The 144179-nt window shown below is 34.9% G+C and overlaps 10 protein-coding genes across 10 annotated transcripts; 7 read left to right on the plus strand and 3 right to left on the minus strand.

Moving 5' to 3' along the window:
* Positions 1-9914: 9914 nt before the first annotated feature.
* Positions 9915-11808, plus strand: LOC121234630 (expansin-A1-like). The gene is made up of 4 exons (XM_041130641.1): positions 9915-10056; positions 10139-10273; positions 10360-10672; positions 11112-11808. The coding sequence occupies exons 2-4, from the start codon at positions 10147-10149 to the stop codon at positions 11416-11418; spliced, it is 747 nt and encodes a 248-aa protein (XP_040986575.1). The 5' UTR covers positions 9915-10056; positions 10139-10146; the 3' UTR covers positions 11419-11808.
* A 2180-nt stretch (positions 11809-13988) lies between these two features.
* LOC121234629 (chlorophyll a-b binding protein P4, chloroplastic-like) lies at positions 13989-15408 on the plus strand. The gene is made up of 3 exons (XM_041130640.1): positions 13989-14300; positions 14399-14814; positions 14983-15408. The coding sequence occupies exons 1-3, from the start codon at positions 14089-14091 to the stop codon at positions 15117-15119; spliced, it is 765 nt and encodes a 254-aa protein (XP_040986574.1). The 5' UTR covers positions 13989-14088; the 3' UTR covers positions 15120-15408.
* A 2296-nt stretch (positions 15409-17704) lies between these two features.
* LOC121234631 (photosynthetic NDH subunit of subcomplex B 4, chloroplastic) lies at positions 17705-19648 on the minus strand. Its single transcript, XM_041130642.1, has 6 exons — positions 19448-19648; positions 19309-19353; positions 18861-19020; positions 18701-18756; positions 18529-18600; positions 17705-18001 (listed from the first exon to the last, which is right to left on the minus strand). The coding sequence occupies exons 1-6, from the start codon at positions 19541-19543 to the stop codon at positions 17888-17890; spliced, it is 543 nt and encodes a 180-aa protein (XP_040986576.1). The 5' UTR covers positions 19544-19648; the 3' UTR covers positions 17705-17887.
* Positions 19649-34355: 14707 nt separating this feature from the next.
* On the plus strand, positions 34356-38513 carry LOC121234478 (2-hydroxy-palmitic acid dioxygenase MPO1). Its single transcript, XM_041130421.1, has 4 exons — positions 34356-34898; positions 37919-37981; positions 38065-38136; positions 38221-38513. The coding sequence occupies exons 1-4, from the start codon at positions 34548-34550 to the stop codon at positions 38335-38337; spliced, it is 603 nt and encodes a 200-aa protein (XP_040986355.1). The 5' UTR covers positions 34356-34547; the 3' UTR covers positions 38338-38513.
* Positions 38514-38563: 50 nt separating this feature from the next.
* Positions 38564-40166, minus strand: LOC121234477 (pentatricopeptide repeat-containing protein At1g59720, chloroplastic/mitochondrial-like). The gene has a single exon (XM_041130418.1). The coding sequence runs from the start codon at positions 40132-40134 to the stop codon at positions 38566-38568; it is 1569 nt and encodes a 522-aa protein (XP_040986352.1). The 5' UTR covers positions 40135-40166; the 3' UTR covers positions 38564-38565.
* A 913-nt stretch (positions 40167-41079) lies between these two features.
* On the plus strand, positions 41080-50920 carry LOC121235352 (cyclic nucleotide-gated ion channel 1-like). The gene is made up of 9 exons (XM_041131700.1): positions 41080-41314; positions 42153-42180; positions 42236-42306; positions 42635-43112; positions 43239-43445; positions 43572-43846; positions 48194-48305; positions 49382-49651; positions 50441-50920. Exons 3-9 carry the CDS (start codon positions 42266-42268, stop codon positions 50918-50920), a joined length of 1863 nt encoding a protein of 620 aa, XP_040987634.1. The 5' UTR covers positions 41080-41314; positions 42153-42180; positions 42236-42265.
* A 2712-nt stretch (positions 50921-53632) lies between these two features.
* Positions 53633-65164, plus strand: LOC121235353 (cyclic nucleotide-gated ion channel 1-like). The gene is made up of 7 exons (XM_041131701.1): positions 53633-53637; positions 54054-54557; positions 54684-54738; positions 54993-55267; positions 62283-62394; positions 63639-63908; positions 64614-65164. Exons 1-7 carry the CDS (start codon positions 53633-53635, stop codon positions 65091-65093), a joined length of 1701 nt encoding a protein of 566 aa, XP_040987635.1. The 3' UTR covers positions 65094-65164.
* Positions 65165-80729: 15565 nt separating this feature from the next.
* LOC121235872 (NAC domain-containing protein 100) lies at positions 80730-82331 on the plus strand. Its single transcript, XM_041132303.1, has 3 exons — positions 80730-81171; positions 81268-81545; positions 81634-82331. Exons 1-3 carry the CDS (start codon positions 80985-80987, stop codon positions 82240-82242), a joined length of 1074 nt encoding a protein of 357 aa, XP_040988237.1. The 5' UTR covers positions 80730-80984; the 3' UTR covers positions 82243-82331.
* A 40140-nt stretch (positions 82332-122471) lies between these two features.
* LOC121234542 (peptidyl-prolyl cis-trans isomerase NIMA-interacting 4) lies at positions 122472-126269 on the plus strand. The gene is made up of 5 exons (XM_041130506.1): positions 122472-122622; positions 123787-123934; positions 124063-124172; positions 125740-125882; positions 125971-126269. Exons 2-5 carry the CDS (start codon positions 123790-123792, stop codon positions 126011-126013), a joined length of 441 nt encoding a protein of 146 aa, XP_040986440.1. The 5' UTR covers positions 122472-122622; positions 123787-123789; the 3' UTR covers positions 126014-126269.
* A 472-nt stretch (positions 126270-126741) lies between these two features.
* On the minus strand, positions 126742-128915 carry LOC121234541 (galactoside 2-alpha-L-fucosyltransferase-like). The gene is made up of 2 exons (XM_041130505.1): positions 128572-128915; positions 126742-128273 (listed from the first exon to the last, which is right to left on the minus strand). Exons 1-2 carry the CDS (start codon positions 128828-128830, stop codon positions 126829-126831), a joined length of 1704 nt encoding a protein of 567 aa, XP_040986439.1. The 5' UTR covers positions 128831-128915; the 3' UTR covers positions 126742-126828.
* Between the last annotated feature and the right edge of the window lie 15264 nt (positions 128916-144179).

Genomic DNA, 144179 nt, shown 5'->3' on the forward strand with positions numbered 1-144179 from the left:
CAGATTTAAATTGATTTCACAGAGATTAGTCTCGGAGTATATTTAAACCCATCACAGGCACAGGCATATTACTCCACAATCTTTAAATGAAACCAGGGAAGAAATCAAGATAAATAAACAGCACAATAAAATCAAAATATGGATTTGAGATATCAAACACTGGATTTCCTCGGCAGCATTAATCTTTTGGGGGAAAAGGGTGGTCTAGGGTTAGGGTATGGGTTTATGGCGTTTATATAGAGCAAGAGAGGCACAACAATTAGGGCAAAGTGAGGCGCTTCTTCTGTAGTAGACAATACGAAATCGGGACCGTCAATTTGAGGAAAAAACAAATTTTCAGTAATACCCTTGGACTTATTTATTTTACATATTTTTCCCATAGTATTCCCGAATTACGTGAGAGATCGAGGTTGATACGGCGCCGTGCGGATGGCGAGTTAGGCCTTGGCGCCAGGGGCCTAGCGTACCGTTTCGATCTTCGCACGCGATATCTGATAGGCTCAGATAACAACACATGGGAATGTTCTACTGGGCTCCTGTCCGATCACTTAGGGCCCAGACTTATCTTTTTTAACGAAGGGCCCAAACTTATTAGTAACCTTCTTCACTTTTACATAACCAAAAAAAAAAATTAGTACTATTTAAAAATCTTGAAACCATGTGCACACAACATTCACGAAATATAATTTGATTTATAATATTTAAATTTTAAATTTTAAATTTTAAATTAAATTATAATACGTGGATATTGTATGGTACTATAGTGTAAAGGCCTTTAAAAAGAGTTATTCTAAAAAAAAATACGTACTTAACTAATTATTATATAATCTCATAATATAAATAACCGATACCCTTGTTTAATTATAGGAATCAGTTTAATAACATGTGTAATAGGATGGAATTATGCCATTAATAATCTAGGTCCTACTTACAATCCGTTTGCAACAGTAAGGAACCCAAAGATATTCATAAATATTTTCTATTTATAAGCTGGTGTAATGAATACACATTTCATACCGCTTCCATGGCAAGTTTTGATTTACAAGAAATCCGATTCTAAACTTTTCTTATAATGTTGTGTTTGGATGTTGAAGTGAGTTGAGTTGAGATGATAAAATATTATTAGATTATTATTTTTTAATATTATTATTATTTTGAGATTTGAAAAAGTTGAATTGTTTATTATATTTTGTATTGGAATTTGAAAAAGTTGTAATGATAAGTTGAAATGAGTTGAGATGAATTAAACATCCAAACGATAAAACAAATTATCTCAACTCAACGTTGTGAAGTAGGGGTGGGCAGCGGGGCCCCGCCCCCGCTGCCCCGACCCGCTTCCGCCCCGCCTCCGTTAGGCGGGGCGGATCACCCCGCCCGTCAGATGCGGGCGGCGGGGCCACCCGCCCGCATCTGGGGCAACATCCGGGGGCGGGGGCGGGCTGGGGTGACCCCCGCCCCGGATATAACCCGCCCCGCCCGCGGATATTATTATATATATAATTATAATTATATATAATTATATTATATATTATACGTTATTTACATATATTTAAAAAAAAAAAAAAAAAAAAAAAAAAAACCCAGGCATGAAACGACGTCGTTTCATGCCTGGGTTTAAAATTAAAACCGAAACCCTTGGTCCCTTACGCAGCCCCCCCTACTTCTCATCTCAGTTCTCACCTCTCACTCTCGCTCGCAGCGGCGCAGCCTCGCTCTCGCCTCTCTCTCTCTCTGAGTTACTTCTCGCAGCCGTGAGCCGCCGCCCGATCCATCTATCTGCATCGCCATCCCCGTCGCACGACTCCGACTCGCACCCGGTTCCTCTCTCTTCATCTCCGAAGGTAAGAAACCCAAATTTTTAAATCAATTTTTTTTTTATTTACATATTTAATGGAGATTGGAGGAAGGATGGGGTTTATCGGAGATGGAGGATGGGATTTTGTGAATTGTGTGCTGTGGAGTTTAGATTGTGCATGTGGTTTGATCTTTGAAATTTTGAATGTGACCCGTGAATTGTGTGCTGTGATTTTTTTTTTTTTTTTTTGCATTATATAATGTGTGTAAATCACTGAATTTCAATATTATTGTGTCTAGGGCTCCAATCCGAAACCCTATATTAATTTAGGGGTTTTAATCTTTGAAACCCCTAAATTAATTTAGGGTTTCGAAATATCCTAAATTAATTTAGGGTTTTTAATCTTTGAAACCCCTAAATTAATTTAGGGTTTGGAAATTCCCTAAATAGCCCAATCCGAAACCCTAAATTAATTTAGGGGTTTTAATCTTTGAAACTCCTAAATTAATTTAGGGTTTCGAAATACCCTAAATAGCCCAATCCGAAACCCTAAATTAATTTAGGGGTTTTAATCTTTGAAACCCCTAAATTAATTTAGGGGTTTAATCTTTAAAATTGCTATGCACTAGGGGTTTAAAAAATTAATTTAGGGGTTTAAAAACAGAATTTGATGTTCCCTACCAAATTGAACAAAAAAAAAAAAAAAAAGAATGCACTAGGGTATTTCGAAATTCAATATAATGAATTAAGATGAAATATATATATATATATATATATATATATATATATGAAATTATGAATGTCAAGTGGTACTTTTTTTTATTCTACTTTTTTTTTTTTTTTTATGTTCATTATAATTTATATAGTTGCTATGCTTATGCCTTATAGTCTTTCAAGTTATAAATATATATATATATATATATATATATATATAAATAACTAAAACCACTATAAGTCTTTTTATAACTTGAATAATTAATGTGTCTTTTTAATGCCTAAAATTTATGACTTTAAATTTTTTACAATTGTTTGATGAATTATATGGTCTAATTTTTTATTCTAATTTTTTTTATGTTCATTATATATTTGCTATGTTTTCTATAATTTCAGATTTGTTGTTTGCTTGAGTTCATGGATATGCCAGCAGATTCTAGTGCGAGCTCTCCTTTCCAGGCCGAGGGCACCCCTACCCCTACCCCTACACCTACACCTACCCCTCCTAGTCAAACCCCTACCCCTAGCCCTACGGCACCTTGCCCCGCCCCCAAGCCCAACAAGAAACCTGCTTCAATAGTTTGGAGTCATTTCACCAAACTAGAGGGTGGTGACTCAAGTAACCCCCAAGCCAAGTGTAACTATTGTGGAAAAATTTATGGATGTCACTATAGGAAACATGACACCTCACAATTAAAGGTGCACTTAGAAGAGCAATGCAAAAAAAGTCCAATATTAAGATCATTACAAGACAAAAGCCAATCTAGGCTAGAAATTGGACTTAAAAAAATGGCGGATGAGACTAGTGGGGGTGCAACTTTGAAGGGGTATACTAAGTATGATCCCGATGAGTGTAGAAGACACCTAGCTCGTATGGTCATAATGGACGAGCTACCTTTTCAAATTGTTGATGGGAAAGGGTTCCAAGCGTATTCTCGCTACTTGGAACCAAGGTTTAACATTCCTTCTCACCACACGGTGGCAAAGGATGTAAAAAAACATTATTACATTGAAAAGGAGAAGTTGAGGGGTCAATTGGCGGATCAATTTGTTTGTCTCACCACTGACACTTGGACATCGATCCAAAATTTTAATTATATGTCTTTGACTGTGCATTTTATTGATTGTCATTGGACATTGCAAAAGAAAATTATAAAATTTTGTAAAATCACCGATCATAAGGGTGAGACAATTGGAAAGGCCTTGGAGGCCGCAATAAAGGAGTGGGGGTTGACCCGAGTGGTTACAGTCACAGTCGATAATGCCTCGTCTAACGATGTTGCATTGGGACATCTAAAGACCTATCTTAGAGAGGCAAATAAGACACTCATGGGTGGTGAGTGTCTGCATGTGAGATGTGCGGCACATATTCTGAATCTGATTGTCACTGATGGTTTGAGAGATCTTCATGACTCGATTGCTCGGGTTAGGACTGCTGTGAGATGGGTGAGATCTTCTCCTTCGAGGTTGGACAAATTCAAGGTTGCTGCGAGATCTGCGGGCCTAACATCTAAGAGGGGCCTTTGTACTGATATGCCTACACGATGGAACTCAACATTTCTGATGTTGGAGGCGGCCCAAGAATATAAGCTGGCATTTACATTATTGGGTGACGAAGACATCCAATATGTTAAATATTTTGATGATCACGGGGGATTGGGGAAACCCGTAGAGGATGATTGGGAAATTGTAACTAATTTTGTAGAGTTTTTGAGGCTTTTTTACGATGTCACCATGAGGCTATCTGGAACTTTGTACCCTACATCCAATATTGTATGTCAGCAAATATGTAGGGTAAAAAAAGAATTAGATGACATGGTCGCGGGTGGTCACATTAGAATGCGGGAGATGTCATTGATTATGAGGACAAAGTACGACAAGTATTGGGGAGATTTAACGAAGGCTAATATTTTGTTATATGTAGCTGTCGTCTTTGACCCGAGGTATAAGTTGGATGGCATGATATTTGGATTGGGCCTTGCGTACGGGCAAGTATGGGCAGAGCTTATTGCAGCAAGGGTTCGGGAAACCCTTACTAGATTATTTGATGAGTTTTCCACCCTGCGGGGTGGTAATATTGCGGCACCTACACCTACCCCCTCAGCCTCAAGCTCACAGTTTCCTGAAGTCGAGGTTGGGAAAAGACGTAGATTGGAGTGGGGTGAGAGGTATGAGCAGACCCCCTTCCTTCGGAGTTCTATAGAGGCTCAGCCAGAGATAGACAGATACTTAACAGCAGAGATTCTACCATTTTCCCGAGATTTTGATATATTAAGTTGGTGGAAGGTGAATGCCGTGAAGTATCCCATCCTTGGAGAGATAGCCCGCACACTTTTGGCCATCCCTGTTAGCACAGTAGCCTCAGAGTCGGCCTTTAGCACGGGAGGACGTGTATTAGATTCATTTCGGAGTTCATTAGCTCCTGCCACTGTGGAGGCTTTGATTTGCACGCAGAATTGGATCAAGGGAACTCCAATTCATGTTCCGGATGTTCTTGAGTATGAGAAGGCCGACGTCGAGGAGGATAGTGATGATCAGTTTGGATCTGGTATTTATTTTAATTTCATTTTATAATTTCTTATTTTAATTTATTTATTTTCATTTAATTGGTATTCATTAATTTGATTTCAAATTTAATACTTATAGTGATACATGAGACGACGTCTACGGCTACCTCCGATGCAGTATGACTTTGTATTGGACCCACCATTGTCATGGTTTGCACAATTTCTTCCATAATTGTTTTTTGCATTTAAAATTTTGTTTCATCTTTATAACTTTTTAATTCTAATTTGTTTTATTTTTAACTTATTAATATTTCAGGTTTTATAACTTATTGACTTTTATGATCTTGATTTTCAGTCTCACAGCAATCGACATAACTCACCACTCAGTGAACTCACCGCTACGGCTCCACCCCAAAATCAAATTGATCAAATTGAAAAATTATGATTTTATTCATTTAACATTAATTGTAATGTTGCTACAATAGTTAATTGTATAATTTGTAATATTTATTTCTTTTAGAGGAGTTTGTAATAGTGTAATAGTTTATTAGTTCTCTTAATTTGTATAATTGTGAACAAAATATTTTAGCATAGTGCCTTACTGCCTTAGTGATGATTACTACTTAATTAGTTAATAACGTAATAGTTCAATGTATGATTCTATATATCCCTTATATATATATTTTTTTTCCTGTTTTTAAATATATATACTTTTTAATCTAAATAATGGGCTCAAATGGCCCAAAAACGAATTCTGGGCCCAAAGTGGCCTAAAAACCGATTCTGGGCCAATTAGGGCCCAGAAAAATGTACTGGGCCAAAGGCCCAGTATGGGGGCGGGGGGTGCGGACGGGTGGGGGTCCACCCCCGCACCCCGGCCCAACGGACGGGGGACCCCGCCCCCGCCATGCGGGGGCGGGGTCCGGGGAGAAATTCCCCTCCCCCGCATATGCGGGGGCGGGGGGCGGGGGAGGGGTGGCCCGCCCCGTAGGGGGCGGGTATCACCCCTATTGTGAAGAGTATGTTCTCTATTCGAGCTTGTAAATAAAATTTTTCTAATTCATAAAGACTAACGTAGAGATTATTGAGGTAACAAAAAAAAAGAAAATAGTGATCATTGGTTCAACCTACTCTGGATCTCTCTCTCAAGACCACTCAATATTGTCATGTATAAACAACTATAAACATTAAAGGATATAGGCCACAGCAGAGTCCTAAAATATCTACGTATATCAAATAATTACTGGTTATTGAAGTCATTTCTCTAATTAATTTTTTGGGTGCGCGTAAACACTCAAATATTCAACCTGTATCGGGTAATTACTGATTACTAATTACTGATCTTAACCAAAAGGGATAATTTCTTCTTTGTTAAACCCCTACCCTCTCTTTTTTGCTTTTTATTTTTTATTTTTAGGATAATTTTCTTTGAGATTAATGTTTGTCTCATTCGAGCAAATTGCAAAGTATAAGATATTGAGATGCTATATATAGTGAAAATAAAAATAAATAAATAACGAAAGAAAAGAGAGAATGAGAGAGACAATATCTCATAATATGGGATACTAAGAATATCTTATAGTATTTGTGAAAAGTAGTGAAATTATTTAAAAATATCTAAAAATAATTGTCTTCCCAAACGTAACCTGATATGTTTGGGTGATGAGAAGTGTTGAGAAGGGTTGTAAATAGTAGTAAAAAAGTAATGAATCATAGTTTTAAATTCCGTTCCATTCCGACTACTTCGATGTTGTAATCGGTACACTATACCTCCTCGATTCGTTTCAAATTCCTGCCCGTTTTGGTCCGTTCCGGTCAAATTCCAGCCATTCTAGTCCCTATTTCGTTTCGAACTGTTTTTGTAATTTTCTTGTGCTTGAATGACATTTTTGTAAATTTTAAATCTAGATAGTATTTAATTAATTCTAGGATATAAAATGTATTTATATAATTTTAATTTGTTTTTTTTGTAATTTTAAATTGTAGGGAAGCTATATGTATTATTTAAGTGGCATGACCTATGAATAAAAGCATGATGTAAGTTTATTCTCGAACTTTTGCGTTTAAAGGAGGGCTAGGTTACCTCTAATAACTTAGGCCTGGTTTGGTTTGCCAGATGGTCTGTACAGATAAGATAGTTTTATCTATCCAAACGGTTAATTTCACATCTCTATTTCATCTCTAAATTTTCAAACCTATCTCATTATTTTCTGACATAAACAGTAAAAGTATCACATACAGTAAAAAAAGTTCATTTGTGATTAAAATAGAATAATCAATAAGTCATTATTAGAATAATATATTTTCACAAAAAAAATTGATAATTTCGCGAGTATTGAATAAAAGTACATTTTGGGGTTTTATTAGAAATTCGAAATTAATAAATTATTTAAAAAAATCTACAACATAATTCATATACTTATTTATTACAATAATCAAAATTATTATAATTTATAATTAGAATAAAAATGATGAATCTCTTATATATAGAAAAATAAATAGATAAAAATATCTTTTAAAAAAGAGAAATTATAAATTTCGGCCAACAACTTCCCAATATATTTTGGGATTTAAATTATTTTTTAGAATAATAATATCTTTAAGAATAATATATTTTAAAAAAGAGAAATTATTTTTTAGAATTATAGAGTACTTTTGGCCAACAACTTCCCAATATATTTTGGAAAACTTATTTATGATAGAGTTTTTAATTACTCATAAATGTTATTTTTTATTATTATATTCACAACTATTACTCAATCATTGGTGGGACACACCTCTTTATCAAAGAGTGATTCTACACCCACACATGGGGATCTCGACTAGGATCTCGCCCAGTGTGTTTCCTTTTTTTTTTCTTTTTTTTTTTTTTTGCTTTTTTTTTTCTTTTTTTCATGCATTTTTTTATCATTTTTAAATATTTTTTTTAAAACTCACAACATTAATAAAAAAATACTTACTTAATCATTACGTAAAAAAAAAAAAAAAAAGTCAGGATTCCAATTGTGGTTTTAGTATTTTCTTTTATCAAATCTGAAAAAGTCAAAACTATCATATCTCATCTCATTATCCAAACTTATATTTTTTAACAAACTATCTTATCTAATCTCATCTTGACTAAAAGAATTTTACTATTATTTAAAATATCTCTGAATTGTGTATCCAAACCGAGCCTTATTTTTTCATTAAATACAACAATTTTAACATAATTAGTAAATAAAATAATAATTTTAAGAATTTATCTTGACGACATAATTAAATTTTGGAAAAATAATATTTTGTTAACAGGTTGTGAATAAATTACAGACAAATTGTTACTAACTTACTCTATCACCACTCTATATAATATTTTATTGAATATTTGCGTAAAACCTATGTTTACATTTTTTTTTTTTTTTTTGCTGTTTATCCACTTTTTGATCGAAGTCTCTCATAAATATTTTATGCGTTAAATAATTTTTATAATGTGAAAAAGAAATAAACTCAAACTAAAAGAATTAAAAGCTATTTATATATAAATAACGTGAATTTTAGTCTTAAATATTATAAATTAATTCCACTTGACGCGTGTATTGTCTTCTCAATTCTCATCGATCGAGTCGCGGAAATGCCTTACGGAAAAGTGCAACTATCCCATATGAATTCCGTACCTGCAAATTCCTCTTGCTTTCCTTCTAAAAAAGACAATTCGCAATAAATGAGATTGAGCTGTTTTCTTATCGTCCCAATGCAACACAGCCTGTTTATTATACATCTCCTAACATTTGTCAAAAAAATAAAATAAAATACATCACCTAACACATGATCATCCATGTGCGAATGGAATGGGCATCTCTCTCTTCTAACGTATATATTGTTAAAAGAAAAATAATTTATATACTTTTAAAATGGATAAGTTTGTGTATTTTTTTAAAAAAATAAATAAATTATAGCGCGTGTTTTTTTTTTTTTAGTTAAAGTCTGCGAAACTCGTAAATAATAAGATTATATCTAATATTACTCTGATAAAATTAAATAAGTTCATTACTTTGTAAAAGAAAAAAAGAAAGGAAGATATTGTTGCCATTTGCTAACAAAACTCTTTCACAACATGAAAGTGAATTTAGATTGAGAATTAATTGCAGCATGTTACTAACATTTTTTTTTTTTTTGAGTCGAAGGGGTCGAACTCAAAACTTTTATTTTAGAAGTTTGAGTGTTATGCTTTCAGGTCATATGCATTTGGTGACAAGAACGTGAGACATTTTTGATGATCAAATATATTAAAAATATGTAACCCTAATGTCAATTAATGCTGTTTCTGGTTTGATCGATGCCGCCATTTTAGACTAGTGGTAGTAGTTGGAGTGTTGCAAGGAATTAAGTTTTTACTGCATGTACGTCTATATTCTATGAATAATGGGCAATTTCTGGTGATTTTGGCTGGCATTCATGAATTGTAAGCAAGATTGAAGATTCCTTGACTTGAAGAGTACTTTGGAAACAAGCAATATATTGACGGAAAATTCCCTTCTATCTACAGGATGCCTTTGAAAAATTTCTGTCAAATATATCAGATCAGCACCATTTCCCTTTTGATCAAGTTACTTCAAAAACTGTGTTCTCTGCACAAAACAGTCTCTGATCTGTTGCCTATCTGGAATTATACATATTGAGGATAAAAAGGAACTATACTCGCATGCAAATAGGCGCCGAAAGTTTAATCTATAGAGGGGAAAATGACAAAAGAAAAACATGGTGTTCTTTAACCCGAGTTGAATCTTCGGATCTAAGAGCGACTTTTGCGCATCATTCACACACAGGAAAGCTGAAAACCACGTGGTTTCAACGAAAGTGTCCTTTGTTCCCTACGGACAAGAACCAATTGCACTTGGCGGTTTTAGGTCCCCACACCTCAAATAGAGTCAGTTGTAAATGACGTTGCCCGAGGTAGCCCCTGTTGCTTGATCCTCCCTCCCAGCATCTATTTATCCCCCCCATTTCCTCATTAGTATAGTATACTGATCAGAACCCTCTTTCTCTCTCTCAGTTCATCAAAAGGTTTGTGCTGCTGCATGTGACCTTTTCTTTTCCTTTGAATTGTTTCGAAATGGTACTGAACTGATATCACCACTCACTGCAGGGAAAAAAATGGCATTTCTTGGACTTCTTCTGGTGGGGTTTCTTTCTTTTGCCTCATCTGTTAATGGGTTTAATGGAGGTTGGGCTGTTGCCCATGCCACTTTCTATGGAGGCGGTGATGCCTCTGGTACAATGGGTAAGAAGTTACTAAATTTTTATCCTTATTTCATGCATCGATCATCCTTCCCAGGCAGTTCATTCCTATAATTGACCCTTGTGCAGGAGGAGCTTGTGGGTATGGAAACCTATACAGCCAGGGATATGGGACCAACACGGCAGCTCTGAGCACAGCTTTATTCAACAATGGATTGAGCTGTGGAGCGTGTTTTCAGATTAAGTGTGTGAATGAACCAAGGTGGTGCCTGCCCCGCTCTGTTGTGGTCACTGCCACCAACTTCTGCCCACCCAACAATGCACTCCCTAACAATGCAGGCGGGTGGTGCAACCCTCCACAGCAACATTTTGATCTCTCTCAGCCTGTCTTCCAACAGATTGCTCAGTACAGAGCTGGCATTGTTCCTGTGGCTTACAGAAGGTACGCGGTTTATAAATTTGGTCGTCTTTAATTTTGGTGCATGCCATCCCATGCCAGAAGAAAAGAATACTGTGAAAACCAGCTAATCATCTGCTGCGCGCACAGCTCTTCTGCGCTTATAACGCTTATACCGAAGCATTTCCAGGATCCACTTACTGTACTTGACTTCTTGTCAACTTTCCGTGTCTTCGAATTTGGAGTGACCCAAGAAATCATTATTTTAATTACAACTAATTTGTTGGGTTTCCATTATTATTATTTTTTTTCCTGAGCAGTTTGTTCAATAGAATATGCATCTGACTTTTTTGGGCATATCTTCCGTGTAAGACGAAGCATCTTTCTTTTTTATCTACTCGGATTTGGACTATAGTGTACATCTCTTTACCTTTCCTCCCTAAAAAGCCAAGGCTTTGAATATTTTTTATCTGTGATAATATAGGGTCCCATGCCGAAAGAGAGGAGGTATCAGATTCACCATTAATGGCCATTCTTACTTCAACCTGGTCTTGATCACCAACGTTGGAGGTGCTGGAGATGTGCATGCTGTTTCTATCAAAGGTTCGAGAACAGGTTGGCAATCAATGTCTAGGAACTGGGGTCAAAACTGGCAAAACAATGCTTATCTGAATGGACAAAGCCTCTCCTTCAAGGTCATTACAAGTGATGGGCGCACTGTCGTTTCTAACAATGTTGCTCCTGCTGGCTGGTCCTTTGGCCAGACCTTTAATGGCTTGCAATTCCCATAACAAAACTTCAGAAAGACCATTTTAGTATTAGTACTGTTGTGGCAGTACAGAAGAAGAATGACAGATATATATGTCAGAGTACTCGTTAATGGTGTATTTAGTTTTTGGATACAGAGGGTTATTTTGAGGTGGCCCTAATTACCATTTTAGATTGAATTATGTGTAAATCTGCTCCTCTCTCTTTTGGAAAAGCAGACAGAAATAGGGCAGTGGTGGGCAGGCATTAATTTTCACCCGCCACTTTCTAGTAGGGTTGGTCTTGGTCTGGTTCATTTGTTGTGCTGCATTTGAGAAGCACTTCTGTCTTGTGTATGAAGCAACTGTAATCGGCTTCTGTTGAAGTTGTCTTTTGAGAATTATGAAATAAAATCAGTCAGCTTTTTAATCGTAGACTGTTGCATCCAGCAATACAAATCTCTGCGAATAAAATGTGTAATTAGATTCATCTGAGCAGCAAGGAACCAAGTACCTTAAACATATGAGACATGCGACGATCGACACAAGTGGGATCCAAGTAGAAGTATGATTTCAGGGCTGTAGTGCACCCATTTGCTCAAGCTCTTCTAATATGGCTCTGCTCTCTCAATAGGGGGCATTCATTTCACAAGGTCTAGCAGTACTACCGTGAATCTTGGGCCTGTGTAACTTGGCAGTCTAATCCAAATTATGGGTTTTCGAGGATTGTCTGAAAAATTGATGGACATGCTACATTCGATGTCCACAGGCCCTTTTTTGGAGTAGGTGGGGTTTTGGGTTTCAAGTTGGATAAGGAGATCCGGTCGAAGTTATATAAGCGCCGTGCAGTCGTGAATGTATAAGTATCATACAATAATTTTAAAAAAAATAAATAAATACGAGATCTACATAAAAATAAATTAATTTTTTAATAGCAGACCTCACTCTTTTTCAAAGCGACTGTACGGCGCTTGCGCATTCTACGACTATATGTAGTATTCCTCAAAAAATTTAGTGAAAAACTCCCTCCCATCTTATTTCCTATTTTAGAGTTTTGATTTAGGAGATGAACAGTAATTTTCCCAATATAGGGAATCACTATTCATCTCCTAAATTATCTTTTATCAATTTATTATTCTAATAAATAAAATAAATTATTCTTTCAATTATTTACATTTTCTCTCATACTCATATTTATTATAGTTTTAAATAATAATTTTAAAAATAATTTAAATAATTATTAAAATATAAAAAAATTAATTTTAAAAATATTATCATACCCGCAAAAAAATAATTTAAATATTCACTAGAGTAATAGTTCAAAACATAAGGAAAATTATTGAGTAGTTAAGTTTGTAAATGAAAGTGAGAGAAAAAAATAATAATAAAAAAGAATAGAAGAATAATATTTTAATAGAATATAGAAAAGATGTTGAATGAGATGTATAAGGTTTTTTTAAGATGAGTAAAATTTAGGATAAAATTATAGGGAGTGTCCTTTTTAGCTAAAATTTAGAGAACCGAATGAGAATGTTCTAATGCCACTCTCTTTGGAATTGCTAAACTCAAACTCATGTTTTAACTAATATGATATGAATTTGTCTTTGTCTATTACATTCACATCCAATCCTCACATTAGATTATCTATATATATATTTTTTATATAATAATAAAATAATATTAATTTATTTTTATAAATTTTAAATTTATTGTATTTTATTGCAGTTTACCATTCTACCGATTATATGTTAATTAGTAATAATATTATAGCCTTAAAAAAACTGCTGCAACCAAATTATGGTAGGAAGTAAGGAAGAAAATATTTTTTTATTCATTTTAGTCATGCTACAGCAACTATCAAATTTGACCCACAACACTAACTTACTGTAATAAAAAGTCATCCCCTTTTATATTTACAACACATTTTGAGACTCTATTAGCTAAATATCTCATTAGATTTGCATTTGCATAATCTAATGAGAGTGCTCTTATGGAAAAACGAATTACCAAATCATGAGTCTTTTGAAAATTGCAAGATGAAGTTTGAAACAAAACACGAATAATCAAATATCAGTGTGTTAACTTCCTTGTACAATATTTTTGTGCAAACATAGTACTTCTCATGGTTGCAGGAGAACTATCAAAGATTTCTTGCATTAAAAGATGGAATGGTGGTGATAGGGATCTGATACAGCAATTTCGATTGCTACATGTGAAAAGGCAGCCTCTTGTGTACATGGGAGTTGGCAAGACCACAGGGCAAAGGTCAAGAGTGACTCAAATATATGAATGAAATTATGAATCTTCAGCTAAGATAGATGTGATGATGAAGCCACTTGGCATGCAGTGATTGGGTGATATGACACTAAAAATCTTGTTTGGTGGCAAGAAAAAGGACCCCACACAGCGTCATTTTCAACCAACCACATCAAAGAAATAGATCTGTGGATATGGCACCAAGATAAAAGGATAAGGTACAATGGATCCCCATTGGCCAATCCATAACTCATAAACACATCTCAGCCGTCGGATCCTAAAAATCAACCAAACCAACCGTCAACTTCAAACAATGAACTGGAGCCACAAGCATACCCTTGAAATGGAAAAACAAAGCATGGATAAAACATAACCTTCCAGTTTATATTCTACCATCACTACCACCACCACTTTCCTCCCTTGAGACCCACTTTCCCCCACTGTTTAAGGTCGGAAAACATGGCCACGGTCACAACACAAGCCTCGGCCTCGGTCTTCCGGCCATGTGCCTCGAAATCCAGGTTCCTTACTGGATCTTCTGGTAAATTGCACAGAGAATTGGCCATTAGACCAATGGCAAACTCCTCATCTTCCGCAGGTTCTCTCAAAGTTGAGGCTAAGAAAGGTGAATGGTTGCCGGGGTTGGCCTCACCGGGATACCTTAATGGCAGGTACGTATTCATGAATCTACCCTCAAGAAAATCTTTTAAGTACTAGCCCTTTAAAACATGTCAAAAGTAAGAAACTTGAGTGCTTTTGAAATTTCCAGTCTTCCTGGTGACAACGGGTTTGATCCTCTTGGACTTGCTGAGGATCCTGAAAACCTGAGATGGTACGTTCAAGCAGAGCTTGTCAATGGTCGTTGGGCTATGTTGGGTGTTGCAGGAATGCTACTTCCAGAGGTTTTCACAAAGATTGGGATTCTTGATGTCCCAAAGTGGTATGATGCTGGGAAAGCTGAATACTTTGCATCCTCATCGACCCTGTTCGTGATCGAGTTCATTTTGTTCCATTACGTTGAGATCAGAAGGTGGCAAGACATAAAGAACCCAGGAAGTGTCAACCAGGACCCCATCTTTAAGCAATACAGTCTGCCCCCCCATGAGCTGGGATACCCTGGCGGAATTTTCAACCCACTTAACTTTGCACCTACTCTTGAGGCCAAGGAGAAGGAGATTGCAAATGGTAAATTGATGTTTAATTGTAGATTAATACTACTTTTCATCATCGATTTTGTCATTGAGCTACTTAAAATGTGCCATATACCAGGTGTGACTGGATATCTAGGATGAAGTACTGTATTTCTCAAATTTGTCTTCTAAATTCTAATCTCTCTTTATTGCATGTATGCAGGGAGATTGGCAATGTTGGCATTTTTGGGATTTGTGGTTCAGCACAATATTACTGGAAAAGGACCATTTGACAATCTCTTGCAGCACCTTTCAGATCCATGGCACAACACCATTATCCAGACACTAGGGGGCTACTAAGTCCTCCCAAGAGATGACATGAAAACCAGTTTTCCGTGGGGTGGGGGGTGGGGGCACGGTTTTCAGTTAGATGTGGCATCAGTGTGAACAAGATCCATGTACAGGGGAACTAGATTGAATCCAATATGATTTCACCATGCAGATTACGTCTACCACTTAGCAGTTAGCTTTTCATTTCTGAAGCAAGAAATTGAGGAATTCCTAGTGTAATTGCTTTCATTTCCTACAAACTTTATTTGTTTTTTGGGTGATTGAAATCTAATATCAGCAGCTATCCATGTTACAAGTATGTTCAGAGAAAAAAAAAAAAAAATTTACTCCTGTCTTACGGACTACAACACCTAAAGCTGTACAGCCAAATCTTCAAATGGGATGGTGCACAGCAATTTTTCTTTCAGCTATCATCGTTGTCATTTAAATAAAGCTTAATGTGACTCATGAGAGTCAAATCTGGTTGCTGCAAGAGAGAACACAAAATTATAAGGAACAGGAAGGCAGACTTAGCTACCTTGACAGTGGACACCAGAGACCAGTAATTAGCAATTAGCAAAAGAGACAGGAACACTAACAAGATGATCATTTTTTTTTCTTTTGATAAGTAAAGTGAACAGGATGATCAATAAATATTTGATCACTTGCATCATTACCAATGAAATATCATTCAGTCGAACCCTATAGGCTATAATAAAGGCATGGTAAAGGTTAATTAAATGAAATATAGGAACTTCCACTTATGATTAGTGTTTAATAAAATAGGTCATCTAACAGATTCCTAAATGGAGCCCAGTTTATTGCTGATCCAGACAATCATCATTAACATCGAATGAAAACCATGGATGGATGCTCTGCTAGCCTAGAGGAATGTGTTATTCATTATACCAAAGAATCAAAAAGACTAGAAGGATAACTGAACCTCACTATATCAATACAACGTGGAAATTAGTATTGAAGATACACATGTGATCTGAAGTGAATTTATCAGGATCATTAGGGACTAATCCATTTTTTTCGATTCTGAAGTGAATTAACTTTAATGAGAAGAGGCCTTAGCTCGTGATATTTCTTTAACCTTTAGTTAGTTTGCTCATGGCATTGGTGTCTCATGATCACAAGGCCTTTCTTTAGGTTGTCCCTCAAATCTCATCATGACCAGGAGGCCCTTCTCTGAGTTGCTCCTCACTCTCTCGGGGATTCTCTTCGACGGTCTGTTTCAATCTTTCTAGGATTAAGAATTTTAGGATTTAATTGTTTCTTGTATAAATCAATTTTATGTAGATTAACAGTGATAAAATACACTGCATTTATTACTAGTACTTTAGTTCATTTCTTTCAATGAGTCAGGCAGTATCTTTCTATTTAGGTGTCATTTGGATAATGAGTTGAGATGAAATGAGTTGAGATAAAAATTAAAAGTTGAATAAAATATTGTTAAAATATTATTTTTGAATATTATTATTGTTTTAGGAATTGAAAAAGTTTAATTATTTATTATATTTTGTGTAAAAATTTAAAAAAATTGTAATGATGAGATGAAATACTTTCACTATCCAAATGAAGCCGCTTTTATGCCATAGGTCTCGAGGTGGTTGCAGCCGATCATCCTGCTCACAACTAACCATATAAGTTGCTAAAAGAGTAAGCTATATCAATTTAGGGCTGTAAAAATAAATCGGAGAACTGGCCTGAATAGATTGGTTCAGTCCAATTTTGGACCAGTTCGGTCCGGGACCCTTTTTCCATTTTAAAAACAGGTCAAAACCAATCTGGTTCCGATTTTAGGTTTTCTGGCACTGAACCGATTCGTATATATATATATTAATTAATTTTTAATATTATATATAATATTTTTTATAAATTTATATAATATATATAATTATATATGAAATAATATTATATTATAATTTATAAAATAAAATTTAAATCTTAAACATGAACATTTGTTTGATTATATGTTTTAAATATAAAGTATATATATTAATTACATTTTATGGCCTAATAAATTCTCAACATATTTCTTTTGATAAATACATTAGTAATACTAATACTAAAACCGGAAAACCGGACCGAATTGAACAGGAACCGGAAAAATCGAAAGTACTGATTTAGGATGGTAATCGATACAATATCTGCTCTTGAAAATACAAAACCAATGTATACCAGTTCCGTCCCAAAATTTGTCCAAAACCGCACCGGTTACACTCATATATATCATAGATATCAGTTATTGCTCCACACGCCACAACTCAGTTATGTGAGCTTTAGGCCTTTGTACAATGTTGATGATAATTATGGTAACTGAGATAACACGGTGTAATGCCACACCCTATTACAAGGCTTACTTTATCATCCTGATCTAATCATACTCAAGAGTACCGTCTCACCGATGGTCTGGTGAAGAATTAAGATAGTAGCCTTATAATGGTAAAGAGATAGTTTTGCTTAAACATCAAACTCAAAACCTCTGTATATCAAAAAAAAAAAACTCAAAACCTCTGGTCACAAAAGCTCCTTTGACAGATCATCCCAAATGGTTTATCATAGATATCAGTCATAATTTTGACACAGTTTTTGAGGCACTGAGTTGATAAAGAAATCAACCACCTCAAGATGGTTTATTACCTTTTTAGCTAATACATGTGGTGCATGCTCTTTATCAATGACATATAAAAGCATCATAGAGGCTGAAAAGTATATACAATAATGCCTTCAGCATGGTTTAGTGAGTTGAATTAAATTGATAAACACAGAAAATCACTTTTACAAGCTCATCATTTCTTAACAGCTTCTTCCAACTCTCGCAGCCCTCCGACCTTCTGTTCAATCTCCTCTATCAGCTCCTCACGCCACAACTCAGCTCTTGCAGTTTCTTCAATGTCTTCTTGCTGCATTGTCATAGATATCAGTCATAATTTTCAATCCTTGGACTCAGGTGGCCACAAAATTAACATGGTAGTATTTGATTTGCAAGAGAATTTAATTTTAAGCTTCTATTGCAAATCAAATTTTGTTTTCTTAGTAGAGTAGAAGATATGTCTTCCACACCGACTTGCAAATAGGACAACCGGATCGAGTAGCCTGACTGTAAATAAGGGAGTGGCTGCCTATATTTCCAGATGGGAACTTTTGAAATTGGATGACCAACATACATTAGAAAGTTGGTCATGGTCCATAGTTCAAATTAAAAACTGTCAAGAATTTTTGCAATTGAGAATTTCTGAGTTAATTTCCTCAAGTTAGGAAACGAATTAGAGAAATAATTTTTAAAGACGACAAGTTGCAGAAAAGAGAGCAGGTTAAGAGAGAACCATATCTGCATGGTGGAAAGTTGTTCTTAATTGTTTAAAAGGTGAATTCAACCTGCATATTCCAACTTCCATTAATCCAATGATGAGTTGAGCAAGAACATTACCTTCTCATATAGCCAATTTCCAGTACCATCTCCTCCATCTTTCCTGTATTGTTCTGAATCATAGAAAGCATCCTAGACACGCAAAACTATGTTATAAATGCTATACCTTTAACTAAAACAAAGTTTCAATGATGTACCCAAAGAAAATAAAGGAGTGGATGAGACAGCTTACCTTCATGGAACCAAAGAAGAAGCATCCCCAACAAGTGAAAATCATGTAGAAAGCATCTACAACAGTAAAGTGGAAAGCCAAAACAAGAGAGGAACATATTCAATTTTTATAAGATTCTAATTCTCAGCTTCATGAGAAAGGGAATAAATGAAACACTTACAGACGTTCTTAATGGCTTGATCGCTGAGATGCACAACAGATTTGAAGGTTACAAAATCTCTTTGGCCTTCCACATGCTCAACTAGAACTGCCATCAGAGGCCAATCAGGGAGAGCATTTGCTTTACATAAAGAGGATCTTCTGCTCTTCCGGCCTTCAAACTATTGCATTAAAAAGATATAAGGGGCACGATATGATGCTGTACAGATACAGACAACAGATTCTTTTTCTCTTTCCTCATTGTTCTCAGCAACCAAACATGCAATTGGCTACGCTTTACAGTTTATCCAAAAACAACCATAAAAGAAATTAACAGCTTATCCAAAATGACTTTTAAGAGAAGAAAATCTCACTTCTTATATCATATAACAACGTCCATTAAGGCAAGAGAGTGTCATGTACGATTGAAAAAACAGAAAAAAAAAAAAAATTAATCCAAAAAGACTTACCTGCTGCCACCCATTGAAAAGTCCAGAGCTTGAACACTGTCTAAGCTGCAAAAGCATGACACATGCTCAGTTCCCATCTTTCGAAAACTTAGAACATGATTCCTATTATGAAATCATGGAAATGGAGACAAGATTTTACCAGTCTCGAACATGGAATTGTTTCCAATCTTGTTGTTTGGACAGAGCAATGAACATGTGGTCTGATAATGGTAAAGCCCATGACAGCTTCAGCCATGTTTTGAATGAGAGGTACGTAGAACGGTGAAAAGTGGGAGTTTTGGTTGCTATTTTAGAATTTCGTGTTGTGGAAGGGAGAGTGGATAAGGGAACCATTTGCATCCACCCTTCCATTTTACACATGCAAACCAAATCGGATACAAGGGGAACACGCCACAACGTTTTTGTCAAATGACTCACATATCCTCATTCAAAAGACTCACTGTATTGGGTCCTTCGGCATGAAATAAACTACTACTGTTTGATGGCTTTAATTTGATGATTGCATCTAAACTGACAATGCCATTTATTAAGGGGAAAATTTTGGTAAAAATCCTATTCTCCTATGGTTTTATTTTGTTTGCTCTTGGGTGTGACCAGTATAACCAGAATTGTTTAGCAACTAGGACTCATAATAGGGATGTAAGATATAGGAATTTGAGGCCGTAATGTGGTCTCGTTTGTTTTCACAACTTCTTTCAACTTATCTCATTTCATTTCATCTAATTATTACAATTTTTTTAAATTCCTACATAAAATAAAATAAACAATTCAACTTTTTCAAATCTCAAAACAAAAATAAGATTAAAAAATATATTCTAACAATATTTTATTTAACTTTTAATTTTAATTTCAACTCATCTCATCTCTTCTCATCTAAAAAAAATAAACGAGACAGGAGAGAGATAAACACGTTAACTAGATTTTAAAATATTTATTGAACATTTAATCTTCGTCTGAAAATACATACGAACAATAGTAAATGCTGTAAAATTAACTTTATGTACCAACCATCCCTCACTTGAGAATCTTCATATGTTGTAGGCCTTTGGGGAACAAGAAAAAAGGTCTGTTTGGCCCTATTGAGAAACTTGCCATCTGTTGAGTCCTTAATAAATGAGCAGTTGGATTGGCTTTAGGAACGACTTAAATTGGGTCTAAAAAATAGATAACTTATGTTTACGTGATCAACAAGCAAACTGAATTACAAATCAAATTGGCCATAAAATTCCCATCACATGTTATATTAGAACATGAGCAATATTGATTATTCCTATTATTTCAAGGAATTAGAGAGACTATGGCATTCATGATTTTTGAGAGTTTGCTCTTGTTGAGCCACATCATCTATTCATGTGTTAAATGATCATACAATTAACATAATTTGAAAGTTTATGAAATTTTGAAGGTCAACAACACTTCCACTTCATCTATAACATTTTGTATTATTTCTATTGTCTATAATGTTTTAAACAGTAGCTTTGCTCTTATTAGGTCATGTCATCCATTTTTGCATTAAATGATTATGAATTCAAGAGAGAGTAGAATTTTAAGGTTAGTATATATATATATATGCCAAATCTTCTTTTATCTAGAACATTTTGCCTTTTTTCATCTGTAAATAATTCATTAAAGCTAATAATTAAAGAAAGTCACGTTCTAATAACTTCACAATAAGAGTATTATGGACTATGACTTGCCAATCCACCTAAAACCAATTGGTGTTTGGAGAGACACAATCAAATCTTTCATGATATTCAATAACTCATACATTAATGCCTCGTTTGGTTATACAGTTTAGATGAGATGAGATATTTTGTTGAAAGTTGAATAAAATATTATTATAATATAAATTTTTAATATTATTTTTATTTTGGAATTTGAAAATTTTGAATTGTTTATTATATTTTGTGTGAGAGTTTGAAAAAATTGCAATGATTATATGAGATAAAATAAAATGAGATAGTTTGATTTTATGTAATCGAACTAGCCCTAAGCCTTGATTACTGTGAGTGGTAATGTGAACACATCCAATTAAGCCTCATGCATGATGATATTCCAACAATTCAAATCCATGTAATTAAAGCCTCAATTTACGAACTATTGTTTCACCCTCACAAAAAAAGAAATCCTATACTATGGTGAAAATTACAGGTTTCAATGCCTACTACTATGTGCCCACAAAGATATTGCAATAAAATCCCTAGTTGCGGCCATAGCTTGTACTGATGCACTTGAAATGTCTGGAATACGAGATGATGCAGCCACGTCATCATTCACAATCATACCTAAATCAGAATCCGGATTGCTAAACGTTTGGAAGATCTAATCATCAAGTGTAACCATACAAATGAAGTTATGTATAGTACAACATGCAACAACAATATATCGTTGCGTTTTTGGCATATATGGGGGCATTGACTTCAAAATTCTAAAACTTTTTTTAACACCAAAAATGCATTCAATAATATTTCGTAGGGAAGAATCTTGATAATTGAAAAAATCTTGCTATACTTGAAATGAACAATTGCTATGATGTTTAGACTTGTGACACCTTACCCTTGGATTTGGGAGCATAAATCCCTCAACGCACATAAATGCAGAATCTATTAAATAATAGTAATCTGATAATTTTTTAAAACACTAAATAATGTTATCTTCAAATATAAAATTGACATTACTCTTCTTCCAAGACTTAATAATGTATAAAACTTACTCTTGAGAGGCCATGGAAAATTGTTTTCCGAACGACTCAACACATCGATTAATAGGCGAACATCATGGGCAATACCCTTCCACCTGGCGTATACAAATGTGAATTTCATATCGAAATCACACAATACCAACACATTTTGGGTAATGTGGTGATGCCGATTTATATATGCGTTAGTTACTTTAGCAGACGCTCGTGCATTGATGAAAGTCTTATCCATTGCACCAAGATATTTCTGCAATGATAATAAATTTTGTGATTTTTCAAATTTTGTCAGTGGTTGTAGCAGCACTTGTAAAGTGTAAAGCAATCAATAACCTTGGATTTATCTGGCTGAAAAATAGTTACCTTGAACCAAGGATAATGTCCGGGATTTCCTTGAATATAAGGCGCCACCCCAGTCACATGTGTTGGAGCAATCACCTGTCTGGCAAGGCAACATAGTACCAGCATGACTGCATAAACATATCGATTTACAGTTTCACTCGAATGTTGAAACCAATCTCTTATCATTTGCTGAACGGCCCCATGGTCGACCGTGTAGAAAATATTGGTAAAGCATATAAGTTACACACATCATTGGCACATGACTTAGATAATCTCTGACTAGACAGTCTATACAATGTCACTATCGTTTATGGTAACTTGCATAATTTGATGGCATTAAACTACTTCTCCCCAAGAGGTTTAACAACAACTTGAATAAAACCGACATGTAGAAATTTGTAACCTTTTACCAGAAAATCTTGAATCAATTTTTTGTTAAACATGCAACATTTATCATGGGTTTTAGAAATAACATACGTTTGTTCAACAATTTTAATATTGAACTCAGTCTTAAAAGCAAACTGAACCCAACTAGTTTTGTAAATAAATTTAGCTCATTAATGATATCATGGGGGCATACTAGATCTAGAACTAATAGACGAATTAGATCTAAACATTTTATTTATCATGGAATCAACCAAAACTAAACTTAATACTCACTAATCCTATCGTCACTCATATACGAAATGCAAGAAGACAGAGCCTTCTGGCTGCTGGTAGATTGATCATTTTTCTTCATTTTGGTTATTGTGTTATCTCAAAACTGTTTCGTACTTGCTAGATCTTGTTTAATTCTTGTTTCTGTTGGTGCCACCCCGTTTGTAATTGACTTCCTAGAACTGTGTCTGTAAGGCCCATTTTGCCAAGTGCGTGTAGAGCAAGGGTAGGTACAAGGTTGAACCAATGGTATGTGTTACGGAATGCAACAAAGATATGAGTGAAGATAGGGTTAGTAACTGCTGAGTTTTGTTTTGGTTGATTTCATAATAAATAGGATGTTCAGATCCAATTCATCTATTAGTTCCAGGTCTCGTATACATCCTGATATTATTAATGAAGAAGATTTTTCTGTTGAAAAAATTGATTCTGTTGATTTCAATTGTTGGAGTATTCCAAAGATTGATGCCAAATCTATTACAAAACCACTTGGGTTCAGTCTGCTTTCAAAATTGAGTTCAATGTTAAAACTGTTAAACAAACCTATGTTATTTAAAAAACTCATGAAAAACATTGCATGTTTAACAGAAAATCAATTTAAGATTTTCTAGTAAAACGTTACAAATTTTTGTATATTGGTTCTATTCAAGTTATTGCTAAACCTCTAACAAGAAAAGACATCAATGCTTCAGTACTTCTTTGTCTACGAGATGCTCAATTCAAGAAATTTGAAAATAGTATTCTAGGCATGATTCAATCTTCTCTGTTTAGTGATCCTGTTCACTTTGATTGTTTTCCTAATTTAACTATTACTTTAGATGATCCTAATATTTTCAAAGCTTTGACTGTAAATATTCTAACTTTTGGTTATGAAATTGAAGAAGTAGCAAACCTCTTGCCATAATTTACCGCTTTTATTACAGGATTTTAAAGACCAATTTGAATCCTAAAGCTATTTTGAAAACTAAAGGAAATAAAATTTTGTTAGTTCAGAGTTCTACTCCTGATGCGAATATTCAAGCTCCAAGAATAATTTATTAGAAATATATTTCTCTTTCCAATGAATGGACTTTAGAAAATGAAGTTCCTCTTACTATGGTTTTAGCTCATGAGCTTAACCTTGATTATATTCAGCAGTATTTGGATGGTACTATTAAAATTAGTTTTGACCAACCTCTAGCACCTCTAGCAAATAATGAAAGAATAAATTCTTTCACTGGAACTAGATTTTCTTTTATTGTTTCTATTTCCGAAAACCCAGAAAGAATAGACCAAAATCTCAAAAAAAAAATTGGAAGATTCTATAAAGATAGCTCATCCTTTTATTCCTGATTTAAAACTGAAAGGAGTTTCTATCCCCTCTCAAGTTACTTTTGCTAATTATATTGTCAAGGATGCCGAAACATCCAAAGGAAAAACTGTAAATGAAGAAGCTAATAAAGAAGAAGATGATGCTTCATCTTTATCTCTTAAAACTTAGAGTATGATTGCGCCTAGTCATCACGGCTAACTTACTGTAATAAATAGAGCTTTTGAAATTGATTTAATTTCTTTGTTTAAAAAATATAGTTCTACTGAAAACCATGATAAGAGAAAAACTTATCATGCTACTTTTTTTTATTCTGAAAAATTATGCATTAAAAGAAAATAGAAAGAAAAAGTGTATGCTCTTCAAAAACATATACTTTTCTTTGATTTTCTTGAAATTCATTATGTTTCTAAATATAGTTTAAATATTGTTACAAAGAAGAAGGCAAGGCAATGGTTAAATATAGTCACCCTCCTTTTGAGACAATTATTATTTCTCATAAGGGAATTGAGCTAAAAGCTTAGCCCCTCAAGATACCCAATATTGTTCTAAATGCTACTATTACAATGGAGACAAAAAAGATTATTGAACAAAATAATTTTGTTAACCAAACTCTCCATGTTATAAGACAACAGTTAGATCGTAATGAAGAAAATGTAGAAAAATCTATTTCTACTTCGTGTTCAAAAATTATTTTAAAATCTGTTGAAAAACCTTTGATTATTTTACTAGAAGATAGGCCAAATCTTGATTTCAAAAACAAACAAGTCAATACTCTTGATAAAATCAATCAAATACTTGTTGATGTTAAGAAAGAGTAACCCTCAACTAGTGCTTTAAATAACAATGGTAAAGAAGTTGTTGTTTCCAAGTTTTCTACTGAAGAATCATCTGATAGTGATTCTTCATTGTTAAAGATCTTGTTTTGCTTGAAAAGAATTTTCAAGATATTGATTTAAGAAAACCTGAGATCGCTAGATTTTATTCAAATGACCCAAACCAATGAGTCTGACGAAGAACTAGTATCCCAGACCTACACCTCCTGATTTACAATTTGAAAAAAGAGTTTTTCAAATCCAGTTTTCTGTTTCTTCTAACTAAATTTATAAATGGAATATTGATGAATTATCTAAACAAGAGATCCTCAATATCATGAATAAAATGTCTATGGCTGCAAATGATTATATTAATAACAATCTCAAACAACCTGAGATAGTTACTATTTTAACTACTTGTTTTTCTGGAATGCTTCGACATTAGTAAGATAAACATCTCACAGCTGAATCAAAAGAAACCATTCAGAATTCTATTAAGTACAATGACGAAGGATTACCTATTTCTGATGAGAATATAGGAATGAGAATTTCTGATGGTATTAATACTTTGATTTACACTATTATTAAACATTTTGTTCGAACTCCCTCCAACATTTCTAACCGTATTAATGATTATTTGAATAATTTGAGATGCTGTCAAATGTTTCATTATAGATGGTATCATGAAGTTTACATGTCTAGTGATGCTTAGAGATGATAGTCATAAGCCTTACTTGAAAGATAAATTTATTGATGTTAATAAATATTTGCTCACAGAGTTAAGGATAACTTACTGATATCTCGGGACTCCTTAATTATGATAATTACACTTATGGTGATATCATCAGTACAATTAAGAAGTTTGGTCTTAGTATGTGTGATCAAATAATGCTTCCTCAACAGATGAAGAATAGTAAGAAAATCCAATATGAAATGAGAAATTTTTATGAACAATTTGGCCTTCCTCCTATTGCTCCATCTCAACAAAAACACAAATATTCTAGTAAATTTTCCAAACCTCATGGTGAAAAAGGCGAAAAAATCGTAATGATTTTTACAAAAGACTTTTTAATAACAAAAAAATCTTTTGGTAAGAAAAAGAGTTTTCAAACCTCTTCAAAAGGGAAATGTTTTAATTGTGACAAATTTGGATATTTTGTTGATAAATGTACCAAAAAGCCTAATAAATTCAAAAACAAGCTTAACCAGTTTAATATTAATGCCAATGATCAAGAAGATCTGTTTCGTCTCCTATGAACAAAATCTTCCTTCTTATCTAACATCAATGAATTTAGTTATAGTGATTTCGAGTATCACTCAGAAACTAAATCATCTGATTCTCCCAATATTAAATTTGATTGTAATGATTTTTGTTGCAAATCTTTGGGTAAAATAATCAATGTTTTAACTAAAACTGAAGAACAAGAAAATCTTCTGTTAACTTTGATTTCTCAAATTACAAGTCCTGAACTTAAGAAAGACAGAAAGTCAAGTTTAAATTTGTTTCAAAATTTGAAATCGATACTGACAAAAGTTTGAAATCTTTATTTTCTGCAAAAACAAAACATTTGAATTTCCTACAACAGGAAATCAAATTAAAAAAGATTCCAAACAATTGTCTAATAAACTACTTCAATAAAAAATCAGTGATTTTAACAAAAAAATGGTTGATATTGTTTGTTCTGATTTTCCAAATATTTTTTGGTATAGGAAGAAATATGTTGTTTCTTTGTCTTATATTAAAGATTTTTCTTAATTCCAACTAAAGCTCGACCTATTCAAATGAATAGTGAGACTTTAAAATTTTACAAAAATGAAATTCATGATTTGCTCGCTAAGAAAATTCAAATTTACTAATAAATTTGAACTAGAGTCCAGAGATAGAGATGGCACACTCTTGGTTTCTCAATTTTGGTAAGAAATTCAAGATTAATTTCCCTCTTTAGTTCCTGAGATGGTGACACCAATTTTACCATATTCCTGAAATCTTTTTTATAACCTTCAAAAGGTCATAAAGTGTTTTGCCACTATTTTCAAAATGGATCTTTATATTCAGAAATTCCCCTACTTTCTCGATTTTTGCAAGAAATACAAGGTTTCTTGGAACTTAAAATAAAGTTACGAGCGAAATGGAGTTATACTGGTCCGTTATTGGTTTGTCAAATGGTAGGACAGATATCTCCCACACACAAGACGTCATTGATAATGTCGTTAGAGATTTTCCTCAAACTGCTCTAGATCTCAAAAGCATTGAGGAATTCTCCGCTGTTAAACAAAAAGACTCTTCTGTAGAAAAACCAGAAATAACTTCATTGCCATTGTTATTTAAAGCACTGGTATAGGGTTATTCTTTCTTTAAAACAACGAGCATTTGATTAATTTTATCAAGAGTGTTAGTCTGCTTGGTCTTGGGACATTGTCTATTCTTTGATAAAATAATCAAAGGTTTTTCAATAGATTTTTCAATTTTTGTAGTCGAAGTAGAAACAAGACTTTCGAGCTTCTTTTCAATACGGTCCAATTGCTAACCTATGACATGAAGAGTTTGATTAGCAAAATTGTTTTGTTTAATAATATTTTTCTGTTTCAGTGAAAGTGGTAGCGTTACATTAAGATCAGCATTGAGAACTTTAAAGGGAGAAATATTTATTTTTGCTCCCTTATGAGAAATAACAATTGTCTCTAAAGGAGGGTGATTATATTTAACCACAGTCTTTCCTTCTTTCTTGACAAAATTAGTTTTAAAAATATTTAAATTAAACTTAGAAAATTAATAATTTTCAAGGAAATCAAAGAAAAGTATATGCTTATGTAGGACATTCATTTTTTCTTTTCATTTCCTTTTAACACATAACTTTTCAAAATAAAAAAAGGTAGCATGATAAGATTTACTCTTATCACTACCCATAAAAATAAAAATAAAGATCTACTCTTATCACTATTTTTAACAAAACTATATTCATTATATAAAGCGCGCGCGCGCACACATATATATATATATATATATATATATATATAATTCTAGAATATAAAGGATATGACAGCAGGTATGGTGTTGAGGCAATAGTACTATATTTCTCTGACCAGAAATGTGTTTCAATACTTGTGACCAGAAAGCAAATCTTGAAAAAGCATTTTTCCATGCATGTTTGTGGAATTTCATCATGTACTACCTAGGACACTAATAATTTGAAGTGCCATCTTCTTCTCGATGTGTAATGTTTTCTCTTTATACATTGACCACAATAAATTAAGAGACCATTTTGTCTTTGAATATTCACTAATTAAGCACACACTGATAAAGCTAGGGTGCATGCAGTACATATAGGCTCATGCGCGCAAAAAAAAAAAAAAAAATGTCGATAAGTAAATAATTAACAACATAAAAAATAAATGGAACTCTTTGTTTATAAATTCATCGAGTTTTGCTCATAAAGACATAAATTTTGGTATGAAACATATTAACTGTGTATAACTGTCACTTTATACTTCATGCTTTCTAATTAGATACCGTGTGATTAAGCCAAACTAATGACTGCATAGGATATCTTTGTTGCTTTAGATCAGCTCTTTCAGATAATTATGCTTATATATTGAGAGTATATATGCATCTCAAAAATTACTCATCTGTTCAAAAATAGCAACAATTGCATGACAATGATTAACAGAACATCCGAACTATAAAATTGAACAGCTAGCTCAGGCTTCCTCATCCAATCGCCACAAAATTTTGGTTGGAAGGGATAAAATATCCCAAACCCATAATGGGTCAGACCCAACCCAAGATGAAGGTGTCTTCAAGAAGGAAGAAAAAAAGAAGAGATGAGAGAACAAAAGGATGAGAAGGAGATATGTATAAAGAAAAAAAGTAATGTGAAATAACGGAAGGGAGGTGTGACATAAAGTAGGCAATGGGGCAAAGGATAAAGAGAAGAGACCAAAACATTTCATAGGGACGGCTTCAGTTTCTTAATCCTCATGACAGGGACTCCTGTGATGAAACCTCCATCAGAAAATAGAGCTCTGATCTCTATTATATAGCCAGAATGAGAGATCATGAGAGATTGTAAAGCAATCATATTATAGTAAATTCTCCTCTTATCAAAACCCCATTGGACGTAGGCTTTATGTTAAATTATATAAATATGTGTTTCATTGTCTATTTATTTTCTCTATATTTATTTATTACTTCCTACTATATACGGATGAACGTATGAACACCGTATGACTGTACCAGATCACCGTTGGGGACTCCACACAACATCAATTGAGGCCTGAATATTCTCAAGAGTCAGGAGTGACTCTTTTTGTCCTTCCAGCTCGTTGCGATATTTTAATATTGGTCATTATCACAACGAGGCAAGGCCAACCAATCCATCCATAGAATGAGCTCAAAGTTCAGAAAATACTAAAAAAACGAACACAAATTGCAAAGAATAAAAAACCCAAACATTCTTAACACCATATAAATACACATTATCAAACGGATAATAATCTTTGAAATAATTTCCAAAAATTGAAGGAAAAGAAATTATCAAACAGATAGAAGTGGATTGTAAAGGGTACTTACGTAGATGAGATCACTCAAGATGCACAAATAATGTTTGAAGTAGTTCCCAAAAATGGACTACGGTGAAGCAAAACACAAATGGGAGTGGATTGTTGCTTACCCAGAAGGAGCGCGTCCTCGGAGCCATGAATGCCAATCTCTGGATTCCACGACTTCTGTGGTCCAACTTCACCGTGGAGGAGCACCACTTTGGGGGATGAATGCTGGTTGGTAATGTTGCTTTGGGCATGGTTGATTTTTATAGAAAAATGGGGTTCCAACAACAAATGGGGAAACGTCAGTCTGCTACGGCAGAGGAACTTCAATAATTTTTCCACGGATTCACAGTAGCAGAAAATAAAGGTGAGGGACTCGCAATAAAGGTGAGGGACTCACATTAAAGTTGAGTGCAGACTGGGCAGGGGATCAGATTGACTAAAGAGCTTTGCATAGATTCTCTCTACTGTTTACTTAGCACGCCGATTACAGAAGGCAGAGGGGACCACGGGTCCACGAGTTCAAATTCTACAATTACTTTCCAGAGATTTTGCCACTGTTCGAGCACGCAGATTGCAAGAGTAAGAGGGGTTGAAAGTCGCTAACCACCTGTTCAAACTATACACCAGGTATAACAGAAATCCCCTACACAATTTGCCGTTGAAGAACTTTCTTTGCACTGTTGGGGAGGAGCGGTTATTTTGGGGAAAGAGTTATGAACGACTGATGGAAACAGAGAGTGGGGGTGCTGATTGGCCAAAAGTGTTGACGCACTACTTTCAACTGCCATTAGCATTCTAGACGGCATTGTTGGTTCGTTACAGAGGGTTTAGGGGAAGAAGAAGGATTTCTATCACGAGAGAGAGATATGGGGCGTGCTTGTTGCCGAGTGCATTGACTGAGGTTTTCTCTTCCCTCTGTCATGTGTCAGTTATTTGTCCATCATGAACAGTTTACAGGCCGACGTGAATTCACTTCAATTGGAAATAAAAATGTGTTTTATGTCTTTTTATTTTATTATTATAATTTTTAAAAATTTTATGTAAAATATAATAAATAATTTAATTTTTTAATTTTTTAAATAATATAAAAAATAAATATTCTAACCATATTTTATTTAATTCTCAACTTCTATTTTAATTCACCTAATCTCAACTCAGTATCCAGTCTATCCGAGGACAGCTCATATGATAATCCAAGCATCCCAAAAAGTGCTATTGATGTTCATTTTTCTGCCCTTTCCTAATTAAAAATTACAAGTATGTTTGCATTAAAAAAGACTTCTAATTTGTTTATACATAATTAGAATAGATTTATTATGCATCGGTTATTATTCACACTCACGCTTCATATTTATAATTTTTTCATAGAGTGTGAAAGTGTTTTTAATAAGATATGTGATGTTTTCCATAGAGTGTGAATGTAAGGTAGTCAATAGTGACTGATAAAAAGAATTTCTAAATTAAAATATTCGTTCATGTTTATACACATTTGTTAATGTTTTGAGATGTTTTTTAAGAAAATTTAAAATTAATACACCATTGAGCTTTTATTTTGTGTTTTTATGTAATTATTAGGAGTTTTTGTTTTTTAGAAGTATTTAAAAAAATAATGTTCTCAAACAGGTGTATAGAACCCGTCTAATAAAGTATTTACGTATTATAATTTAATTTAAAAGATAAATTTTAAATTTTATAATTTAAATGATGTAAATAACTAATTTAATAATAAAATAATTCTTTAATATCAATATTCAGAATTTTTTTTTCTTTTTGATTTGCAATGACTTATCTAGAAAGATTGCAGGGCCTTGGGCTTTTTTAATAAGATAGAAAAGACTTTTTCAGCTTACTACAGCGGACCGTTAGCAAGTTGTCGCGGTTTGTGGGCTCGAAAGACTTTTAGCGATTTTTGTCTCGCGATTTTTGTCCCGTTTGACTTATAATATAATATTTTAATATTATTTTTATTTTAAAATTTAAAAAATTAAATTATTTTTAAAAAAATTAATTAATTTATTATATGATACATGGTATTTAATTTCTTAAATGAAATAAATACATATTAATCCTCACCTACCCCTTCAATTATCATGATCTTTGTTTTTAAGCAATTATATATATATATATATATATATATAATTAATAATAGGAAAATAGTGCTAAAGTGAATCGTTGTCACTGTCAATATGAACAATGAGAAAGATAACTTAGAAAATGGAACAAATCCAGAGATTAATTGCGGCCTTTCACATTCCTGTGTGCGTACACATCGATGGATTTTGTCAGCACACGTGTTTGAGAGATTAATATATTTTACTCCCAAAAAATATTTTCGACATTTTATTCATTTACATAAACTAAACTCAGTTGTATAATAAAAATATTTTATCTAATCTCATTTTATTATTATAATTTTTTAAAATTATTACACAAAATATATTAAATAATTTAATTTTTTTAAATTTTAAAATAATAATAATTTATTTAATTTATAATTTTTATCTAAATTTATCTTATCTCAACACCTACGTTAAAAGGGATAGAGACAGAAAAAAAAAGAAAAAAAATCAAAAGCTTAAAAAAAAAAAATGCAAAAGATATATATCGTTACAAGCGAGGAGGCATCGGCCAGCCCTTTGGCCCAAACCATACATCGGTTTACACGTTAACAACAATTTTGTTGTACACATCGTGAGAGGAGATCAAACACTTATTTCAATTAGAAAATGGCTATGCTATGTGACAACTGCCATTCCTTCATGCTTCATATGCTTTATTGATTTGATATTGGCTGCAAATGAATAGAGTAGTCCGTCAACAGTTTGAGTTTAGCTCTATAAGAGAGATTTGGACAGTAAATTAAAATGAGATAAATTGAGATAAAATTTAAAAGTTAAATAAAATATTATTAAAATATTATTTTTTAATATTATTATTATTTTAAGATTTGAAAAAGTTAAATTATTTATTATATTTTGTGTGAAAATTTAAAAAAATTATAATGATTAAATGAAATGAGATAAAATACTTTCCGTACCAGTTCAAACCCAATTTATTTAATAAATTCGATATTCGTAAACACTAATATTAGTTCAAACATTAAACAAGCAAAATTCGTATAAACTCAACTTAACTCGTTTAAACTCATTTTGAAGCTTGTAATATATGTTATATATGTATGTGCTATATTTATTACATGTCAGTTATATTTTATATACTTAATTATATATTATTAATTTATTTATAATTTACCTTATTTAATATATATTATGTTCCCAAAATGTGTCCATGATAATTTGTATAATAATACATCATACAAATAAAACTTTTCACTTATTATATTATTTATATATATATATGTATCAAATATTTTAGGTTATTACAATTATCTTATGTATTATTATTTTTAATTTATAACTATCAGTTATTTTATAAAAATTTAGACCATAAGATTTTTTTAATCAAAACTATTTGATTGAATAGTTAAATCATCAGTGGTTAGAATTTTTTTGTAAAATTTAAAATCCTTTTATTAATCAAAAGATAAGATTAAGAAATTAAAACAGAAAATTGAGTCTAAGCTCAACCTACTCGAGTTCGAGTCGTTTGTTTATTTTTAATCAAGCTCAAGTCATTTATATATTTTTAATCGAACTCAAGTTAAATTCGAACAACATAAATAATTAACGAATTGAGTTCGAATAAGAATATTCCATTAAGTTCGAGTCGAGTTCTAAAGAATAAATATGCTAATTGAGTTTGAATATCCTTATTCGAGCTCGACTCGCTCGATTTATTTGCAACATGCATCAATCCTTAGGTCAATGTGAGTTGATAGATATTGTATTAAAGTCAATCTAGCACAATGTATTTATTTGTATTTCTTTTAAATTTATCGAATGAATGATATTTACAAAACCAGATTAGAAAAAAAAAATGATATTTGCAAAACCAAAATAACATATTAAATATGTACATTTCTTTTATTTTCAGTGTATTATACTTTTCTGCAAAACGTACAAGTCATTAATTATATCCATAATCTCGTCCTAATAATAATAAAAAATTATTAAGTCTGTTTATCACTTGGATTGAATTGAAATTAATTAAGTTTAGTCTAATTTTTAAGTCTAGTCTAACATTTAAATACTTAATTTTCAAATTACTAAATTCATATTTACTCAAAACTTCTTTACACAAAGAATTTATAATTTTTTTTAACTTCTCATAAATACATTTAAATTTATCTTAATATTTAAACACATCTAATCTCATCTTAAGTAGGCTCTATAAAACTCACTCAACTATATCAACTCACTAGTATTAATAAAAAACTCAACTCATCTCAACTCAACTCATTATCCAAACGTGACTTTAGGCTCCGTTTATATTCAAAAATGAATTGAGATGGTTTTAAATAAGTTGAATAAAATATTATTAAAATATTATTTTTTAATATTATTATTATTATGATATTTGAAAAAATTAAATTATGTTTTATATTTTTTATAAAAATTTAAAAAAATTATAATTATAAGATAAAATGAGTTAAAATAAATTTTATAATACCTCACGGCTCACGCAACCGATCGTTCTAACTTTTGACCGAAAAGAGGAAAAAAAAAAAAATATGATGACAAAAAAGAAAAAAAGGAAAATTAAAAAAGAAAAAAAATGGTAGTCTAGGACTCTAGAAGGTAAAAGGCAACGCCCAACCCAACGTGCTCTAGGCTCTGGTTTTCGGCCATTCCATCTTCTTATCCTTCCGTTTTATACCCACTTCGTTCCTTGTTATTTCCCCAAACCACAGTCGACGGGAAAATCTTTATGTTCATAACCTAAAACCTCACTAATTCCCAAGAAAAAACGATTCATGGGCAGAATAGGATTGTTGGATCTTGAGAGGCACTTTGCCTTCTATGGGGCGTACCACAGCAACCCAATCAACATTTTGATCCACACTCTCTTCGTGTGGCCAATCGTCTTCACGATTCTTATGCTGTTGCACTTCACGCCAGCTCTTTATACTCCCTCCTCTCAAATTGATATTTTCCCGTCTGGGTTCCTGGTTTTGAATTTTGGCTTCTTGTCCACTCTGATCTATTCCTTAATCTATGTGGCTTTTGATAAGAGAGCTGGTTCTTTGGCCGCTTTGCTGTGTTTTGCCTGTTGGGTTGGAGCTAGTTTCGTTGCAGATCGTCTTGGATTCTCTCTGGCGTGGAAGGTAATTGTTTTCCTTAATTCCGTTCTGTTGCTGAGAAAAAGGATTCAATTCCCTGTGGGTAGTAAAAAGTTTCAGTTTTTGGGCATAGAACGTGATATTAACAGAACTAAAAGGTTTTCCTGGTTTTCCCAGCTTCCAAACAGAGCATAATTAATTGCAGGTGGGTTCTGTTTGTTCCGGTCTTGCATGATGCTCGTTTTCTTTACACTGCTTACCTTTTCATATTTATTTATATCTACCGTGGGGTTGGAACTTATGAGATGGGGTTTGTGTGCTTGTGCTTTGTTGAGAAGATGGCTAGGTATACTCTTTAAGGCTACTGCCTCAGACAAAATTTTTGAATTTGGACTATTTACATTGACCGGGTACTCGTGGCTTTATTCTGGGCTTCGCATTTAGTTCTAGCAGGACCCAATATTGGTTTGAAATGATCTCTATCTTTCTGATGTTTGAAGCATGGTCAACCAAATGTCTTATCTTTCAATATTTAGCCGTCGCGAATTATTTATTGTTGGAATGATCTGTGCTAGTATGGATGCAGATCTTGGTTTTTCCGTGCAACTCATTTGTTGATTGCCCTGATGTGGAGTCCTATGGGAATGGCTACATTCTTAGTTTTCACAGAGCAATTTAAGCTACTAGTTTATAATGGAAAATATAGGTGCTAGGAGCATGGGAGGCATATATGTGATTGAAAAATCTCAAACCCACCCTTCTGAAGAATCCTAAAACTCCTCAGGATTAGTTTTGGTGATGGCTCTCAAGTAATAATTCATATTATCGCAGAAATTATTGAAATAAAAAAAGAAAACAATATTATTTGCTATAAGTGTAAGGAAGAAAACGATATATATATTTTTTTAATCTCTGTGATGCAATTGGAGCTTCTTGACAGAAAATAAGATATTTAGATAATCCTTTGTAGCCCCAGTGGTAACTTCCTTATCTCTCTCTCTCTGACTTCCAACCCCCTCCCTCCCACAAATCTCCATGCCATTATGGTCTTCTTTTTTACTTAAGTAAGTAGAAATGTGGTGCCCCTCCATTTATGATCTATTAATTACAGCTCTTTCCTAACAGTTGCACATTAATCTCAATTTAGATAATTAATCTATATCAGACTGTAGAATCATTGCTTTGATGAAGAATGCAAAGACAAAGAGTAATAACTAATCTCCGTGTTTTTCATTCTCCCATGGAGTAGTACAAGATCAATCCAGTGACATTCTACATTTTTCATTTTCTTTCTTTTCCCCCACAAAATTCTCTTTCATGTTTATAGGATGTCTTAACTAAGCTTGCTATTGGCTCATAGCGCATGCAATATATTTATCAATCTCATTTTTGTCACTCAGTGGCGCTTATTTGTCTGATGTGTTTCATAAGCAAGTTTCTTGTGTAAGATAATGTGCTCTTCTCTGTGCTCATAGGGATATGTAATAGATGTCTTTTAGTAGACCATAGAAGTAATACAGGAAATATTTTACATACTAACTTGCTTTATTGGGAAATATGTTTATTCCTCTTTGCCTGATCACCTCAAGTAAGGTTTTCTGAACTTACCATTATATTACCACTTTTTAAGAGTTGCATAATAAAATATTGGCAGTTGTCTAGAAGGCTATGGCCAAAGTTATGCAATGGCTTGACTAGTCATTGGAGAAGGCATATGACATGAGCATACAAGTGAAAGCATCGAATAGATGATTGAAAGCAATTCTGAAGCTTTCTGCGACCACCGAGTCTTCTTTTACTAAAAGCTGCATGCAGCAGTGTTATATTAATAAAAAAAAAAATTGACCAATTTTGGAGTTTTTTACCAGCTAAGATTTCTTCCCATCCCGCCCCACTTTTTATTTTTATTTTTTGTTATCGGTAGGAATATTAATTGAAATTGGAGTTATCCTTCATCTCATCCTAAATTCAAGACACAGAAGTGGAAACCAGTTAGAATACTTCACTTTACCCTCCTTGAAGAAACCAAGTTTCCAAGTAGAATGATATTACCAATCTATATGATTATTTGTTTGTAAGAATCTTCTAATGTCAGAATCTTTTGGGAGGCCCTAGTGGCCTTATATTGAAATAGTTAAGAAAGCCATTCCTACAGTGAACTTTTATTTCATCTAGAACTGATTGGTGCATTTTCATATTCAAAAAAAGGTGTTGCATTGGGATACCTTTGTTACATCGTGAAGTCCATCCAGGTTATGACTAGTATTTTGTTTTTGGTTATGTAATAACCAAATACCTATTGACATTTATCCATGACACATGATTGATTCCTGATATCGAGGTTTAGATTTGGAGCAAATGCTGTGAACAAATAAGGAAAAGATCTTTATTGCAGAAAACAGCCGGAGCACACAAATGAACTGTGTGAAAAGGAGACATATAGAAGAAGGCGTCTTAATCAAACTCCCACTTTAAAACAAAAATTTGAACAAACATTGAACAATATTTTTTTTTTTTTTTTAAATTATATATATCACTATGTTTGATTTAAAGCAGTTTTGGCAAGTTCTACTTGGCGACTGGGGTTGAGCAAACATCCTTTTCAGTCTTGGGAAATTTTTCCCATATATATTTTTTTTTTTGAAATACTCGGTTGCATCATGACAAACTCGTGCTTCTGTTTCTCTTCAAACCTGGAAGATAAAAACTAGGGATGAATCTTCTAGTTCCTTTTTGTGGCTCTCCTTTCCTCCTTTCCTTTTCTCTGCGGGAGTAGAGCCCAGTGTATTAAACTATCGAGTTGTGTGTTCCCTTGAGAATTACTTTTAGTTTTTAAATTGTGAGAATTAAACGGGCCAGTTGGTGGAAATTGAATTCTTTCTTTCCTTAAGAAATGGTACTGATCAGAATCAAATATGTTTCTCATTAATTGCTTATGCGAAAGACTTCCTACCTAAATTCATCCCTTTAGGATTGTTAAAGTAGAATTCATCCACGTTTTTACAATTCCTTCACTTATTGTTGGACGTATTGAATTTTAACTGTTTTGGAAATTAACTATCCAGGTTGTTCTAGCATCTCAGTTGCTCTGTTGGTCTGGACAGTTTATAGGACATGGGGTGTTTGAGGTGATTACTTTCTAAAGCATGATGTATTGTTTATTTTTCCTATCATCTTGGACGTAGCCCTTAAATATCTCTTTTGTTTGCAGAGACGAGCACCAGCTCTTCTGGACAATCTTGTTCAAGCTTTCCTAATGGCTCCTTTTTTTGTATTGCTCGAGGTATCTATTTCTAATCCTCATTTCACGAATGATTTTCTGATTTCCTAAAAATGAATTGGATATGGTGTTCTTGTTGGTTTGCAGGTTCTTAAGAAATTTCTTGGATATGAACCCTATCCAGGGTTCCATGAAAGTGTGCAAGCAAAGATTGATTCTGATCTAAAAGAATGGAACAGCAACAAACAAAAGAAACTTTCCTAAGCCCATGCTTTTGCAATGGCTACTTTCACTTAATCCTTTGTAAAGGACGAGACGAATGGTTTTTTACCAATATAATAGTCTGCAGTTTCTGATGTAATTATAAATGACTGTGTACTTTTGTCCCTTGGAATGTATGTCTAAACAACAAATAAATAAAAGTTATTCCAAGTGGAAAATATGAGGTAACAAAATGGAAAAAAATAAGGTAAGAAAACCATATTTCTTGTATTATTGAAGCCACTGGGTACATGTAGTATTCTTATCTTTGTAACCGTCTTCAGTCTTCATCTCTAACCTGGTTCTGCCATGAAGACCAATGAAACTATTACCAGGCTCAGTTTTCTGAACTCCCTTGTCTTGCATTGCTTTACGCACTCCTGTCATCTCACTCCATTGACCTAAACTAGCATACATGTTTGCAAGGAGAACATAATCACTGCTATGACCTGGTTCTAACTCCAATAGATGGTTCCTCACCTTCTCCCCAAGTACAACATATCCATGCACCCCACATGCAGCCAGCAATGTCCTCCATACAATGGCATTGCATTCTATTGGCATACTCCGTATCAACTCGTAAGCCTCCTCCACAAACCCAGCTCGTCCTAATGCATCCACCATGCAGCCATAATGCTTTATTGAGGGTTGGATGCGGTAATCTTTGCTCATAACATCAAAATATCTTCTTGCATTATCAACCATTCCTCCATGGCTACAAGCAGACAAAACTCCCATGAAAGTAACTTCATCTGGTGTCTCAATTTTCTCTTCCAACATTTTTGAGAAAACTGCCAATGCCTCATCTGCATGGCCGTGTGCTGCGAGACCTATAATCATCGTGTTCCATGATACTATGTCCTTTCTTTTCATGTCAGTGAATATTTCATATGCTTCTTCAACTGCTCCACATTTAGCATACATGTCAATTAGTGAATTAGATACCGAAACAATCTTGCTAAGGCCACTACCCTTAATGCAGGAATGAACCCACCTCCCAAAATCTAACGCACCCAATCCAGAACACCCTGAGAGGGTGACAACCAATGTAGCCTCATCGGGATCTATGCCACACTGCAGCATCCGCAAGAACAGGTCAAGTGCCTCCTTGAACTTCCCGCAACAGACATGAGAGTCAATGACAGTATTCCAAGCCACTACATCAGGCATAGATATTTCTTCAAACAGTCTACGTGCAGTTTCGGAATCCTTCAACATGCCATACATATGAATCAGTGTGTTCCTCACAAAGATATGAGATTCCAGGCCGTGTTTCATGGTATCGCAATGTATCTGTTTTCCCAACATAACCGACCCCAGTTGCCCACAAAACTTGAGCAAGAAAGAGAACGTGAAATTGTCTGCCACCTCTCCTCGTTCTTGCATTCTCTTATAGAACTCAAAAGCCCTCTCTGGCTGATTAGTCTTCCCAAGCCCCCTAATCATCGTATTCCATAGAAACCCATCTGGGTTTTCAATCCCATTGAATACCGAAACCGCGTAATCCATATCTCCGTGCTCTGAAACCGCGCAAAAAACGATTATTTTGCCGATGACATAGAGGTATTGATTAAAGCCAGTTTGGATTACATGGCCATGAACTTGCTTCAAATCTTTCAATGTGGAACACTGCTTGAAAAGGGACATAAGGCTTTGCTCCTTTCTACAGGCAGTGGCAGAATTGGTAGGCAAAGAAGAGAGATTGAGCTTTGAGAAAGACAATGGAAACAGTAGAGAAGCCATTTCCTTGGCTCGGAGTCGGAAACAAAGAGAGTTTGATTTTAGGCAGTTAACGGTCATCGTAACGAACCATGCGGCACACAACTACCCAATTATACTATATACTATTTTGGTTTTTGGCATTTGCCATAAAACCAATTGTTTTATATTAAAAACTAATTTATAGACTCAAATCATTGGGTTCAGCGGATGCGGTTTCAAACCCACCCTCGATAATAAGGCGGGGTTGAAAACCCTCTCTCCGCATGGTACAAGGGTGAGTCCACCCAGTCCCGCACTATGCAGATAGCATCCCTAATTTATTATATAATTAATTGTAGAGAAGAAATATACAAGTGTCTCACTTTTACAAATTAAATTATACAACGTGAATAATATGTAATATCACTTTTAACTTGACATATTTCATGAAAAGATGACGGTATGAAAGCCCAATTAGTAAAACTTAAAATAATTAAGGTAGATGGGAAGTGTATCTTCAAAGTATTATTATATCTTCCATTTTTGTAAATTGAAACAATGAATGTCAAATGTTTAAGTAGTGATTATCCACCATTGGGCTTACATACAGTAATTTTTTCATAATTTTTTTTTTATATAATCACGTTTTAAATGAGGGGATAATTTTATAAAATAACTCTAAAAATAACATTATTTTATTGAAATATCCTCAATTAAAAATATAATTATATAAAGAATTATAAAAAAAAATTATATCGTATCACTGCTCTTTTGAAAATGTACAATAATTAATATAGATAACGTTGAAAGATAAGCAAATGTGTTTTGCAATCAATATAAATTTATTAAGCTTGTATGATTTTTTTTTTCCCTCGTTTTTACGGGTTTTGTGTGCTATATTTATAATTTTAAAAATAAGTATCCTTTTATAAAAGAATAAAAATTATGCAGAATTAAATTTATAGTACGTTTGAGTATTCTCAATCTTGATTGAAAAAAAAAAAGAAAAAAAATATCTCCATCTTGACGAGGGAGAGAGAGAGACAGAGAGAGAGAGCTCCAAATGATTTTGACTCCGTGAAGTCAAGTCCAAGTAAACGCAAAGAAAAACAAAAAGAAGGGGTTTTATATGCATATGTGTATACACACGTACACACTCTTGAATACCAACTGCCGTACTATTGCCATAATGCAGCAAAAGTTCAGAACAGCCTCCACCTCTAATTTGCCGGTCGTAAACTCCAGACCAAGCCGACCGTTCTGAGTTACTGCAACAAAGGTTTGTAATCACCTTCCTTTAGCGCTACTTCCCTCCCACCCCCATCCCTCATGCCATGCAGGATAGAGTTAGGTGTGTTTTTATTTTTATTTTTATTTATTTTTACTATTTCTATTAGATCAGTCACTTCCTGCACCGTACCGTTTGAGTGCCTTGGCTTGACCCGGGTGAGCTAGTCGAGAAAATATGGCACTTTGGGGTTCAAATTAGGAATTTTTGTTGTTTATGGTGTAATTTTGACAAAGAATTCTTAGGGATGCAAAATGAATTTTTACCATTTTTAGGTGCTTGAGTAGACATATATATATATATGTTGTAATAAATATATATATTTATATTTAAGAACGACTTCAGGGGTTAGACTTCTCATGTTAATGGTCCACTTTACAGTATTAAGAACCTGGGAATGCTATAATTGTTCATTGCCAGACTGCTCATTCTAGAAATCCATGAGAAAGTGTTTGTGGTTTTCTGTCGTTTAGATTTCTTCTATTCAGTTCTAAAGCGGGTAAGATAGTATTTATCTTCATGCCCAGTGTTGGAGTATAGCTTCACATATTGAAAATATGGAGTTAAAGTCCAAGAAGAAAACGTCAAACTAGAGAAGAAGAATTAATATTCTGTTAATTCTGTTACTCTGTTATTAAGTTCCTATTCTAGTATAAATACAGTGCAGACTTTGTAAATATATTCATTCATTACGTTCAGTTCAATACATTTTCACTTTTCTCTCCTCTGTTTCTATTCCCCTCTGCCTTCATCCAGTTCTCAGTTGAGTTTTCATCAAGTTCTTGACACCCAGGTAAAGAAGCTATAAAAAAAAAAAAAAAAATTGCAGGTGCTGAAAAAGGCTCGAGGGGTTTGCAAATAGCTTGGAGCTTGGAATCCTTACTCAGTACATACTGTACATTGTATCATCATCGACAAGCTTCATAAGAGTGTGCATCGATCATGAGGCAACGCAGTCTGATTTGGCAAGAGAATGAGATGCCGTAGTTAGCATCTGCTTTTGTCTTCTCATTTTTCTTTTCCAATTGTAGCTAACGTATCTCTGTTTATATACTCACCTCTAAACTGATATGATTATTTGTAAATTGGTGCTACTTGTTTTTCGATGTAGTTCGTAGTTAGCATGCTTTTTAACATTTATTTTTGAAAAATGTAGCCACTTCGTTTCATGTAAGAATCTTTAAAAAAGGTATAAACTTTCATTAATCCAACAAAATAGTTCACATGGCAGTTCTTTAGCTTCTGTCACGGGATTTTGTATTTTGTATATCAATAAAAAGTCTTTTAACTTTATTCTTATATTTTGCTCAGGTACGTGGATATTGAGGCACAAATATCCGAGAATGGAGAAACTGAAGCCGATTCAGAAGAAAAGAAAACAGCCACAAAAAGGGATATTAACCCAGTGAGGTGGCTCATTCGGAAGTGTAATATCGACCCACAAGGGAGGTTCATTCGAACTTGGGATTTGATATTTCTCCTGTCTTGTCTGATAGCAGTATCAGTGGACCCTTTGTTCTTTTACCTTCCTGTGATCAATGAACACAGAAGGTGCCTTACTTTAGATAGCAGATTAAAGATCACAGCTACTTGTTTGCGATCGGTTCTGGACTTCATCTCTCTTTCAGATATTATTTTGCGGTTTATTTGTCCTTTTACAAACGAGGATTCCCCTGATCAACAACATGGACAAACAAATTTAATTAAAGATGCTTGGCCAATAGCAAAGAGGTACTTGTTTTCCCGGTACTTCCTAATTGACATTCTCGCTATTCTTCCAGCTCCACAGGTAAGGGACACTTTTGATCTGCTAGCTTCTAAGTTGTTTTGCTTATGTAAATGTTTTCTCAGTTTTAACTGCAATGCAAAACATATCAAGGAAGTTTAATCTGAATATGAGAAGTAATTCCTCCAGGTGGCAGTTCCAATTATATTTTCAGATGTGGGAAGTCAGACATATTGGAAAATATTCCTTGGCGCTGTCGTTCTCTTTCAGTATGTGCTGAGAGTTTTACGAATCTTCCGAGTATGGAGTAAGGTTGAAAAGAGTGCCACCATATTTAAAGCTGTATCATGGTTGAATGCTGGAAATTATTTTTATCTGTACCTCTTTGCCAGTTATGTAAGTTTGATTGTCATTAAAATACGTATTCCCCTATTCTAACACTGTTTTGCATTTCTTAATTTTCATTTTTTTGGCGACTTCTTCATAATTTATTGATCTTTTAGAGATCTGATGTTATATTAGGTATTGGGTGCATTTTGGTACTTTTCATCCATTCAACGACTGATGGATTGCTGGCACTTAGCCTGTAAACGTAATAAGGGATGCAACCCAAGTTCTTTTTTCTGTGACCACGATGATGGAAATCACATATTTAAAAAGGAATGGTGCCCTGTAAAAACACCAAATTCAACAGCATTTGACTTTGGAATATTCCTTGAAGCCCTTCAATCCGTAAAAGCATCACCTTTTCTTCAAAAGTGTCTGTTCTGTTCATGGTGGGGCGTTCGAAATTTGAGGTTTGCCCATGTCAGATCTCTGTCTTTCAATATCGAATTATTTCCCAATTGTTTCTTTATTACTGTATTTGTCTCGATAAACATATAATGCAATTGTAAATTCCAACACTCTTTGTTAAGAGCTTTTGTTGTTCTTGAGCATTTTTTGAAATATGAAATTGATTGATAAGTTTCTGAAGGAATGGAATTTAATGGTGATATTCTCGAGCGTATTGATTCCACACAGAATTTTTTTTAATGCCAAAATGCCCCATCCACTGCATATTTATATAGATGTAGACATGTAGTGATGTTCTTTCAAGCAGTTGCATCTCTTTCACATATTGAAATTGGTAAACCTCCTCTCAAGTGTATGGTGTGATCACCACACACACCTTCATCTCCTTGAGTAGACTATAATATCAATCACCATAGTTTGCCTTATGCTAACTCTCATGTATCAAACCTGCAGATTGACTTCAGATTGTAACATGACACATGTGTGCATGCTTTTGTCACTTATTCAAAAACATGTTAAGGGTGACTTTATCTCACTATATACATTGAATGACATCAAATCCTCGTGGCTGGGAAAATAGTTCGCACCCATGCCTCCATTGATAACTTTAGTCAAACACATAATTCATGTATTAGCCTGGACCAAATGTTTTATCAAGTACTTCCTCTAATGCCATTCTTCCCGAGGTATTCCTCGACACACCTTATTGGCAACTTAACACTATCCATGCAAAAATATTATAAGTTTACATTATGGTGCATATCTGTTGCTCATCAACGTCTCTTGTCTTTACTTGATCAATTATGTCTGTTAGGTGGGATCACATAATATAATTCATCCAGACATCTTTGAACCCTTCCGATTTATGCTCTTTAACCATATAGCTATCTCATCCAAGTACTTTTGATCCCATAAAATTAAGCTGTATCCTCCATGAATTTAGCCAAAGGCTGTCCCTGATCATGATATAGCCACCACTATCTTCGTCGTGGGGACAAACTTGACTTTAATTTCACCCCCCTCCACTATATCTTCATTTAGAGCTCTGTGCTTCAATTTTTATTTGGACTGCTTCACTTTTTATTTGGACTTGTTATCACAAAACACATTGATCAATTTGCTATGCATAACTAATCCCATTTTGTCTTCAAAACTTGTGTCGAGCCACATTACTTGCTGCTGTGCTGCATATAATGTACTCAACTACCATTGTGAACATTGATTACAACTTTATTTCTTCCTCAACCAAGAAACAATCATTTAACGAAAAATGAATGTTTTCCACTTGTACATATTCAGTCATCTAAATTTCCTGCAAAGTCAGCATCATTGTGACCAACCAACTCAAGATCATTGAATCCAATAATTTAATTTCATAAACTTGGCGCCTTGCAAATATCTCAGTGTTTGCTTTGCTGCCTATCAATTTTCTTTTCTAGGATTGGATTGATATCTGCATAGATCCTATTGCATGGAAAATATCAGGTTTTGTACTTGTCATAGCATACATGAGGCTGTTCACTGGTTGTGGTAGGGGACATTTGATATTTCTTGCATTTTTGGGCACATATCCTTACTCGGACTTCGTTCTCTGAAGACAAGTGTGTTATAAAACAGTGATTTTTCATGTTAAGCCTCTTGAGCATCTTATGCAGATATTTTTCTTTATACATATATAAAAACCTTGAACTTCTATCTACGTAAATTCTTTTACTAAGAACATAGTTGGCCTCACCCTTTTCTCTCATTTCTGGATCCTAAGATGCCTTTTCATCATATCTTGAAACTTCATGTTTCATGGCCTTTAGCCATCGATCAACATCACTGCTATTAAATTATTAATTTTCTAAGGAAAGTTTTTAGTATCATTCTCGAAATTTTCCATGGCTGTCTTAAGGGCATAATGATCTTTAAACATTAATCACTTAATGGCATGTTTGGATAGGAATAATTTTGATCTACAGTATAGTTTTTCATCTACAATAAAATCTTTTTCTCATTTTCTTCCCAAACTTACAGAACTACTCATCTCAACCTTTTTCACTTTTTGATTAAAAATATATTATTTTAATATAATACCTTCATCTCACACTTTAACAAAGATTATTAAAAGTACATTCTTTTAATTTTGAGGTAGGACCCACACTTTCACAAAAACCCATAAAACTTTCATCTCAACTTCATTTCTTCACTATTCATTAAAAACTTATCAACTCTTAGCATCCAAACATCACCTTAGGTTCCTTTTGTCTCAACATATGAATTGGAAATTTTGTTCTCAATGGATTTCATTTTTCTTTCACTATTTTCAGCTTTATTTTTCTATTTATATGGTGTAAAAAGCCTGTTGGAATAGGTTTTTAATTTCAGGGTTGCCCAATAACCCAATCAAGTCTATGAGAGTCCCCAGATTGGTATCTTCAAAGAAGACAACATCCCTTCTTTCTATCAATCTTTGTTCAGTGTCATGAAACTGGTGGCAACTCCAATTTTTTCACAGATCCTATAAACCTGCATTCCCATAGTTTATATTCAAAATAAAGTACTTGTGTTTTAAAATTGCATACCCCGAGTTTACATCAATCTGATTTCTAGCTTGGGCAATGTTTGTAGGGTATTAAGGGTTTGGCTTTGTTCTTGACTTTATGTAATATATATGCTCTAAGACAATAAAGCTTCTCTCAAAAGTGGGTATGGAGATAAGCATATACCTTCATGGACCTCGTCACATCGAAGAGTTTGATTTCTTTTTCCTACAATCTCTTTTCTCTGGAATTTATAATGCATAGTGTAAACATGTCTTATTTCATTTACCTTGCAGAAATCATCCAAAGCCTCTTATTCAAGACCCCAATCATTATTCAAATTTCTAACGGACATGCCCATTTGGGTTTCTACTTTGACATTATATTCTTTACTTCTATTAATTGTCTTAGATTTATTACTAAAGAGTTCCTTTGATGTGTCTAAATTATTTCATTCCTGTACATATCTTTATTCTAAGTGGATTATCTCAAGCAAATATGATGACTGCCAGGTTTACTAAATGATTTATTGGTCATTTTCCATTTGACACGCGGTTTACATAGGTCTAAATTATCACAACCCACTAATGGAATAAGTCTACTCTTGTACATTCTTATCATTTTATTTAATTATGTGACCCAATCTTACATGCCACAAATAAAAACTGTTGATTGACACGATGAATAAAATGAAATAGGTTCTTTATTGTGTTATTATCAATATTCTGCGGGTACCTATCAGGGACACTCACACATTTCACTCTTACACCACACTTAACTAATTATTGCTGCTCTGGACTTGAACTCAACTTTGTATGCTTTCTGACCAAATAGAATAAATGATATTAAATCTCTATGAATACGGGAAACAATCATACATCCCCTTATATAATTACACTCATTTGAAGGAAATTGACATGCGCCTTCCCCAATGAATCAGAATATGTTTTATTGATCATTTCGGCTCTGCACTTGTCAGCTTGCTTCTCCTTGAAATATATTCATGCGCTTCTGGTTCTGTGTCTCATTGGTGTAGCATCAATCGACTAGGCATTTGATATTTAACTTCCAATTTCACTTCTGGGAAAATCATCATGATCTCCTATGTTCCTTTGGCTTCCCTTTACCAGAACATCCGGCCTTATTGCCCTTTCTTCCCACGCTTGAAGCAACTTCCAATTGAATAATTATTTTTCTCATTTTCTTCTTTGTCCATCTCTTCTTGCATTCCTTCCCCAATAGCTGTGTTTTTTGCTTGGAAAGCCTCTTTAGGAAGGATATTCATCATAAATAATCTGAGGAAAGTCAGACTAATGCTGTAATTGAGTGGTGTTGCCATGTGTAGGAAGTCTGTGGATCACCTTGTACTACATTGTGAGGTTGCTAGTGCTTTGTGGAATGATATTTTAGTCCGTTGGTTTGGCCTTTGTGATGTCCAGAAAGATAGCAACCTTTTTTTGTTTACTCTTGAAGAGGATTAGGTGGTAGCATACATATTTCAGCAATGTAGTAAATGATTCCTACAAGCCTTATATGATATATTTGAAGGTATATGAATGATACAATTTTTGAAGACCGCGAACAAACTATGAAAGAGCTCAAGACTTTCTTTTAACAATCACCTTTAGACAGCTGCTATAGACTTTGATGGATGGATTAATTTCTATTATTTTCTCGTATCCTTTTCTATTTCTAGGTAGATACTTTCATATACGCATCTCATTGTACCTGGATTATGCCTTTTGTGCTTTTTGTTTAAATTATTACTAATAAGAAGTAATAGCTTCTGATATTACTATCTCATAGACGTTCCAAATTTTGCAGTTCTCTTGGTCAAAACCTTCAGACAAGTCCTTATGAATGGGAAAACGTTTTTGCAATTTTTATTACAATCTCCGGCTTGCTTCTGTTTTTGTACTTCATTGGAAATGTGCAGGTTTGTGCTCAACATCTTTTTCCGAGCTTCCGGCCCTTATTTATACAATCATGTGACCTGGTGTTAGAGATATAATTTCTAATTAACAGGACACAACCTGCATTTGCTAAGTACAAACATTTTTTACACCAAACATTATATTTATTTTTGTGTAGGCCTTTATTTTTATTAAGTATGCTAGTCTCATGCACATACACTTTTTAAAATATTTTTTATTACCTTTTCTTTTGTTTGTTTAAAATATTTTTTTCTTCTTCCCCGAATAATCTTGGTTCCCTTGTTATTCTCATTAATTTTCATTTTTCTGGAAACAAAAGAGGCCTATTAATTTTTTGGATGGCCAAGAAACATCAATTTCACAAGATCTTTGTTTATTCTATCACCCATAAGGAATTTATGTATCATGTGGGTTAAGTGGGAGAGTGTAAAACATATTTCTTATGTCAAGAGACACAATGTAACGCACATAAACATAAGTGTTTATTAATCTTGCTTTGATACAAAATTATAGCCTAACTATTTAATTTACAAGTATACTCCACCTATGAATGCTGATAATGAAGTATAGGTTAGCAGAATCCTTTCAATGACCATGATAAGTTCTCTCAATATAAGGTTGCTGAATTTACTTAAACAAATCATGGTTGGGATTACACCCTATCTTTGCATTGCAGTTGTGTGTTGATGCTTGGATTTCTACACCAAAGCTATTGCTTGATGTGCAAGGAGGTTTAGGCATGAACTAGCAAACAAGTTTAACGTCCTTCCCTTTCCAATGCGTGCTAATTATTTAAGATTTTAAAATATGTTATTTGTTTTGTTTTTCCTTTTTTCAATGGTTAATGAGAGTTGAAACTTTCTGTCTTGTAGATTCGATTTGCTTTGTTTACAAAATTTAGATCCATTAAAATTTTTAATATGAAATTATTTTCTACCTTTATTTTTAATTAATTACGAGTGTCAAATGTATACTAATTAAATGGATAAATATTATTTTTTTTTTTATCAACTTTAGTTTTTGGGACAAATGGTAGCTTATCAGGAGGATTTGGTGAACTAAACTTGCTATGTAACAGATGTATATGCATTTGAAGAAATATAAGAAGTTGGAGATCACTTATATGGATAAGGATGATAAAGCAAGGATGAAAGCTAAAGAAAAGAAGGCAGAGGAATGGATCTCTATAAACCAACTTCCTGATCATATGAAGCAAGAGATCATGTCCTGTATAAGACAAAAACTGGGAAAAAAGGAAGATATTGATACTGAGAATCCATTCCCTCATCTTCCCAAACATCTTAGTACTGAGATTAGGCGCCATCTTTGCTTGCCCCAGCTAAAGAAAGTGAGTCTCTCAACATTTTCTCCTTGTAGTTCCTTTTTTTGTAGAGAGCAAAAAAGCTGTTCAATTTCAGAATTATTTAATTTTGTGGAAGAAAGGTGGAAAGAAAATGAGAAGTTGAGAATGCGTAGGATTGTTTGTATATAAATTGATAGGCAATATTGTTTGGAATATGAAATTCTATAGAAAAGTTACCCTTTTATCATTTTATGGTTGACAAACATGACAGAAAATGCATATTGATTGTTCTCAAATCCCATATCATTTAGGGCTCGTTTGTTTTCGGAGATGAGATGAGTTGAGATTAAAGTTAAAAAGTTGAATAAAATATTGTTAGAATATATTTTTTAATATTATTTTTGTTTTGGGATTTGAAAAAGTTAAATTGTTTATTTTATTTTGTATTGGAAGTTGAGAAAGTTGTAATGATTAGATGAGATGAGATGAGATGTTTTCTGAAAGCAAACGAGGCCTTAAAGTCAATTGCACATCTCATCCTTCTTTGCCTTTATCAAATCCATTAACGACAATTGGAAAATAATACTATGTATTTGTTTGTAGCTGATGCTTCTGTTTTAATCTTGTCTGAACTCCATTTTATCATCCATATACATGATCATCGGCATTCTTTGCACTGAAGAGAGTTCAGCAGTGTCCCTGATAGATATTAGAAGTGCCTTGACCATCATAATTATGTCATTTTAGTTCTTGAAATTGAATTTCCACACACCAACATATAATGATTTTTTATAATTTAATTTTCAATTTTATTCTTGATTGTTTGCAAGCTAGGTGCCAATGTTTCAAGAAAAAAGTGAAAAGCAGTTGCATTTAATCTGCAACGAACTCAAACAAGTATACTACAATGAGGATAGCTATATTGTTCGGCAGGGAGAACCCCTTGATCGGATGCTCTTCCTGACACAAGGAATTGTGTGGAAATTCAGAACCTTTAATGGTGGGGAAACAGCTTTGAGGGAAACTGCTCTGGGCATTGAAAAAGGTGACTTCATTGGAGAACAGCTTCTAACATGGGGTTTTAAGGGCTCCTCCGCACCCAACCTATCTAAGCTCCCAATATCTAAAGAAACAATCAAAACCCATACCAAAGTTGAAGCCTTTGCTCTATTGGCCAACGTCTTGAGGACTCTAGTTCCCAAGGTGCAGGAAGAAGATACTGTTAAAAGCGAAGCTGTCCAAGAAAACACTCCAGTTGAAGGTAATCTTGAAAGTGCTGGAGATGGAGAGAATGCTGGACATCATTCAAGATAAGAACAACAACAAAGTCCTAATTACATTTTTTTTTTTTTTATTTGAATTCGGAGATTGTGTTGATCGATAGCCAGTGTAATTCAAATTCAGGATATATGCACCATAAAATTTCACTAAAAGTTTCCTTTTGGCTATTAAAATATGTTCACTAAAATATAAAATTCGAGTTTGGGTTGCAACTTTTTACTCCCTGTTTAATTAATTGTAATGAATAAATAAGCTGATGTTGATGGTAAATATTTTGAAATACTTTGTAAACTAGAGAATATGTAAAATAACAATAACAAATTAGAAAGAGAGAATCCAGTATTGAGGCACGTTTCGATAGACGCTTTCCTTAAAGTAGATTCTGCTGCCTCCAAATATAAACATGCACTAGACTTCTTGACAATCTACTCTCAAAATAAAACAACGTCGATTCCCGTTAATCTCTTCGTCGATGTACACAAAAGGAGATTCTTGAACCCGATATAAAATAGCCTGAGCCCAAATAAAAAAAGACAAAAGAAAGGAGGAAGTGTTTTTCTAATTTTTGTAGAGAATTTGAAAAAATGAATTTGTGGGTGAGGTTTCCTATTTATAGAGAATGAAATGACACTTATGAAATGTCACAATTAGAATAAAATTGCACTCGTGAAAAGTCACATCATATAAATGAAATAGTACTTGTGAAAAGTCACAACTTATATAAATAAAAAGATATTTATGAAAAGTCACAACTAAAATAAAGGAACACCTTTGAGTCTACCCAAAGAAAAAGTCTACCTAGCCTCCAATTTGTGGGTCGCACACCACACTCCCGATTCTTCACCTACGTCATGGTTCAGTCGCCCACTTCTCTCTGACTTCTCTCACTCGCCTCCCCCTCCCTACTTTTCCCTTTTCTCATAACCAAGACAATGAGTCGACTACCTCTTCTCCCAAATCTCCTGTACGTAGACGCCCACCCCAGCCAGCATCCCAGCAACAGATAACTCCCCTTCAACCCAGCCCCTTTCACGTCTCTCACCCATGAAACCCTAGAAGATTTCTTCCTCACCTCTCACCCCAGCCCATTCTTCACTTCTCTCACTCTTGAAACCCTCGATCTCGCTCTCAAACTCCTTACAGTGTGTTGAGCTTCTATTGCAAACTTCATACGTCAAACACCAACACTCAATTCGTACAGATCTGCCTCCTCACATCATGATAACACACGTTAGGCATTTTTCCCAAAATAAATTACACGAATTAGAGAGGGTTTACTTTTATGTGACTATATAGGCTGAGTATCGCTTCTTTTCCTTTTTTTTTTTTTTTTTTTTGTTTTTAGGTTTTTATGGTTGTTGAGAAAAAGGAAAAAAATTGGTGGTGGGTATTGTTGGAGCTAGGATTCGTAGTTATTTAGATGTGGAAAATAGAAAAGGTTTATCTTTAGTAAAGTCTATCAATATATAGTTTGTAACACACCCTGTGGGTTGTTTGGTAGCTAAGAAACCAAAGAAAAATTCTGGTTACTGTAAGATGGAGTATATTAATTTTTTAATAAGTTAAGCCTTATTACAATCGAAAGAGGGTTGCTTAGATTATCACCATCATCAATAACATTATCATTTGCATGTCGTGAATGGAAAATATTTAATTTTAAGGTGGAGCGTGGATGTCTCTCTTCCTTCTGTTGGTTTAGGCGAGAAATGAGGAAAATTTTGATGAATCGAGACTTAGAGCTTAAATTATATGTTGAATATACGTAGGAGTTGATGAAAAGTTCACATTTTAGAGGTTGGTGTTATTGTTTGGTCTGAAGAGTTAAACTAATCTTTGATTGTTTTGTTTGGATGCTTTGGAAGTGATGATATATTTTATCAATTTTGTAAATTAAATTTAATGCCTACTTTAAAGAGTTTGGTATGATAAGATCCCTACATTTTTCAAGAGTGTTCATGTGTTTTGGTATCTTGTAAATGGACTTTAAAACTCTATATTTTTTGTATATATTCTTTTTATTGCATTCCTATTAATAAGTTTGATCTATGAACAAGAGGGGAGGCGCTTTGTTGTGGATGTTCAGGTTTCTAAACGATTTATGCAGGAAATGCCAATTTCTTGGTGCTGATATATTATTGGCTAGAGTGTCCAACTATAGGCCAATGGGATCGATTTGTCGGTTTAAAACTTTAAATTTACACCGCTACGGGAGTGGTAATATAGCTTGATGCTATTCTCTTAACGCGAAATTTCCTTTGTCTAATGGAAACGTTCGGAAAGAAAGTATCAGATGGTTGAAGGAATTTAAATGGAAGGACCTCGGATCTCGGAAAGGGCAGCCATGAACATCATCGCCTTTCGACCTCGCCGTTCATCATCACCGTTCCTGGTCACCGTTCCTAGTCGCCATTCCTCCATCGCCGTTCCTCGTAGCCGTTCCTCCATCGCCGTTCCTAGTTTCTTCGATGACCCTCCCTTACTCTGTCTCTTTCCCTCTTCCTTTACAAGGAACTCGATCGGTTGAGGAAAATCCGAATGAGCAAGATCTAGGATGTGCTCCTCGATATCAGTGAGTCCTTCTAGCATTTTGGGTCCTTTTTTTATTTATTTTTTAGTTTTTGTTCTTCGTTTTATTTGGGTCCATTTCTTCTTCCACATCAGAAGTGTTTTTTGTTAGAAAATAAATGAAGAAAAATTGAGACATATATACCACTGTTGAAGAAGGTTGAAAGAAGGATGCTGATGATGTGGTAGCAGGATTTGTTTGCGGTTGAAAAGTGAAATCAGAACTAAATTTCTCTTCCTCCTTCGTCCCAGCTAGCTGGTTGTAACCAGAATCGGTCATGTTTTGGAAGATTGCTTGACCTGAAAAAGCACCAGTGGTTGGAGATGGCAGATTCTGCCATAACTGAACGTAGCAAAAAGAAGCCATGAATAAATTGGTGCTAGTTGTTTTTCGATGTAGTTCGTAGTTAGCATGCTTTTCTACATTTTTTTTTGAAAAATGTAGCCACTTCATTTCATGTAAGAATCTTTAAAAAAGGTATAAACTTTCATTAATCCAACAAAGTAGTTCACATGGCAGTTCTTTTAGCTTCTGTCAAGGGATTTTGTTTTTTGCATATCAATAAAAAGTCTTTTAACTTGATTGTTATATTTTGCTCAGGTACGTGGATATTGAGACACAAATACCCGAGAATGGAGAAACTGAAGCCGATTCAGAAGAAAACAAAACAGCCACAAAAAGGGATATTAACCCAGTGAGGTGGCTCATTCGGAAGTGTAATATCGACCCAGAAGGGAGGTTCATCCGAACTTGGGATTTGATATTTCTCCTGTCTTGTCTGATTGCAGTATCAGTGGACCCTTTGTTCTTTTACCTTCCTGTGATCAATGAAGACAGAAAGTGCCTTACTGTAGATAACAGATTAAAGATCACAGCTACTTGTCTGCGATCGGTTCTGTACTTCATCTCTCTTGCAGATATTATTTTGCAATTTATTTGTCCTTTTACAAACGAGGATGCTCCTGATCAACAACATGGACAAACAAATTTAGTTAAAGATGCTTGGCCAATAGCAAATAGGTACCTGTTTTCCCGGTACTTCCTAATTGACATTCTCGCTATTCTTCCAGCTCCACAGGTAAGGGACACTTTTGGATCTGCTAGGTTCTAAGTTGTTTTGCTTATGTAAATGCTTTCTCAGTTTTAACTGCAATACAAAACATATCAAGGAAGTTTAATCTGAATATGAGAAGTAATTCCTCCAGGTGGCAGTTCGAATTATATTTTCAGATGTGGGAAGTCAGACATATTGGAAAATGTTCCTGGGCGCTGTTGCTCTCTTTCAGTATGTGCCGAGAGTTTTACAAATCTTCCGAGTATGGAGTAAAGTCGACAAGAGTGCCACCATATTTAAAGCTGTATCATGGTTGAATGCTGGAAATTATTTTTATCCGTACCTCTTTGTCAGTTATGTAAGTTTGATTGTCATTAAAATACGTATTCCCCTATTCCAACACTGTTTTGCATTTCTTAATTTTCATGTTTTTTGGCGACTTCTTCATAATTTATTGATCTTTTGGAGATCTGATGTTATATTAGGTATTGGGTGCATTTTGGTACTTTTCATCCATTCAACGACTGATGGATTGCTGGCACTTAGCCTGTAAACGTCATAAGGGATGCAACCCAAGTTCTTTGTTCTGTGATCACGATGATGGAAATCACATATTAATAAATGAATGGTGCTCTACAAAACCACCGGATTCAACCGCCTTTGACTTTGGAATATTCCGCGAAGCCCTTCAATCTGTAACAGCGTCACCTTTTCTTCAAAAGTGCCTGTTCTGTTCATGGTGGGGTGTTCGAAATTTGAGGTTTGCCCATGTCAGATCTCTGTCTTTCAATATCGAATTATTTCCCAATTGTTTCTTTATTAGTTTATTTGTCTCGATAAACATATAAAGCTATTGTAAATTCCAACACTCTTTGATAAGAAGTTTTGTTGTTCTTGAGCATTTGTTGAAATATGAAATTGATTGATAGGTTCTGAAGGAATGGAATTTAATGGTGATATTCTTGAGCGTATTGATCCCACAGAATTTTTTTAATGCCAAAATGCCCCACCCACTGCATATTTATATAGATGTAGTCGTTTAGTGATGTTTCTTTCAAGCAGTTGCATCTCTTTCAAGTATTGAAATTGGTAAACCTCCTCTCAAGTGTATGGTGTGATCACCACACACACCTTCATCTCCTACTTGAGCGGACTATAATATCAATCACCATAATTTGCCTTATGCTAACTCTGATGTATCAAACCTGCAGACTGACTTCAGATTGTAACATGACACGTGTGCATGCTTTTGTCACTTATTCGAAAACATGTTAAGGGTGACTTTATCTCACTATATACATTGAATGACATCAAATCCTCGTGGCTGGGAACATAGTTTGCACCCATGCCTCCATTGATAACTTTAGTCAAACACATAATTCATGTGTGAGCCTGGACCAAATGTTTTATCAAGTACTTCCTCTAATGCCATTCTTCCTGAGGTATTCCTCGACACTCCTTATTGGCAACTTAACACTATCCATGCAAAAATATTATAAGTTTACATTATGGTGCATATCTGTTTCTCATCAACGTCTCTTGCCTTTAATTGATCAATTATGTCCGTCAGGTGGGATCACATAATATAGTTCATCCAGACATCTTTGAACCCTTCCGATTTATGCTCTCTAACCATATTGCTATCTCATCCCAGTACTGTTTGATCCCATAAAATTAAGCTGTATCCTCCATGAATTTAGCCAAAGGCAATCCCTGATCATGATATAGCCACCACTATCTTGGTCGTGGGGACAAACTTGACTTTAATTTCACCCGTCTCCTGTAACGGTCCGATCTTTTATTTAGAAATAAAATTACAGATAAAATTTTTATGAGTTAAAGCAAATTATCAGATGATTTTTTTTTATAAACCTAGAGTTAAATCTCCATTATTATTATTATTTTCCCTCCAAACCCATGAATCCTCTTCATAATACAACTCCTTTGTACCGGATTTTTTTTTTTTTTCTTTCTTCTTTGAATTTGAAACACGCACCAAACCTAATCCACCCATGCACATGCACATGCACGTCTCTTCCTTTATTTTTATCTAGGGTTTTCTTTAGGTTCTCAAACACATATACACGTTTCACTCACCAAAGAATGCAAGCCGCAATGCCCTCCACCGTGAGTCTTCCAATCACGTATCAATAAAATGCATGCATGGCTCCATCTGTTTCCTCCGCTTGCACGACACTGTGTTTATTTATACACTCACACACAGCCTTCCACACACTGCCTTTGTTTTATCCTAGGGTTTTCAGAACCGAAACCAACCCCACGTTCAGTCCCGCAGCACGACGACCCCCGGTTCACCACTTAGCGTTCACCCTCCAAACACAACCAACACTCACCGTAGAGCAAACGCGAGACCACCGCACAACTTCAATCCCGCAGCAACCATAGCTCTTCCTCTGCACCCTCGAAAGCAGCCCAAACTCAGTAGCCACCATCATCATCTTCCGTGGAAAGCGGAAGCTGAAGCTCCTCTGTTTTAGCCCATCGAAACAGAGCATCCTTTCCCAAACCGAGAGCCATGCTCTGCCACTGGTGGGCCGCGACGCCACCGTCAGCAGCAACAGATATCGCCGGAGATCTAGCCTCCACCGCCCAGTGACGCCCAACGCCACCACCCGAAGCCCCCATGCACGTTGTGTGGTGTGAAAAATCTCTCTCCGTTCTCTCTCACTCATCCTCTCTCTCGGCGTCGCACTAACCAGCCCAAAGGAACCCAGTTGCGCCGCTTTGGTTCCAGCTGCCGTGCCGTGCAGCTCCTCCCTCGGTGAGCTCCTCCATCGCAGACCCATCTCTCTTTCTCTCTCTCTCAAACGCTGTTGTTTTTTTCTTGTTTTCGGATGTGCCACGATTTCGGGTTCTAGAGAGAACCTTAGTTCCTGTTGGGCCGTGGGCCTTAGGCCCGTATAAGGGTGGGATGGGCTTATTCTTTTGTTTGGGCTCATGTGGTAATATCTTTATGGGCTAGAATTTGCAACTATTTCAGATTATAATAATGTTTAAATGGACTTGTATTTTTTTAAATTGGATTTGACTTAGCTGTGGGCTGGGCTTGAGGTTAATTAGATTTGTATCATGGTGATAGAGTTGTATTTTAAGTGGGACATATAAACTCTAGATATACAGAATTGATGTCAATATTATAGAGTCAATGTGATTTTAGAGTTTGAAAGACCAAAGTTAATGAAAAATATAGATTAAGTTGGAATTTCTAGTTTAATTAAGAGGTATGTCTTTAAGTAGAAATTTACGTAAGCTACGTGTCTATCTTATAGGAAATCAGTCGCGCCCGGAAATTATTGGATTAGCGCTACGAGGTAAGTAGCATGATCATATCCTTACGCGTATGTACAGTGAGCTGTTTGTCTTTTATAAAAGATATTATGCATGTATGCCCTTTATTGGAAGCCCTTTTTTTTTTACGTACCAAAAATATGATAAAATTATGAAGAAGTCATGATTTTATGTGAAAGACTATTCATGAAATTATTTATGAAATGCATGATTTTATGTGAAAGATCATTCATAAAATTATTTAGGAAATGCATGATTTTATGAGAGAGTTATTTCGTAAAATATTTATGAAAAATCATGATTTTATGCGATGAAACATGTACCATGACGTTTGAGAAAGAATGCGATTTCGTTTGAAATCTATGATACGATATGACAAGTATGTATGTGATTTCTTTTGAAATCTATGATATGATATGTATGTGATTTCTTTTGAAATCTATGAAATGTCAAGCATGCAAGTATGATTTGATAAATTATGTAACGGCTTATGTTATGATATGAAAACGGTACCTATGTTATGGGCATATTGCATTGCCAGGTCGTGCATGCTGGTAGTGCACCCAGTATTGTCTTCCTTATGTATGGATTCCACAACCTGCGGCCACGGACGGAATCGGAATCTATTTAGATTCGCTAACCCTAACTCACGGGGGTCAACAGTGGGTAACGGCCTATGACAAGTGAAAGATAAGTTAATGTTTATGTCATGTTATTTATGAATGTATTTATGAATATGCACGCTTTTTAAGAAACCTTATGTTTACTATGTTTACTGTATGATGTGTTGCTTATTGAGTATTCGACTCATTTTAGTTTGTTTTTTTATGTTTTTAAACCACCCCAGGTGATGACATTTATGAAGACGAGACTGCAGGACAGAACTTGACCCAGGGAGGCGAGACAGAGGCCTAGACAGATTATGTTATGATTATTTTTATGGTTCTAAGTTTTAAATAAATTATTTTGATAAGCACATGAGACTTCCTTATTTTTCATAAGTGCTTCCGAAGACCTTATTTTGGATTTTCAATATGTATTGAAGTTTGTTACTTTATGGAAATTTTTCGCATCTGGTGCATTGTTAAAAAGAAAAAGTTTTAAGTTCAAGTTTAGTAGTAGCACACTGGCTCCTCGAAAATTCTAAAATGTCTTTTCGGGAACGGGGTGTTACATCTCCACTATATCTTCATTTAGAGCTCTGTGCTTCACTTTTTATTTTGACTTGTTATCACAAAACACATTGATCAATTTGCTCTGCATTACTAATCCCATTTTGTCTTCAAAACGTGTGTCCAGCCACATTGCTTGCTGCTGTGCTGCATATTATGTACTTAACTACCATTATGAACATTGATTACAACTTTATTTCTTCCTCAACCAAGAACCAATCATTTAACGAAAAATGAATGTTTTCCGCTTGTACATATTCAAACATCTACATTTCCTGCAAAGTCAGCATCATTGTGACCAACCAACTCAAGATCATTGAATCCAACAATTTAATTTCATAAACTCGGCGTGTTGCAAATATCTCAGTGTTTGCTTTGCTGCCTATCAATGTTCTTTTCCAGGATTGGATTGATATCTATCTGCGTACGGATCCTATTGCATAGATAATATCAGATTTTGTACTTGTCATAGCATACATGAGGGCCTGAGGCTGTTCACTGGTTGTGGTAGGGGACATTTTATATTTCTTGCATTTTTGGGCACATATCCTTACTCGAACTTCGTTCTTTGAAGACAAGTGTGTTATAAAACAGTGATTTTTCATGTTAAGCCTCCTGAGAATCTTATGCAGATATTTTTCTTTATATATATATATAATAACCTTGAACTTCTATCTACAGAAATTCTTTTACCCAGAACATAGTTGGCCTCACCCTTTTCTCTCATCTCAAATTTGGATCCTAAGATGCCTTTTCATCATATCTTGAAACTTCATGTTTCATTGCCTTTAGCCATCGATCAACATCACTGCTATTAATTTTCTAAGGAAAATTTTTAGGATCATTCTCTAAATTTTCCATGGCTGTATTAAGTGCATAATGATCTTTAAACATTAATCACCTAATGGCATGTTTGGATAGGAATAATTTTGATCTACAGTAGAGTAGTTTTTCAGCTTTTTCTCAACTTCTTCCCAAACATACAGACTACTCATCTCAACCTTTTTTGCTTTTTGATTAAAAATATATTATTTTAATATAATACTTTCATCTCACACTATAACAAATATTATTAAAAGTACATTCTTTTAATTTTGAGGTAGGACCCACACTTTCACAAAAAACCCATAAAACTTTCATCTCAACTTCATTTCTTCACTATTCATTAAAAACTTATCAACTCTTAACAGCCAAACATCACCTTAGGTTCATTTTGTCTCAGCATATGAATTGGAAATTTTGTTCTCAATGGATTTCATTTTGCTTTCACTATTTTCAGCTTTATTTTTCTATTTGCATGGCGTCAAAAACCTGTGGGAATAGGTTTTTAATTCCAGGGTTGACCAATAACCCGATCAAATCTATGGGAGTCACCAGATTGGTATCTTCAAAGAAGAAAACGTCCCTTCGTTCTATCGATCTTTGTTCAGTGTTATGAAACTGGTATCAACTCCAATTTTTTCGCAGATCCTATACACCTGCATTCTGTTAGCTTAGATTCAAAATAAAGTACTTGTGCTTGACAATTGCATACCCCTAGTTTACATCAATCTGGTTTCTAGCTTGGGCAATGTTTATAGGGTATTAAGGGTTTGGCTTTGTTCTTGACTCTATGTAATGTATATGCTCTAGACAATAAAGCTTCTCCCAACAGTGGGTATGGAGATAAGCATATGCCTTCATGGACCTTGTCACATCGAAGAGTTTGATTTCTTTTCCTACAATCTCTTTTCTCTGGAATTTATAATGCATAGTGTAAACATGTTTATTTCATTTACCTTGCAGAAATCATCCAAAGCCTCTTATTCAAGACCCCAATCATTATTCAAATTTATAATGGACATGCCCGTTTGGGTTTCTACTTTGACATTATATTCTTTACTTCTATTAATTGTCTTAGATTTATGTCTAAAGAAGTCCTTAGATGTGTCTAAATTATTTCATTCCTTTACATATCTTTATTCTAAGTGGATTATCTCAAGCATATATGATGACTGTCAGGTTTAAATGATTTTTTGGTCATTTTCCATTTGACACGGTTTACATAGGTCTAAATTATCACAACCCACTAATGGAATAAGTCTACTCTTGTACATTCTTATCATTTTATTTAATTATGTGACCCAATCTTACTTGCCAAAAATAAAAACTGTTGATTGACATGTTGAATAAAATGAAATAGGTTCTTTATTGTGTTATTATCAATATTCAGGGACACTCACATTTCACTATTACACCACACTTACTAATTATTACTTCTCTGGACTTGAACTCAACTTTGTATGCTTTCTGACCTAGTTCAATAAATGATATTAAATCTCTATGAATACGGGAAACAATCATACATCCCTTTATGTAATTATGCTCATTTGAAGAAAATTTACTTGCGCCTTCCCCAATGAATCAGAATATGTTTTATTGATAATTTAGGCCTCTGCACTTGTCAGCTTGCTTCTCCTTGAATTCCAAATGCATTCATGCGCTTCTGGTTCTGTGTCTCATTGGTGTAGCATCAATCGACTAGGCATTTGATATTTAACTACCAATGTCACTTGGAAAATCATCATGATCTCCTGTGTTCCTTTGGCTTCCCTTTACCAGAACATCCGGCCTTAATGGCCTTTCTTTCCACACTTGAAGCAACTTCCAAATGAATAATTATTTCTCTCATTTTTCTTCTTTGTCCATCTCTTCTTGGATTCCTTCTCCAATAGCTGTGTTTTTCTTGGAAAGCCTCTTTAGGAAGGATATTCATCATAAATAATCTGAGGAAAAGTCAGACTAATGCTGTAATTGAGTGGTGTTGCCATGTGTAAGAGCAGTGGGAAGTCTGTGGATCACCATGTGAGGTTGCTAGTGCTTTGTAGAATGATTTTTTAATCCGTTGGTTTGGCCTTTGTGATGTCCAGAAAGATAGCAACCTTTTTTTGTTTACTCTTGAAGAGGATTAGGTGGTAGCATACAAATTTCCGCAATCTAGTAGATGATTCCTACATGCCTTATATGATATATTTGAAGGTATTTGAATGATACAATTTTTGAAGACCGCAAACAAACTATGAAAGAGCTCAAGACTTTCTTTTAACAATCACCTTTAGACAGCTGCTATAGACTTTGATGGATGGATTAATTTCTATTATTTTCTCGTAACCTTTTCTATTTCTAGGTAGATACTTTCGTATACGCATCTCATTGTAACTGGATTATGCCTTTTGTGCTTTTTGTTTAAATTATTACTAATAAGAAGTAATAGCTTCTGATATTACTATCTCATAGACGTTCCAAATTTTGCAGTTCTCTTGGTCAAAACCTTCAGACAAGTCCTTATGAATGGGAAAACGTTTTTGCAATTTTTATTACAATCTTCGGCTTGCTCCTGTTTTTGTACTTCAGTGGAAACATGCAGGTTTGTGCTCAACGTCTTTTTCCGAGTTTCCGGCCCTTATTTATGCAATCTTTGGCACTTGGTGCAGTATGCTAGTCTCATGCACATACTATTTTTCACTACATTTTCTTTTGTTTGTTTGAAATATTTTGTTTTCTTCCTCGAATAATCTTGGTTCCCTTGTTATTCTCATTAATTTTCATTTTTCTGGAAACAAAAGAGGCATATTAAATTTTTGGATAGCCAAGAAACATCAATTTTACAAGATCTTTGTTATATTTTGAAATAAACGAGTCTTTTTTGGTTTTAAAAAATTTCATCATTAGATGGTATGGACAAGGAGGACACCACAGTTCCTCTATGATAATCTTGTAGTTGTCTTTTCATTTTAGTGTTCTTTTCATTAATTCGTTTAATTTTTTATTTCACTCTGATTGTTCTATAAACGTAAAGTTGTATGAATAAAATATATGCTTGTGAACATAACATAAGGACCCGAAAGGCCAATTAATGGATAAAGAACTAAAAAACTCACTTTAATAAGTTTCATTCATTATAACACATGCAAAGAAGTATTTAATGTATAGGGAGTCTTATCGCCATGATTCTTGCATTATAATCTTTACTTGAGTTAGATTGTAAAATGAGTAGAATCATTACCATATTGCATTTTCTATCACCCATAAGGAATTTATGTATCATGTGGGTCAAGTGGGAGAGTGTAAAACATATTTCTTATGTCAAGAGACATAATGTAACGCACATAAACATAAGTGTTTATTAATCTTGTTTTGATACAAAATTATAGGTGATGAATAGGAATAGGCATTGAGGAAAGGTTTTAACACTATTTTAAATAATGCCAGAAAGGTCTATAGGTTAGCAGAGTCCTTTCAATGACCATGATAAGTTCTCTCAATATAAGGTTGCTGAATTTACTTGAACAAATCATGGCTGGGATTACACACTATCTTTGCATTGCAGTTGATTTGATTTGTTTTGTTTACAAAATTCATTAATCAGAGTTGAAACTCTGTCTTGTAGATTTGATTTGTTTTGTTTACAAAATTCATTAATTAATAAATTAGATCCATTAAAATTTTTCATATGAAATTATTTTCTGCCTTTATTTTTAATTAATTACGAGTGTCAAATGTATACTAATTAAATGGATAAATATTTTTTTTTTGTTTATCAACTTTAGTTTTTGGGACAAATAGTAACTTATCAGGAGGATTTGGTGAACTAAACTTGCTATGTAACAGATGTATATGCATTTGAAGAAATATAAGAAGTTGGAGATCAGTTATATGGATAAGGATGATAAAGCAAGGATGAAAGCTAAAGAAAAGAAGGCAGAGGAATGGATCTCTAAAAACCAACTTCCTGATCATATGAAGAAAGAGATCATGTCCTGTATAAGACAAAAACTGGGAAAAAAGGAAGATATTGATACTGTGAATCCATTCCTTCATCTTCCCAAACATCTTAGTGCTGAGATTAGGCGCCATCTTTGCTTGCCCCAGCTAAAGAAAGTGAGTCTCTCAACATTTTCTCCTTGTAGTTCTTTTTTTTGTAGAGAGCAAAAAAGCTGTTCAATTTAAGAATTATTTAATTTTGTGGAAGAAAGGTGGAAAGAAAATGAGATGTTGAGAATGCGTAGGATTGTATGTATATATAACAGATGTATATGCGTAGGATTGTTTGGAATATGAAATTCTATAGAAAAATTGCCTCTTTTTTATCTTTTATGGTTGGACAAACATGACAGAAAATGCATATTGATTGTTCTCAAATCCCATATAATTTAAAGTCACAGAGACACAACCTCTGTATATGAAATTGCACATTGTCTTGATTGGAAAAATTGCAATTGAGAGTAAATATGCTATTGTTCTATCCAAACCCCCACATGCACCTTGCACATCTCATCCTTCTTTGCCTTTATCAAATCCGTTAACGACAATGGGAAAATAATATTTATGTATTTGTTTGTAGCTGATGCTTCTGTTAACTAGCTGTTTTAATCTTGTCTGAACTCCATTTTATCATCTATGTACATGATCATTGGCATTCTTTGCACTGAAGAGAGTACAACAGTATCGCTGATAGATATTAGAAGTGCCTTGACCATCATAATTATGTCATTTTAGTTCTTGGAATTGAATTTCCACACACCAACATATAATGATTTTTTATAATTTAATTTTCAATTTTATTCTCGATTGTTTGCAAGCTAGGTGCCAATGTTTCAAGAAAAAAGTGAAAAGCAATTGCACTTAATCTGCGACGAGCTCAAACAAGTGTACTGCAATGAGGATAGCTATATTGTTCGGCAGGGTGAACCCCTTGATCGGATGCTCTTCCTGACACAAGGAATTGTGTGGAAATTCAGAACCTTTAATGGTGGGGAAACAGCTTTGAGGGAAACTGCTCTGGGCATTGAAAAAGGTGACTTTATTGGAGAACAACTTCTAACATGGGGTTTTAATGGCTCCTCCGCACCCAACCTATCTAAGCTCCCAATATCTACAGAAACAATCAAAACCCATACCAAAGTTGAAGCCTTTGCTCTATTGGCCAACGTCTTGAGGACTCTAGTTCCCAAGGTACAGGAAGAAGATACTGTTAAAAGTGAAGCTGTCCAAGAAAACACTCCAGTTGAAGGTAATCTTGAAAGTGCTGGAGATGGAGACAATGCTGGACATCATTCAAGATAAGAACAACAGCAAAGTCTTAATTACGTTTTTGTATTTGAATTCAGAGATTGTATTGATCGATAGCCAGTGTAATTCAAATTCAGGATATATGCACCATAAAATTTCACGGGTTGATCATCTTGATCTCACCCTTCTCATTTCCTTTCATGATATCAGAGCCCCACACAAACCTATTCCTATCACCAACATCTTCATGGCTTCTTGGAATTCCACCCATATCATTACTCCAATATTTACTTTTTCCAATTTCATCCAAGATTTGCTAGATTTGCTTCAGTCTCAGTCTTGCATTACACTTTAAGAGGTAATAAAAGCAGGGTTGGAAAACTTAACTTGAATGTCATCAAACTATCAAAGTTTAGGCAAACAAACTTGCAGCAGTAGGGAGTCCAATCAAGGATGAAGATCTGATATCCTGGTTATCAGTGCATTAAACCCTTTTTGAACTCCATTTATAACCTCCTTTTTACTGGCTCCCTTTGCTCAAATTCTAACTCATGAGATTTTACCTAACCAGTAGCAAACTATTCCCTCATATAATATACGGCCTATGCCCATTTCACTAACAAACGAACCTTTGTTGGGTTAATGTTAACTTAGAAAAAGCAAATGTTTCCTTTCTCTTCTACTCCCAATAGCACTACCCATCTTCAACTTATTCATTCATATATTTTGGACATCTCCAACTCAATCTCTTACCAGCTATAAGTTCTATGTGGTCTTTCTTGATGGTTTTTCACGCTTTACCTGAATTTATCCACTCCATCATAAATCTTATACCTGAGGTAAATTTCTTAGATTTGTAGTAGTGGTAGAGAATGATGCAACACAAACTTGACACGATACGACACAATTAACTTGCTCTTGGACCCTTCTATTACATCTTTGTCACCCTTTCCTCATCCTCGAACATCCCATCTTCTGATTACCTTATCAACTAAAAATACCCTTTTTCATCCACTTCATAAGGTTCTTAAGGGAACCAAGCCTAGCTGTTACAGCAACTGCCACTAATTCACGTTGGCAGGAGGCAACAATAGAGGTTATCGATGCTCTCATGGTTAGTGGGACTTGGTAACTATGTCCTAAACCCCCACACTACAACATCATGAAGGACAAATGGGCTTATAAGATCAAGTAGAAATTTGATGGTCAAATAATGGGTTTTGTGACGTCCCAATGGAAAGTCCAAACTACATGATCTATGCTCTAAAATGACTAGTCAATGATACAATCGGAGTTTTATTGAAACATTATAAAGAGTAAAAATTTCTCATTTTCAAATAACGTGGAATCTCATACACCATCTACTCTCACTTATCATATGGGGGATCACAATTTTAAAGCTCAATTAGTTGCAAATGATTTGATCAAAAGATTAGCATTGACTACAACTTATGTTAAGTTCCAACCTTCAATTAGATTGACACATTTGCCATTGCATGTGTCAAATGGTAATTCTTTAGGAAGTGTATATGGCATAGCCAGAAGTATTTGTTGATACTAATTATCCAACATATATATGTAAGTTACACAAGGCCATCTGAGACGAAATAAAGCCCCTTAAGCTTGGTTCAACGGGTTCCTATATCTTGTGGGAACTTAGATTTAATGCATATTTGGTTGAATCTTCTTTGTTTACTTATCACGCTAACAATGTTAATCTCTTTCTACTATTTTATGTTATGATATAATCTTTACTAACACTCATTTTGATGTCTTTAAGTAATTTATAACTCGACTGTAGCTCGAATTTCCACTTAAGGATATGGGAACACTTGGTTTCTAACTCGAATTCACATGCTTGGAGCCAAGTCTTCAAAGTCTCCCTGCTAATTTGGTTCCAAAATCTCTTCATCTGATGGATAACCACTTTATGAACTTATGGTCAAGTTTATTACCCCTCAAGATCAAGTAGTTAATTATAGAAACATAAAGTAAAGAAATAATGAATTGGCTTTCCACTAACTCTTGTGGTTCAGCCGTACTCTTCATTTATAGAAATCAATAAGTGTTTTTATCAAACACGTTACATGTAATTTTGACTACAAGTAGTTGAGTTGGACTCTATTAGTACTCTGTTACAACTAGATAGAAATAGAATAGAAAATACAATAGCAAAAGATAATCTTCTTGTGATGTGACTAATCATTTCTTGTTGTGTTTATCCTTATCTCTTTGTGGCTTTGCTTTGGTTGAGTTTGAGATAGACTCTGTTTCAAACGCCCCTTTAAGCTTAGTGGCAGTATGGTGACATTGAGCTTGTCTTTTAGTAAAGTAAATCATTTTGATGGAAGAGATTTAGTGAAAGAGTCAACCAGCAAATCCATGCTAGAACAAACCTGACTTGTAGTGCGCCAAAGGCATATTTCTCTCGAACAAAACGAACATCAATTTCGATATGTTTGCGTGAAAGACTGGATTTTCAGTTAGATATGTTGCTTTGATATTGTTGCACCATAGGACTGGAGGTTGTTGAAGGAAGACACCGAGTTCTCGCAATAGAGATTGAAGCCATGTGAGTTCAAAAGCGACGTTTGCAATGGCTCTATACTCCGCTTTTGTGCTTGATCAATAGACTATCAGTTGTTTTCGAGGGCTCCATCAGATGAGGTTGGAGCCAAAGAAGACATAGTAACCACTTGTAGACCGACGATTGTCTGAGCAACCTGCCCAGTCTTCATCTGAGATTGCATGAAGATTAAGGGAGGAGCGATGCTTGATTAGAAGTCCGGAAGCTAGAGTGTTGCATAAATATCGTAGAATGTGCTTCACGACAGTCCAATGGTGGAATGTAGGTTTGTGCATGAATTGGCAGACTTGATTTATGGCGAACGAAAGATCTGGGCGAGTGAGAGACAAGTACTATAGTGAGCCAACAACATTTCGATAAAGGCCGAGATCATCAAAACTTTTACCCGAAATTGAGAGAGCTGGTCGATGGTGTTCAGATTAGTTTTGTAGAGTACATATTAGTCTTTTGAAGTAAATTTGATATATACTTCTGTCAAGATAGAAAAAAGACCTTATGGATGGATAGAATCTTTGATGCCCAAAAAATAGCGGATTGGGCCCAGACCTTTAAGCTTGAACTCAGCTTGTAACTTATTGATGAGATGAGTGATGGAATGTGGATTAGGCCAAGTAACCAGAATGTCATCTACGTAGACCAGAAAATAAATAAGATTCAACCCAGATCCATAAATAAATAGTGATGTGTTAGACTTAGAATTGCAGAAGCCCAACTGAATTAAATTGAATGTAGCCGAGAAAACCAAACTCATGGGACTTGTTTCAGTCCATAAAAGGTCTTTTTTAGATGGCAAACATAATTTAGGAACGATGGATGGATGAACCTAGGGGTTGTGACATAAGCACATCTTCTTTTAAATCCCCATGCAAAAATGCATTTTTAACATCTAATTGCTGAATGTTCCAGTTGTTTGTCACTGCAAGAGATAGATTTTACAACTGGACTGAATGTTTCACTGAATTCAATCCCAGATTGTTTTTAGCCACAAGATGGGCCTTGTAGTGATCAATTGTGCTAGCCTTCCGTTTGATCTTGAACACCCATTTGCACCCTACCTGGTTAATATTGGGCCATAGAGGAACTAAGGCCATGTACCATTTTTCATCAAGGCTGAAAATTCATCATTCATGGCTCAACGCCATTCTGGGTAACTTACAACTATTGAATAACATGTGAGCGCAAAATCACATGAAATAGAGTGTGTAATAAGGGTTCAGGGTGATGGGTAGGGAATGAGGCCTAGAAATAATTGTTTGGGTGAAACGATATTATTACAGGCTCTTGTGACAAATGGGGTTTGAAGTGGGGGAGGTGGGATGGGTGTTGTTGAGGTTGGATGAGGAGGGGTTGCTTGTTGTGGGCTCAAAGGGGTAGACTCAAAGAAGGGAATAGGTGGGGAAGTGTGAAGTTGGGGGGGGGGGGGAGGTTTTTCTGGGGAAGTGAGAGTTCTGGTTGAGACGGTGTTTCGGGTGATGTGGACTTGATTGGAGGCAACATAGAGACACTTATAACCATGGTGATGCATGCTATAGCCGAGGAAGACACATTTTTGTGACCAAAATTGAAGCTTTGAGGTGTTGTAGGGATGAATGTGCGGCCAAGAAGCACAACTGAAGACACGAAGAATTTTATAGTTAGGAGCGTGTTTGAACATAATCTCAAACGAAGACTTGTGATGTGTGACGAGAGAGGATAATCAGTTTATGAGAAGGTGCTTGAAAGGAAGGCGTCATCCCAGTATTTATGGGGTACGGAGGATGCAACTAAGAGAGAGAGACCCATCTTGACAATGTGATGGTGTTTACGCTTCACTGTCACATTTTGTTAATGGGTATAAGGGGAGGCCAATCTGTGACATATTCGAAATTTGAAGAGGACAGGGGTGAGTGGTCAAAATTCGCCACCCCAATCAGACTGCAAAGCTTTTATTTTATGATCAAATAGATGTTCAACTTGAGTTTTAAATTTGAGAAATACCAAGAGAATATCAGATTTATTTTGTAAGGAAAAAAATCTAAACAAATTTGCTAAAATCATCAATAAAGGAAACATAATGTTTATTATTACTAGCAGATGCAGTGGATGAAAGTCATCAAACATTGGAAAAAATAAGTTATAATAGAAATGTAGAAACAGAGGGGGATTGGGGAAAGGGAAGAACATGGCTTTTACCCATTTGACAAGCATTACATATGGACTGACTCTGAAAATTATTGTCTATAGATAAATTATGTTGAGAAATGACTTGACGAAGAGTACGAGTAGAGGGATGACCGAGGCGTTGATGCCAATTGTTGAAGGAGATGTATACACTAAGACAGTCATATGGTATAAAGCTGAATTGGTAGAGGTGAGATGATATAGGCCATTTTTACTCTGACCGTGCAAAAGAGTTACCCCTGTGGTTGGGTCCTTGACATAAAAATAGTGAGGGTAAAACTCAAAGTAAACGTGATTGTCACAAATAAATTGGTGAACGGAGAGAAGGTTTATTTTATTTTATTTGAGGAACATGTAACAGATTATGCAATTTAAACTGACAATTACCAAATAAATGGGCAAAACCAATGTGATGAATATTCAAACCTTGGTCATTGTTGACATGAATTTGATCCGGGTCAAAATATGCATCAGCTTGAATGTTGAGGTTATGAAATTTAAATGTCATATGGTGTGTAGCATCTGTGTCCGGATACTAAGAGAGATCAACAAGATTTTGAGAGGCGTTAACATAAGCAAACATGGAAGATTGGTCGTCACTGTTGTATGAGTGATCAAACCTATGGTAGCACCTGAGGGTTGTGCGACCATATTTATTGCAAACCTGGCATAGTGGGCGGTTGTTGGATGTAGGGGTGGAGTTAGAATTAGGGGGTTGTCCACGACCATACCTCCTGCCTCGGCCACGACCAAATGAGGGAAATCGCCAAGAAGAATTGGAACTGTCAGGGGAGAGGTGAGAAGGAGTGCCACAACCTTGATGTGTGCGAGTTGCAACCTAAGCTGAAGGAGTGCCAAGATCAACAATAATGGTCTGTTGTTCAAGCCACAATTCATTGGTCAATAAGTGGCCATAGAGCTCATCAAGAGTCATGGGTTCAACTTGTGCGGTCACAGATGTGACAAGAGAATCATATTCAGAGTTGAAGCTAGAGAGAAGATAGGTGGTAATCTCAAATTTTGGGAGAGGATGACTAATAGTAGCAAGTGTATAAGTTGGGAGTTTCAACTTTCAGAAATAATCAGCAATGGACAGGCTGCCCTTTTTAATAGTGGAGAGTTGTGACCTGTAATATACAATCCTAGCTTGGGAGTGAGCTAAGAACATAGTCTCAAGCAGTTTCCAAGACTTCTCGAGAGGTGGAAAGGCCCACAATGTGAGACAAAATGCTTTTTGAGAGGGAGGAAACGATAGTGCTTAGGATGATTTGGTCTTGTTGGACCCATTGAAGATATGCATAATTGGGTATGGTGGTGGTTGGTGCATGCTAATTGGGAATTGTGGGACGAGGGAAATTGACCCATCCAGATAGCCAAAGAGGTCTTCGTCACACAGATAAGGGATCAATTGTGCCTTCCATAGGAGATAGTTCTCTCGAGGAAGATTTAAGGTGATGACATGGTGGAGGTTAATGAGGGAGGAGGAAGGAGTGGAGGTGGGTGCTGTGACTGTGGAGGATCTAGAGGAGTCTGCCATTGGTCGTTTGTCAGTGCTCTTGATACCATATTGAAACATAAAGTAGAGAAATAATGAATTGGCTTTCCACTAATTTTTGTGGTTCAGTCCTACTCTTTATTTATAGAAATCAATTAGTGTTTTTATCAAACACATTACATGTAATTGTAAATCTAGATTACAAGTAGTTGAGTTGGACTCTATTAGTACTCTATTACAATTAGATAGAACCATAACAAAAAATACAATAGTCAAAGATAATCTTCTTGTGATATGCCTCATCCTTTCTCGTTGTGTTTATCCTTATCTCTTTGTGACTTTGCTTTGGTTGAGTTTGAGGTGGATTATGTTTCAATATTGATGTATTCATATAGGGCTTTCATATGCTTAAGATGAAGGTCACTTGTGAGTGTGATTAGTGTCAAAATGTTGTCTCAAAATGTTACTCAATGTCAAGATTGCTCTCCTTGTGTTCTCTCTCCAATTCCTCACAATACACATTTTATGTTTGCAAAGCAGAAGGTAATGAGAGGAAAAACTGAAAAGGGATAATAAATTTGTAACTCCCATATTCCATAGACTCTACTTTAGTAAATTTCAAAGCAAACTTGAAGTTAGGGGTGTAACGGGTCTAGTTCGGTCCAATTTTAGACATATTTTATAACTGAACCAATATATGTCTGTTTTAAGATTTGAAGAACCAATACCGCACTAGTTATACCTCTAACCTGGTACTTCCAGTTCAATTTTTCTAGTATATTATAATATAGTATATATATTATAGTATGTAATAATATAGTGATAATATATTAAAATAAATTAAAATATATATTATAATTGTATTATAGACTATAGTGATATATTATAATATATAATATAGCGATATATTATAGTCTATTATAATAAATAGTGATATAATATTAGTATAACTACTAATACAATAAACTATAGTGATAATATATAGTTATTTATATATGATTTTAAAATTTAATATTATATTAATTAGTAACTTATCATATAACAAAATTATTTTATATATAATTATATATAAAAATTATAAAAAATATAAAAATTATATAAAAAATATTTTATACAATATAAAAAATTAATATATATATATATTAATTGATTTGGTCCGGTATTTGAAAAAGAAAAATTGGAACCGAATCGATTTCAACCAGTTTTAAAAAAAATAGAATCGATATCAGACCAGACCGAATTTAGTATCAGACCAAACCCACCAATTAGATCCAGTCCGATCCAATTTGTTTGCCGAATCCCCGGTTTTTTTCCACCCCTACTTAAGGTTTCTATTGTGCGACAGTTAACTCTTAATTCAATTAGGGCCAAAAGCCCTGTTCTGCATTATTGAATTTAAAAAAATAAAAAATAAAAAAAAAATCTTGATTATACACTTATTACGTCATCAGCATTCGTTACCTTCCTGAAACAATAATTCAAGTTATTTATTTTTATGTTTTTGTTGTCAGCAAACAGTGATCTAACAAGGATTCTCTTAAATTGTAATCTATGTCAATCTCAGTTTTTGGGCTAATTAGACTGCATATAATTACTCTTGAGTTTTTATGATTTTCATTGGATTTTATGTTATTGCTATGAAAAATGCTATATCTATTATTGTTGGAAAACAAGAATCTATAATTACCATTAGGGTCATGCTGCTGTGCCGCCCAATTTTTACTGATGAATTTGACCGTTAGTTTATTTTCTTTTTTCTTTTTTCTTTTTTTTTTTTAAAAAAAATATTTTTAAAAAAATACACACACAAATTCACTAATAAGTTTTTAAACATTAAAAAAAATAATAAAATAAAATAAAATACACTAGCAGTCAAACCCAAAAAACAGTACACTAGCATTTTCCTTACCACTATGATCATATTGTAAAACAGTGTTGGAGGGCTTTGCAGTCAATAAACTTTCCTGAAGAATTAATTTCTTGAAAGCTTGTCTGTACCAAGTAATAAGGCAAGATCAGGAAAAATAAATTCAGGTAAACGACATGTAAATTGATCATTTTTAGAATTACCCGTTTAGTTTTCTCCAACTCCATTTATACTAGTCGTACCAAAATGAAAATTAAGTTCTTTTTTTCTCCCTTTTTTTTGTAGAAGTACAATAAATCCAACGTTTATTTAAACAGAGCTTTCCTTCCTTCTGCATTTTTAAAAGATGGTTAAGTTATGTTTGTATAGTGAGATGAAATGAAATAGTTTTAGATGAAAGTTGAATAAAATATTATTAAAATATTATTTTTTAATATTATTATTATTTTGAGATTTGAAAAAATTAAATTTTTTATTATATTTTATGTGAAAATTTGATAAAGTTATAATTATGAGTTAAAGTAAGATGAGATGAACTGCGATAGTTTCTTAATCCAAATCATCACGTGTCTATTTTTTTTATACGATATATAATTTCTCATCGTTTCTTCTTTCTTCTTGACTGATTTACTTGTCATCATCTCACGGATCATGCTAAAGATGCGAACGGAGTTTACTATTAAAATAAATAATATTTTTTAATACATTTCAGATTCACCTATATTTTTTTAAAGAGTGTACAAAATTTGTACCTTCCAGATGGCAAATATCATTTTATTACTTGCAAGGAAAAAGGTAATACATATAATCATATTCCTTTAAAAAAGCAAGACTTTCCCGATAGAAAAGCGTTGCATGCGGGAGAGATCATAATTCCATGTATCCCGGTTAAGTAAGCCCCGCCGTTAGTTTCCGCCCAGACAAAAAACGTGAGCGCCTAGTGCAAAAGGTTGTTTTACTTAATGCCTCGTTTGAATTTAAAATTCATCTTAATTTATTCATCTCATTATTATAATTTTTTTTAAATTTTTATACAAAATATAATAAAATTCAACTTTTATTTTACTATTCACAAACCATCTAAACTCATTTTTGAATCCAAACTATTCATAAGTAATAAATGAGTTAGTGCTTCAGTTTTCAATAAAGATACATGATATAAATGCATTCAAATAAAATTATTCGTCAGGAGCTTGATGGTCTGATGGCATATGACTCAATTTTCTAAATAGAAAATCTGGATTCGAAACACCTCACTCCTTTAAAAAAAAAAAAAAAAATTATTCATATTTTTTCTAAGATAAGTTAACGCCAGAATTTATTTATATGATAACCATTATATGAAAACAGTGGTTTTCTTTTGAAGTTCTAAATTTATAATTACAATTTATAAATTATATAAAATATATTATCATTTAAAAAAAAAATCTCAAATATTGATTCCCAAATCATTCACAACAAAGTGAGTGAAACAGAAATCTTCTGACTTCTTCAAATTCTTTACATCTGTTTTGTATTCAGTAAATGTTTGTGCAGTAGCTGTACCTAATTAATTAAAGTTTATGAGGGGTCTGTAAATAAATAAATAAATGAGATATGGGTCCTCAACGATGATCCATCCTTGTTTCTGTTACTTGAGGATATCCATGATTTTATTTGGCAGTCCTTCTCTTCTTTGAATATTCACAAAAATGGCAGAGTTTCGATCGGTATATTCCTCAAATAATTCGATTAACTTGGTGTTCAAATGGCTACCACACCTAGCTTTAATTTAATTATTATATTGAAAGAGAGAGAGTTAAATGAATATATTCTAATTATTATTTTTTATTACTAAATAATTAAATAGGTTTCCTATTTACAAATTTTATAGAAAGCAAATCGATGAAAATTCTCTAGAGTTCTTGTCTGAATTCTAGGGACTAGGCTCTATAGCGCCGAGATATACAGTCCTATAATATTTATTAAATAATTAAATATTTTTTGAAATTTAAATATTGTAAAGAATATATGTTCAAGAATGCTATGTATCAGTTACTATTCATTTTAATACTTCACACTTATAATTTTTTCATAGGATGTAGGAGTATTTTTTATGAGTAATGTTAGAGAGAAGTCAATGTAGTGGTGCACACTTTGCACTCACTATATGGCTGTTTTTAGTTCTCTATTTTTTTATTTTAGATTTGAGAAATTTGTGGTCTAGATGATGCCACATCATGTCTACAAAATAGTTGTTCCCAATAGTGACTTCTATCTATATTTATTCATTTTTTATAGAGTATGGAGATATTTTTTATAGAGTGTAGGGTGTGGGATGATGAATAGTGACTGATGAAAAGAATTTTTTATACATGTTATATGCTATCTCTCTTCCATGCTTAAATCATATGGCCTGAATAGAAGAAGATTCATGTTGCCTTTACTAAGCATTACCTTCTCAATGCATTACAGACATCTTATGCCTCAAGTTATTACCTAAACTTAAGGGACGGATATGGAAGAGAGATAGATATAAAAAGTAGACTTTAAAACATATATTGCTCTCTCTCTCTGTCTCTGTCTCTCTCTCTCTCTCTATATATATATATATTTAAGACATTATTAAATGAGCAATAAATGTTATAAATTTATTTTTCTTCCATTTGACATCTCCAAATTCGGACAAGAACTTAAAAAATATATATATATTTTTCCCTTTTGAATTAAGTTTGAAGAATTAAACACAATTATATATATATCATATTAAATGAACTGGCCAATTAAGAAAAGAACTAAACAACCAAATGAGAAAACAATATTCATGAAAAAGAAAAAAATCAGAATAAAGATATCAAGCTTATTGATTACATGTAAGTCAAGCCATAAAAGATTAAAAATAGAACAAACAAATGGTGGCATATTGTTCACCATAGATTATAAAAATACAAAATAAAAAAAAAAATTTCACAAAGTTAGGCACAAAAAATGAAAAAATCAATAACTCGTTTCAATTTTTTAAAAGTGTTATTAAAATGAATAATTTTGTTAAATTATTTTTGTATATTCTTTGTATACTCTATTGATATGATTGGTTAAAACAATTATTTTATATTAAAAAAATTGAAGTAACTAATCATATTAATAAATAGAGAAAAATTAGGCAAATGTGAATGAGTTTTTGTTTTCTTTTTCTAATGTCCCAAAACTAACCATCACTCAAACAAGTTGACCTACCTAATTCTAAGATTTTCCACGAACCAAGTTTCCAGGCTAGCTTTTCCACCAACCGTCCTATGCCACGTGTATGCCCCTATCCATGCCCACATGTCGGAACAAATGAAACAGGGCCCACAATCTGAGAGGTTTAATGAAACTTAATCAAGCTGGGTTATATTAATCTAATCTAATCTAATCTAATTATGATTGTCAAACTTTAACACATGGAGGCACGGTACTGGCTGATGTGGACAGAGAGCGGCAGCACTGTCTAAATCCAAAATTTCCTACTATGACGTGGCGGATATGGTTTTTGACTGTTCAAACGAATTTTAGCCGTCGATTGCGAGGTTCCTCCGAACGGCTGAAATTCCCCATTACCCGCCCATAATAATGTCAGTAATGTCAGGCACCCACCACCCATCCATATCTGATCTCTCTCTCTCCTTCTTCTTCTTCTTCTTCTTCTTCCCGTTAAGGAAAGGATGCTATGGAAATTCTAAAGTCTGGATAGCAACTTTCCACAATTAGATACTGAGAAAAGGACCAATATAGCATAAATCACCATTAACGCGATCGATCTATAACTCAGAGCATTATATTCATTGTATCAGCCCAAAGTTGTAGAAAGAAAAAAAGAAGAAAAAAAGAAAAAAACCACTTAAAACTAATTACATATATAGATATAGTCAAATTTATATGCAAACAAGGATGCATAATATTTATCAAATCCACGCGCCGTTGTAAACTAGCTAGCTAGCTAGCTATATGAAAGCAGCTAAACCAGTTGAAGAATTCAAAGGGTGCATGCATGAATTCTTGATATTGAATGTTTCTCTCACCTATTATTTACAATATTTTAATATCTCGTTTGTTTTTACAGATGAGATAAGATGATTTTAAATGAGTTGAATAAAATATTATTTTTAATATTATTATGGTTTTAGAATTTAAAAAAGTTAAATTGTATATTATATTTTGTATAGAAATTTAATAAATTTGTAATGATGAGATGAATTAAGGTGAATTTCCAATCTAGACAAGGGCTAAGCCTAACACTCGTAATATTGTTGATGTGACAGATATCCATGCTCATGTTACACGAATATTATGCCAGTGTATATTATAACTAGAATTTTTCATATGAATATGTTGTAAGATACTCAACATTTCTAAGCATTTTTGTTGTTGCCCAACATTTAAAATTTGTATACAAAAACTTCCAATCGGGTGCATTATTATCATTACACTTTATAAATGCCTAATAAATCCGAAATTAATTTGAGTTTATGTAATCCGAAAGGAACATTCAATTTCTCAAACAAAAGGAAGGGCCTTGTCCAAGTGCATTGTAATATGTAGATTTAGTTTGGCATTCACTGTTGTTATTATTATATACATATATATATATATATATATATGCATAATATACACGTGATAACTATGCATTTCATCAATTGTTTATAACATGTTGGGAGCTAAGATTGCCGGAAATTTTGATTTATTCCAAAAAGACAATGTGGCTTGCATTTTTATTTTTTATTTTTATTGAGGACAGTGTTTTCCTAATTTTCAAAGCTTGGAATCTACCCATGACCTAGACATTCACCACTCACTTTGATTTGGTCGAAGTTTGGATGTGGTAGAGAAAATATGGTGGAAAAATTAAAAAAAAAAAAAAATTAAAGGAAAAAAATGTAATAGACATAATCATAAAATGAATTGATGTGGTTTGGCAATAATATATTTAAAATGGCTATGGTTTTTTTCACACGAGCTATATTATTCTTTATCTTGGCTTTAGTTTTTTTTTTTTTTAATTATACTTACTGGTGTGATACATTTAAGTGGCTTCATATCTTTATCACTTAAGTAGTCAGATACTTTAAAAAATGTAACATCTAGAGATATGATTAGTGATAATAAAATATAAGATAAAGAACATCATTTATCTTTTCACATCGACAATTGTCAATCATACACTTCCTATGAAGGGAATCCAGCCACTTATCGACCCATGGAGTCTTACGTACCATCTCTATCGAGACCCAATTAGAAAGGAGTTAATTAGGCACTCCCTTCATCCATGGAACAGGATGAAGAATTCAAGGAGATCATAGTATATATTGAGAAAACTGATCGTGCTGCCCTTTTGATCATCATGCTTGTGAATTTACATTTAATTTACCACTTTGAATGATGCAGCTTGCTTTGAAATGGTGCACAAGACTACAACTTAAGAGGACAAACTTTCATTGCTTCACAGCTTGTAGGTATTCATTGCTCAGAAAGTGCCAAATCATCAACTGACCTATCAAAGCTGGTAAACTAAAAGATAAGTAACACTCCTTGATCTTCTTGGATAAACAGTTTTTGTTTTGGAGAGAAGGGACACATATAGTGTGAAGACAAATGTTAGATACAGTCATACTGTGTACAAGTACTGTACAATCTCTTTAAAAAAACTAGAGTCCACTATTAAAAAAATAATTTTTTTTCCATACGGATCTCAGATTTATCTATTTTTTTTAAAAGGAATGCATGTGACTCGATCATGCGAGTAGAATTATTATCGGAAATCTAGGGTCAACTTAAATATGTAGATTTCATGATTTTGAGAATAAAAAATAGGTCGTCATTGAAAAGAGGCACCCCCACAAGATTTGGATCCATTCAGGTGGCTGAGTTATAATGGAAAATGGTGTCCATGAAAGCAACATTATTGCTTTTGATTTCTTATTGAAACGACACGACCATCTTAATCCCAATACCTTGATAATAGATCGGACAATTTTGCTTATCAAGCAGTAGTAACAGATCATTTGTCTAATATCTTCAATTTATTTGTTCTACCTAACCACTTGATTGTCCCTTAACACAAAACACTTTATTGCATGCACATCAACTTAGCTTGCAATTAGAATTTGAAGGATTTTTTCTTTTTATTAATTAGTGGACCCTCGAAAGACACATGTACACATATATACACGGTTCCCTGTGGAAAGAGCTCCTAAAAAAAAAAAAAAAAAAAAGAAAAAAAGTATAAGACTATATATATATGTGTGTGTGTGTGTGAGAGATTGATTATTTCTTATGCATTCGAGTACTTTTATTTACTAGTTAGTATGTAAACACATTACTTACTGTAGGATCTATCACTTAATGCGATGTTAGGGTGTTATTTGATATTTGATGCGTTGATAAATAGGCTTGTAAGCTTGCCGTTTCGATACAGAAATACTTTTAACCCATCTTATTTCATTTATTTTGTCATTATAACTTTCTCAAATTCACACACAAAATATAATAAGCAATTCAACTTTTTTAAATTTTAAAATAATAATAATATTTTATTCAATTCATCTAAAACCATCTAATCTTATCTCACTATTCAAACCAGCCTAAAATATATATATTTTTTTCTTTCTAAATGTAACTCTTTGGAATAAAATGTTCGAAAAGAATCATATTCATCCAATATTTCCATGTTCTAGCTCATCCTAAACAATGGACTTCCTCCTTCGTTATGCCTCCTCCTTCAAAGTGTCACTTTTCATACAAATTGCATGAAAAAAATCTTTGCAAAGTGGGTTTGGAGCCATTTTCAAAGATCTCTCTCTCTATCTCTCTCAAAATAGAAGGAAAATTGTGGGGTCATATAGGTCATTTTGGGGTTGAATAAAGTGAACTTCTAACTAATTTTTGGAAAGCTTGAGAGAGGGGCCTGGTACATCTTCTTCTATGCATTCACACTCAAAACAGCTGTTATTCATTTCGACAAACAAAGAAGATTTCTTTGGGAAAACCTTTTTTTTTTTTTTTTATTTTACACAGCACAAAAGAAGAATAAGATAGATTATATTCTGAACTTTTTCAACTGCCTTCAGTCTTCAATGATGATAACAACCCCCGTCGGTAAAACACAAGAATTCACCATTCACGTAAGCTGTGACAATGAATCCTACCTGGCCCTCTCATCTTCTTCCTATCTCTTGAAAGTTGCATTTCATTACTTTATTAATAAACAAAATTAATTTATTGCATCTGCTATTCTCAGATTTTACATGCCTGGTTTATTACAGATGAATTGTCTTTGGTCCAGATCCTGGAAGAATGGAATTATTGCAGAGAAAAGTTAAAACCAAAGGGAGAGCTTAAAGCTAAAACCACCTACCTACCCAGGTTGCGTTACATCCCACGTTTCTTTCTCTCCAAACACCAGTATTTAAGGAGCCTGTGTTCCTCATTCTGCCTTTTTCATTAGATTAACATCTCCATCTTTCGGGTTGCAACCTTTTTCAGTTCCCATGCCTTCCCTGTTTTTTCTTCTCTATCCCTAACCTTTTTTCTATTCACCTTCCAAACCTTTTCTTCAAGCTTTTTCGTTTTTTGTTTGTCTTCTCAACAATATTCTCTGTATCCAATCTCTTCGGGTTTTGTTTTTTCTCTGTTAACGTGTCCTGATCCCAAGGGATTTGCGGAGGCTAGCTGCTTTTTGTTTCTGTCCATATAAGTCTCTCAGGTAGGAACCGAGGCTGAATTCTGTATACTACTGCTTGTTTTCATCAAATCCCTGGTTCTGAAAACAGGGTTTGCAGATAAAAAAGAAAAGCGATAGGGTTTTCAGGTTTCCAGGAAATGGAAAACGTTTCAGAGCTTTACAAGGAAGAAGAACAGATGGATTTGCCACCAGGATTCCGATTCCATCCAACTGATGAAGAGCTCATTAGTCACTACCTGCTCAACAGAGTTACAGATAGCAGATTCTCTGCCAGAGCTATTGGAGAGGTGGATTTGAACAAGTCTGAGCCCTGGGAATTGCCATGTAAGTGTGCTGCTAAAACTGGTTTCCATGTTTATTTTTCTCTGATTTCTCTTCTAAAGTGATGATAATGTTGAACTTGGGTCATTTTGGATGTAGGGAAAGCGAAAATGGGAGAGAAAGAATGGTACTTTTTCTGCGTGAGAGACAGAAAGTACCCAACTGGATTGAGGACTAACAGGGCCACGGAAGCTGGTTATTGGAAAGCCACAGGGAAAGACAAGGAGATATACAGAGGCAAAGCCCTGGTTGGCATGAAGAAAACCCTTGTTTTTTACAAGGGTAGAGCACCTAAAGGAGAGAAAACCAACTGGGTTATGCACGAATACAGATTGGAGGGTAAATTCTCGGTCCACAACCTCCCCAAAACTGCAAAGGTACCTCCTCATCCACTCTGTTTTCCCTGTTTTTCTTTACTCTTTTCCCCTCTGTTTTATTTATTGATCTTGTGTTTTTGAATTGCAGAATGAATGGGTGATATGTAGGGTATTTGAAAAGACTTCTGGAGGGAAGAAAATCCATATCCCTGGCATAGTTGGATTAGGCTCATTTGGTGGTGAATTGGGTCCTCCTAATCTTCCACCATTAATGGATTCTTCTCCTTATAATGGCAATAACGCCAAGCCTTTTGCTGAATCCGCTTACGTGCCCTGCTTCTCCAACCTCATGGATGCTCAAAGAAACCAACAAGGGATGGTGGGTTCCTTCAACGATTTTCTGTATGGAGTTTCCTCAAATCCCACCGATAATCTTCCAAGAATCCCACTTTCAAGCTCCTTCTATTCCACTCAAACCACTCCAATTCCTGCAAATCTCCAATTCCAAGGCTCTGTTACAATGCAAGACCACGCATACCTAAGGGCCATACTTGGAAATCAAGGATCAATCATGAGGCAGAGTTTCAAAACAGAGAGGGAGATGGTTAGTGTTTCACAGGAAACTGTCCTGACTACTGATGTGAATGCCGAAATCTCTTCGGTCATGTCAAATCTCGAAATGGGTAGGAGGCCATTTCAAGAGGGCCCATCTACCTCAGCTGGGCCAGAAGACCTTGACAATTTGTGGAATTATTGAAAAATAAAACATGAGAGAAATCAGAAGAAAGATGTAAACTGAGGAGGTAATAGCAGAAAGAGGAAGAGCAGCAGCTTGAGTTACTATTATTGCTTTTGAATTTGATGGTGTGAAATCTTTGTACAGATATTCCAACCCCTCCCCCCAAAAAAAAAAAAAAAACCAAAAAAAGGGATAAACTGAATGAAAGCTAAGCCATATGTAATGCCATTGTAAGAAAACTCATGCTCCTTTTCTTAAGTGCTGTTCTTTATGTTTTGTTGTTTTTAGTCATTTGCTTGGATACAAAAATGAGTGACATGAGAGATTTTTTTTTTCTTTTTTTATTTTGGGCAACGCCAGGGATCCCGCTGCCGCTGGGGATCCAGTTCAAGCATCTCATTTCTTTTCTTATTCTTTTTAGTTTTTCTTTATGTAGTGATTAAGAAAATGTTGTTTAATAATATTGAGAATTTTTTATTTTTAAAAAAATATTTAAAAGTGTTAAAAAAATGATGTGAAAAAAATATTTAAAAATGTTTTTATTGTTTTTTTTATATAATTTTTTTTAACACTTTTAAATATTTTTAAAAAAGAAAAAAATTTACAATATTATTAAACAATATTTTTTTAATCACTACGTAAAAAAAACTAAAAAAAAAAAAGAACTGGATAAATGAACGGAATGGGGGATCCCTATCTTTTTGTATTTATTTATTCGAGGGAGGGGAGTTTTCAACTCCATACTTCATTTTGAAAACTAGGAATTATGTCAACAAATCAGAAGCATTTAGCGTGATGTGAGAGAATTTGATTCAGTAGGTGGCCAGACCGAAAAAATAGTGATCTTTATTTTGTATAAAATTTAAAAAGAAATTAATAAATTGCATTCATTCCTGTAGATATTACTGCTTACATCACCAAGAAGTCGAGTTTCATTCTCTGAATCAAGTCCTCAAGTTCGGAATTTTTCAATACATTGTTGTGGGGTCGAACCTGAATATGCTACATTTGACAAAATCTCTCTCTCTCTCTGAGCCTCGTGCAGGCAAGCACCGCACGCGCAAACTTTGATGGACACACAAACATTAATAAATGCATCTTTTTTGCTTATCCACGGAGGACAGATAACAGATTCATTAATTAAAAAAGCTGCAATTTATGTTTGAGTTCCATCTTCACACTCCTATCAGACATAATTTTATAGGTTTGAATGGAATGGATGTGGAGCAAAGTCAATACATAATCATGACTTTACTCGTTTAATTAATGTTCAAGGAGCTTTTTCCAAAAACTCTATCCCAGGGAGGAAGAAGAACAGATGTTAGGAATGTTTATGTATTCAGTATTAACTCATATTTTAATAAATAAATAAATTTATGTATCTAATTTATTTTATACAATCGATTCTATAAAAAATAATTGTTTATTTTTTATAAACATATTTAAGATCTTAATCATAGATAATGTGAGATTATTCTTTAACACTCTCCTTCACGTGCAGTCTAGTATTTTTTTTTACTTCTTGTTACGGAATAAGTAGTATAGGCTCTCATTCGTATTATGACAGACTCTGGAACCATGAAGAAATTTATAGACTAACTCATATCATAAAACCAATTCTATAAGAGAGAGTTGTTCATTCCTTATAAATATACTTAAGACCTTGTCCATAAGTAATATGAGATTATTTCTCAACAATAAATACCCAAAAATCAAGAGATAAGATTGAATTGGTTACCATCTAAGTTCATTTTAAAAATATGTTTTGCAATTTTGTTAGGCTTAATTAATTATTGCTGTTTTCTTCATGCTGCATTGTGATGCTTTCGGAAGAGAGAATAAACCCCCTTTTTTTTTTGTTTCTTTGAACTTTTCTCCACCTGACAGAAAGACCAAGTATTATTAACCTCAAAGTTTTGTTTTTGGTGCAATTATAAAAATATTAATAAAGTCTGTTTATTTGACTAATCTACTTCTGTTTTTCCATATTGTTGAAGATGTTGAGCTACAAGGCATTAAAAATTGCCATGCGAATGCAGGATCGATAGAACTTGTCCTTGCTCGTTGCTCACCCTTATACAATGTACAGTTAATGCACTTTTTACACATTTGGTGTAAGTGAAAAGTTCTTTATCACCCGATGCTAGACCATATCAGCCAGACTTTCTATATTATGTTTCTCACCCGTCTCTTGAACTAGCTGCCCTCTCCATTGATAAAAAATAAATCACCTCTTAAATTATATTCGAACTTTAGAGTAAGAGAGATAAACATATAATAAACTACAATTAGAGAGATTCATAGGGAAACAACAATTCTTATATGTTCTACCTCATACATCTTTTTTTCTTCACGTTTAAAGTCCAAGAGAAATAAATAATTATTTCTTTATTTATAATAATCCAAATATTATTATTAGCAATAACCAATGATGTGCAAGTCTCCCCTCACTATTCTCTTATCATTTATTAGTTCTTTCGATTTGTCCACTTCATCCATTTGGGATTCTAAGCTGTACAGCATGATGTGAGAATAACACATTGTATCCTAACATTGATTGTTTATTATTATTATTATAATAACACAGAAATTTGGTACTGCTTGCTTTTGTTTCCGGCACATGATCAAATTTGTCCTCTTTGAGCAATTTAAGTCCTGCACGTAACAGTCCTCAACCATATGACAATGGAGAATATTTGTCGTTTATAAACTTTGTTGTCCTCTATCCTCTTAATACACCAATTTTATATTATAAAATCTTCCCATTTATCCTCTTCCTTTAAGCAATTAACCCACCAATGACCAATTAAACTTGCCACATCAAGTACTAATACCTAATTCCACTCTATTAACTTTGTATTTGGATAACGAGGTATTCTGAAGTATTTTGTGAATAGTAGTAAAAAATTGATAAAATATTGAATAGCAGTGAAAAGTAAGTGAATAATAATAATAAAATAATAAATAATAATGAAATATTCTCAAAATGCTTTAGAATATCTCGTATCCAAACTCGACTTAAACTAGTACTCTCATCATGGATATAGTTATATGAATTGTAGCTTAAAACTTAAATCGAAACATTTTAGACAGTTTCGTTTGGAAAAATTATTTGTAAGTCTGCTTATTGACAAATCAAATACATTTTTGTGAAATAATATATTTATGAATATCAGACTGATATACACACGAGTAATTTGTGGATTCTTATTAAGGTATTTGGAGTTCAAATTATGTTTATTTAAGAAGTATAACCTAATCATTAGAATTTTCTTTCCTCCCCTACTTGATTATAGTGGTTAAATAATGGTTTTGGCCCTTATGGGGTTGGTATTATTTTCAAATAGGAGTAGTACCTACCGTTTCTTTTCCTTGGAAATACAAGCCTTATCAGATTGGGAAATGTATTAACAATACAAAATAATAATAATAATAAGCAAGTGTATTTAGGGATGAAACGTTTGGTTTTGGGGGGTATTTTAGCTTTTGAAAACCTACGAGATGAAGGGCCCACCCTCAACTGACCTTTTAACGGGATTGAGTTGATGGCTATGTCCCACATCGATGAGGTAAGATCTTGGAGAGGGGTTAGGCCCCTTTTTAACGGTTTACACGTAAGCTGAAGGGGTCCCACTACATTTCCCGCGTGGCTTACGTCACTAATTGGCCAATTAGTAGGACTTTTTGGCCGTCTACGTCCTGCCACGTGTTCCTTGCGTAGAGTGGATCCCATCCCCCAGCTAGATCCTCCAACCTAACGGCATTTCAGGAGAAAATTCTGTAATATTATTTTAAGTTTCGCGGGATGGATGGGGGTGGAATTAGACAGTTCAATTTGGATGGATAAAATTATAATTTTCTTTGGGGGCAAAATTAATTTGGATATATAGTTGAGACACCACTAGTATAGTAGCAATGTTTTCAATTTTGTTCTGGTTATCGTTTCAATTTAAATACTTGCTAGAATATAATATTTCGGTACTGATGCGTTCCGTTATACCTATTTTGGATTATATATATGTATATATAAACTTATAATTAATCGAATAAATACATATATATGTAGGTATGCATCATGCGTGTGTGTGTGTATAGAAGACTTGACTACTTATAAAATAAATATTAGTTGAAAACATTAAAAAAAGTAGAGATATTAGTGTTAAAAGATAATATTAAAAAAGTCACAAAATTGAGTTGAGACACAAAAAAACAAAAAACAAAAAATAAAAGAGCAAATAAATTATTAAAAATAATTATATCTAAAAAATGAGAGAATGAGAGAATATACTTAGAGTTACAAAAAATTATATTTATATAAATATCTTTTAGTTTTTAGAATTAATTAAACACCATCTAAATTTAAAATTTACAAAATTGACATCCAAACTCAAGGAAATAATAAAAATAACATTAAAACAGTCCAAAACGAAATAGGGCCGGAAGTGCTAATTCCGATCAGAATGGCCAAAATGGGTTGAGATGAACAAGAATTTGGAACGAAAATGAATGAGGACGTATAGTGTATCGGGTATTGTACCAAAACGGAAAATTTCAACCAAAATGGTCGAAATAGAGTGAGATTGAAAACTATGATCCGTAGTTCCAACCCTAACAATAGAGAAATGATATTCATTATTTTTTTTGCTATCATATTCCCATTACCTTCTAATGTGGTATTAAATTATTAAAAAATTATTTATCATTCATTACTTATGTTCTCATCATTTGATGCCACATAAGATGATGATGATTAAGAGGATGGTGAATAGAGGTTTTACTAACAATATGCTTTCAATTTAGAACTATGAAAACCATGTTTTGAAATATCACTCTGCATCTTAAATTTTGTCATATTCAATTACATGATATGTTGACGTAATACATTTTAAGTAACTATCTATCTACGTGGTAGCAGATATATGAAATCACTTAAAATATATCATATTTAGTACACGGGATTTAAAATGACAAAACTTAGTATAAATAATATTGTACATATTACTCCCCCTTTTAAGGATTAAATACCAATTATGTCATAGTGTCCCATATGTAGAAATGAGTGGTATGATGTCATTAAACCCACAAGTGACTATGCCACACAGCACATACGTAAACAAGTCTATGATCAATGTATGAAACAATTATAAGATAATCATGTTTATCAGTGGCACACGCGATTAAGTTTTGTTTGTATGCAAAGATGAGTCAATTATATATAATTGATTTTACAACCAAATGTGTCAATTTTCTTGATGTATATATAAAATTAATTTAATTCTCTTTCATTGCTTCTTATTTGCAATGAAAGATATATAATCGAAATTATGCAGATATCCATCAATGCTTGAAAGATGGGGGGCCGGGGGGCTATTGGTATAATAAGATCAGTCTCAAATGGCACTACTTGTTTTGTTTTGTTTTGTTTTTGTTTTTTTTTTTCCTGATTTGATTCATTAATATTAGGCAACGTTACATATGAATATGATTAGGAAAGATAGATAAACCCGCTATTAATTAGGTTTAGCAGTACCGTGTATATGATGATTATAAGGTGTACTCAAATTCACAGGCCTGAGAGTTTTGGGTGGAAGAAAAGTAATACTCTTAATTATATATTCTTCCAAAATAGCTAGCTAGGATTTTTTTATTTATGAAATCTAAGATGTGACACATTTTTGTTTGAAAAAATTGAATTTAAAGACAATGATGGTTTTCTTAAGATAAGATATTAGGTAAGGGTCAAGCTAATCCCCATTAATTTACTTATTATGTAAAGTCCATTTTTCCCTCCAAATCCACATGAAGTAGTACAAAAAGGATTGGAGATTATTAAAGCATCTTTATCTTTTTTTTTTTCCTTCTATGTAAAGCATGAATTATATTACAAGTGATTATCCTTTCCGTTTTGTACAAAGATTTTGCCAAATATATCATGTACATGATGATGCACCTCCATTGCTAAATTGTGCATGCATGATTGATGCATTGTGCCATAAATGTGTACGTATAATCAGATCTCTATATAATATGCAAACTATATATGATTTTGTCGTTGAAGTTGAAATCATGCATGTCATGTATTAATGGTTTTGAGGTCTCAAGAAGGAGGAATCTCGTCGAAAAAAAGTTTAGTTGCGGTGGCAAGCCACCTTTGTCGAACTGTATGTAATGCTCGGTGTTTGTTGAAGATAACTGAAGTCTTATATACGTAATAAATGTCTATTTATTTAAACAAAAATAGAGTTTCCCATCATTTCAAACGACATGCATCGATCGATCCTCAGTTTGAGAAAAGGTTGATCAGAAACTGTTCGAGTATGTCCCGCGTATCTCTTCCTTTGTTCATGCCCATTAGCTTCACCAAAACTAATTAATCTAGAAAAAAAAAAGTGCTGAAGAAAAAGAAATCGTTCACTTCAAATTAATATTCTGAGCCTGCATGCATAAAGTTATACTCGGCAAGATGAAGTTAGATCGATTAGACGTTCATCCATCCGGCCTAGTTTTGTTTTTGCTTGATCATGATCTTCTGTATACCCTTTGTTCCATATACCAGATTACATGCATGCACTAAAAAAACTGTGATAGGGACTACACACATGACTTGTAGATGATCAAAAGTCTTAATCCCTGTTTGATGCTAATAATACGACAAATGCACAGCAATTCCTTTTGCATCTTTTGACTCTGCAAAGATGAGAGCCAAACAAACCTTTCTTTTTCTCCACCATGCTAGCTAACTTGCTTTAACATGGGTATTATATATCTTCTTCTTCTTCTTCTACTTCTTCTGCTGCCTGCACTAACAAAGTCAACAGAAAGCAGAATCCGAATTGTCAATATCCAAGGATGCATGCCATGCAATGGCAGATGGCCACGTAAATACCTTAGAGAATTTCTATAGGCACGTGTGCATGCTCTAAGAATTAGGCCCCTCGTATGTAATCATAGATAAGTTGGAGATTTAGTAGAGAAGTGTACATCTGTTTGGATAGAGATGGGTGCACACGTGTATTGATTTTCGGAGTTGCAATTATTTCTTTGCTTTTCCAGGGCCCTCCCATAGACTCCCTGTCTGAACTGCAATGTGCTTAATTACTCACCCAATTTGATATGATGGAGATGACCGTACTGATGTCGATCTCCTCCATCTAATGTCTTTTTCTTTAATTTGGTTCTTAATCACCACTCATAATCATCTTTTTATCAAATTTCATTTATTCTTCATCTACTTTCTTTTTAGTTGAGTTAAAACAACAGTAAAAGGCCAAAAAAAAAAAAAAAAAAAACCAACATTATTGATGATTCTAAATTAACTTGATTTCTTGGAATTTCAACTTAGTGGACAGATTGCATTCATCACTAGCTATTAGAGGTACAAAAAGCTGAGATATGACAGGTGGGCATTTTATGTTTTCAATCATGGTGGGTATATGCTCCAATCAGAGTTTATATATTAAATTAACTTTATAAATCCATGATGCTTCCATAATAGAGCAGTGCAGCATATATGAGACGGGTCCGACAAGGGTAAAAAAGTTTTTGTTTCTAATTTTTTTTTTTTATCTTTAAACATTTTAAAAAAAATTCATAACATCATTAAAAATACTTTCTTAATTATTAAATAAAAAAAATAAAATTATCGGTACCGAATCGGATGCTGTCGGTAAGAGTAGCAGTTTTCTCCATAATAATTGTGTTTTTTTCCTCCATCACTTCATCTCTCTCTCAGTACGTACGACTTGGGATCATAGAACTCTAGCAGAGAAAGCAGAAACCATTGAGGTTATTTACTAGTGCTCTTAGACCAATATGAGTGGGTGATGATCTTATTTCATTCCAAACAGTTCTGGCCTAGCTGTACTTGCAGGTGCGTAATGCTCTTGGGTTAGGTTCGACGGAGACAGCAAGCTGTTATTTGGATGTTTAGAGGCATTCGATTTTTGGGCTCTCTCTTTCTCTCTCTCATGATGATACAGACAAAGTATATCCTCAAGGAATTTCATTTCCTCTTAATAATGGAATCGCTCTAGCTAGCTATGTATGCATGCATGTTTTTCATCTCTTTTCCACCATGAAAGGGACTTTGTAAAGTTTCCGCCTTCTGGTTGTTTGCATCCTCTCTGTCACCATTCAATTGCTCATGTGTAAAATGAGCCATCCAACCATGGGAGTGGGGGTAGAGACAACATTCATTGGTTTGGGGTATAAATGCTTCTGAATTGGCCCAATTCATTAATGGGGTATCTTTTTTTTTTTTTTATAATAATTTAATGGAAAATGGGACTTTGGTGAACTGGGTTGACATGAAACAGTGTGTACATTACTATTCTACTGACAGAATGTGTTTGAGACCAACTGTTCTCACAGTATTTCATTATTATTTCCTATTATTTATAAATTATTTTTTTATTATTTACAAATAATTTAAAATACTCTTAACATCTAAATAGAGTTTAAGCCACGTGAGCGAATAAACTTCTTTATATAAGATTTGTACATAAACCTAACACTTCTCTACATATTTATGTGTGTATGTGCATATATATATATATATATATATATATATATATATATATATAGAAATATTTGAATCATTGGTGGACAAGTATTCTGCCAAATGTTTTAAACTTTTCATCCATGATGGACTAATAATAATGTATATGTCAGCTTTCTTGAGAACATTGTACCGGCTGGAGGTCCATACGCCCTATCCGATCGAGTTACACCATTCTGGGCCCTGGCCCGATCAGCGAAATGGCAGTTCTCTCGTACGTCTCGTCTGACTTCGTTTACTCAGATTTTTCCTCCCAACACAATCCGGTCGAGATAATAATTCTCTTTTATCATTTTTGCAGTTCAATCCATCGTTTTCCCAAAAATAGAATGCATATTCAATCAAAGTTTCAAACCACAAACACTGTCAGTTTATAAACCATTTCTAATTCAAACATCTTTTAATTACTGTACTCTTTTACGCTTTCACTTCACAATTTCGCTCCTCCGTTTCTGTGTAGTCAGTGTTAGAGCAAAGTTTATCAGGATGTTTAGAAATAGAAATATGCTACTTTGCCTACTTAACTTGTCATCTCATATATTTTATTTTATTTTTTAATTTTTTTATTTAATAAATAAGGAAGTGACTATTAGTGTATTAATTTTTTTTTATTTTTTAAAAATGTTTTAAAATGATAAAAAAATATGAATAAAAAAATTGAAAAAAAAATAAAAAAGACCAATTTGGCCTAGCGGTCACTTGGAGCGGTGCTACTCAGGCGGCAGAGTAGCACCGCCCTTGGGGATAATATTATTTCATTTCATCTCATTTTCTTTATAAACATCATTCAAATACAAACACTTTCAAACTAATCATTACAACTTTTTTAATCTAATCATTACAACTTTTCCAAACTCTAAAACAAAAACAAAAAACAATTCAACTTTTTCAAATCTCAAAATGAAAAATAATATTAAAAAAATATATTCTAATAACATTTTAAATTTATAATATTTTTTAGAGTTCGTCTAGGTACAAGCAAGTTAGCAGACAAATCTGCGTACCAAATTTACATGACCTGCTATTGTCAGAGTAATTTTTATTTTTTATCTTTTAAAAAAAGAAAACGCAAATATCATCTTCGTCTCCATAAATTTTTTGTTCTTCTTAACATTTTCACTTTGAATTTGTGCGCCAATCTCTCTCCTCTGTCTTCAAGAACTACTTTTTTTTTTTAAAAAAAAAAGAAAAAGAAAGAGAGACAGAGATCACATGTCCAAGAGTGACCCATTTTCAAATTTATTAATAAAAACCCTCACTTGCGGCAGAGGAATACCTTCGTTACATAACAAGCATAAAAAGAATAATCAACACTCAACATGCCAAAAAAAGGACATCCTCACAAAAATTCACTTCAAAAAGAAAAGGACATCTCAATGACCTCTCAGATAAGGTAAGGACAATTTATCCATGCAAATCAAACCTTTAAGGAGTCTAGGCACATGTAGAAGAGATTTCCAAACAAAGGTCGAACCTTGAGCTCCCATTTTAGCTAAATAATCAGCTGGCGCATTTTCTTCTCGATAGACATGAGTAATAACAAAATCCCCACCTTCAAACAATCTCATAGCCTCCTCCCAAAAATCCTCTAAATACCACACTCCACAATGCTTCTTCTGGACCCAAGATACACAAACCAAAGAATCCAACTCAATGTCCACCTGATGGAGTCCCAATGCACGACAATATTTTAACCCTATTAACAGCGCCTTTAACTCAGCAAGGTTATTAGAACCCACCCCAAGATAGCATGAAAAAGAAAACACCATATCACCACGGAAGTCCCAAATTACTCCCCCTGCGCCTAACCTCCCTGGGTTGTTGAGACTACACCCATCAATATTCAATTTAAATCTTCCATGCCTAGGCTTTACCCAACAAACCATTTTAACCTGCACAGAGTGAATTGGAATAGCCTGAATATTCAACTCTCTCAACTGCTCCTCATCGGCAAAAGCTGACTTTGTAAATTTAGGCAAATTTGTTTGCACTTTCCGTAGCCACGCACACATAGATCTCCAAAGCTCCTCCATCGAGATACACTTGCCTTCCATCCTTGCTTTACACCTATATTGCCACAACTTCCAAATAATAATAGAAGGAAGAAGACCCATAATAGAACCCACCTAGGATTTGGCAGACGGACATCTAAACTAGAGAAGCACCAGCTCAAACCAGCTTTTATTTGGGTCATAAGGAATGCCCAAGATAACAGAAAACTGATTCCATATCTCGGAAGCCAAATCACTTGCAGCCAAGACGTGATTTAAATCCTCATATCTTCCTAGCTCACAACAATTACACTTGGAAGTAATATGAATACCAACTCTCCGCAATCTATCATCAACACTTAAACTGTTATGAAAAGCCTTCCACATTAATACTGAGATTTTTGTTGGTAAAGCTTCGTGCCACACCCACTTAGCCCAAGGCGCAGATGGTGCAATAACCCGAATACATTGCCACGCATTTTTGGTGGAGAAGCCGCTATCTTTATTATGCAGCCAAACAAGCAAATCTTGACCAAACTTTTTGAGCACCCAAAAAACTACAAATCTCCTCCGTTTTTTGTCTTCCCACTAGCCTATCTAATACTTCAATGTCCCAACCATTTTTAATTCTCAAATCAGCCAACGTCAACTTTGGTTCTCCCACCACAGGAACCGAATTAGCAAGAGGACCTTCATTTAGCCAATGATCCCACCAAAAGGAAATATTCCCATCCTCAACTCTCCATTTCGAATTTTCTAACACTGCCGGAATGCACTTCACCACCATCCTCTAAAACCTCGAGCCCTTTTTGGGGTCTAATAAAGAAACATGTTTATCCTCAATATATTTAGCACAAAAAAATTGTGACCAAAGATCAATCCCAGTCATAACCTTCCATGCAAATTTCATATGAAGAAAGGTCTGAACCTCATCAAAATCACGAAAGCCAATACCCCCCCCCCTCATCAGTCAGCTTGCACATCGACTTCCATGTAACCCATTTCTTTTTTTCCTTTCCATCTTTTTCACCCCAAAAATTGAGCTAAATAACCTGTTTAGATTTTGCAAAGTCCCGTTGGGCAATTAAAGGATAAAGATAATATGTATAGGCATACTAGCTAACACATGCTTCAACAAAATCAACTTGCCACTAGCCAAGTGACACTTTAACTTCCACCCCCCCAAGTTTCTTTCTCACCTGATTGAAAATAGGATCTAAATGTAAGTTAGTAAGCCTCCCATTGACAATAGACGCACCAAGATAAGAAGACGCACCAAGATAAGTGAAAGGAAAGGTACCTTCGATAAAACCCGTGAGATTGATAAGCTCCCTCTTCTGCCCTGTTGAAAACTGCTTCGCAAAATATATGGCCGTTTTCTCCTTACTCACTTGTTGCCCAGACCAAGACTCATAAGTCTCAATAACCTTCATCAGTTCTCTCATCAACTTCTTCCCACCATTAGAGAAAATAACTACATCATCCGCATAAAGAAGGTGAGAAACAAGAGCCGCACCTCTTGGATGATAAATTTTTTTTATATTGCCACATAAAAAATTCTTCTTAAGTAAGCGAGAAAACACTTCTTCCATAATGATAAAAAGATATGGCGATAACAGATTACCCTGTCGCAAACCCAGACCTCATTGAAAAAAATCCCGAGACATGCCATTCATCATTATTGAGTACCAAGGCGTGACAATGCAATTCCTTATCAATGCATTGAAAGAAGAAGAAAAACCAAAAGCTTCCAACACATGCAAAAGAAACTCCCACTCCACCCTATCATATGCATTAGCCATATCAAGTTTTAAAATAATATTCCCACCCATAGCCTTCTTATTGAAAGAATGAATCATTTCCTGCGTAAGGCTAATATTATAAAAAACACTCATACCTGGAATAAACGCACACTGCTCTGAGGAGATCAAAGAGGTCAATAACAGCGTAAGCCTCTCCACCAAGACCATAAAACACGAAACATAAGTTGATAGGCCTGAACTTGTCAAAACCTGTCGGCTAAGCCACTTTCGGAATAAGCACTACAAAAGAAGTAGTATAGAATCTGGGAAGAGGAACCCCCCAAAAAAATTCCCTTACCGCCTCCACCACCTCCAAACGTACAACATCTCAACAGCACGGTAAAATCCTGACCCGAAACCATCAGGCCCTGGACTACTCTCTATGGGAATACTGAAGATTGCTTGTTTTACCTCTTCTTCTGTGGGCAACGAACAAAGTCTCGAATTATCATCCTCTGAGATCACATTAGCCACTAAATCACTCAAGTCCTGTAACATCACACATGTAGATTGCCCCAAGAAATCCATGAAATATTGCACGGCACCATCATGAATTTCAAGAGGTGATTTTAACGTGGCCATTCGGAAGACTCATCTCCACCATCCTTTCTTGCTTCCGTTTGTTCAAAATAGCATGAAAATACCAAGAGTTTTTATCACCATGACCCCACCATCTAACCTTAGCACACTAAGCTAACCGAACATCCTCACGATGCAACTAGGTATCCAATTCCATTTTTGAAGCAATCAGGTCCAGCTCCACCTCTTCTTCATACCGCATCTGTAGCTTCTCTTCCAACCGCTCAATACTCTTTTCCAACTCTTGAATGTGCCCACTAGTCCATCCAAACACTTCCTTATTCCATTCTTTTAAAGCTACTTTCACCCTTTTTAATTTTGCAGCAAGTTTTATGAGACCACTGCCGGCATCAGATTGTTCCCAAGCCTCACATACGCATCTATTAAAATCAACATGATCCACCCACATTTGCTGAAACAGGAAAGGTGACGACCCACTCTCTTGAACATTCTTCACTAGAGAAATGACCATAGGGGCATGGTCGGATGATGTACAAGGCAAATATCTCATAACTGAGTCTGGAAAAGCATAAAAAAATTCTAATATGCTAAAGAACGATCCAACTGAGCCCAACCATGTGAACGACCGGCATGCCCATTGCACCATGAGAAACTCTTACCCAATAATTTTAATTCCAGTAATATGCAAATGTGGATCCAATAATTAAATTCCCCCATAGCCACCACGGGCTGTGGTCGACCACCACATATCTCCCCATCAGAAGCAATAATGTTAAAATCCCCTGTTACTAGCCATGGCACACTTGAGTTACTCTCCCTGGCAAGGTCAACCCACAACTCATGCCGTTGCTCATAAGTATATTTATCATAAACAAATGAAATCTTACGCTTCATCCTACCATCAGTCACAAGAATAGAAATATGTTGAGTTCCACAGCTTACCATACTCACATTAACTTCATTCATCCATAAGATCCACAACTTACCGTCCCAAGCGCTATTCGAGAAACCACAATCAAGTCCGAACACCTTCTTAACTTCATCCAATTGTTCATCCAGTAAAAAAGGCTCCGTTATCGCAACAACTTTCAGTTTATACAATTTCACAAGCTTTTTCAACCTACTTCGAGAAGATCTTAACCCTCTAATATTCCAATACAATATTGGACTAATTATAATAGTTTAGAAGATCGGGTAATCACCCGTTTACTGCTACGAACTTTCATGACTATGTTCTCTCCCTTCTTCTGCACTAGAACAGGCATTTAAGAGTCAGAGACTACATCTTTATTTGGTACCCTTTTTCCCTCCACTATCTCTGTATCAGATAAACTGGCCAATTGATCAGCCATATCACTACCATCCCCATTCAACACTCGCTTCGCGGCCTGCCCAGCACACAAACTACCTTGTATATCATCGGAATGGTTCACCACGATGGAAACAAGAGTCTCCTGAGCCACATCCACACAATTTGATCTCAGCGCTTCTTCGAAACCCTGTATGGTATCCTTCGAAGGGGCAAAGTATCCCACCTCGTCAAGCGCTATAAATGGCACCATTTCTGTAGAAACCATTGGAACCTCTGCAGGAACCACCACCACTGCTTTCGGATCCACTACCACAGAACCAGAAACCATTGGGACCACGACAGAAACCACATCCACAGCTTTCGACACTACCACCACCTCAGAAACCATTGGACCCATCTTCTCAAGAATAGGGGATACCACTTCTGTATGGACGTGCAACTCCATCTCCTTGGCCTTGTCCCCAGAACCGATTCCACGCAAATCCACTGACTGAAAAGTAACCACTTCTTCACCATCCTTTTCCACTATTGGTTGATCAACACTAACTAGCACCAACGCATCCGAAATCTTGCTTTCTGTACCCATATCTGCCACTTCTTTTAACTCTGGTTTCGAACACGAAGGATCCAAAATTTCCACCTGCTTCAGCACTTCCTTATACTTAATTTGTACCAGTTTCTTTTCTTTCCCCTTTGTTAAACTACCTTTCTTGCAAGTCTTCAAATTATGTCCTTGGATTTTACATTTGGTACAGAATGCAGGCATCGTCTCATACACCACTTCCTACATACGACTCGCTAGACAAGAAGGCGCCCCAATCCAGAACGATAACAGAGGGGGTTTAGCAACATCAAGTTCTAAACACACCCTTGCCCCGTCTGTTCTCTTAGCACACCGCATATAATTATCACTCTGAATATACTTCCCAATTGGTGCTATGAGGCTTTTCAGGATTGAAGGAAGGTGGAAATTTGGAGCCAACCCAGGAAGGAAAATCCATATTGGAACCACCGATGGCTCATCCACTTCAAAAAACTCAGGGGTCCAATGAAACGGTCGATATGCCACTCCATCAATGTCACAAACTTCCCTAGACAAAGCCTTCTTGAAATCCTCCTCCAATGTTAGTCGAACAAAAGCGTTACGCATCTTTCTCATGGCTGAAACCACTACAATACTAGATAATCCCCATCTATTCTTAATAAATAATTTGATCGCGTCCAGGGATGGTCTCTATCTAAGAAACTTCAGCACCAAAGAGAACCTAAACGGTTTCATAGACTTCACGATTTCCTCATTCGAAAACAGAAAATACACTTCACCATCCATAGTTTTAGGGGCTCGTGATGGTAGAAGCACAAAAGGGATCGGATGAGGAGCTGGAGATAGAAGATCTACGAAAGAATGAGAATTGGCCACCGTCATGGAGCCACCAGTTTCCCCCATGGCCGCCATGCAAAAATCGCACATAAAAACCATAGCAGAGCAAAATCTCCTGCCACATCATCAGAGACGGATCCCAAAAGCACAAACAACTTAATTGTAAGCACTTACAAATTCTTAACATTTCTCTCTCTCTCTCTCTCTAGATTTTCTTCCATTTTCTCTTTTTCCTGAGTTTACCTTCGGTCTCTCTCTCCCCCCTCCAAAATCAAACCATCATCAATTTTTTCTAAGCCCCTTCACTATTTCTCTTCGATGGAAATATGGCATAGCCGAGCTTGTAGCTATTCCAAGGAAATTCTAGGATGACCTTTACGGCTCTAGACATCAGAACCTTCTTGATAAGATGTATTGGGCTGCCATTTATTTTCGATAGCAGCTTCCAAATCTCATCGAGGGCTTGTTTCGCGTGACTTGAATTTGTAGGAGAGTTTTCCTTCCCTTCTTCCTTCCCTTCGACACCTTCATCACGATCTCTAGCTTCGGTGATTTCGGATGGTTCTTCCACTTTGGGCACGATCATTTGGTACAGAAAGTCTAGCAGGTGTGAGCCTGGGGAGATGGCCTGAATCTTTGGCAGATTTTCCATCTGCTTAAAAGGTGAAATTTCTTTGCAGAACCCCATTAGCATTGAAAACAACATATCATCAGAAGAATCCAAGGATGATAACTGGAATTCCAACATCTTCCTCAGCACTAACAAAGGAATCTGATTCTCCAGCATTATCACATCTTGATATTGTGGTTTTCGTTTCTTGAGGCTTAAACAAAATCTCCTTCTCATTTTGCTTTGTGATCCATTTTGTTTCTCAGAACTTGTTTCTTATATTCATTTACCTCTTCTTTTCTTGCACCCTTTTTTGTCCTTTGCATTTCTATTATTTTTTTTAGTGCTTATACAGCAGAAAGCCATGCAAGTTTTAGCTGATCTTTACTGCGTTGAAGCATTTTGTATCAGTATTTTGTAGTCATGGTTTTTCTTAGGAACCAAACAGAAAAAGCTCATAAAATGGGAAACTAAAGAGGTTGCATTAGTTAGTACCTGTTGAATGCATAAAGAAATGACCCATCTAGCTTTTGGAAGGCACGAAGAGAAGATTACCAGAGAAGAGAGAGGGCACGCAGGGAAGAGGCGCAACAAAGAATTCGTTTAACTTCAGATCCCATGCCCAAAATTGTGCTCGCCTGAGTTAAAATAAAAACAATTCGTTTTATTAAATTAGTCCATGTTAGCTTCTCGGTGCACTCGGTGCACAAATTTGCCTAAGTTAAGAGTTTTTCTATTTTTTATTCAACATTTTCTCTCTTAGTTCCCTAAATCTAATAAATACTTAACTCAAATTATCTCACTATTATTCACAAACCATCTTATTACTATTTACAAAAAATTTCATCACATCTCATTCTCCCAGCATTTCTTAATATTCGTTTAGTAATTCTTGAAATTCTTTCATTTCAATTTTGCCATTCATTTTTGGTTATTTACAATTTTGCTATTAACTTTGGCTCTTCGGGTGGTTGCCAAAGTGGCATGCACTTTTGCTCAAGTGAACACTTTTACTCTCCAGAAATGCTAGGGACAAACGCCCCTGCATCCCCTCCATAGAACCGACTGACGTGGTAAAGCAGATAATATTAACAAAAAAAGAAAAAAAAAAAAGGAAACATCCTATGTGCGGAAAGAGGGAAAATCAAAACAAAAAACGAAGAATTGGGAGCCTGGGCAACTCGTGCAGGAGAAAAATAAAGAACTGGGTGAATTGAGAACTAGAATAAAATTGCTAAAAACTCTCTAAAACCAAACTGCTAAAAACTCCGAATAAAATTCGCAAACTCACACTGAACTCTGAACTATGCTGGCCCTTTTTATAGAATCGAAAAGCATGAGGCTTCGTCCGCATGCAAGTAAAAATGTCTCTAAGGCAAGCCAACTTTATTTTTCCTTGTTTTCTAGTTTTATTCATTTCTTTTCCTTTAGTGCCGCAAGCCCAGCACTACAATTTCATTCATCCTTTTTTTTTTTTTTTTTTTTTTTTTTTAAATTTCTTTTCCAAACTTTGTCTTCATTTTGTATCTCCTACAGCTGGCGTGCGTGAGTTTTTATTCCTTTTCCATGTTACATGTCAACCTTTCAAGTATTGCATCCAGTCAAAAGTCCCTACATTTAATTTTCTGCATCAAGAATGGATGGTCTCTGCGCTGCTACTTCTTTTCATTTTTTTAATGTTCAAAACCGAAATCAAGCCCCGCATCTTTCTCCCAATGAATGTTTTTTTTTCTTTTTTTTTCTTTTTTGTCTGGTTCCCTCCAACGTGCATTTGGCTTCCGTCTCTTTTATTTTCCTTTCCTTTTGCTTGAGTGCATTTCTTGCTGGGTTCTTTATTTTTCTTCTGCTTGAGTTGCCCAGCTCTTTGTTTTTTGTTTTGATTTTCTCTCTTTCCACGTACAGGATGTTCCCCTTTCTTTCTTTCTTTCTTTTTTTTTTTTTTGTTTTAATATTAGCTGCAAACGCACTCCAGCCAGTTCCACGGCGGGATGCAGGGGTGGTTGTCCCTCACATTTTTGTTTACTCTCTGCCATGATCGCGTGATCTAGGTCTTTGGCTCTCCCCGAGGGTGAGAATTTTTTGTTTACGTGGTGCTAACTTGGAGAGAACACTTTTGCTTGCTTGGTTGCCGAGCACTGTTGTTCACCTTAGGATTCACTTTGGAGGTAGGTGACTTTGGCTCTCATAAGTGCTTGCTTGGGAGGCGAGCAAGTTACCTTGCTCGTCGAGGTCAGGAGCATTATGCTTTATCTAGGGAACAGATAAGATATGGTGCGACTGTGGGATGTTCATAATGCTTTAAGTGAATTCATCATCTATATCATTGTTAGATGTAATGAACGTCCTAAATGTTCTAAGTTTTTATCTCAGATGGAAAGCACCAAAAAAAAAAATTTTAAATGTGTTTTGAGTAATAAAAAAAAAATAGAATTTCCATCCAATGATGACTTGTATTGGCTAATTTTTCTTCAATGGTTAGTTTAGGAAAGTTCAAATGGTGACTAATGTTGTTCGCCCGAGTGGAGAGCACTTTTGCTCGCCTTCGTACTCGGATGGGGCAAGCACTTTTGCTTAACTTGGTGCCCATTTGGGAGCAAATACTTTTACTCACCTAGGGTATATTACTCTTCGAGGTAATGAGCATTGTGCTTCATTTGGTAGTATATGAGATATGGTGTGGCAATGAGATGTTCAACGTGTTTTTACCAAATGCATCATCCGAATCCTTAAAAATAATGATCGTCTTGAAGGCGCTAAAAAACCAATTACAATGTGTTTTGAGTACAAAAAGAAAAAAAAAAAGAATTTCTATTCTCAATCTTCCAAAGATAACTTGTGTTTTGTTGTAAATTTCCCCTCAATAATAAGTTTTGGAAAGTTCTTCTGCCCCCATAGTGCTTGCCTGTTGGCTAGCGAGCACTTTTACTCGCTTGGTGCTCATTTAATTGTGGACTTTGGCTCTCCCTGGTACTCACCTAGGGGCGAGCACTAAACGTTGCTCTCCGAGATAAGGAACATTTCGTCCAGGTTGCTTGTTGAAGCCCATGCACTTTACGCTGATAACTTGAGTTTTATTGTGAATTTTCCTTTAATAGTTAGTTTTGGAAAGTCCTTCCGCTCCCAACGGTTCTCATCTGGGGCGAGCACTTTTGTATTTTGGGGTGCTTGCCTTTGATGCAAGCACTTTTACTCTCCATTATACTTGCTCGGATGGCAAGTACTTTCACTCCTTGTGGTATTCGCTAGGGGCAAGCACTTTGCCTTTCCATGATACTCAATGAGGTGGCGAGCTTCATGCTCCTTCACGTTGCCTGTCGAGGTGACGAACACTTTTTCTCTGGTGGTGCTTGCCTAGATGCGAACACTTTTATTATCCGTAGTGCTCGATTGAATGTGAGCACTTTTGCTATCCGTGGTGCTTACATGTGTGGTGCTTAGACTGGGCAAGCACTTTGCCTTTCCTCCGAGATACAATTTCAACTATGGGTGTAACCGATCCGGTTTGATCTGGTTTTGGATAAATTTTGGGACTAAATCGATATACACTGGTTTTGCATTTTCAAGAACCGATACCGCACCAATTACTCTCATAAACTGGTACTTCCGGTTTTACCAGTTCCGGTCCGGTTTTTAATAGATATTAAATCTCTAATATCTTATACTTATATATATTAATATATGTAAATATTAGTAATACACTAATATTATTAGTATGTAGTAATATCGTTGGTATAGTACTATTAGTATATGTTAGTGATAATATACTAATGTATATTATTATTACTAATATATTTATCAAAAGTAATATGTTGAGGATTTATTAAGCCATAAAATGTAATTAATATATATTTTATATTTAAAAAATATGATCAAATAAATTTTCATGTTTAAGATTAAAATTTTATTTTATAAATTATAATATAACATTATTTCATATATAATTATAATTTATAAAAATGATATATAAATTTAGAAATATTATATATAATATTAAAAATTAATTAAAAATATATAAATATGCGAACCGGTTTGGGTTCGTTATAGTCCTAGAAAACATAAAATCGAGACCGGACCGGTTATGACTGATTTTTAAACGTCCTGTTCGGGCTGGTTTTTCGATTTATTTTTATAGCTCTAATTTCAACCAAATACCACTCTTCTAGAGAGAGAGAGAGAGAGAGAGAGAGAGATCTTCTCAAGAGTAAGAAACAATACCTCCACATGTCTTTTTATAATATATATAATAAGCATTCAATATATTTTTTTATATAATTGTTTCTTAGACATTGTCTGAAATGCTAAAGAAGCAATTGCCTTGCAAAGTATGTTCCTAGATACAACTTCAACGGAATAAGTAACACAGACACACACATGAACACACACACACACACATATATATACATAGAGAGAGAGAGCTCTACTCAAAAGTAAAAAATAATACACCTATATACTTGTAGAACTTTTACATGTCATCCAAGTACTTAAAAAAGTTGCTTATCCTTTTTAGGATCTCATGGAATAAATGATAATAATTATTTTTGAATTAATAAAAATGATTTTATCTTAGGTGAATACAAGTTAAAAAGGATAAAATTGTGAAGAAACACAAACAATAATGTCTTCAAAGTACCAATTGTCTATAATACATGGTACTATGACAATTGTTTTCTTAGTAATCACAACATGTTCATTGTCATATATAAATATATATATATATATATATATATTGTCTAAAATAACAATAATAAAAAAGCAATTGCCTTGTAGTGTGTGTGTGTGTATATATATATATATATATATATATATATATATATATATATTAAAAATAACCTCTAGGACCTGAATACAGCTAATTGAAATTTCCTCCTAAATACAACATCAACCAGATAAAACACACATGAGATAAATAGAGAGTGGGAGTGAAAGTGAGAAATCTCTAATGCAAAGTAAGAAATAGTACCTTTGCATGCTTGTAAAGCTTGTACATGTCCAAGCAACTTCAACAAATACCACTCACATGCCCACACGTATATACACACACACCCATAAGCACTTGCACACAAGTGCACGAGCACACGCACACCCACCTGCACATGCAAACACACCCACCCGCCTAACCGCACAAGCACCCACCCTTCGATGTACACGCACCTCTACCCCACATCACCCACCCATGCACCTATCTGTGCGTATGCACACACACAGAGCTCTACTAAAAAAGTACGAAACTATACGACTGCTTGCTTGTAGAATTCATACATGTCAACCAATCATTTCAAAAAGTAACTTATCCTTATATAACCTGGAGGAAGAAATGATAATAATTATTTTGAACTAATAAAATGGATTTTACGTTAAGAAAAATACAAAGTAAAAATAAACTAAAGGGTGAAGAAACACATCTAGATGGATAGGATATAAGGGTTTTGTGCAGCTTTGTAACCAAAATCAACATTTGTAGCCAAAATCAAAACTAAAACCAACAAATCTAGCAAAACTAAAGCAAAATTGATAGATCTATCAAAATTAGGAAACTCTAAGAGTAAGTTAAGTAGACGACCAAGAAGGCTTCAAAGAAGGATGAGAAAATACGAGAAGAAGAGAAGGTGAAGAAGGCAGAAGAGAGAAGGAGAAAATGCAAGGAAGAAGTAGACTGAGAAGACGGAGAGGAGGGGAAGAGAGAGGACTTGAAGAAGTACAAGGAGGAGAAGAATGAGAAAATGAAAAAGGAGGAGGAGAAAAAGATGATGACGATGACAATAATGGCAAAGAATGGGAGAAGATGAGGAAATGAGGAGAAGAATGAGCAAATGAAAAAGGAAGAGGAGGAGGAAAAGATGATGACGATGACAACAATGGTAAAGAATGAGAGAAGATGAGGAAATGAAGAAAAAAAATTAGAATTTTTAGGTTTATAATATAAATATTCTCAAGTAGGAATAATTATTGAAAGGGAGAGAGTATATATAAAATCTTATACCTTATTGAAGCCATTAGAATGTTGGATATGATTATTCTAGCAAAATTCATGAACATTCTTATATGATGCAACAAGTGCCAACATATATATATATATATATATATATATATATATATAACAAGCTTTATAGGAAAAAATATATATATAAGAAGCATTCCGTATTTTTTTTAATTGTTTTCTTAGAAACTCCAGGCTAAGTTCTTCCTAGATTCAGCTTCAATTGAAAACCACACACACACACACAACCACGTGCACATGCAAACACACACGCACACAAACATGAATGCACACCCATGCAAATACACGCACACCCACACCCACACCCACACCCAAGGGGTGCTACCCGCAGCCCGTCCCAGCATGGGGGGAAGAGGGTGGGGCGTTTGCCCACAGAATCTGTCACTATCTCTCGGGGGCAAGGCCCCCATGCATGTGATGCTTGGTCCATCTGCATCCAAGCTGAGTTCCTCCAACATCCAGTTTCAATCGATTACCATAGACACGCACAAAACCAAGCAAACACACACGAACACTCACCCACCCACCGACACACACACAAACAAGAACACACATCCCTGCACATGCACTCACACCCACACCCTAGGGGTGCTACCTATACTCTACAAGGAAGAGTCGCCCCCTTTCAGCACCCCACATGGGCCCTGGAGGGGGGGTTTTGCCCCCGGAATCTACCACTGTATCCTGGGGGCAAGGCCCCCTTCCATGTGACCCCTGGTCCACTGCCCAGCCTAACCCTCACCCCCCCCGCCCCCCGCCCCCTATTTTCCTACAAAAGGGGGCCCTCGCCTTCCTATACGGGGTTGCATGCGCTGCCAGGCAGGGCAGGGGAGGTGAAAGGGCAGTGTGGCAGGAGGCGGAGCCTTACAACACCCGCACACACGCACCCACCCACTCACCCACAACCACACACACACACACACACACACACACACATGCTTGTCCACACACGCATGACTCTCGCACGCACCCACTCACCTACACACGTAGATCTCTACCCAAAAGTAAGAAAAAATACGTCTGCCTGATTGTAGAACCTGTACATGTCATCCACGTATTTCAAAAAGTAACTTATCCTTCTAGAATCTAATGAAAGAAATTATAATAATAATTTTTAAATTAATAAAACAAACATTGTATCAAGTAAATACAAAGTTAAAATGTACTAAAGGGTGAAGCAACACAAACGATAATGAATCTTTCGAGTAGCCATTGTCAATGATACATTTAACAATATTTAGGTGGATGGATATAAGGATTTTATGGAGGTTTACTATCAAAGTCAACATGTATAGACTTAAATCAAGACTAAAACCAATAAGTCTACCAAAACCAAAGCAAAACTGAAAGATCTATCTAAATGAAAAAAAAAAAAAATCCAAGATTAAGTTGAGAGAAGAACAAGAAAGTTTAAGAGGAATATGAGAAAATACTTGAAAGGAGAAAAGAAGAATACAAGAAGAAAAGAAGGTGAAGAAGAGAGAAGAGAAGTGGAGGGAGAAGGGAGAGGGAGTAGCAGTAGGAGTAGGTGTAAGAGTAGGAGTAGGAGGAGTAGGAGGAGATGGAGGAGAAGCAAAAGGAGAAGGAGGAGGAAAAGAAGAAGATGACGATAACCGAGAAGCAGAAGATGACGATGATGGCGAAGAATGGGTGAATATGAGAAAAAATGAAGAAAAAATAGAATTTTTAGGTTGATAACATAAACAGAAATATTCCCAAGTAAAATAAAAAATTATTGAATCAGAGAGTACGTTATACTAAAAAATAACATTATGAAAAATAATAAACATTAATAAAAAAAAAAAACCTTGTTAAAGCTATAAGATTGTTGGACGCGACTTCTCCAGCAAAATTTATGCACATTCTTATATGATGGAACAAAGGCAAAAATATATACAAACACGATGTCTAGGGCCAAAAAAATATGTTCTTTGTCATAAATATTGTCTGAAATTATTAAAAAAAATTGCCCTACATGTATTGAAAAATGCACCCCTAGAGCCTAAATACAACTAATTGGAGTTCCTCCTAAATACAGCTTTGACCTAAGAAATAATACACATAAAGACAAATAGAGAGAGAAAATGAGAAAGCACTACTAAAATGTAAGAAGCAATACATTTGCAAGCTTGGAGAACTTGTACATGTACAAGCTGATTTTCTTCTACATACAATTTCAATCGAATACCATATATACGCACACAACCATGTGCACAGGCAAACACACACGCACACTCACCCATCTACCCACATGCACACAAACACACAACCAAATCAACACACGCCCACCCACCCACACAGGCAGGTCTGCCCGCCCCCAGATGCACACACCCACACACCCACACATGTATGCACAACCAGACTCATACTCCTGCACGCACCCACTCACGCGCACACACAGAGCTCAACCCAAAAGTAAGAAAACATAAATTTGCCTACTTATAGAATCTGTACATGTCGTCCAAGTATTTCAAAGGGTAACTTATTATTCTAAAACATTTTTAAAGAAATTATAATAATTATTTTTAAATTAATAAAATGGAATTTTTATAAAGAAAATACAAAGTTAAAATGCACTAAAGGGTGAAAAAACACAAACGATAATGAATCATTTGAGTAGCCATTGTCAATGATAAATTTAACAATATTTAGGTGGATAGGGATATAAGGGTTTTGTCCATCTTTACAATTAAAGTCAACATGTATAGACAAAGTCAAAACTAAAACCAACAAGTCTACCAAAACAAAACAAAATTGATAGATCTGTCTAGATTAAAAAAAATTAATCTAAGAATAAGTTGAGAAGAAGAATAAGAAAGCTTCAGGGGAACGTGAGAAAATATAGGAAATGAGAAGCAAAGAATATGAGAAGAAAAGAAGGTAGAAGAGAGAGAGTAAGAAGTAGACGAAGAAGATGAAGAGAAAGAGAAGGCATAGAAGATGGAGTAGGAGTAGGAGGAGAATGAGAAAGAACGAGGAGGAGAAGAAGAAGATGACGACGACGACAAAGACGGTGAAGAATGTGAGAAGATGAGAAAAATGAAGGAAAAATTAGAATTTTAATAAATATAAATACTTCCAGTAAAAGGAATAATTACTGAAGTGGAGAGTATGTTATACTAAAAAATAAAAATGAACAATAGAACAAAAATAAACATTGATAAAAAAAAAAATTATACCTTATTAAAGCCATCAGAATGTTGGACGTGACCACTCCAACAAAATTTATACACCTTCTTATATAATGGAACAAATGCCAAAATATATACAAACACATTTTCTAGGGCTAAAAAATATGTTCATTGTCATATATATTATCTAAAGAGCGAAAAGAAAATTGCCTTGCAAAGTAGTACGTGTATTGAAAAAACCACCTCTAGAGCTTGACTACAACTAATTGGAGTTCCTCCTTGATAGAGTTTCAACCGAATAAATAACATACATAAAGATAAACAGAGAGAGCAAATGAGAAAGCACTGCTAAAAAGTAAGAAACAACATTTTTGCATGCTTCTAGAACTTGTACATGTCCAAGCTGAGTTCCTCCTACATATAATTTCAATCGAATACCACACGCACGCACACAACCATGCACACATGCAAACATGCATGCACACTTACCCACCCACCCAAACGCACGCGAACACGAACACACACCCCTGCACATGTACGCACACCCACACGCACCCATGACCAAACTCACACAAGCCCTCCCGCCCACACACAACCAAACACCCACCCATGCTTGCACAACCACACGCCTATCCACACATGCACCCACTCACGCACACATATAAAGCTCTACTCAAAAGTAAGAAAAAATGTTTGTCTACTTGTAGAACTTGTACATGTCATCCAAGTACTTCAAAATAAAATTGGAGTTCTCTCCTAGATATGACTTCAACCGGATAAATAACACATAGACAAATAGATGGAGTAAGAGTGAGAGTGCGAGCGAGAGTGAGAGTGAGAGTGAGAGAGCTCTACTCAAAAGTAAGAAATGGTACCTTTGCATACTTGTCCAAAAAACTCCTAAATATAGCTTCAACCAATATCGCACACATGCAAACACACAAAATACACACTTGCACGCACGCATGCACGCACCCACCCACCCATACACACCTACAGACTCACGTGCGCATGCACACACGTGCACGTACATGTACACATATTTACTCTCACATGCATGCACCCACCCACACACACAGATAACTCTACTCAAAAGTAAGAAACAATACGCCTACCTGGCAGAACTTGTACATATCATCCAAGTACTTCAAAAAGTAACATATTCTTATAGAATATGATAGATGAAATGATAACAATTATTTTTAAATTAATAAAATAGATTTTTATTTTAAGGAAATACAAAGTTAAATCGAACTAAAGGCTGAAACAACACAAACCATGATGAATCTTTTGAGTAGCCATTGTCAAGGATACATTTAGCAACATTTGTGCAACGTTACAACCAAAACTAACATTTGTAAACAACATCAAGACTAAAACCAATAAATCTACCAAAACCAAAGTAAAACTGATAGATCTATCAAATTAAAAAAAAAAAAATCTAAGTGTAAGTTGAGAAGATGAACACATGAATGGAGAAGAGAAAGAATACGAGAAGAAAAGCAGGTGGGTAAGGCATAAGAGAGAAGGAGAAGTCAGGGGAAGGAGGAGGAAGAAGTAGTCGAAGAAGATGGAGAAGAGGAAGAAGAGAAGATGGAGTAAGAGTTGAAAAAGTTGAAGGAGGAGGAGGATGAGAAGAAGAATGAGGTGAAGAGAGGAGGAGAAAGAGAATGAGCGCAAGGAGACGAAGGAAGAGAAGAATGAGAAGAAGAAATGATGGGAAAAAATAGGATATTTAAGATTATAATAATAAATATAAATATTTCTTAGTAGAAGCATTAATTATTGAAGGGGAGAGAATGCGTTATACCAAAAACAAATAATTAGCCTAATTATTGCAGCAAAAGGACAAAATACATCAAACAAAGTTTATTGGGAGTGGGGACTATCAATAAGCATTCCATCATTTTTAGATTATTTTTCGGTGATCACCATATTTTAAAATGCAAAAGAAACAATAAATTTGTCATTTCAAAACACAAGGCAAAGTACATATATTAAAAGAAGTACTTCCAGCATTCAAATATAACTAATTGGAGGATAATGAAATCCAGTTTATTAATCACTAATAGACAAAAGTACATATATTAATCACACCAAATGTATACTACACTATTGAAGTAATCAATAAATGCATGTGTTCGGTCCCTTTTTTTGCACAACAATGCATATAATTCAACACTATTGAGATTATCCATACAAAAATAGCAATGCAAAAAAGAACTATTAAAGAGAACAGCACAAAAATAAGAATACCAAGATTTGGTTAAAAAAAGAGAGGAAATAATGTCACTAAACCACTTCAATGCAATAGATGAGTTGTAACGACCTCATCTAATATTATTAGGGATAAATTATGAATAATTTTACGGGACTTATATTAGGTTAATGGGCCAATAATTATAGAAGCTCAATTGAGATTTATTAAATTATTTTAGATAGGCCGCGTCTCATAAATTATTCAAACAAATTATGAAATTTTCATGGAGCTCAATAAATTAGTTAAAACCCATTTAATAGACCAATGGACCTTAATTAATTAGTATTAGCCCAAGAATTTTTCTAAAAGTCCATAAAAAATTTTATTGGATGAGTTACATTTATTTTGGATGTGACAGTGTTCAACTCCAAACACAGTTACCATTCTACATTCCTCTTCATAATACAATTCCTAATTGATTGCTTTCTATAAACTCCAACCATCCACGTCTTAAACTCCCATTAGAATTCACTCAAGAGAGCTCTCCCAATAAGATTACAATTCCACATTCACATTCAGGATAAAAGTCTTAAACCTACCAATATAAAGTCCCTCTAAAAATCACTATGAAACTTGAAGTAGCCACACCTCACATTCCTCACGTTACAGCCACAAGCATAGCACTAAGCATGCCAGAAACCACCCACCAGTGGCTGCCACCTCCTCCCCTCAAACCAACTCACGCCCCAAGCTGCAAGTCCGCCACCGAGAGAGTCTCGATCTTATCCACCTCCAAACACACAACCAACGCTCACCGTAGCTCAACCACGAGGACACCACACAACACACACGACAGTGCACCAAGAACCACCAACCTTCCCACACGCAACAACCATCACATGACAAACAGAGTCATCCCGCAACCCATGTAAACAGCACCAGCCACACCGAAATAGAGCATGGCTCCTCCACGCATCAACCCCACACGAAAACCACCCAACATGCATCGTAGCCTAGCCTTGAACCCGCATTTGAGCCACCGACAACTGCCACGATCGATTCCTTCCCCAAGATGAATTCCCTAACCGTGCACCACCATAGCACCTCCATAGCAGGCCAAACCGAGAGCCACAACCCACGCTTTGCAACAGCTCCTTCACTCCACCACCCCCAGCAACTGTAGCACGTTGCATCATCCACCATGAAGACCCACGCTGCTGCACGTGAACCACCATCTCCCACCTTCAGTTACCGTTCATCCTCCATCACACGACGTAAGCCTTTCCTTCAGGTTAGACTCTCTCTCTCTCTCTCAAGCTTTTAGTTTCTCTCTATTGTCCAGTCTTGAGCCACCGATAAACCACCCTGCTCTGTTGTGAAGCACCACCATGCTCGAGGTCACGGCCATTGTCTCTCGTGTAAGCCTATTTCCTCTTAATGCATGAACCCTGTAGCATGAAATATTAGGTGTGTGGGTTAAATTACAAAAATACACATACCTATCTAAGACTAATGGGTGAGAATATTTTAGTATTAGGAAGAATTTAGGTTTGGAAATATAGAATATTTTAGTAGTTTAGGTTTTAAATAAAATCACATGTTTAATTAGAAACTTATGCAAGTTACATGTTTATTTTATAGGTGACCGATTTCGTGCCGAAAATAGTGGACTAGTGCTACGAGGTAAGTAGCATGATCTTACCTTTACACATATGTAAGGTAAACAACATGTTTTTTATAAAAGTATTATGCATGTACGCCCTCTATTAGAAGCCACTTTTTACGTATCCAAATCATGATAAAATTATGAAAAATTTATGATTTTACGTGAAGAATTATGCATTAAATTATTTATGAAAATTCATGATTTTATGAAAGGACTTATACATCAAAGATTTATGAAAAGTCATAATTTTATGTGAGAGTTATGCATTAAAATAATTTATAAAAAGCCATGCATGATTTTATGTGAAAATTTATGCATTAAAATATTTATGAAAGTCATGATTTTATGTGAAAATTTATACATTAAAATATTTATGAAAGTCATGATTTTATATGAAGGTTTATGTATTAAATTTTTTATGAAATGTTATGATTTTATGTGAGAGTATGCATTAAAATATTTATGAAGAAAATCATGAATTTATGTGAGATGACATTTATCACGATATTTTATGATATAACAAATATGCAAATATGATTATGATTAAATATGAATGATATGATATGTGACGGCCTATCTTATGATATGAAACGATACCATATGTTATGGGCATATTGCATTGTCAGGTCGTACATGTTGGTAGTGCACCCTTATATATAGATTTCACAACCCGCACCACGGGCGAAATCAGAATCTACTTAGATTTGGTGATCCTAACTCAAGGAGGTCAACAGTGGGTACCAACATATGACAAGTAAAAGATAAGTTAATGTTCATGTTATTTACGTATGTATTTATGAGTATGCATATTTTTCAAGACACCTTATGTTTATTATGTTTACAATATGGTGTGTTGTTTATGTAGTATTCAACTCATTTTTATATATTTTTATGATTTTAAACCACCATAGGTGATGACATTTATGAGGATGAGACTGCAGGACAGGACTTGACCCAGGGAGGCGAGGCAGAGGCCTAGATAGTTTATGTCATGTTTATTTTATGATTTAAGGTTTAAATAAATTATTTTGATAAGCACATGAAACTTTAATATTTTTTTTAAATAAGTGCTTCCGCATTTTCTATTTTGGATTTTAAGTATTTAATGAAGTTTGTTTTATTTATAGAATCTTTCGTATATTGCGCTTCCTCGAAAATTTTAAAAATGACTTTATTGGAGAGCGGGATGTTACAGTTGGTATTAGAGACCAAGTCGAAAATTCTGTAGACTTTTCAAAAAAAACTTTTTACATGGAGAAAAGGAATTTTGAAAGTTGAAAGCAAAAAAAAAAAAAAAATCTAATCCAAGGTCTCCTCAAGGCATCTCCTGCTTTGTAGTAAGTATTTTTAATTTTTACTATTTTATTGTTTTAATGAAAATTATGAATGAAATTTTTAGATACATGCATGTCAAAGTGCACCTACCACGTGAAAGGGTTTGCACATAAGATAAGGAAGTTTCTAAATGTGGGGTTATGAACCTTTAGTTTTAAGATTGATGATGCATCTTGTTCATGAGGAAATAGTTTTATATTTTGTAGAGTTTTATTTGAGGAAATTAGGAATGAATTTAGAGGATTTTTGAAATTATGACATAGATTTATATATGGTGTATGATATTTCATGATGATTGGTGGTACTCTTATGTTCTATAGGTAATGTGATTCTATCGCCAAGTACAAGTTGTGGGATTTAGGATCCAAACTTTGGAGAGTTTTAGGTTACTAATTGTTGAGGTTATTATTGCATGTAGAGAGTTTTATTATTCTATTTTTAAGGTTATAATTACTTTTTTGTGGAGTACAAATAATCATCATGTCAAATTATTATTAGGCTTCGAACCCATTATCAAGGTTTACATTTTTAAGGAGATTGTGCGAGTTTTAAGAATAAATATCAAAGAACTAAAAGTGATGTAGGATAAAATATGAGAAAGCAATAGAACAGAGAAAATAATGGCGACAGAGAAGAAAGAAGCCATAAAAGATAAAGAAGAAGAAGACAAAGAGAAAGGGGTTGGAAGAATGACGGTAGCACTCAATTGTTTAATCTCAAAAACTGCTCTTCAATGTTTCATTACAAGCATTTAAATAGTAAAATGAGACAAACCCTAAATAAATCTTAGAAAGTCTATGGGCTAAAGCCCAAGCCCATTAATACAAACCCAAATAAAATAAATAAAATATAAGTAAAATAACCAAAATAACAATAATAGAAGATGTCCTCATCAACTCTCCCGGGGTGGGAAAAACTCGACTCCGTCGAGTTGACAAAACACAATAAGGCTACAATCAATCACCCAACCATAAGCTAAGTGATTGAGCAAGCTTCTTCCGACGCCCATACGTGTGAGTGAAGGCCTGAATTTGATGTCCCCACCAACTCCTTTGGAACGGGTGGATGGTGACCCGGGTAAAGGAAGATCCTGCTAACTCCGATAAAACTCCAATAAATCTGGATCAAGCTGCTGAAGTGTCTCTCTGAGAATCCATGTATAATCGGAATTAGGTCGATCTACCCAACGAATAAGGAAATGATGAACCTCTTCATCATTGGTCAACACAATTTGTTCATCTAAAATAGCATGAATTTTATCTTATGTGTTGTGATAGATGATATTGGAGTAGGAGTGACAAAAGGGTCAGGGTCAAGGTCTACAGATAGAGGTAGAAGAGGATCATTGGAGGGATTAAAATGGTCTTTGTAAGCAACTAAGTTCTCAACATTGAAAGTAAAGTGGCAATCAAAATGTGATGGAAGATCAATGACATAGGCATTTGGACCAACACGCTTTAAAATTTTAAAAGAACTAGTACTACGAGCCTGCAATTTGGAAGTGGATCCAGGTAGACGCCGTTCCGGTCTAATTCGGATTATAACATAATCTCCAACCTTAAATTTAACATATCGTTTATGCAAATCAGCTCAAGGTTTATATGATGCATTATTGGCCTCAAGTTATTTGTTGATCTCAATATACAAGTCATGATGTTGAACACATGCCTCAGCTGACACAGACACACTAGCATGTGGGGACATGGGAATAAGATCTAAAGGCTTCCTAGGTTTATAGCCATGAACAACTTCAAAGGGACTCATACATATAGACTGATTTACAGAACTGTTATATGCAATTTGAGCTGTAGAGAGGATCAAATCTCAATTCCGAAGATTTTTCTGGACTAGACATCTTAATAAATTGCCCAGACTGCAGTTAACTTCAGTTTGACCATTAGTCTAAGGGTGGTAAGCGGTGAAAAATTTCAATTTAGTGCCAACCATATCCCATATGGTTCTCTAAAAATGACTTGTGAAATGAACATCCCTATCTGAAACAATAGTCTTAGGAAGATCATACAACTTGACAATATTATTAAAGTACAACTTAGCAACTTTAGACGCATCTGAAGTCTTGTTATAAGGGATAAAGTGAGCCATTTTCGAGAAACGGTCCACTACAACAAAAATAGAGTCATGCTTCTTTGGAGTGCGTGGAAGTCCTAACACAAAATCTATACTGACTTCTTGCCAATGACAACTAGGGACAGGAAGGGGTGTGTAAAGACCAGTGTTTTGTTGCTTTTGTTTGGCCAACTGACAGGTGTTACAGGTGCTAACTATCTTAGCCACATCTTTCTTCAAGCTAGGCCAATAGAATTGACGTTCAATCTTCTCTATGGTCTTATCACGTCCAAAATGTCCGGTCAAGCCTCCGGCATGAATTTCTTAAGCTATGAAGTCCGAGGGATGCACAACTTATTAGTTCTAAAAGGATAGACCAACCTCCAGACGGAAACCATCAGTGGTATCCGACTGCCCACTTTGCAAAGCGAGAAAAATATCCTTAAAATCAGGACAAGACTCATACTCTTCCTTAAGTCTTTCAAATTCATATGTTCGTACTTGGTGTAGCCATTCAAGTACCTTTTTGTATGTTTTTAGGAGTTTGGTATTCATCATAAAAGTAACAAATTACATTGAATTTAAAACATGATTATATAAAAAATTGTAAAAATAATTATACATGTATCATTACATTTTATCACAATGACCTCCCTCATGCAAACGGGAAGGGACTACACTTTTGGATTCCGATTCTCTCCGAAAAAAAAAAAATAGAAAATCAAGTGTGAGCAACAAGTAATAAATTACTTGCAATTAAAGATATGAAAATGTTTTTAAGATAAAATATGATAAAATTAATTAGAGAAATGGTGAGGTGACTTAATAAAAAGCGTGCGTATGGTCTAAATTGCTTTGGATATCAACAGAAAGTGACAATAGTCACCCATTTCAGCTTCAGAACCTTTAGTTTCCTCCATTGAAATATACTTGAGGAGCTAGTAATTGGACCATCATCAATTAAACCCTTAATGATCTGTTTATCCACTTTCACTCAGAAAGAGGGATAAAAAACCAGTATATGTTCTGAAATATATACATTGGTGTACAACTGACTTGTGCTCATAAAACATCAATTTGTTCACCCTCTTAGCAAGTGCGATACCAATCAACACTATGCATTAACACGCCAATCCTTTTTGGTCATGGAAAAGTTCTCACTCTTGATGAAAATCTAAAACTCTCAAACAAATTTGAGTATGTTAGAGCATTTGTCATTGAAATCTACAATATGGTCCGATAATCATCTATACTCTATATGATATAGTGATTAGACGTAAGCTTAAATATCGAACTACTATAAATATAGTTTGAATACAATCTCTTATTCTCGCTTGACGTTTATATTACAATATTCTTGAGGGAGGAGGAAGAAAAAGCTCTCAGGTCCAAATGAAAGTGAAGCCCCCAAGTTGTGTAGAAGAAAAGTCCTAACTAGGTCATCCTTCCTTCTCACAAATATTTTTTCTTTATGTCTTATCTCTCCAGCTTTATGTCTCATCCTTAGTTTATATTTAATGATACCTAGTATAGCCGGCAGACCTTCATTGTCTCCCTTTTCTTTTTGTCTCGTAGACTTCAATCATCCATGGATTCTTAGTGGCATATATTCCTTAACATAAACTGAAATAACATATTAACATAAACTGAGAGAACTACGCGAGTGTTATACTATTATCATGTAAAATAAAACACTTACAACAACATTAAATCTGTAATATATTTTAATGAGATCATAGAATATCTGCAACCTGGCATTCTGATACCACATGTTAAATATTTTAACATGAAGCATTACTATTATGATCTATGATTTTCTATGATCCACAATATTAAGTAATAACAATTAGAAAATATACCTCACTTTACTACAGTTTGATGAATAATCTAATCTGGCTATGAGAGAATGATTACCCTAATAACTTTACATCCGAGTGTCTCCCGATGACTGGAGGCACAATTATATTATATGTGAAAACTCATAATACTCTCAGTGCTTAAATAGACTTCTGGTCATCATAAAATCTTGAGATATTTATGTTTCACTATAACTCATTAATTAAGAGATATATTTAAACTTGTATAAACTCATAAGGATATGTGTGTGGGATATTGAGTTTTAATAAAACTCTAACATGAATACAATCTCTCATTCTCGCTTAACCTTTATATTACAATATTCATGAGAGATGAGGAAGAAAAATCTCTCAAGTCCCAATGAAAGTGAAGTCCCCATGTTGTGTGGAAGAGAAGTCCTTACTAGGTCATCATTCCTTCTCACAAATGTTTTATTATTTATATCTTCTCTTTCCAGCTTTATGTCCCCTCCTTACTTTATGTCTAATGATACATTGTATAGCTGACAAACCTTCTCTGTCTCCCTTTTCTTTTTGTCTCGTAGACTTCAATCATCCATGGACCCTTGGTGGCATATATTGTTTAACATAAACTGAAATAACACATTAACATAAATTGAAAGAACTACGCGAGTGTTATACTAATATCATGTAAAATAAAATAAAAAATACAGTCAAGAATATTAAATCTGTAATATATTTTAAAGAGATCATAGAATATCTGCAACCTGACAGTCTGATACCACATGTTAAATATTTTAACATGAACATTAATATTAGGATCTTCAATTTTCTATTATCCACGATATTAAATAATAACAGTTAGAAAATATACCTCCTTTCATTACAGTTGGATGAATAATCTGATCTCGCAATGAGAGAAGTATTACCCTAATAAATTTACCTCCGAGTATCTCTCGATGGCTAGAGACACAATTATATTGTAGGTGAGAATCATTAAGACTTTCAATGCTTAATAGACTTTTGGTCATCATGAAATCATGAGATATTTGTGTCCCACTATAACTCATTAATTAAGAGATATATTTGAACTAGTATAAACCCATATGGGTGTGTGGGACATTGAGTTTTAATAAAACTCTAACATGAATACAATCTCTCATTCTCGCATAACTTTTATATTACAATATGCATGAGAAATGGGAAAGAAAAAACCTTCAGGTCCCAATGAAAGTGAAGTCCCCTGGTTGTATAGAAGAGAAGTCCCTGACTAGGTCATCCTTCATTCTCACAAATGTTTTTGTCTTTATATCTTATCTCTCCAGTTATATGTCACATCCTTACTTTATGTCTAATGCTACCTTGTACAGCTGGCAGACCATCTGTGTCTCCCTTTTCTTTTTGTCTCGTAGACTTCAATCATCCATGGCCCTTGGTGGCATATATTCTTTAACATAAACCGAAATGACATATTAACATAAACTTAGAGAACTACCTGAGTGTCATATTATTATCATGTAAATTAAAAAACACAGTCAGGAATATTAAATCTGTAATACATTTTAAAGAGATCATAGAATATCTTTAACTTGGCACCCTGATACCACATGTTAAATATTTCAACATGAAATATTAATATTAAGATCTTCGATTTTCTATGATACACGATATTAAACAATAACAGTTAGAAAACATACAGCCCTTCATTACAGTTTGATGAATAATCTGATCTAGCTATGAGAGAAGAATTATCATAATAACTTTACTTCTGAGTGTCCCCTGATGCCTAGAGACACAATTATGTTGTAGGTGAGAACTCTTAATTCTCTCAGTGCTTAAATAGACTTCTGGCCGTCATGAAATATTGAGATATTTGTGTCTCACTATAACCCATTAATTAAGAAATATATTTAAACTAGTATAAACCCATAAGGATATGGATGGGTGAGACATTGAGTTTTAATAAAATTCTAACATGAATACAATCTCTCATTCTCGCTTAACCTTTATATTACAATATTTGTGAGAGAGGAGGAAGAAAAAGCTTTCAAGTCCTAGTGAAAGTGAAGTCCCCATGTTGTGTAGGAGAGAAGTCCTAACTAGGTCATCATTCCTTCTCACAAATACTTTTTTCTTTATGTCTTGTCTCTCCAGCTATATATCCCCTCATTACTTTATGTCTAATGATACCTTCTATAGTCGGTAGACCTTCCCTATCTCCCTTTTCTTTTTATCTCGTAGACTACAATAATCCATGGACCCTTGATGGCATATATTCTTTAACATAAACTAAAATAACATATTAACTTAAACTGAGAGAACTACGCGAGTGTTATATTTTTATCATGTAAAATAAAAAACACAGTCAGGAATATTAAATTTGTATTATATTTTAATGAGATTAGAAAATATCTGCAACCTGACACTCTAATATCATATGTTAAATATTTTAATATGAGGCATTAATATTACGGTCTTCAATTTTCTATGATCCACGATATTAAATAATAACAGTTAGAAAAGATACATCCCTTCATTATAGTTTGATGAATAATCTAATCTAGTTATTAGAGAATGATTACCCTAATAACTTTACCTCTGAGTGTCTTCCGATGGCTAGAGGTACAATTATGTTGTAGGTGAGAACCCTACATCCTCTCAGTGCTTAAATAGACTTCTGGCCATCATGAAATATCTAGATATTTGTATCGCACTATAACGCATTAATTAAGATATATATTTAAACTAGTATAAACCCATAAGGATATGGATGTTTGAGACATTGAGTTTTAATAAAGCTCTAACATGAATACAATCTCTCATTCTCACTTAACCTTTATATTACAATATTCGTGAGAGAGAAGGAAGTAAAAGCCTCAAGTCCTAGTGAAAGTGAAATCCCCATGTTGTGTAGAAGAGAAGTCCTGACTAGGTCATCCTTCATTCTCACAAATGTTTTTTTCTTTATGTCTTGTCTCTCCAGCTATATGTCCCCTCCTTACTTTATGTCTAATGATAGCTTCTATAGCCAGTAGACCTTCTATGTCTCCCTTTTATTTTTGTCTCGTAGACTTCAATCATTCATGGACCCTTGGTAGCATATATTCTTTAACATAAACTAAAATAATATATTAACATAAACTGAAAGAACTACGCAAGTGCTATATTATTATCATGTACGATAAAAAACACAATCAGGAATATTAAATCTGTAATATATTTTAATAAGATTAGAGAATATCTGCAACTTCGCACTCTGATACCATATGTTAAATATTTTAATATTTTAATATTAATATTAGAATTTTTGATTTTCTATGATCCACGATATTAAATAATATAAGTTAGAAAACATACCTCATTTCATTACAGTTTGATGAATAATTAGATCTCGCTATGACAGAAGGATTACCCTAATAACTTTACATCCGAGTGTCTCCCAATGGCTAGAGGCACAATTATATTGTAGGTGAGAAACCTTAATCCTCTCAGTGCTTAGATAGACTTCTGGCTATCATGAAATCATGAGATACTTGTGTCCCACTATAACTCATCAATTAAGTGATATATTTGAACTAGTATAAACCTATATGAGTGTGTGGGACATTGAGTTTTAATAAAACTCTAACATGAATACAATCTCTCACTCTTGCTTAACCTTTATATTACAATATTCACAAGGAAGGGAAAAGAAAAAACTCTCGGGTTCCAATGAAAGTGAAGTCTCCTGGTTGTATAAAAAAGAAGTCCTTGACTAGGTCATCCTTCTTTCTCATAGATGTTTTTTTCTTTATATCTTGTCTCTCGAACTATATGTGCATTCTTTAATTTATGCCTAATGATACCTTGTATGCTTAGCAGACTTTCTCTGTCTCCGTTTTCTTTTTGTCTCATAGACTTCCATAATCCATGGACCGCATATATTCTTTAACATAAATCGAAATAACATATTAACATAAACTGAGAGAACTACACGAGTGTCATACTATTATCGTGTAAAATAAAAAACACAGTCAGGAATATTAAATCTATAATATATTTTAATGAGATCATAGAAAATCTGTAACCTAGCACCCTGATACCACATGTTAAATATTTCAACTTGAAACATTAATATTAGAATCTTCAATTTTCTATGATCCACGATATTAACTAATAACAGTTAGAAAACGTGCATCCCTTTATTACAGTTTGATGAATAATTTGATCTAGTTATGAGAGAAGGATTTCCCTAATAACTTTACCTCCTAGTGTCTCCCGATGGCTAGAGACACAATTATGTTGTAGGTGAGAACCCTTTATCCTCTCAATGCTTAAACAAATTTCTAGCCATCATGAAATCTTGAGATATTTTTGTCCCACTATAACTCATTAATTATGAGATACATTTAAACTAGTATAAACTCATAAGGAAATGGATGTGTGGGACATTAAGTTTTAATAAAACTCTAACATGAACACAATCTATCATTCTCGCTTAACCTTTATGTTACAATATTCGTGGGAAAGGAGGAATAAAAAGCTCTCAAGTCCCAGTGAAAATGAAGCCCCCATGTTGTGTAGAAGGGAAGTCTTGACTAGATCATCCTTCCTTCTCACAAATAATTTTTTCTCTATGTCTTGTCTCTCCAGCTATATGTCTCATCCTTACTTCATGTCTTATGATGCCTTGTATAGCCAGTAGACCTTCTCTGTCTCCCCTTTCTTTTTATCTCGTAGACTTCAATCATCCATGGACCCTTGATAGCATATATTTTTTAACATAAACTAAAATAACATATTAAGATAAACTGAGAGAACTACGCGAGTGTTATTTTTTTATCATGTAAAATAAAAAACACATTCAGTAATATTAAATCTGTATTATATTTTAATGAGATTAGAGAATATCTGCAACCTGACACTCTGATACCACATGTAAATATTTTAACATGAAACATTAATATTAGGATCTTCGATTTTATATGATCCACGATATTAAATAATAATAGTTAGAAAACATATCTCCTTTCATTACAGTTTGATGAATAATCTGATCTCGCTATGAGAGAATGATTACCCTAATAACTTTATCTCCGAGTATCTCCCGTTGACTAGAGGTACAATTATGTTGTAGGTAGAACCATTAATCCTCTCAGTGCTTAAATAGACTTATAGCCATCTTCAAAGCTTGAGATATTTGTATCCCACTATACCTCTTTAGTTAAGATATATATTTGAATTGGTATAAACCCATAAGGATATTGGTGTGCGAGAGACATTGAGTTTTAATAAAACTTTAACACGAATACAACTTCTCATTCTCGCTTAACCTTTATATTACAATATTCATAAGGATGGGGAAATAAAAAATTCTCGAGTCCCAATGAAAGTAAAGTCCCCTAGTCGTATAGAAGAGAAGTCCCTGACTAGGTCATCCTTCCTTCCCCTTTTAGACAAATGTCTTGCTTTATATTTTGAAACCTCAAAAATTCAAAATACCACCTATTCCACACTTTGTACCTCAAGCTATTAAAGTCGATTACACCCTTCGACTACCAAAAACTAGCAAATAGCATCCTCATCCAACAATAGCAACCTTAACATATTTGGGAATTAATCAGTAAGGAGGGGTCTAGATGAGCTTTTGAAAAAGCCAACAATGTGGAAGTGATGCAAAAGGATCCTAAATGCACAAACTTATACCATAAATTAATGTCTCACAAAAATATAGCCATCTTAGAAATAAAGGATATTTCTTTTAATAAAAACAACCAACCTATCCCGTGGCCATGTGCCATATGGTAAAACTCCCTATAAGGGCATTTACGTGATTTCGCATTAAATCTGACGGGACAAAAAAAAAAAAAAAAGAGTGATTTAAGTTAAAAAGGATCCTCAACTGAAGAACATAAGCACCCTTCGTTCCTCCTTCAAGGTCTCTGTACTCCTTCGGCTGCCAATTTCTCAAACTCGAAAGTCTTTTCTTGCTGCTTATCATCCAATCTAAAGGTAACGGGTAAAAAAAAGATCTAAATTTTAGGTCGATCTATTGCTCTGTTCCTTTTCATGGTTCTGCCAGAAACCCCCCTCCGCTTCCCCCCAAATTTAATTTAGTTAAATTAATTTTACCATATTTCATTCTACTCCTAATTTTCTGCTCGTGGGTGTTGTTCGAAACGTCTTTATCTGTGCTAAAATATATGTTAGTTTTAGCTCTGAACACTGATGAGAATCTAAAATGGTTTGTCTTTTCATCTGTTTTTTTTTTTAAAAAAAAAGAAGAAAATAAACTTTGGTTTATGTAACTGCAGTTTTCCCATCTGGGCATGATTGTATTCGTACCACTCTTGCTGTGCCTCCATTTTCCACACAGTTTATCTTTGAATATGCTATTCTTTTTCTTTCTCTGTTTTTTTTTTTTTTTTTTTTTTTTTTTTTTTTTTTTTTTTTTTCAATCTTTGGTGGTTTGGTCGAAATAAGTACTAAGAAAGGAAAAGCATGTTGATGAAAAAGAAGCTCATGTTCTCAAGTTGGCATCGTTATGAATATTTTGGGAATTGATTTCTTGTCATGTGGAAAATTAATCTAATATTGGCCGTGGTTGAATTGAAAGCATGCATTTTTGGGTATAAGACTATTAGTCAAGAGCTTTCCTTTCCTTCTCTCTCTTTTCTGATGGGTTATTCCTCATGGCAAAAGTGTATTGATTGGGAATTATAAATGGACTTTTGGAAAAATCTTCTAGAATTTGGCCCCCACCCCGGGGGGTGGGGGGGATTATACTTGTAAACTGTTCTCATTAAATTACAGCATAAATTTTTCGTACTGAAACTTACTAAACTGATAAAGGTGTTATTTCAGTTTAATTTGCTCTGAATTGTGGAGCCTGCATTTTTGTGATCCATTTTCCATGTTTAACTTTCTTTGTTGTTTTTCTATTTCTCTTTTTATGTTGCATTTTGTTTTTATTATTTATATTTGTGTGTTTAATATCATTGCAAGCATTGTTAAATTTTGGATATGATGTGTACAGAAGAATCAATGTATTTTGTCTTAGTTACTTCCGTCATGATTGTGATTATGTGGAGTTTCTGATTTTATTCTGAACTTGTGGCTATTCCTGATAATATAAATTTATCTGCATTTTGGACTAAAATAGTTTGGGTTTGCTAGGAAATGGGAAAGGACTCAAAGTCAAAGGACTCAGGATCAAAGGGAAAGGGAAAACAGGCTGCAGGTGGAGCTGATGAGAATTCATCTAAGGGTAAAGGGAAAGGTGGGAAGGCAGCAGATGGGCTTGGCACCTGTACATATGTCAAAGGTCTTCTTATTAATTTTCCCCTTTGCTATATTTTACTTCATTCTAATTTCAATTTGTGTCTGTCTTAATATTTTTTGTTTTCAAATCCTTACTGTCATGCTACTCATACATGTCATAAACTTGTTTAGCAAGGCACATCTTATGTGAGAAGCAAGGAAAAATTAATGAAGCTTACAAGAAGCTGGAGGATGGTTGGCTCAGCAATGGAGATAAGGTTCCTCCAGCTGAGTTTGCAAAGGTGAATCATCGAAGAATCATCATTTCAGGAAGCTTTTTTCGTAAATTTTTTTCTCTATTTGTTTGCTACCTACTTATATTACGAGCTTTTTAAGACTATCATATTCAGGTTCTGTGCATCTATTTGTAGTTCGATGCTGCAACTGTTTTTTAAACTTCGTATATTCTTTGACCTAGACTTTCTATCCCATGGTCAATTCTTTCAAATCAGGACATTCTAATGTACTGCATCTCAAGAATTATCTTCAATAATGCTTTGTTTTGAAGTACTTATAATACAAGCTCCCCTTCTAGTGAAACCATGATGCTTCTGGAGAAATAAACAAAATTTTGAAATCAAAATTGAGTAGTTGATGTTTTAGGCAAGCACAAGAATGGTTTTTTTCTTCTTTTCTTTTCTGTTTTTTTTTTTTTTTTTTTGTAAGTAAGAAGAATTTTATTGATCCACATAATTAAGTAAGGCCCAAGTACACAGGAAGTATACAAGAGATGAGCCTAATTACAAGCTAAGTGCTATGAAAACGGCATAAAAGTCATTAAAACTATTCCCATTCAATACAATAGCCAAAGCCCAAAGTAACAATGTATGAAAGAAAAAGTCCCTAAACCCTCCCATTGAACATTCCCTATTATCAAAATAGCGATCATTCCTCTCATTCCAAGTGCACCACATTAAACATAGAGGCACCATCTTCCAAACAGCCGCGATTTGACAATTGCCCCAAAGACCTCTCCAACACTCTCCTAGGCATTACCCATGCGATACCAAGCCTCGTAAAGATTTCATCCCATAAAGCCTTAACCACATCATAGTGAAGAAGAAGATGATCTGCCGATTTTCCTTCACTTTTACACATAAAACACCAATTGATTATAAAAAGACAACGCTTTCTCAGCTTATCAATAGTCAATATGTTTCCATGGGAGGTCAGCCAGCCAAAGAAATCAATCTTGAGAGGAACATTACTCCTCCAAATGCTCTTCCACGGGAAAACAATGGAAGATTGGGTCTGACATAACCTTATCAATAGTCTATTTTTCAATGGTTGTTAAAGGTACTTTCTCCAAAAAAAAAAAAAAAAAAAAACGAATGGTTGTTATAGGTACAAGTTACATTAAACAGGAAGTTTGGCATTTTCTTTCATGGGAAAATGTCCATGGGAGATTTTCTTAGGACACGAGGAGGAGGGACACAATAGTAGATTAATGTTGCCGATGCCACAATGTGCTTTACTTTAGTTGGAAAAATGTCTGAAACTTTTTTTTTTTTTTTTTTTTTTTGTGTGTGTGTGTGTGTGTATAAAAGGATATGTATGGTATTGTTGTTCAAAATTGTTTGAAAATAGGACACATAATGCTGGTAAAATGATTGAGTTTTAATTCAGTCGATGAGCTTCCTAATAATATACCCAGCTTCTTACTAATCAAAAAATAACAATAGTAATTGACTCAGCCACCCCCTGCTGGATCTCCCTGCTTCCACCTTCTGTCCCAACTCATGAAACAAGGAAAATAAAATTGTTGAGGGGCTTTATATCTTTATATTTTGTCTTGCGTTCTTGTTGCAGGTAGCTCAAGAATACTCAGAATGCCCATCAGGGAAGAAAGGTGGAGATCTTGGATGGTTTCCACGTGGTAAGATGGCTGGGCCATTTCAGGAGGTTGCCTTTAGCACACCTGTTGGAGCTACCAGTGCACCATTCAAATCAACGTACAGTTTGGCTAGTCCTGCTTTCTGTTCTTTACATCAGAATTTCATCAAACTAACTTATGATTTTTTTCCCACTTTGTTGATGCAGACATGGATACCACATTATCTTATCTGAAGGGAGAAAGAACTGATTCTCTGCAATAGAATCAAAAGCCGGAGCCTTGAGGTCGAGCTTGGCGATGGAGATCACATTTGCTGGCACTTTGCTTAGTGACTGCATGTCACTTTCCGTTTAAAGTAAAATGTTGTTGGATCTACTGTTCTAACCCATGTTGAGTGAACCCAGACTCGAGCATATATTTGAAGGTCTGTATTTTACCGTGATTCTGTGTTTATATTGACCAATGATCCTAGATCCTACTTCTATGTGGAAATTTGTTTTAAGAATCAAGGCGTGCATGGGGCATGAATACATGCAGTTCATAGTTAGGAAATAAATGAAGGATTAGTAAGTGGAAAAAACGATGGCTGCCAAATTACAAAGACAACCATCCAATTTGTTGAATACTCATATATAGAATTTATAGATTAAGAATCGAGATAATGGCTACCCATTTTGTTCTTTCGATTGTACCTTTTTTTTTTTTCCACCTTCACTCAACTAGGATTACCAATACGAAGATTTTCCTATCCAAATTTTAGAATATTGGAGAGCGTGGATGTTCCTACAACATTTGAATCTCTTTGACAGCATGGTTCATCTGATTTTGCATTTCATGTTCGACAGTGAATTCTAGTAAATCCTACCTCCCAGATGCCTTTTTAGTTTGATGTCAAGTTATCCGAACGTTGAACAAGGGAAGAGAAGTTTGAGCTTCCCCTGTAATAGCCCATATAACGCATACATGACATCATTACGTACCCCAAACCAGTCACTATTTCTCATGCACCAAATGCAACGTCACTGACAGTTACAACAACAAACGTACATGACTTTAATGCAGCATTAATCAACAAGCTTAAGGCCCCAACTCATGTCCTCGCAATGCCTCACATGAGGAACAATCTGACCCGTGTCAACCCCTACTTTTGCTTTGCAATCATAGAAGGGAGGTGCATGGAAGCAAGGTTCCATTGACATGGCTCGTTGACAAGGTGGGTTCGGTGCTGTCCGATTCTCAGGCTTGTAGAGTATCCATGGCCTTAACCCTCCAAGACCCTGAGCCACATACCCAAAAGTTGACCATGAGCTTGTGACCAACACATCTGAGAGGCTCAGTAAATACATCTCTGCCCATGCCTTCCGGTTGTGAAACAGCTTCTCTGTTTGTTGATACTCTTCATGGCTCGGCTGGTATATGCCAACAACCTCGCCTGTTACAGTTGGATGTTCCCAGTACATGTCCCTAATCTTCTCAAAGTACCCAGAACTTAAAGATGTCATCAGCACAGCTTTGGATTTATTAGTTCCAGACGGACTGATAATGTGTTGTTGTCTGTTGATTTCTGGCAACAGATTCTCTGTCATCGCACAAGCTAGGATTTGATCCAACACATGTTGAAATGGACCAGTCCCGATATCGAAGACCCTGATCTGAATGCCTATTCTTTCATCTGCTTTAGATAAATATGCTTCATAGTATCTGGTAATGAGTCCCCACACCTGATTTGTGGGGTGGAAGAGATATCGGCCCAAGAAGTGGAAAACGGTTTCCTTCTTTGGGAAGAGATTCATCAATTCTTGCTCTAAAGAAGGGATTAAGAAAAGAGAGGGGATGAAGTAGTTATCTGTTTTCATGATCAACCAAGGTACTTTCTGCAGAAAATGTTGATCTTCATCACAGAAGAAAAGCTTATCATGGTCATCATAATCATGGACTAGATGGAGGTAGACAGAAGGTGGCATCAACCTATTTAAATTTGAAATGGTGGTATTTTTCATCATTTTTCCATAACATTGGGGAGATTCCTGATTGAAGTTGTTGAACTGATTTTTAAGGGGAAAATCTGTGGGAAGAAACCAGGAAACATCTGGAAATGGTTCACATAAAAGATCAGCCACGTCAACTCCGGGGTCAACAAGTAGAACTCGGTTTGTGAGGAGAGCATATAGAAATGATGAAACCAGGGTTAATATCCTATTCCCTAATCCACTAAAGGAAATCCAAACTACATAATTACATTCAGAGGGTCCCGTGTAATGATCAGATTTCAGTTGCTCCAAGGTTTTGTTATATGATTCGGTATACGGACCACATTGTTTATGGAGAGCTTCATATCTTCGCAACCTGGAAATGAGGTAAGAGGAAGGCTTGTGCAATAGTTCCTTGTGATATTCAACCGACTGATACCTGCTGAGACAAGATCCTTTATCGAATCCAGCAGAAAGCAAGCCACCAAGCAGGTTATCCTTTGGCAGCCCAAAGGACTGAGAGGCATCGTCTTCTGAACCTATGAATTAGAAGAGTCCCATCATCGATGAATCCAGTCGCTCAGAAAGGCAAGTAAAATAGACAACGGACCATGATTGACATGTATACAAAACAAATATCGGGCAACAAGATAATTATCTGGAGGTCAATTCAATTGGCAGTAGTGTAAACAAAGAAAATAGGTAAAATAAATTACTAACGAGTAGGGAAAAAATGTCTCCCATTTTACACAATCTGTGTGTTTGAAAACCAAGTACTCTACACAAACTCAAACCGAACCCAACACTTCAAACCTTCAAAAGCACAAAACCAAGTACCTTTTTCGGATCCCATTTGAAGAACCCTTGTTTGGGAAGCTTCCCTGATACCATCGGAAGGTGGGTCTTTGAGAATCACGGACGCTGAAAACAGAACCGAAATAACCATCAGACAGACCACAGTGATCCCCATCAGCCTCATTGGGTTGTAACCGGATTTCCTATCAGGATCTACCAGAAAACTGTGAATGTCCGAATCTGGACGCTTTTCTGAATGATTATCGTTATCATCATCCAGGTTTTTCTTGAACCTTTTCATACTGGTAAAACTCCCATCTGGGTATTGCCAAGATCCGTGTGACACGCCGACAGGAGGAAGAGGAACTCGGGAAGACTTGATGTCGGCAACTGAAGTCTAACCAAGATTAACTGAAGTCTAATGTGCATGAGTGGGCCGCACTAATGGTGGGCCGTGAAGAGGCTTGGTTCGAGGCCTGGTTCGAGTACAAAGCAGAAGTTCCTTTTGTTGGGCCTGTTGGGCCATTTCTATTATTAGTAGTAGTATTTGTAAACAACACTAGTTTATCTGTAAGAGCCCGTGGGCTTAAGGGGTAATTTCGTAGTTTCCTTATTATAGTACAAATAGTTGCTTCACAGAATTAGGGAATTATATGGAACCTTTTGATTGTTACTATTCTATTACAATTTGGAGGTGCTCCCCTCGAAGAGAGTTGTTCTTACTTGAATCAATATATCCTTCTATTACATATCCATACCATTTCCTACTTTCATTATCTATGCTCGTAACAAAGTGGTATCAGAGCCTCCCAATTATGCTCAAACAACAAAAACAAAAAATAAAACTAAAAAAATTCTCTTGGCTGAAAGCACCCGTCTCAAAGATTTACAAGAAGGGTTCAGCTCTTTCAAAGACAATAGAAGCCCATATAAAAAACACTGAGTCACATTTTACGACTATTGGGGTTTAAATGCAAGCAATGAGGAGACTGATGGAGTTGATGATGCAGTAGTTCTCCTCCATGGCGTCAGATTTGCACAAAGTCACCAAATTAGGTGGGTCTGGTAATACTCAGGATAAGGAAAGACAATAGCAATTCATGCCCCATTCAGGTGATATACAAACCATAACTCTAAGATTGGATTTCCTTGTCTTTAATGGCAATGACCCACATAGTTGGCTTTATAAGGTCAATCAATTTTTTACATTTCACAACACACTACCTCAACATCGTTTAAGATTGGTGTCATTTCATATAGAGGGCAAAGGCCTTGTATGGTTTCTACATCTGGATGAATATGGTGTTTTGACTAGTTGGGATGAATTTGTTCATGCCTTATTAACGAGATTTGGCCCTTACAGTTACGACGACCCTATGGAATAGCTTACCAAACTAAGGTAAGTGGGCACTATAGAGGAGTACAAAACCTATTTGAAGCATTATCCAACAGATTGAGAGGCTTATCTGAAATCTACAAGCTAAATTGCTATCTTAGTAGCCTACGAGAGAGATCAGACTCCCTATCAAAATGTTTAACCCAACCAACCCAACATTTTGCTGAACCAGCTTCATTAAAACTTATCCCAAACCACTATCAACCAGACAATACCAAAATCCAAGGAAAAGTTGTTGTTCCAGTCCAAAAAATAGTCAAAAATCAAATGAGAGATAGAAGAGAAAATGACCTATGCTACTATTGTGATTCCAAATGGAATCCAGCCCATAGATGTTAGAGTCCTAAATTGTATTTGATTGAAGAAGTGGAGGATGAGCAGGAAGTGGTAGGGGTTGACACAAGCCATGTCAGTAACACTGAATGTTGTTTGGCACTGTCAAAACCTGGGCCATGCCCAGAAATATCTCTACATGCTATCATAGGGGCCTTAAACTCGAGGACCATGAGGGTTTTGCCCAATCAGCTTGAGGATGACAAATCATAGATTCGGTGTTGATTGCAAATGAATGTGTAGATAGCCATATGAGGGAAGGGGCTCTGGGGGTCCTCTGTAAGTTCGACATGGAAAAAACATACGATCATGTAACTGAAATTTTCTTTTGTACATGCTTAGAAGATGCGACTTTGGAGATAAGTGGTGTGGCTGAATAAGCCATTGTATTTCAACTGTCTGTTTTTCTATGCTTGTCATGAACGGGCAGCCTTGTGGGTATTTTTCGAGTTCAAGAGGTTTGAGGCAGGGGAATCCCTTATCTCCCTTCTTATTTGATATTGTTATGGAGGCTTTGAATCGTATGGTGGAGGCAGCGGTACGAGCAGGATTTATCTCAGGTTTTTCAGTGGGATCTAATTCTAATGGCCCTGCTTCAATATCACACTTGCTTTTCGCTAATGATACCCTTATTTTTTGTGAGGCTGTTCGGGAACAAATTCAATTTTTGAGGGCTATCCTGCTGTGTTTTCAAGCCATCTCTGGACTAAAAGTGAACTTAAGCAAATCGGAGTTGGTACCGATGGGAGAAGTCCATAACATTCATCATTTGGTAGAATTTCTGGGGTGCAAAGTTGCTTTTCTACCCATAAAATATTTGGGACTACCGTTAGGGGCATCTTTTAAGGCCAAACACATTTGGGATGAGGTGGTCGAGAAGATAGAGAGGAAGTTGGTAGCATGGAAAATGACATATCTATCTAAAGGGGGTAGGATAACTTTTATAAAGAGTACTCTTTCTAATATCTCTACCTACTTCCTTTCTTTATTCCCTTTACCAGTTGGTGTGGCCAATCGTATTGAAAAATTGTATAGAGATTTTTTGTGGGGAAGCATGGGAGAGGAGACTAAAACCCCCTAGTGAGTTGGAAAAAAGTTTGTTGCCCGATTGTTGATGGAGGTTTGGGTATTCATAGCTTATGTAGTTTAATAAGGCGTTGTTGGGGAAGTGGCTATGGAGATACCATGGGGAAGAGGAAGCATTGTGGAGGGGGGTGATCAATCGAAAGTATGGTAGTGATTGGGGAGGTTGGTGCACCAAAGAGTGTAGGGGTTCGTATGGAGTGAGTCTATGGAAGTTTATTAGGAAAGGTTGGGGTTGTTTCTTGAAACAAGTTAACTTTTCGGTTGGTGATGGTTCAAAAATCAGATTCTGGTCTAATGTTTGGTGTGGGGATACTGAATTGTCTAGAGTCTTTCCAGTTGTCTTCAGATTGGCAACTAATAAGCAAGCTTCAGTTTTAGAGTTGATGGGTTTTTTCAATGGAGTGGTGCTTTAGGATGTAAGTTTCTCTAGATCTGCCCAGGATTGGGAAGTAGAGGAGGTTACTGATTTTTTTCAGATTGTTGTATTCAGTGGAGATAAGAAGACAGGGCGGGGACCAACTATGCTGGAGACAAACAGCCTCTAAAAAGTTTACAGTTCGGTCATACTATAAGGTGATACTGAATCAGCACCATATTTACTTTCCTTAGAAGAGGATTTGGAAGGCTCATGTTCCGACAAGGGTGGCTTTTTTTGTATGGACAGCAGCAATAGGGAATATTCAGACTATAGATAACCTGAGGAAGCGCAGAATGATTGTTTTGGATTGGTGCTTTATGTGCAGAAAATAAGCGGAATCAGTGAAACCATCTATTACTTCATTGTGAAATGGCTAAAGTGCTATGGGATGGAGTGTTTGGAAGGGTTGGGTTGAGCTGGGTTCTGCCAAAAGCAGTGGTCAATTTTCTAGCAAATTGGACCAACTTTCAAATGCATACTTGTTCCCAAGTGGCAATTGCATGGAAAATGATGCCTCTGTGTATTATATGGTGTATTTGGCTGGAAAGAAACAAGAGGTGCTTTAATGATAGGGAAAGCAATAGAGATGCATTTTGGAAGTTTTTTATAAGCACTCTACTTAGCTGGTTCTCTACTATTGTACTCAAGGGAGGGGCTGTAAATGAGTTCTTGTTTTCACTTTTCTAGTATTAGAATGTAACTAGGTGTTTCTTTTGTATACTTCCTGTGTACTTGGGCTTCATCTATTACATTGTGCTTAATAAATATTTTTAACTTATCAAAAAAAATAAGGAATTGGTTGTCAAGGAGTTATCATTCTGATCGACTCTGGAAGTACTCGCAACTTCCTTGACCTAGCATTACTCTCTAGAGTCCTTCTTACGGTACACACTAATGAATAGGTCAAAGTCAAAGTGGCAAATGGTGACCAACTCAAAAATGAAGGGAAAGTCCTTGGGGTCAATCTCGTTGTCCAAGGTCAGCTTTTCAATGTGGATATGTATGCACTTGTGTTGGCTAGGTGTGATATAGTTCTTGGGGTACATTGGCTTTAAGGGTTAGGCTCTTATTTTATGGAGCTCACAATGCAGTTTACATACAAAAACACTGTGGTAAAATTGAAGGGCCTTAATAGCAGTACCTAGATTGAAAAAGGAACCATAAACAAATCTAACAAAATGGAGAAAAAAAAGTACTCCTACAGTTGATAGAAGACACTTCCACCAACAAACAACCACATGTTCTAGAACCATTTCAGAACCTCCTAAACCTATATCCTTATATCTTTGCCCATCCTACTAGCCTACCCCCTACCCATTCCCATGACCATGGCATGCCACTTATACCAAGGACAAAACCAGTTTCTATCAGACTCTATCGTTACACATATTTTTAGAAAGATGAAATTGAACGAATTGTGAAAGAGTTGTTAGAGTTAGGGGTGGTTAGACCAAGCCAAAGCCCTTACTCCTCACCAGTCCTTTTGGTGAGGAAGGTAGATGGCACGTGGCGATTATGTGTAGATTACAGGGCCCTCAACAGTGTAACTGTTAAGGATAAGTACCATATTCTAGTTTTAGGGGAGTTGATGGATGATCTTCATGGCGCCAAAATTTTCTCTAAACTCAATCTCAGGTCGGGTTACCATCAAATCAGAGTAAAACCTGAAGACATCCCTAAGACTATCTTCCGCACCCATGAAGGGCACTACGCGTTCTTGGTTATACCATTTGGCTTAACCAATATCCACCTTTCAAAGCCTTATAAACCAAGTTTTTATGCCCTATCTTAAAAGGTTTATTTTGGTTTTCTTTTTGATATTCTGATTTACAACAGGGATGTAGAAGCCTTTTTTTATGATATTCTGATTTACAGTAGGGATGCAAAAGCACATTTGGCCCACCTCAAGGTGACTTTTGACATTCTAAGGGGGGACTAGCTATTTGCTAAGTTGAGCAAGTGCACATTTGGGTGTACAAAAATTTCCTACCTAGGCCATCTAATCTCAGGCCAAAAGGTTTGGGCAGACACATAAAAGATGAAGGCTATGATGCAATGGCCAGTCCCTAAGTCCCTCAAGGCTTTAAGAGGCTTTCTGGGTTTAACTGGCTACTATAGGAGATTTTTCATGGATATGGGGCTATAACAGCTAAGTTGACTTCTTTACTGAAGAAGGGCAGCTTTAGTTGGGATGAGGAAGCACAGGCTGCCTTCAAAAGACTAAAAACAGCCATGATACAGCCTCCAGTTTTAGCCTTACCCAACTTTCAGTTACCCTTTGTAGTTGAGTATAATGCCTCTAAAGAAGCAATTAGGGCAGTTCTGATGCAACAAGGGAGACCTCTCGCATTCTTCAGCTAGTCATTCAAAGGAAGGGTTTTAGGGCTATCAACTTATGAGAAGGAACTCCTTACACTGGTTTCTACAATGCAGAAATGGCGCCATTACTTATTAGGCCAGCCCTTTGTGGTCAAAACACCACAAAAGCTTGAGGTTTTTACAAGAGCAAAGGGTGGAAGCAGTCATGCAACAAAATAGGTTTCTAAACAATCATGAAACAAAAGTTATATACCTTTTACAGGTCTGAAAATTTCTCCTTTTAAGTTTTTCTATCCCCGATGGATCAATATTTTTCTTCAGTTCCATAAATATTAAATCTTAAAAATTAATAACAAAAAAATGTAGAAATAATAAATGTGTTCTATTATAAATAAATTAAATACAATAGTTCAATTGTGAAAAATTAAAATTATTGCAAACTCAATAATAAAAATAATCCTTGGATTTAATCCAAGGTGGCAATCTCGAAATTCTCCTATTATATTTTAAATAAGGAGAATAATGGAAGTGACGCCCTGATCGAGTATTTCCATGAACTTTCCTTGATGTTTCAACATTTTTAAAAGAATTTCTAGCAATAATCTCAACCAACAGATGCTCTATAATGATTTGACACGAAATTTGGAGCTCGACAGTTTTTGAATGGACCAAATCGGGCTTGAAATGACCTAGAACGGCTCAAAATATCAAATCTGGCCCAAACTGGTCCAGAAAACCAAGTCAACCGGTTCAAACCGGGTCTAGGAGAAGAAAACCGGTCGTCAACGGCTCGATCAATGGCTTGATTAGCGGGTCTATCTTCGGCTTGGCACGCCATTTCTTAGTCGTGATGGGTCGGCTTGTGGGCCAACAGCTTGGGCTTAGGCTTGAGTCCAATTCTCTATGAGCCCACAGACTTCTGCAAAATAGACTAGAGGCCTGACCCATATCTGAGTTGTTTGGAGTGAGCCCGTTCCAAATGAAACAACGTCGTTCACTTTGACCGAAACGACGTCGTGTTGTTTCTTACTAGCGGCTTCCAACGTTCTTGCTCCTTCCAACTGTTGAGAAACTAGTTCCCATAGCGAACGATGCCGTTTCAAGCAATGAGCGAAATGAAGTCACGTTGTTTCTTACAGGCATCGTTTCGCTCCTTGCTTAAAACAACATCATTCGCTATGAGAATTGGTTTCGCAACAGTGTCCAAAATGACAATGTCATTTGCCTCCTCACTTGCATGAACGACAATATCGTTTAGCCAAGATTAGTTTGAAAGCTCTTGACTGTTGGTAGAAACGGTGCAAAGGAAGAGTTTTCTTCTTCCTCACGAAGACTGGAAGCAGTCACTGTAAAAGTTTTATCTTCACTTCCGTCTGGCAAGATGGTGGTCAGCGTCAAAGATTCCAACATGCTCTCGATGTCCACGAACTCTGGCAGTGATGATGGGCTCTGGCGACCGACTGGAACAGTAACAATGGGTATAGAAAAATTTCATAGTGCACTATTTCTGTGTGTAAAAATGTGCCAATAATTCTCTTCAAAATAATAACTTACAAGATTTTGAAGATTCCTAGTATACTCTAGGCCTCCCACTGTAATTTAGAAGAGTTATTCTCTTGGAGTTGAAAGCCTCTGAAGATGATTATAATATCCAAGTGTTGTTGCTAAACCAAGCACTTGTCTATTGATCATCTTCTCAATGCACGAAAATATCCCCTCTGTCATGACCAGGCTCTCTGAGACCACTGTAGAAAAATGAACAAAAATGGATGGAGACTTGACAAATGGAGACACTCTCGTAAGGGTATTTGTCCCACAAGTTGGTGATGGACAAAGAGAATTAAGTGTCTTCATTGTGCATCAATGACCCCTATTTATAGGTCATGAGACACTGGTTGGCAAGTGGCACAACCATTAGTAATACAAGGTTGACTAAGGACACAACCATTAACAAGTGATACAACTTTTTGACTAAATCAAAAAGTTGTCTCTTGACACTTCCTCAACTATCACCCCCATGGGAACCATCACCATGGAAAGGGTTTCAAGGGGTACATCATTTGGTGACCATACCCCTTAGAATTACAAAAAGAAGGTACCAAGGATGGAATGGTAAGCTTTTTTCAGTTGGTGGCAAGTTCTCCCCTATTAAATCATTCATCCTCATTCATGTCTTTTCTGCTCTTAATCCTCCTAAGAAGGTTATTGATGAAGTACATAGAACTTGTGCAATGTTTTTTTTTTTTTTTTTTTTTTTTGAAATCATGGGGGGAATACTCAAAAGAAATAGATACCATGATTGACTATTTGCAAGCCAACTAATGGAAGGAGGGGGGTCTTTGCATTAGAAACTTGCATTGGGGTGGTTAAAACTCTACGTTGTAAGCTAGCTTGGAGGCTTCTTGCATCTTCCTCTTTGTTGTATATTTTTATGCATAAAAAATATTTAAGCGATGTTTACTCTCTTAACTCTATTGTTTCCTCTCGATAGAATTATTTACCATACCAAGAGAGTAAATCATATATTAAAGAGAGCTCTAAAAATTTTTGGTTTGATAATTGGATAGGGCATAGTTCTTTTGTTAGTAAAGGCTCATTTAATAGATCTCTCTTATTCTTTCTCTTATGTTGCCAGGATGTGGAATGTTTTTATTTATCCATCCAGAATTTCTGTTTTTGCATGGAAATTATGGCATGAGGTTTTACATGTTGATAATAAAATGCAATATTGTGGCATTTCTTTGGCTTACTTTCTTTATGTAATAAAGAGTAGAGGGTCACCCTTTCAGGCAAGCCCCTCACCTTTTGATATGCCAAGCAATAACTGTTGGGTTATGTGGAGCCTGGTTGTGAGCTGAGAAGGCATTAAGCCAAGAATTCACTCCACTCTTGCTCAATGTGGTGGTTATTCCCCAACAATAATGTAATGATTCTAGAAGCATCAGTTTCGGCTTAAGTCTTATATTAGTGAGTTTGTGTCCGTGGGATCATGAGTTATGTTAGTTGGGTCGTGTTTTGAAGTTATGTGTTAGTGGGTATGTTACTTTAAGTGGGTCACATTGTGATTGAACGTGGGTTGTTGCCTTGGGGCTAATGTCATCGTGCTCTTAGTGGGCCATTCATGTAATTGTCTATTTAAGTTCTTTAAGTGTACTAAAATGAAATTATCAGTTTGTATTCAAGATTTGAGTATTGTTGGAAGCCTTAGGCACCTCGAATTGCCTACGATTAATTAATTCCTTATTATACAAATTTCATACCATATCAGTACATAACAAATAACGCCTAGTGTATACTAGGCGTTATGCCTAGATTTTGTGAGAATAAAGCTTGGCCTTTTAAGGTCAGCTAAATGTTACCATGTAGTTGTTTTTTAGAAAAACTCAGTCCCTTCCCTCATCCCAATTGAGTGCCTTGAGGGTATTCAACATTCTCTCTAGAAAGCATCTAGGGTGTGGGTTTTTAAGTGTATCTCTAGTTTACTTGAGTAGCACACTCAACCATTTTGTGAAGATGAACATGAAATGATAGGAGACTTGTACACTGAATTCATTCGTGAAACGACTGCAAAAAATGAGCTTGTTGTGAAAAATGATGACAACAAAGTAAAAGCAAACACGGAAAAAATTAGCAATCACACACGACATAGTATTTACATGGTTTGGCAAATTGCCTACGTCCATGGAAGCTGCGAGAATTTTTATTTCTTGAGAAATCACAATACAATATGTGTGGGACAACTACTGTTCACTCAAATTATCACAAGTCAAAACAAAAAAACACATATATATATATATATATATATGTTATGCGGCGAAAACCCTAAGGAATTCAGAAATAGTCATGTTTGCTCGAGTGGCTTGTCGAACCCGCATTGAGCAAACCTGTTTCCGACAATCGCTCGAGCCATGTGTCGAGCGGCTCTTCAAGCGAACTCTCTGACTTCCCTCCGCTCGAGCGATGTCAAGCGAACTTTCTGACTTGCATTTGCTCGAGCAATCTGTCAAACTGTCTTGAGCGAACTCTCTGACTTGTCTTCGCTCGAGCGGTGTGGACCAAACTCCACAATACTTAACAGAGCTTGAGGTACATTTTCTTCCACTATGTATAATTTTCATGAGCTCTAACATTGGTATCAAAGAGGGTTTGTTGCTCCCTATGAAATTCATGCCTTTATATTGTTCATGATATAAGTATGCCTATGTTTTTTTATTGGTTTTATTTATTCTGAGATAGGCACGCGTTGGATGTCCTTATTATTTTCATTCTAGCCTCTGTTTGTTGAGCAATGATATATATTTATATATACAACCCATTTTTTTCTCTTCCGAGTTTATGTTCATGAATAAGCCTTTGTTTTTTTCTCATTTTTTTCATGAACTGCTATGAATTAGAGTTACTCTGTTTGTAATCTTTTTACAAAAATTGAGATTAACGTATAAACCATTGAGAAATTGTGAGGAACTGCGCACTAGACACACCAAAACACCGCACCCAAAATCTATGCGCCAAGGCAACAAGCACTCAAAGCCCAGAGGTGCTGCGCGCACCAGGTGCTACTCGCAGTGGTGCCTTGAGCACCTAAGGGCACTGCACCCACCGGGTGCTAAACCAGAAAAGCCCCGATGCACTGCACATGAAGAAGTGGTAGCAACAAACGGTGCTTTAGTACCGTTGCACTGATTATGTCTTCTTCATGGTGACAATCACCATGAAACTGGGTAAAGAAGGTTGAAGCTAATCTTTTCGGTTGTTTGGGTTAAATGGATTATTGGGCCAGGTTGTTTATAAATCATTTCGTGTTCTGTTTTTAAAAAATATTTTGGGTTGGCTAGTTTTTTGCCCAACTTGGGTTTTGAACCCATAATCTGGAGGCAAACAAAGCCTAGGCGCACCAATGGGTTGCGGCCTTTCTTTGATTTAGGTAGGGCTAATTAGTTTTTGTTATTAATTTTCTCGGGAAAAAAAAATCAATATTATTTTTTGGCATAATTATTTACTCTCATATGTTACCTTTTTTTATCTACGTATCTATGTTATTACATGATATTACTTATTTGATATGAAATTATATGTAAATTTATTTTGGGAATTGAGACCATGTGATTTATGAAATTATTTTTTCACAAGATTTGTTAAGTTATTTCTTATTTAGCCTTCAAGTCTTTTTTGAAGTAATAAATAGTGTGACTATGGTCCAGAAATTGGTTTTTTATCTCCTATACAATTTAAATTTGTGCAGAAATTAAGTTGAAAATTAATAATTAGATATTGTGGCGCAAGAGATGATTAGAAAATCTAGCTAGTTTTCGATCTTGTGACATGTCTTAATTATTTTTTCCTTTTAGCTTAGATTGATGTCACAAATTCCTTAAGGTGTGTATGTAATATCTTATTTGTGCCTTTTTGTAGTGAAATGACATCTAAGAGTATTGTTGCCGATTTGAACAAGTGGGAGAAATTGGATGGGGAGAACTATGACATTTGGTATTACAAGATCCAATATGTCTTAAATGAGTAGTAAGTCTTGGAAACCTTAACTCAAAACAACACGAAAAGGATCACGAGGCCTTTTAGAAAAGTTTCAAGAATGCATCATGCACAATGATCTTATCAATGAGTTTGGGGGGTACAACACTACTCAAAGTATGTGGCAAGCACTAAAAGTGAAGTTTAGGGGAATTCTGCCATGAGGTTGCGTTGGTTGACTATGAGGTTTGACTCCTACAAGATGCACTTTGAACATATGATAAAGCAACATTTTAAAGAGATGTCATCCATGATCCATGAACTCAATGTGACTTGAAACGATCTGACCAATGAGCAACAATTTCAAGCAATGATACGCTCGCTACCCAACTCTTGGGTAACAATGAGCCAAAACTTGACGCACAGTGAGAACATCAAAACATTTGATGATGTCGCGTCACTTGGAGTTTAAGGCTAAGCGCCTAAAAGCAGCTAAGCCCAAGCATTCATCTATATGGCTGAATTTGGATGCCGCAAGGCATTTAGGACCTAAACACAAGAAAATCAAGATTGAAGTAGCTATTGGACATGTGCATAAAGGGTTAGGAAAGTGCAATAAGAGGGACAAGTGCAAGAAGAACAAATCAAAACTACACAGCTTCAACAATGGAAAGAAATGTCACTTTGCTCGTGACTGTATTGAGCTGAAGAAGGTACGATCTGAATATTCTCTTTTTGATTATGCAAACCATGTGATGGTTGCTTACACATATTTTATGTGGATTGTTGATTTTGGAGCGACCGAGCACATAACACGAGATAGAGTTAGTTTTGTTGCGTATCATTAGATCCTAGTTGAAAGTCATAATATCAAGGTGGGGATGGAGTTAGCATGGAGGTGCTGAGAGTTGGTACCTACAAACCAGACTTGCAATGTGGTCACTCTGTTGCTCCATGATGTGTTGTACGCTCCCAAAATTTGATAAAACTTTCTATAGATAGTTTAGTTGGACATGGTTTCCATATTATGTTTAAAAACAATGGTACTTCTATCATATTTTGAAAAAACATTTATGGTTATGCTTTTCTTTCAGATGGATTTATGATATGGATTTAGATTATTCAAATGTGAATGAATCTACTTCTTTTCTTACTGGATCTAATAATAGATTCATATAAATGGCATACTAGGTTTCGCCATATTGGGCAAGAAAGGATACTAGGTTAGCTAGAAAATGCATTATAGGCAATCTCGTTAAAGTCACATCGCTCACAAGTGAACATTGTTTGATGCAAAAAGTAAAGTGAAAATCGTTTAAAAAAGCAACGACGACATCTTTTTTATTGCAATTAGTTCACTCAGATATTTGTGACTCAATGAGTGTGAGGAAAAGACATGAGGTTGTTTATTTCATCACAATTATAGATTATTTTTTGTGATATTGTCATATTTATTTGATCTCCCACCAGTCTGAAGCATTTGCCTGCTTAAGACAATATGCGAGCTTGGTTGATAATCAATTAGACAAAAGTGTAAAGGCTTTGAAAACAAATTGTGGACATGGATATCTATTTGAGAAATTTAAAAGGATTTGTGATGAAAAATGAATCAAAATACAACTAACAATGTCAAATACGCTACATCAAAATGGCGTGGAGGAAAGGAGAAATTAGACAGTACTGAGATGGTAGGTCGATTATGGGGCAAACAAACCTACTAATATCATATTAGGGATGCACATATGATTGCAAACTACTTGTAACAGCCCACTAGAAATTTACTGGTAGAATTTCTATTGACTTTAGGAATCTCGTGAAAATCACATAAGTTTTTACGAATCGACCAATCGCATAAGTTTTAGTCTATCAACATAGTCAGTGTTATCACTCACTGTGGCGCTAGAATTTTGAGTTTAATTATTTGAGATAGTTAGAAGTGTCAGAATGTATTTTGGTCTATGCCATTAAACTCAATTGATTATTTAAGATTTTAAGGCGCAATAACCCATTTTCATAATTTCAGACGAAACGCCTATTCGAAATTGTGAAATTATTTTTAGGGGCACTTCAAGGTTGAATTTCAGTAAAATATTTTCACTGTAGGTTAATATGAAATTATGAATATTTAAGATTTTTCAGTACTAAGTTTATTATGGATTTTTTTCAAAGTGAATAATAACCTCGATAAGTGCACCCAGTGCAATGTTTTTAAAATCACAGTGTGGAATGTCCAAATTAGGTCAAAGAAGTTTTATTTGAACACTTGGAAAGATCTTAGCTACACATAGTGAATTGTATTAGAAACTTGGTACAAAGAGGAATCATTAGACAGATTTGTGAAGGAAATCGAGGTATGAGATTATGCCATCTAAGCAAAACCCTATTTTTTCATCTGATCAATCAAATTGTGCCAGACCAAAGAGGGTTTCAACCCTAGTAAACCCTAAATAGTTGGAATCCAATCGAAACCCCAAAATCTTGGTTGAAACCAAAACCTAAAGTTGGCCTCCAAACCCTTTTTGATCCGATTTCTAGCATTGCAATTAATTACTTGATTAAATCACTTCCATAGTCTATTAATTTCTCAAATTCTTGTTATGACATCATTATCCAACCTTTTAGACGTTAGAAATTTGATTGGGCCAAGAAAAATTAAATTTGGGCTTAATAGCATCTCGAACTCTAACCAAATCCCTTTTAAATCCCAAATTGAAGCTCATTTGGTTAAGGTCCACGAATTTGGCCATGTAGGCAAAGCTTCTTGAAGAAGTTTCTCCCTCACATGGCAGGTCATCTACTGCCATTGGCTGCATCCAATAGTGCCTTGATGTGAAGGACAAATCCACCTCATCAACCTCCATACCTCACAGTTGTTGCAGGCAGTCCTTACCCCTCACTATTCTTCATTTTATGTCACATAGCCACCTCCAATCAAGGGTCATTCAAGCCCCTAACGTTCCCCTCCAGAAGTCTGAAGTCGTGCAAAACACATTTCACTCCCTTTTATCACTTTTTCACCCCGTTCTTAGAAAGAAACTCAAAAGAGCTCTCTCGGGTAAATTTCTGGGTGTTTTTGAGTGGAGATTTTCAATCCTTTGCAAGTATTTTTACATGATGACTCCATCATAAAAGTTGTTATTATTTGAGTGTAGTTTTTTTAGATATCTTATTAGTCTCATTTCATGCTCATTTGATCAGTCAGAAGTATTTTTAACCATGGAAAGGTCATTCTGGGCATGAAACTGGAGAGTATGTTATGTTTTGAAATTTTTGACCAAGCTAATGGACATATCTTGGCTCAAAACTTTTATGGAGTGTTGTTAGCATGCATTTATGAATGTTCATTGAAGATTTTTTGCATGATTAAAAGTCTTAGTGAAAGATTTTCTTAGATCTATAAACTTAGAAACTAGAAGAGGAAAAACAATTTGTATTTTGAGAAAATTAAAATATTTTATGGCTTAATCTAATTGCAATGGCTTTGATATTTTTTATTTGAGGATCCTAAGCCTCTTATATACATGTTTGAATGTTGTTTTGAAGATATTTCTATGTTAGTTTCAAAGATATGAAGTTTTATGCAAGGAGATATTCGGTTAGGCCAAAGTGATGATGTTCTTGGCTAAATTCATGTTTTGGTTGATTTTTAACCATGTGATCTTGAGTTTAAAGCTTACATATGTTTTAGGACACCTTTTTAAATCATTTGATGTTTTGGTTTGAAAATCACATCGTTTTAAGTCTTGGATCAAGAGGTTAATCAAAACAAGTTATAAAATAAAAAAAATTAAAAATTTTAAAAAAAAATATATATATGTTTTGAACTTAGAAGAAAAACTAAAAAGTTCAAGTAAGGTTTTAGTAATTTTGATGACTTTTGTTCATGATTTAAAACATGATTATTCTTAGGAATATGTTATGAGTACATCATAAGAAAATTTTTGGTTTAATTATGAGTTTTGAAATTTGAAATAATTGCAACAAAAATTAAGGAAATAGCTTATGTATGTTTCGGCCCTATAGAGTTTTAATGGTTGTGTTTAGTTTTAAATTTTTTTGAATTGATATTTGAGCTTAGGACAAAATTTATATGAGGTATGTAAATTTTGGTGATTTTGGAGTTAGGATGCAAAATCCTTAAGTTAAGAGTAAGATGGTCATTTTTCCACATGTAGAGGGTAAAACGATAATTTTACTCTAAATTGATTTTTTTTCATATTTTTAATTGTTAGTGATTAAATTCTAACTTTTAGAAATCACTACTTTCAATTTCTCGTTATCGCATTTGAGTTTTGTCTAGAAACGCGAAGACAGTGGTAAGTTAGCTTTTAACTTACTATCAGTTTAATGTGTATGGATGACAAGTAAAGGAACTATAGTGTATGAATGCATGTTATCTTATGTGCCATGCCAAATCATTACATATTCATATGCCACACAAAATTTATTCTGTCATGAATTATGCATCTGTTACGTAAGATATTCTATCACGTTTTGCTATATATTACAAGTACGTCTTTTTAAGTATGACATCTGTTACATGTATGCCATGTCATATAATATTCATTGTTGTAAGCTTGTCATGTTAAGTATGTGGTCTGTTATATATTATGTCATGTTACGAAATGT

Source organism: Juglans microcarpa x Juglans regia, chromosome 6D (genome assembly GCF_004785595.1).
Source record: "Juglans microcarpa x Juglans regia isolate MS1-56 chromosome 6D, Jm3101_v1.0, whole genome shotgun sequence".
Lineage (NCBI taxonomy): Eukaryota > Viridiplantae > Streptophyta > Magnoliopsida > Fagales > Juglandaceae > Juglans > Juglans microcarpa x Juglans regia.

Excerpts from the sequence above, each read along its gene's own strand:
- LOC121234630 (XM_041130641.1), top strand. The coding sequence starts at position 10,147 with ATGGCATTTCTTGGACTTCTTCTGGTGGGGTTTCTTTCTTTTGCCTCA. Across the intron at positions 10,274-10,359 it reads TGATGCCTCTGGTACAATGG|GAGGAGCTTGTGGGTATGGA; the intron begins GTAAGAAGTTAC and ends ACCCTTGTGCAG. Across the intron at positions 10,673-11,111 it reads GTTCCTGTGGCTTACAGAAG|GGTCCCATGCCGAAAGAGAG; the intron begins GTACGCGGTTTA and ends GTGATAATATAG.
- LOC121234629 (XM_041130640.1), top strand. The coding sequence starts at position 14,089 with ATGGCCACGGTCACAACACAAGCCTCGGCCTCGGTCTTCCGGCCATGT. Across the intron at positions 14,301-14,398 it reads CCGGGATACCTTAATGGCAG|TCTTCCTGGTGACAACGGGT; the intron begins GTACGTATTCAT and ends TGAAATTTCCAG. Across the intron at positions 14,815-14,982 it reads GGAGAAGGAGATTGCAAATG|GGAGATTGGCAATGTTGGCA; the intron begins GTAAATTGATGT and ends GCATGTATGCAG.
- LOC121234631 (XM_041130642.1), bottom strand. The coding sequence starts at position 19,543 with ATGGCTGAAGCTGTCATGGGCTTTACCATTATCAGACCACATGTTCAT. Across the intron at positions 19,354-19,447 it reads CAATTCCATGTTCGAGACTG|CTTAGACAGTGTTCAAGCTC; the intron begins GTAAAATCTTGT and ends ATGCTTTTGCAG. Across the intron at positions 19,021-19,308 it reads TTTTCAATGGGTGGCAGCAG|TTTGAAGGCCGGAAGAGCAG; the intron begins GTAAGTCTTTTT and ends TTAATGCAATAG.
- LOC121234478 (XM_041130421.1), top strand. The coding sequence starts at position 34,548 with ATGGGCAGAATAGGATTGTTGGATCTTGAGAGGCACTTTGCCTTCTAT. Across the intron at positions 34,899-37,918 it reads GATTCTCTCTGGCGTGGAAG|GTTGTTCTAGCATCTCAGTT; the intron begins GTAATTGTTTTC and ends TTAACTATCCAG. Across the intron at positions 37,982-38,064 it reads TAGGACATGGGGTGTTTGAG|AGACGAGCACCAGCTCTTCT; the intron begins GTGATTACTTTC and ends TTTTGTTTGCAG.
- LOC121234477 (XM_041130418.1), bottom strand. The coding sequence starts at position 40,134 with ATGACCGTTAACTGCCTAAAATCAAACTCTCTTTGTTTCCGACTCCGA.
- LOC121235352 (XM_041131700.1), top strand. The coding sequence starts at position 42,266 with ATGAGGCAACGCAGTCTGATTTGGCAAGAGAATGAGATGCC. Across the intron at positions 42,307-42,634 it reads TGGCAAGAGAATGAGATGCC|GTACGTGGATATTGAGGCAC; the intron begins GTAGTTAGCATC and ends TATTTTGCTCAG. Across the intron at positions 43,847-48,193 it reads TGGGGCGTTCGAAATTTGAG|TTCTCTTGGTCAAAACCTTC; the intron begins GTTTGCCCATGT and ends CAAATTTTGCAG.
- LOC121235353 (XM_041131701.1), top strand. Across the intron at positions 54,739-54,992 it reads GGCGCTGTTGCTCTCTTTCA|GTATTGGGTGCATTTTGGTA; the intron begins GTATGTGCCGAG and ends ATGTTATATTAG. Across the intron at positions 62,395-63,638 it reads ACTTCAGTGGAAACATGCAG|ATGTATATGCATTTGAAGAA; the intron begins GTTTGTGCTCAA and ends GCTATGTAACAG.
- LOC121235872 (XM_041132303.1), top strand. The coding sequence starts at position 80,985 with ATGGAAAACGTTTCAGAGCTTTACAAGGAAGAAGAACAGATGGATTTG. Across the intron at positions 81,172-81,267 it reads TGAGCCCTGGGAATTGCCAT|GGAAAGCGAAAATGGGAGAG; the intron begins GTAAGTGTGCTG and ends TTTTGGATGTAG. Across the intron at positions 81,546-81,633 it reads ACCTCCCCAAAACTGCAAAG|AATGAATGGGTGATATGTAG; the intron begins GTACCTCCTCAT and ends TTTGAATTGCAG.
- LOC121234542 (XM_041130506.1), top strand. The coding sequence starts at position 123,790 with ATGGGAAAGGACTCAAAGTCAAAGGACTCAGGATCAAAGGGAAAGGGA. Across the intron at positions 123,935-124,062 it reads CACCTGTACATATGTCAAAG|CAAGGCACATCTTATGTGAG; the intron begins GTCTTCTTATTA and ends AAACTTGTTTAG. Across the intron at positions 125,883-125,970 it reads AGTGCACCATTCAAATCAAC|ACATGGATACCACATTATCT; the intron begins GTACAGTTTGGC and ends TTGTTGATGCAG.
- LOC121234541 (XM_041130505.1), bottom strand. The coding sequence starts at position 128,830 with ATGAAAAGGTTCAAGAAAAACCTGGATGATGATAACGATAATCATTCA. Across the intron at positions 128,274-128,571 it reads TCAAATGGGATCCGAAAAAG|GTTCAGAAGACGATGCCTCT; the intron begins GTACTTGGTTTT and ends TCTAATTCATAG.